The sequence below is a fragment of the Mercenaria mercenaria genome, chromosome 10 (assembly GCF_021730395.1).
Source record: "Mercenaria mercenaria strain notata chromosome 10, MADL_Memer_1, whole genome shotgun sequence".
NCBI lineage: Eukaryota > Metazoa > Mollusca > Bivalvia > Venerida > Veneridae > Mercenaria > Mercenaria mercenaria.
Genome location: NC_069370.1, coordinates 51,991,492 through 52,135,670, shown reverse-complemented (window position 1 = coordinate 52,135,670; position 144,179 = coordinate 51,991,492). Strand labels below are relative to the sequence as shown.

The following is a 144,179-nucleotide window of genomic DNA, read 5'->3' as shown; positions in this document are numbered from 1 at the left end:
CTTTAAGCTACTGTAATTAATTGTATTTTATGGACTTTGCTAGATACCGACATTGTTTCACGAGTTATAAATGATTCTATTATATTAAACAATAAGTAAAATGTACGATTTTACAGTAAAAATACTTGTTTATCATGCGTATGTAATGTTGATTGTCTGTCCTGTATATGCTGAGTGGAGTTATAAGTTTCGTTGAATGCATGGACCAAAAATTTAAAAATAAAAAATGCCACTTTTCAGTGGTAAAGGATATACATAAAACATTACACTAAACGATTCCTTTTCTTTCAAATCCCTTTTGAAAGCATTTCCCCTTTTTGCTGTGAAACGTAATGTAAAATTATGTTCTCGGGTTTTTTTTTTAATTTATCGCCATGAAAATTTCGATTTTGACAATTACTGCATATTGACTGTAAGTGTTTTACGCGTGATGTTTTATGGACCTTTGCGAATACACCGGATGGAGATAAGTTAAACACCCCAGGCTATGCTAATTACCCCCAAAATACGTCTGTAATAAAAATAATCAACTGAGACATAAAGTAGAGATGTTCTGCCATATATATCTTCTCATAACAGATATTTATTTATTAAATTATTTATCGGCAAATTGATCATAGATGTACTTTTTTTTTTACTTATTATACTTTTTTGCATAAAATTTTAGATGGGTGTAGAAAATTATAACAGAAATTTAGGTGACGGTTAAGCAGTTTGTTTCAGAATAGTTTCGAACAGCTGGACAATACAACCTAAACTAAATTAAACACATATATAAATTTTGGCAATTTCTAGTGTCATGTGTGTTTTTAAATGCCTAGATCCACTACTATATAAGTTCAACATTTCATTTTGAGTCATGTTTGTACACATTTATATTATACATACATTTGTTAAAAAAAACATTTTATAATTGTCTAAAACACATACTATCTTACATTTTACAATTAACCTAAAGTATCTATTTGCTATTAAAAATTATTGTATTGCAATAAAACTTCATTGTTTCACAATAATTACATATGACCGTCATTCATTAATTTGTAATTTATACTTTTTCATTCACGCAGTGATCAGTGAACGTAAAGAAGTCATGGCTGTATGTAATATTTTTAGGCCCATACATAACAAAATTTTCGCGAAATGTTTCAATTATTGAACAGTTTATTGAAATATCGTCAAAAATTATACCGGCACACAGTTTGTAAAGCAAGTACATGGAATTAATTCTAATTGCCTTTTTAATTTAAGGCGGACTTTTTAAGACCAATTTATTTCCAATTAAAGATGTGACTTAAAGTTTGCCAATTCAAAAAAGTTTTACTTTTAATCATAATAAATAAATAAATAAATAAATAAATAAAATGCTCAAATAGATATGCAACACATTGATAAGCATTGCCTTGTGCCGTCGTACCGTTAAGTAAATATTTGTGAAAAGCGTGCTCAAGATTGCGATTACTTCATTTTCAAATTAAAATGGAAGCAATTTGTCATAATTCAATTTTAAAATGAAAAATACCCAGACAATGTTCAGACAATGGAGAATACTTCACGAGGTTATAAAATAATGTCATTTTGATAGAAAATGTTTTTATAGCCTTTTAAAACCTGACATAACCGATCTTTTCAAAATTTCTATATAGAAATACATAGAAACCATAGTCATCAACTTCAAACAAAAATGGAAGCAATAAGTTTTTGTATCACATCGATAAAAATATATTGAAATAAAGGGCACAAAATGAAGATTACTTCACGAGGTTATAAAATTTTGTTAAATAACGATAAAAATACGTTTTTAATGTTTGAAATATATTTTCCTATACAAATCTATAGTAAAATTGCTTATCGATAAACGTTATCGGGTCCGCGTACAAATGCTATTCATCCAAATATTTTTATACCATATTTACAAACCCGAATGTAGCATAATTCCTTTAACATTGATTTGAACTGTGTTGGAATAGTATTAATAACTCACTATTGACATTTTCTATTGGTCTATTTGTAGTAATATGAACGGGTGCTACTGACAGAGAAGTAGATGTTACTGAAGTTGTAGAAGCTGTTGTTGATGATGTAGGATGGTTGTCTGAAAAATACAGAAAACGTGATAAATATGATCGTCATACACTTTACAGAAATATAAATGTTTGCTAAATAAATTTCTAGACAGTTACATCGTACTGAGACCTATGAACAAGTTTATAAAACGATACTAATTGGAAGTTGTTTTGTTGTATTTACACTGCTTCTTAACAATACCGACAATAAACTGCTCTAAAGTTCCTTCCCTAAACTCAGCAAGTCACGACCATTTTCGCCACTAAAATGAATTTGAGAACAATTTAGTATATACTTAATTTTAAGTCAGTACTTCATAGAGAATAAATACACTGTCCAGGGATCAAAGTTGTGATACTTGATTGAATGTGCCTTAAAATTTTATTTAATCCTTGAATATGAAGTTGTACCTATACCTAATGATAACCCAAATCCAACGGGAAAACCATATCCAATATGATATCCGAGTCCATAAGCAATAACTCCAAACACGACGTTCGTATCAGTGTGCGTCAGCTCATGATATCCAGCTGTAATGCTAATGATTAATATGGTATAATTAGAAAACGGATCTGGAACTGAATACGTTTTCTCCGGCACCAATGACAATCCATCCAAGCGGAGACCTCCAACGTACGTAGATGGTACAACAATGGACAGACGGTTTTCAAAAGAAGAATAAATGTTTGGAATTACGAAATAATAACTGTTCAGATAATTATTTATGCCTGGAATCACGGTCATAAATCCATCACCATCAATGCTGTCATACTTCTGACCAACACCATATTGTACAACGTTTATGGAAGCATTTGAAGTGATCAGTACTGGCTCGGTTCCCATTAAATATTCTTTTTTTAAAGGTTGGCTGCAAAGTGTTTGTGAAATGTTTGTAAGACAAAATGTCGTATTACCGTGATCTTTGATAGAAAATACTTTCAGTAGAAATCCTAGCTTTGGGAAAATTGGAGGAACAATGTAATATTTATCCCATGCAGATGGCGGTATCATTTGTTCCAAGAGCATATCACAGAAAAAAATACTATGGGGAACGAAAGCACATGAAGTTCCTGATATAACTGTTACAGGCTTATCTGACCATACAGTCGTATTAGAAATGTCTGTTTGACTTGACAGCTGATGAACATCTTGACAATCTAATCTTACTATAGTGATTCTGTTGTTACCGTCAGTCACATTAACTGTTGTATTATCATGTGCACCGATTATCATCATTGTAGATCGTTCAGGGGTACAATCTGCAGCTGCTGACGGGGGGCAAGGGTCATAAGAAGCAACAGTGTATCGTGTTCCTAATGAAGACAAAGGTAATGCTAAGTAAGTATCCGTCACAGTAGAAAAAGATTTCCATGTCACATATACTGCCACGGGTACATCTGTACTCAAGTATATACCACGGTTTTCTGTAAATGTTCCACCACGAATCAATGCATTACTAACCGTCAGAGTGGTATCTCCTTTTGACAAGCTTTGGTTCCGATGTATGTTCAAATATGGAATGTCGAGGTACATGTTCCCATTTTCTTTTGATGCAATATCGATTTGGAAATCTAGTGTTGAGGTACTACCAGCAGTCATCCCAATATAGAATTGCTTTCCAAAATGGCCTAAAATAAAAGAAGTTCTTTTAACTAGATCTCATTCATAAGTAAATCAAACATTTTTCCATCAAACATTTTTCTAGATAAGTTTGTGTAATTAATTTGTTAATGCTGCTGTAGACGTTTAATTCAGCTTACAAGTACCTTGTATGTAATAAATTAATTTTAATCCATTTAAATTTACAATACACACCACAAAAATATATTTTGCTGCAAAGATAGACATTTCATTGTTTTACGTACTTACTTTTTGACAATGCAGCATTAGCAGTAAACATGTATAAGAATCCCTGAAAATATATAAAATAAACTCTTCAGGTCTTGTATGTGCCAAATTCAAGTTCTTTTTTTTCTGTAGACTGGTATGATTTTTTATATGTTTTTGTAACTAATACTGAACTCTAGAGCACTCTAGAATTCTCTAGAGAAGTCCATTCTAGTGCAGTGAAGTGCATAATACATAGTGTCCTTGAGTGTACTCTAGTACTTTAGTGGATGTCCTTTTGAGTACTCTAGAGTTCTCTAGTGCACTCTAGAGCACTGTAGAATACTCAAGAAAAGTCCATTCTAGTGCACGGCAGTGCATCATAAATGATGTCCTTTGGGGGTACTCTAGTGTTCTCTAATGCACCTTAGTGTACTTAAGTGTTTCTCTAGAGCTCTCTAGAGCATTCAAGAGCACTATAGAATACTCTAATGTCCACTAGTGTTGACTATCTACCGGCAAGCCCTTCAATAAGTGTTTTATTACATGACAATAGAAATCAACTTTCACAGTTTCATTTTTAAATTTTTGACCTAATTGGCCGACAAAAACTACGATGGTGAAAACAGCGAAACCAAGATGGTGAAAAGTCAACGTCATGATAGTGAAAGTACGAAATAATATCGACATTTTACTATCGCAGTTCCTTTGTTTCGATGTTTCGTGTTTTCATCATCGTGGTTTCGACTTTGCGCCATCGTAGTTTCGTTATTTCGACTTTTCAACATCACAGTATTGTAATTTCGATGTTTGAACCCACAATACGCGGAGATGGCTCTAATGGGACACCGTAGGTATTTATGGTCTAGTGACTTGTAACTTTGTCTATTTTTCTGTCGTGGATTATGAGCCTGTTGCTGGAAGACCAGAAATGAAACCCTGGTTTGAAGTCTGGTTCCTTGAAAATCTAGACAGTAAACTGCAGATGTTTTATTGCTTAAATCGGTTGCAAATATCCTATACATTGCCTGTGATAGAATGTTTATTAGATGTTTATTTCATTTTTATGACAAATTTCAATATTAAAATAATCAGGTCAAACAAAAAGCAAAGAGATTGTTTGTTTTAATTACATAAACTACAAGCGTGTCCAAAGGACACAGATCCCTCCCCACTTCTTTCATTGTGCATGGTTTTATGTTCTTTCATTGTGCATGGTTTTATGTGGTTTTATGTTCTTTCATTGTGCATGGTTTTATGTTCTTTCATTGTGCATGGTTTTATGTTCTTTCATTGTGCATGGTTTTATGTTCTTTCATTGTGCAGTGCATGGTTTTATGTTCTTTCATTGTGCATGGTTTTATGTTCTTTCATTGTGCATGGTTTTATGTGGTTTTATGTTCTTTCATTGTGCATGGTTTTATGTTCTTTCATTGTGCATGGTTTTATGTTCTTTCATTGTGCAGTGCATGGTTTTATGTTCTTTCATTGTGCATGCTTTTATGTTCTTTCATTGTGCATGGTTTTATGACTATGGGTGAAATATTTTCTAAGATGTTTGCAACATAATTTTTTAAGAACTTTATGTGTACTTTTCAGTAAGGACCATAACTCTGGCCTAGCTGTGTGAAATCCCAAAGAGAACACTAGGTGCACAAATGTTTCACGACTCTAGGTTAAGTACACTTTGAGATAAATGGAGCACAAACTGGATGCTGGATAATATTTCTACATGGTTTCATGACTCTAAGTGAAACATTTTTAAGATACTTTTAAATACTTTATGTGTATTTTTCAGTAAGTCAAAGACCATAACTCTATGGCTGAGTGAAATCCCAAACAGAACACCAGGTAGGCAACTTCACATGAAATATATCAATCCCCTAATGTTTTATGGACCTCAATCAAATACATTTTGAGATACACGCGACACAAACTTGTATCCCATTTATGCATATTTTTGACAATCAAGGGCCATAACTCTGGTCTGCCTGACAGAAATCCAGAATAATATTCCGGATGCACAGCTTCACATGCTGAATTATATTGCTGACCCTAGGCCTAATATAAATTTGAGATATGTGCGACACAATTTTTATATCCTCTTTTGCATATTATTGACTAAGTCAAGGGACATAACTCTGATCTGGCTGAATGATATCTTTAACAAAATCCAAGGTGCACAACTTCACATGCTGAATAATATTCCTGTAATGTTTCATAATACTGGGTCTAATAATTTTGAGATACATGCGACATAAATTTAGACCCTTTTATGCATATTTTTGACTAAGTCAATGGCCATACCTCTGGTCTGGCTGTTTGAGAACTGGTGCACAACTTCCTATACAGAATAACAACCCTGTGAGATTTGATTACTCTGGGTCAAATACAATTTAAGATGTGAACGACAAAAATTCGGACGGGCGGACAAGGGCTGTCTCCCCAAATATTTTGGGAAACACAAAAAGGAAAAAAAATGATTGATGTTTTTATTTGGTTACATTATACGGTCTCCATAAATGAACAATATTAAAGTAACATAACCGTGTATTGTGTCAATTTGTTGATTTACCTTACTAAGGATATGGATGATGAAAATTACTCGCGTAGGCTATTTTGGAATTTTATGTGTCCTTATAAATGCTTTCCAAAAACATATCGAGGACTGAAACTATTGTATCCTGTTCTTTTTTATGCACTGTTACAATACGTTCGCGCTCAGTCCTCGATATGGCTTCTAAGCATTGTAAATATTGCTAATTATGGATGGTTCACCATGAACTAACAGATTGCTTTGGTATTTTTAATGGACAGTTGTAGTCAATATTAAGAAAAATATAGTGATAAATTCTAGCTTACGCTTTTATTGGATAGTAATATATTTTTATTTCCAGAGTGAGCGGTATAAGTAAATCTCATCCCGTATCAATAATATTAGAACGTGTAAAATTAAAATGATGAATACGTATATACATTAAAGAAAATTATACATGGTATTGTACGTGTTCGGAGAATTTTATATTCTTACCATGAGAAGAAAGGTGTATGTCGTTGCCATATTCCATCTACAATACATGTGTCTCTATAAATTAGTGTTTCATTTAACAAGTATGTTATGTAAACTCAGAAGCTGTTATCAGGTTGAGGCGATCCGAGTAGGAATTTTACAGTTACAGCACAGCGTTGTTAATTTCTGTGATCTGTGGTTGATGTATACATTATGCGAGTAGTACTTGATAGAATATTATGGTTGACATTTCAAATATTTCATGAACTCTTGACCGGCTTGACGGATATACATATAAAATCACGATCAAGCTTTAGGTGGCTAATTTCTGCCTTCTCGTTTTGGTAAGTTTGCCAACTGTGAATTTAATGTTTTGATGTGGGCATGTTGGCGGAATGGCAATATTTATTTCTTGTGCACACAGGACCGGCTTTTCCGGCAATTGTACCCATGACGACAAAAGATGTCAATAATTAATATAAAAACCTTATAGTCTTGATAAAATGTTTTACGTTCAAGTTTCAATATTAGTGTACATAGAAACATATTACTAGTAAATGAGTCAGGAAGGAACAATGCCGTGTAAAGTCGAAGGCAAAACTATACATTTAAAAGACTAATTTAGTTAATAATACAATTTTATGACTTCAGACATAACTGACATTACTTCTTCAATGAAGCAATTAAATTGAAACCTGTATATAAAGTTACATGTAACAGCATTCCTCAAGAACACCTAACCGAAATGAACCCGGACCCATTCAGCGAAATAGGGGGGAAAAAAGTAGATACAGTTAGCCAATCTCTCTAAAATATTCTTACAAGTGATTTTCGTGTTAAAACAATTACAATAGAAGATTAAAAAAACTTGTTATGATGACAGTTAAATTGAAAATATGTTTACTCACAACGTTGATACTAAGAAGTTTTCGATTAAGATTTTAATGAGCATATTACCCACAAATCAATAATTGTGTCGAACAGTTGTCTAAAATTCAAGAATATTGAAGTAGTGTTGAATTTTAGAGAATTTGGTTGAAAAGAAATTGTTGATTTTATTATTATTATTATTATTATTATTATACCACATTTATATAGCACTCTTTTCATGCACTTGTACACGTTCAAAAGTGCTTTACAGAATAAATTGCAAAAATACAAACAAATACGTATACAAAGATAATGCATTCCACATTAACAAAAATCATGAATGAAAACAAGTATAATTTAAAAAAAAACAAGATAAAAAAAATAAATGTATCGGTCAGTTAACAAAATATTGTACAAAAAAGTGGGTTTTGAGCAGGCTTTTGAAAGCAGCTAGCGTGTCAGCTTCCCTGATTTTGACAGGAAGAGAGTTCCAAAGCTTTGGAGCAGTGCACGAAAAGCTGCGATTGCCATACATCATGGTATTAGATTTTGGCATAACCAGTGACAGCGTGTCTTGCGATCTTAGGGTCCTGACCGGTTTATACACTTCTAGCATATCCCTAATATAGGCAGGGGACTGATTGTGTAACGCCTTAAAGGTGTGGGTCAGAACCTTGTACTGCACCCTGTATTTCACTGGCAACCAGTGAAGCTCCTTCAGAACCGGTGTTATATGATTGCGACGGGGCGTCTTAGTGATTACGCGAGCTGCAGTGTTCTGGACATGTTGCAACTTGTTAAGTGTGCTGTTTGGTATACCACTTAACAAGGCATTACAGTAGTCTAACCGTGAAGTAACCAGGCTGTTTATAAGGGTTTTTGTGGCATCACTGGTAAGATACCGTCTGATGTGACCTATTCTGCGAAGTTGTGCATATCCAGCCCGGCACACCGAGTTGACTTGTTGTTCCATATCCATACCGCTGTCAAATACTGCTCCAAGATTCCTAACACATTTCGTGGATTTTATCACAGAATCACCGACCTTCACAGAAACGTCGTCAATGTACTTGGAGTTACGCTTTGATGTCAATAGCATTACCTCAGTTTTGTCAGCATTGAGCTTCAGCATGTTGGAATTCATCCACGAGACAATTTCAGTCAGACAGCTCTCAATGCGGCGCAAAGCTTCACTTCTGGCCACAGCCTCTATCGGCTTAAAAGATAGGTATAATTGAGAGTCATCAGCGTAGAAATGATGAAGAAGTCCATGACGTCTGCATATGGCACCCACGGGTTTAGTGTACATGATATAGTTCTTTGGACCAAGCACTGATCCCTGGGGCACACTGTATTTCATCAACGTAGGCGTCGACAACTCACCATCAACGCATACAGTTTGATAGCGGTCACTAAGATATGATGACATCCATGCAAGTGCTTTGTGTGTGACTCCAAAATGATGTTCGAGCCGGTGTAACAGTGTTTGGTGATCAATCGTGTCGAAAGCCGCAGAAAGATCGAGTAGCACGAGGACTGTTACAGAATTTTGATCGAGAGATGTGAGGATGTCATTCTGTACCTTTATCAAAGCCGACTCAGTTGAATGAAACTTTCTGTAAGCAGACTGCAGTCCCTCATGTAGCTCATTTTCACTCAAGTGCCGCTCAAGACGCGCATCTACTACCTTTTCTAAGATTTTTGAAATGAAAGGGAGGTTAGATACAGGCCTGTAGTTTTTGAGAATGTTTGGTTCAAGACCTGGTTTCTTAAGCAGGGGTCTTATCCTAGCACTTTTAAACTCTTTTGGTACATAACCTAATTCCATTGATGTATTTATGATGTTTGTTATCAGCGGCAAGAGCTCATCTAGACATTTCTTCAGAAGCCATGTTGGTAAAGGGTCAAGTTCGCAGGATTTGTTTGGAGATTTTTGTATAATTTGTTCTACCTCTTCTATCGTTGTAGGAGCCAAATCAATAAGACAGTTTGCTACTTCTTGGTGTTCTGGACAATGCAAGTCTACTGAATCACGATCCGTTTGGCTATGCGAAATAATATCATTCCTAATGTTCTCAATTTTCTCGATGAAAAAGTCACTAAACTTCTGCGCAAGTTCCTTTGGTGATGTGTTAGAGGGACGGGAAGCATCTTGGCTGTCTCCTAGTAGATTTTTGGTTATCTTGGCCAAACTTTTGTGGTCAGTGCCACACGACTTCACCTTATCAGAGAAGTAGTCGGTTCGGGCCTGAATTAGGAGTTTATTCATGGTAGCACATTGGTCCCTATAAAGTTGATGGTCGATTGTTAGTTTGGATTTCTCATGGTGCGGCTCATTTCTTTGCTCATAATTTGTTTATATGTGCGTTTTAACCTGAATACCTACCTTTCTACCTACGAAAGTATCTCTCACGTCATATCAATGACACATTTTATGAAGATCATAGAAATTACACAAGGATGATTATCATAATTTTATGCATATTCTTTATTTTTCAAACGAAACATAGAAAAAATACTTCATGCATTAAGCAGCCTCAGAAGTCATTTTTTTTAGAAAAATGTAATGAAGAAAAATACATTTAAAAATTGTTGCAATTTCAAAAAGGATTTTACCTTTTCCTGCTGTTGTATTTTTTCATGAAGAATATCTTAACTAATTTCTGCAGAATTATAGAGTGGGTCAGCTAGGGTCAGCATGTATTTCAGCAGTTAGCTAATAAATTTATGGCGAAGTCTTAATATGTTAGAGGGCTCATGCTATGATTTATTTTTATCATGTCATATTTAGGTTTAGCATTTCAAAAAACGTTAAACTGGGTTACTTGAGAAGGGCCTCAAATAAATTAATAGATAAATAAATGAATAAATATAATCCAAGTACGTTGGGTTAAGAGTTTATGTCATATGGCGTACTCCGAGTGCATCCTTGTGTAATTTCTATGATCTTCATAAAATGTGTCATTGATATGACGTGAGAGATACTTTCGTAGGTAGAAAGGTAGGTATTCAGGTTAAAACGCACATATAAACAAATTATGAGCAAAGAAATGAGCCGCACCATGAGAAAACCAACATAATGCATTTGCGAGCAGCATGGATCCAGAGCCTGCGCATCCGCGCAGTCTGGTCAGGATCCACGCTGCTGGCTAACGGTTTCTCTAATTGCAATAGGCTTTGAAAACGACAACATGGATCCTGACTAGACTGCGCGGATGCGGAGGCTGGTTTGGATCCATGCTGGTCGCAAATGCGTTATATTGGTTTTCTCATGATGCGGCTCAAATATTGCACGTTTTTGAAACATGACTATTGTGAATCACTAAAACACAGCGCTAGTTCTTTCTAATTAAAACTCTAGTAGTAATATCTAACATTATCACAATCAAAATAATACAACAGGCTTCTGATTAAAAGAATAAATTAGACTCTGCCCCCCCCCCCTCCCCCCCTCTCTCTCTCTCTCTCTCTCTCTCTCTCTCTCTCTCTCTCTCTCTCTCTCTCGTGTTATGGATGCATATCGTAAACAAAAGTAGGTACTACAGTGAAATCAATTTTAATTGAAAACAAGAGATCCGTTCATACGACTGGAGCGAACAAAAACATTAGGACCGTAGTTTACCTAAGCCAAAATATTTTGTTTTTCATAATTTATGACATGAATTTAATTAAAAATTAAAAATGAAAAAACGTGCGAATTGATTTTTATCTTACTCGCAGGAATCACGTTATGTAAGGAAAACGCATGTTTTTTCGTGTCATAACATCTGCAGAATCCCGAGGGAGCTTTGGTGTAGTTTTCGGTTCTTGATTATGTAATTTATATGGAAAGATGATATTTTTTTCTTTTTGGAGATTCTTATAACTTCGCATTTATCAGGATTGAATTCCATAGACCAATTACGTTCCCATTCTTCTCATTTTGTCAAATCATCTTGAAGTTTGTAAGAGTCTACTATCGAGTCAATGGCGATGTATATGGTGGTGTCATCAGCAAATAAGCGAATTCTACCTTTAACAGAGTCGGAAAGGTCATTGATAAAACAGAGGAAGAGACAAGGACCCAACACTGAACCTTGGAAACCCCCTGATAGAACTGGTAAAGAGTAGGCCTATGAGCCTTCAACTAATACAGATTGAGAACGATTACTAAGGAAACATTGAATCCAGGATAGAGATGTTTAAAAAAGTTTCACGAGTTTATAGAGAAGGAGATGATGATCGATCTTGTCGAAAGCTTTCGATAAATCCATTACAATGAGATCTGTTTGTTTCCAGATTGGAGATTGTCAAAAATTTCTTGTGTAAACGATAATAGTTGAGTCTCACAGCTATGTTTGGAACGGAAGCCATATTGGAAAGGGTACATGAGAAGATTGTTGACTATTTTGGTACTCTCAGGGTTGATTTTTTGTGTTTTATATATCAAGTGATTCATAAAACGGACTTCAGCCAGAGTAGCCAGAGTTTCTAGGATTATAACATGTTGCGAAATGACCCTTTTTGTACTCTCAAGGGTGATTTTTTATGTTTTATGTATCAAGTGATACATCAAACGGACTTCAAAGAATTGTCTTACTTTTCAGATAGCAGAATGCAACATGGGATGTAACTGTCTGTCTGATGACATGTTGATTATCAAGGTGATCGCAATCAATCTTTTGAATGGCATTTTGCGTTTTGATTGGCATGTCACAGGTACCTACCTTTTTCCAAGGGTTTAGATCAAATACCGCTATTAAGCCGCTTTAAGCGTATGTGTTTACATGTCAACATTTCGTCAACTTTCACAATTAAAAAATGCAATTTTCAGGAATTGGTTGCTGTCAACAAGTACGAAAAATATATTCTTCAATTTCTTTTATATTATGTCTTCACGTGTAATTTATTTGGTACAAATTCAAGGCAAACACTGAAGTTAAATAAATACAAAACCAGAAGCCTTCAAATGAATATTCTTTATTTTTACAAGCAAAGTTATATGGAATTCACTGCAATTGTTTATGATATCAATATTAACAAGAGGACCCATATTGTCCTGAATATGGTCATGGATCACTCACATGCACCTGCATCTTGTGGGTCATAGTAAAAATTCACAATTTGGAACTGTTAACTCTAAACTCTGGGCATTGTGGAATATGTTTTAACTTATATTGTATAAGATTAGAAGTATATTGATGATCCACAGAGATAGACTAATATTGCCCTCGGGGTGCTGATTCTATCAAGTTTGAAAGAACTCCATTATAAATTTTGCTAATTTTACACGCAAAATATTTAAGCTCTTAGCCTTGTGGCTCTGAAAAAAGATTTTTGCAATGTAAGTATATCATGTTTTTAAAACTATGTAGGAGCCATTTTGACTCATGGGGTATTGATTTGAACAACTTTGAAAAAGTACCACTTGCCAATGCTACATGTAAAATGTCTTAACTCTTGACATTGCAATTCTTTTGAGAAGATTTTTCCTGTACGCCTATGAAAGCACATTAGCACAAGCGGGGGCAATTATGACACCAGGGGACATGATTTGCACAATTTCAAGAGAGCTTCACTAGGCAATGCTATATACAAAATATCTATACTCTGGGCCTAAGGGAAAATACGAATATTTTTTATAGTTTTTAACATATTACTCTATGTGAAACTAATAAGCCCCAAGGCAGATCCAATATGATCCCGGAGGTCATGATTTGAACAATTTCGAAAGAGATATACTTGCCAATGCTTCATGCAAAATAACTAAGCTCTGGGTCTTGTGATACTTGAGAAGATTTTACCTTATAAAATGGAATACTGAGTTCAGTCAAAGAGCCCGACTCAATATGTTAGACAAGACACATATCCTACCATTGACATCATCAGAGATGCCCGTTACACACAATGTCGTCCCAAAGCATCTAATAGTGACTGTAATTAATGTGACGGCGGATCCGCAACGGGTATTTAATCCAACATGAGTCAATGTTCACAATAACAAATATATAGTCATAAAATCATTTCGAAAAAAAAATGAACTCTATGTGAAACTGATAAGCCCCAGGGCATGGCTATTTTCCGAATGTTGTCAAAATATCTTAGCTCTGGGTCTTGAGACACTTGAGAAGAAGATATTTAGATGTTTACTATATAACTCAGGGGTCATGATTTGGGCAGTTTATAGAGAGTTTCACAAGGTCATGCTACATAAAATATCTAAGCCCTGGGCCTTGTGATTTTTGAGAAGGAGAGATTTAAAGGTCTTGCTTATATTAGTCTATGTAAATTGATAAGCCCGACAAACGCACGCACGGACGACAGACAAAAGTTGATCACAAAAGCTCACCTTGTCAAACTGTGATATCTGAGCTAAAAACCTTTCAAGTATAGTGTATGAGGATCATTCAATATATAACGGGAACTATCAAAATATCATTTAATTTGACTTAGTCTTACCGTACACGTGTTTTTGGGCCAAGACAGCTCTTTAAAAACCACGTAACACGCGAATTTGCGGGAAAAAAAATGAATTTAGTGGTTTTACACCCATAAGCGAGGAAATGTGTCGTTTGAATTTTTGAATTTGGCGCCAAAAAATATTTTTTATTCAACAGAAGGAATATGAGACAATACACTGGGGATAAAATATGCCATGAATAAAATCCAGATTGGGTCTATGTTTCGCAAAAAAAAAAAAGAGAAAAAAATAAAAAGTTTTTTTTGCACCATGACAACCAGGTCGCACTGCACTCAATCACAGTCCAGTGTGGTATGGCATACAGTCGTATAAGTACTGAAAATCCAGGATGGATGGGTGTCGCTTTGTCGTATCTACCCTTCTTGGGGGGCAGAATTTAGCGGCGGGGTGCAGTAAAAACCCTTTGGAAACCTTATGGTAGTGCGAAGGATATTACATCTTTTCTGCTAGATGGGGAAACATAAATAAGAAGCCAGAACCTGTATAAACTGTCAGATGATAGTAGAACTTGTATTGAAAAATGCCTTTATACATGATACAGGCATATGAATAGTATGTGTGTATAATATAGCCTTGAATATCCCAACTTGCAATATTTTTACGACTTTTTATTTTTACATTTATAGTCTTGAGAACAATGTATTTGAAAATTAATTGTATAAGCATATAGAAAACTGTACAACCCAATTTGGGGTACGTTGAAAATAAAGTCATTTGAAGGAATTTCAAGATTCTGTTTGGCTTATTGGTAGATTACATATGTTTCTAAGTAGTCAACTTAATATTTTGTCAAAATATTTTCAAAAGTAGTATTCTATACATAGAGCGTGACGTCACACATTCCGTCAGTGCAACAGTATGAAAGCGCTACTGTAGTGTACACAATGCAAAAGTAGTGGATCGAACACGTCCAAAATCCTGGACGCCTACCAGTTCAAAATAAATAAGATGTGGTCTGTAATATCAAATAATAATGCTGATATATACTGCCACAGACCTTGTAGGCTACTTTGTATGATTATAATTTATATAAAAATAAAACATACCTAATCATTATTTACAATGTACATAAACAAACAGCTGTTAATTTTTTTGAAAGTATCATTTTCCGATACGTGTTACTCTTAACTTTGTCCGAAAATGATGCTGTCTAACAGTTGCTTTGTTCTTGTTGTTGTTTTTTGTTTGTTTTTTGCTTGTTTTAAAGATTTAGATTTTCTATCTACCAGAAAGATATAGACCTGTCCGCTTTAATCTATGTGACTTTCAACCTTCATATACCACACACACGACACACAACAGGTCTAACTTTTTATTTACATAATAATTTTATACAACAGTTAGTGCAACCTAATTATGTATAATATGATTATTATGAAAAAGGGTCATACAGTAAAAAAATGGCTCTAGTTTACATGTTTGACTGTATTTTCTCTTGCTGTTCTGGTCAGCCAGAGTAACCAGAACCCGTGCGCATTTCAGCTATTCCTGGTTACTCTGGCCAGCCAGAGTAGCCAGACTATGTGAAAATTATGAAACTGTCTGTTCTGGTCAGCCAGAGTAACCAGAGATCTGACTACTCTGGCTACTCTAGCAACATGTTTTTCTGTATTTTCTCTGACTAGCTATTACCAATGGGCATCTCGGAAATTCTGGTCAGTATTCTGGTCAGCCAGAGTAGCCAGAACATATAAAAATCCTAGAAACTCTGGCTGCTGTCTGAAAAATAAGACAATTCTTTGAAGTCCGTTTTATGGATCACTTGACACATAAAACAAAAAAATTCAACCCTAAGAATACCAAAAGAGTCATTTCGCAACAGGTTTTACTATATTTTCTCTGGTTATTCTGGCTAGCCAGGGTAGCTAGAACCAATGGGCATCTAGGAAATTCTGGCTGTTCTGGCTAGCCAGAGCAAATGATATCCTGGTTACTCTGGCTGACCTGAGTAGCCAGAACATGTTAAACTCATAGAAACTCTGGGTACTCTGGCCAGCCAGAGTAACTCTGGCTACTCTGGCTGAACTTTGGCTACTCTGACTGATCTCTGGCTACTCCGGCCAGCCAGAGTAACCAGAACAAATGAAATCCTGGTTTTTCTGGCTACTCTGGCTGACCAGAGTAGTCTGAACATGTTAAAATCCTAGAAACTGGCTATTCAGGCTGAGTAGTCTGAACATGTTAAAATCCTAGAAACTGGCTATTCAGGCTGAACTCTGGCCAGCCAGAGTAACCAGAGTTCTGGCTACTCTGGCTGATCTCTAGCTACTCTGGCTGAACTCTGGCTACTTTGGCTGCTCTGACTTAGTTCATACACATCATTTAATATATAATTTGTTTCAGGTAATATGGGTATAGTGATGTTGTTTACCCTTACGGTTTGTGTACTGTTATTGAAACACGTAAGATTTTATTCAATAGATGAAGATCAAAGGTATCACGTAGTTGGCGTAAAATTGAACAGCATGCGTGGGGCAACTTACCCCAACGGGGATAACTTGATCTCTAAAATGTCTTTTTTTTTTCAATTTAGCTTTCGCATTTACGACTTACCTTTTTTAAATCTGTGAAAAGATCCTTTTGAAGCATAGAACGCATCCATTTAGCAGACTTGATACGATGACCACTTTCTGCACACAATGCACTGAATCCATTCACCTGGGATCATGGAATACAATCAATTTTACAATATAATTCCGCTTAAGTTTAGTTTTAGTTTAATCATATTTTATTGTAATTGACACAAAATACATTATGGTAAATGTACATCAAGACAATAATATACAGATAATATGTAGAGATATATATACAACAGCAAACTATCATTACATCAAGACATATATAATACTATTGTACATTAAGATACATTCGGTAACTTAATATATAAATTTACTTATATAGCAGAAGAGTTAAGATAATAAACTAATTATAATTAGTAGAAAAGCGGGAAAATAAACAATCGAAAAAAAAACAACAACAAAAAGAAAACAAACACAGTCAAGCGTAAAATGAATCAGTGCACCCTCATCGCACCTGCTGCCGAATCCCCACACCCAGCCCAACCCAGAGTTTTCAAGTGAGATATATAGTCAAACGATCAGGAGGCAGTGCTAGAGAAACGATGTGTATTTTTTATATAAGTTTGTACTTCTAGAAACAAAGATTTGTTTTCCTCATCAGTTAGTGAATCAATTCCGTGAAGTAATTTGTGAGTACTAAGAGGATGGAATCTTCGAGTATTAATAAATAACAATCGACGAGCATTGGCATAATGGCTACATTTAAAAAAGAAATGTTCCGCATCTTCAATACCATGTCCACAAGAGCAATCGGGATAGTCTCGTAAATGGTTATAAAATAGATCATTGTTTAAGTTGCTGCATCGGTTTCTGATACGTGTTTGAATTACATTATAGAATCGTTCTCCTATAAGATAAAAAGACGGAAAAATTGGGGATTTAAATTTACCCTTCAATTTGTTTTTAAAAGACGTAAGCGTGTTAGCATTGCGTGTCGGAAGGTCAAGGTTATTCCATAGTTTTACTGAATCGGGTATAACTGACTTTGAGTAAATTTCGAGACGTCTAGGCAATGTAACAAAGTTAGTGTTATTTCTAAGTTCGTAGTTGTTAGAATTATGAACTGTTGGTGGGAAAATGTCTACAAGATAATCCAGAAGTAGTCTGTTGTTTCCTTTATACGCTAATATTAATTTCTGCATAATTCTACGATCTGCAAGAGAAACCCAGCCAATTTCAGTTAGTAAATTTTGAATGGAAACGGAACGAGTCAAACCAGTAACAATGCGAGCTGCTTCATATTGAAGTTTTTCTATAGTGTCCTTTTCATATTGGGTACAGCTGTCCCATACAACTGACGCATACTCGAGCAAAGGTCTTAGATATAAATGTTGTTAAGAGTAGATCTTTTAACTTTAAATTTAACATTCTCATCGAGCCGAGTACTTTTGAGGCTGAGGAAGTGATATTGTTTATATGGGTGTGCCAAGAGCCATCATGACTTATTGTAAGACCTAGATGTTTGTGATCGTCAACGAGGTTTAGAGGGGTATCATCAAAGGTTAACGAAGGTTGAGCTATATGTCTAAAGGAGAAAAACATGACTTCAGTTTTAGAAGGATTGAATTTTACTAGCCACTGTTTCGCCCAACTGGAAATTTTTTCTAGATCTGAATTTAAAACAGTTTCTATATAAACGGAGTCTGATGAAGATATAGCAAGCCAGCTATCGTCAGCGAATAGTCTAGCGGTACTTATAACAGAATCAGCAATATCATTTACGTATACATTAAATAAAAGAGGGCCCAAGACCGATCCTTGAGGTACGCCTGCAGTTAATGACCTACTATTTGAAAACGATTGTCCTACAAATACTTTCTGAGATCTATTTTCCAGGTAAGCTGTTATCCAGTTGACCAAGTTTCCTGAAATACCATACTGCTTCAGTTTAAATATAAGGCCTTTATGCCAAACTCGGTCGAAAGCTTTCGATATATCACAGAAAAACTTTTTTCTCATCTAGAGATGTACAGATCTGGTTATAAATGTCTACAAGTTGGTCCACGGTGGAGTGTCCAGGAAGAAATCCTGACTGATTTTTATATATAAGGTTATTGGAGTTAAGATGATTGTACAAATATTTAAAAATCACTCGTTCCATTACTTTACCTACGCAACTGATCAGTGAAATTGGTCTATAGTTAGACGGTAAGATTTTCTCCTTTTATAAAGCGCATTACATTAGCAATTTTCCATGAAGCTGGGTACTATTTAAATGAGGCATTACATTGCTAGCAAATTTATGTTCATTGGAAGCTGTGCAACTAGATTTCAAAAGTCAATGCATCTTGTCAGAAATAGTAAGTGGGAAAGAGTTGCATTAGACTTTGCAGCAAACTCAGGTAGAACAGAATTGGAATCGTCGAGGGTTGATACTGACACGAAGTAATCGTTCAAAAATGTAGCTTTATCTTCGTCAGAAATAGCAGTGTCATGATTTTCGTTTTCAAGGGGAGGAATTTCTTCTTCGGCTTTAGAATTTTCCTTCACTAGCATTTTAACTGTTTTCCAATATTGTTTAGGATTCGTAGAACTTAAATCATTCATGGAAAACTCAAGAGTATTATAAAATTGTTCGCGTAGGTGTTTTTTCTAATTATTAATACGATTTCTTATTTTCTTGTAACATTGCCAACCTGATGGTTTCCGCAATGGATAGCAATGCGCTTTAAACGATCACGTTTCCGAGATGTAGTACGAATAAGTGAGTTGTACTAAGGTCTGTCATTGGGGCGGATTTGTACAACTTTAGTAGGAATGCATGTTTTAGCTAGATCTAAAAATGTTTTTTCGAAAAAAGATGTGGCTACGTCTAGAGAGTCTGAGTTAAGAGCTGACCAATCAGTGGCGTTTATCGAGTTGTTTGATTTGTCAAAATCGGCTTGGTGGTAGTTCCACACTCGGCGGGTGTAGCATGTCCTGGCCTGGAAACTGCTTTTAACATAAACATATGTACCAAAGTGATCGCTAATATTTGACGGTGTTTCAAAAACACCAGAATCCAGCGGTATTGCAGTATTTGTTAACGCAATAATATCAATTAAAGTGCTTGTACTGTGTGTTATTCGAGTTGGTTTATTAATTACATTTGTCATATTATTAAGAATAAGTATGTCTCTGAATTTACGATTTGTTACATTTAACTGATCTTCATTTATATCTCCAACTAAAATAATATTATCTGATATTTCTAAAGCCTGGTCAACAAGAACATCGCATCTTTGCCAGAAGTCGATAGCGGAATTTGGTGGCCTATAGATTGTTGCAATAATAAAGTTTTTATTATGATCTTTTATTTTAATACAAAGAGATTCTGGTAAAATAGTTTCAAGATCATTTAATCGTTTTGGCTGTAATCCTGAATTACAATAAACTAAGATACCATCTGAATGCGATGAAACATCTTTCCGAAACATATTATCTAATCCTTCAAGTTTCATCTGCAAGTCAGAAATACTTTGCGTTAAGTGAGTTTCGGTAAAACAGATAACATCGAAGTCAAGAAAATTGTCTTTAATATAATCTAACTTGTTGCGAATACTCCTTATATCCTGATGTAGTACAGAAAAACAACCATTGGATTCTTGAATAGACCCGGGATTGGGGTGGACATCACCAGCCAAAAAAAAAAATAACTAAACCCATGATCATTGCATAATGAATATTATCTAAGATTAAGAATAGAGGGTACGTTTTTGAATCAACAATATTGTCAATATTTCCGCTTAAGTCGGTGCTAGAGGGTGTGAGGGATGTTGCACTTTTCATTATCTTTCATAAACAGACTCTACGTCGAACATTTCGTATATTAATCAAACGTTGAGCACCAATAACAAAAGGAACAGTACTTTTGCATGCAACAATGATTGTATTAAGTGTTTTTACGTTTTCATCGAACGTAATTGCAATCATCGTTAACTCGAGTCCAATGTTTATGTTCGTCAGGTGCGATGTTAAACCCAACAAAATAAATAAAATAAATGTTTAAACTGTGACTCAGGAGTAAACTTCCTGATCTATGTACGTTAACGAATCTAATAAAATATGTTAGTGAAATTTTACTGTTTGTGGATTTTTAAGCTGAGTCTTTATATACTATTTGTTCGGCCAAAAGGTATTTTCTTATATTTATATTCATAATTTACTAATTATTTAAAAACGAGGAGTGTATCTTGATAAATAAACCATTCGTTATTTATGTCACTAGTTTGTTTGGATATAAAAGGGGACAATACACTAAAATGACGTCTTAAATTTTCGTTAAATATGATCAATGGCTGTTGTTTACGTTTGTATATTGCAAAAACGGTGAACAAAAATATTTTTCTCCTTTATTTCAAGTCCAAACAAACAGTTTACTCGAAAATTCAAACTGATTTTAAATACTAGCAAAGTGTGTAAGCTATGTTATAGGTGCATTGAGAAGAACAGTTGATGAAAACTGTGACAATAGAAATGTATACCAAGAAAATATAAATGTCTCTTTCTATCATTTCCTTTTTAGTATAGGAAATATTTGTCTCAAGGAAGGTTTCAATGATTTTATTATAAGTTTCACTTTATCCCTATACAAAATGATTTGGGAAAAACTTCTGGTTTTTATCCAGTCCTCATCAGTTCGTCGCAGCATTGAGTTCGATCCGTTTAAGGAAGTTTCAAACTAGCGCGGATGTCTTCTGTTACAAGACGACTAGAGAATGCAACTCTCAATATGTTCAAGATATAGTTCATACAGAGAGATAAAATGCTAAATAGGCCATACACAGTGCCCATCCTTTATCTTTTATTTTACTCTTTATTAAAGCGTTTTGATTAAAATGAAAAAAATAAACGAATAAAAAAAAACACATCATAATCTCATAGTTAAAGGTTAAAGTTGTATGGTAAAATAAAAGCTGAAATAGTATGTGTGTTTTGTCTGCTCTGTATTGTGTTATAACTTTAAAGGATTCAAAACACATGCTATGGAACGCCGTTGCTGTCTTATATGGACATTTTTCATGTTATGAATTAGTTTTAAGAACATATAGGTTCATTCGCTCATTATATAATTTAGAAATTGTAATATACGAAACCGGTCTGTCTTTATATGGAACTAACTTTTCATTATATGGTAGCAAAAAAATTTATATAGATTAGATTTCCCTGTAAATGCATTCAAAATGCCACCGCGTTCCATAACATGGTGCGGCCTCCGTGGCCGAGTGGTTAAAGTTGCTGACTTCAAATCACTTGCCCGTCATCGATGTTGGTTTGAGTCTCACTCGGGGCGTTGAATTCTTCATGTGAGAAAGCCATCCAGCCGGCTTACGGATGGTCGGTGATTCTATCCAGGTGCCCACAAGTGATGAAATAATGCACGAAGGGGCACCTGGGGTCCTCCTCCGCCATCAAAGCTGGAAAGTCGCTATATGACCTATAATTGTGTCGATGCGACGTTAAACCCAACAAAATAAATAAAAGCCATAACATGGCACAAATAATTGTCATTATGATAATCAGACGACGTGCAGGATTCAATTTCTAGTCATATTAGCTGAAGGCCAAGGTCGAAAAATGAGATTAACGGTCACATAGACAGGTATGCAGGTCCTTTAGAATTCCTTAAAACTCCCTTAAGGATTTTCAAACATTTTGGCAAAAGTGTTTGTAACAATAAGGCAACTTGCAGAACACACATGTCAGATATGATGGTTCAAAGTCAAAGTCACATAATGGTTCAATGGTCAAAATGACTATTTCATGCCCGCCTTGTATCCTCTAACAACTTGAAATGATTTATAGATAACATGGCACACATGTTTTGCATAGGAACGCAAGTTTCAATCATGTTTAGCCAAAGCCATGTTAAGAACATGGAGTCAATTAAGTGGATTGTAGTCCGGCCAGCAACATATACCTTTGGGTGAAACAAATGCATATATAAACCTTGGTAGAAAAGCGAGGGACATAAATTTTCATCTCAAAGATAGATAAAAAATGTTGGCATAATCTATTTTGGTTATTCCGTATTACTCAATTATACGTCCCGTACATTCAAAAGGGTAATCGGTAAAGGACGGAAAAAAAACAAATATGTACTGAAACAACTGTTTTGAGAAATATCTCATGCGTTGGGGAGGGGCAGAGGGCGGCGGGCTCTAGTCTTCCTGGTTTAAAATGTAACCGGATTGGACAATCGTTTTGCATACTGTGAAGCTTATAATTTATGTTCGGAATTTAAGCATTTATTTTTACGCCGCGAGATGGACGTAATATCAGACTGAAATGAAATGAAGGTGATAATTACGTCACGAGTGGTCTGTGGACGGACCGTTCAGGGAGGTAACCCGAGTCACGGATTGGAACTAGTTCAAACTCTGCTACACTTTGAATATTACATATTTCTCAGATATGGGCATGGATTTTAGTACCTTTTTTCGTCTACTGTATAAATAACTAAAAATAATTAATCATCAATAAAGCTTTATGTTGGTATTTGTTTAAGGTTCAGACATTGTTTTAAAATAAAAAAGTGGAAAAGTCAATAACAGGCCTTAGGTAGATTATGAAGACGTTTCTAATTAAGTGTAGTTCTTATGTTTTCAGAATTTGTTCGGGCTGGAGTTGTATTGTCACCTCTTACAGCTGTTGTCTCGGAAAACGATTCTATGACACTTACATGTACTTACAGTGGAGATGAGAGTGCTACATACTTTACATGGAGTGTATCCAGAAAATCTAATAGTACATTTACAGATATAGGTATAATATCAGCAGAATGTAAGTCTGTTATAATTTCTGTTGATACCAGTATGTATAACTATGCTTGTCCTAACAACATTCAAAGTAGTTGGAAAATCAAGAAAGTAACAAGACAGAATGATGGGGACAAGTACCGCTGTAATGTTGACACACCCTCTCCTGGATCCATCAACAGTAATAACGTTGTATTATATGTTCAAGGTATGTTAGTTGTTCTTGATTTTCGTTTAGCATATTAATTGAAATAGTTAAAGGCGGTCGTTATGTAAAAGTCACATGGAAAGACAGGCATTTAGATCTATATACATGTAATTGGCAATCTATGATCATTATATTTGTAATAGCAACTTCTTTGTCAAGATATTAGTATATGGCTCAGGAAAGTATCTATGCCTTTTATATCTTGAACAATGAAATGGGTTCAGTTGGCTGTTGTTAATGTGATATGTATTAGATTAGCTGACAAACTAAGTTGAATGTATTTGTTAAAACGCAGGGCTTGTGAGACTTATCTATTTCATATACAATTTTCCACTGGCTACCTAAGAATAGCCTTAATGATTCGTGTATCAGTTTAGATTATGATCTCAATAACACATAGATCAGGTAATTCACTCAATAATTTAAACTATTTACACATATATAATTATAATGATGTTCAGCTCAACATCCTGTATTGAAGTTCCTTTGAATGAACAACAGGCGAGTCCTATCATCGGCGTATGTATGTTCCTTCCATGCCTTGGCTGCACCTCACCGATAACGCTGAGCTTTTATGTATGCTTGTATGTGCTATCGTCTATACATTTAACTACCATAAAGTATAACCAGTATGCCTCGTCCATACTACGTACTGATCTCAACGGCATATACATGATGAATCTTTCACTGAAAATCGTTGCAATAAAAAGCAACAGATCCCTATTGTGTCTCGATCACAACAAATAATATATTTGACATGAACACTTGTGTATCCGGAAGCACAGAGCACCCCAAACACAGCCATAGAACCATACATCGCAAAGGCCCACAACAAAAAGAAACTGTAACGGATAAATGTTGTAGACGGGTTACTTAAAAAGTCCAACAAAAAAGTACATTTTAAAGATACGCAAAATACAGAAAAATGGGGATGGTGGTAGTAAGGGATATATAAATGGTCGGATGTTGGGGGTATTGTGGAGCAAGTATAAAGTCATAGTTGGATCCCTGTATCACGCATTACATTATATACAATTGTGAAAGAGAACCAACGAATAAGATATTGTAAAATACTTTTTACAAATTTAAACCAGAAATTACTTAGACTAATAGCACCAATCATAACAAACTTTCACTTATAGTATAAGAGGCGAGGATTTGTGCTTTCAGGGGGCATTTGATATCCAGTGACGAACGAGGTGACATCGAAAGGCAGTAAATCTATTTGGTAATTTAAAACTCGTCAGTTTCGCAAAGAAAGTAAGCTCTTGATATTTGATTAGAATAATTGTTCTGGGGCCTTGATCTTTGTCATACCTAGTTCTTTTGGATCAGCATTGAGTTTAGATTACTTTAGATCGTCGCGACGAAAGAAACTTGATACCATGACATATTCTGAACATTGTCTAGGAATAATAATAATAATAATAATGTTTTTATAGAAGGTAGCACATGAATATATAGATCAGTACATAGTACAAATAATACATCTTAATTTTAAATGTGGCATTCTGATCAACAACAACAACCAAATACAATTTACGCTATCACATAACCTAATAAATTCATGTCACATTCATTCTTGTACAAAACCCCTTAAAATAGATATTGCCTTTAAGTATCCATCTATACAATTTCAATTAAGGCAATCAGTTAGTGACATAATATATACATGCATAATTATATTATAATGGCATAGTTATAATTCAGCTGATATAAACAAAGAGATTTTCTAAGGAGACAACTGTTAGATATATTTTTTATACTTACTTTTAAAAGATGTTACCTACAAACAAATATCATTCACAAAACTCAGTCAGGATTTAGACAGTATCATTCATGTCATACAGCAGTAACTAGACTAATAGAAGCATGGTTTACAGATATAGATTCTGGTAAATATGTCGGAACTGTATTTTTTAGATCTACGAAAAGCTTTTGATCTTGTTGATCATAACACTGTATTGCATAAATTAAAATTTTATCATTTTTTCAGATAAAAGTGTTGAATTTTTCAAACCATATCTATCAAACAGAACCCAAGTGATAAAACTGAGAAAAACCAAATATAAAAGTATGCTTGTAACCTCTGGAGTTCTTCAGGGTTCTAGTTTTGGCCCCTTTTATTAGCTCAGGTGAGTTTTTCTGATCGCTCGATGTCCGACGTCCGTCTGTCGTCTGTCTGTCAACATTTAGCTTGTGTATGCGATAGTGGCTGTATTTCAACTGATCTTCATGAAATTTTGTCAGAAAGATTACCTTGATGAAATCTATGCCGAGTTCGAAAATGGGTTATCTGGGGTCAAAAACTAGGTCACTAGGTCAAATCAAAGAAAAACCTTGTGTATGTGATAGAAGCTGTATTTTCAATTAATCTTCATGAATTTTGGCCAGAATAATTGCCTTGATGAAATCTAGGTCAAGTTTGAATATGGATTATCTTGGATCAAAAAGTAGGTCACTAGGTCAAATCAAAGAAAAACCTTGTGTATGTGATAGAGGCTGTACTTTTCAAATGATCTTCATGAATTTTGGTCAGAATGATTGCCTCAAAAAAGTCTAGATTGAATTAGATTATGGATCATCTGGGGTCAAAAAGTAGGTCACTAGGTCAAATCAAAGTAAAACATTGTGTATAAGATAGAGGCTGTATTTTTCAATTGATCTTCATGAATTTTGGTCAGAATGATTGCCTGAATAAAATCTAGGTCAAATTTGAATATGGATTATCTGAGGACAAAAAGGAGGTCACTAGGTCAAATCAAAGAAAAACTTTGTGTATGTGATAGAGGCTGTATTTTTCAATTGATCTTCCTGAAAATAAGTCAGAATGATTGCCTTGATAAAATCTAGATAGAATTTGAATATGGGTCATCTAGGTTTAAAAAGTAGGCCACTAGGTTAAATCAAAGAAAAACATCTTGTATGTGATAGAGGCTGTATTTTTCAACTGATCTTCATGAAATTTGTCAGAATTTTGGTCAGAATGATTGCCTGAATAAAATCTAGGTCAAATTTGAATATGGGTTATCTGAGGACAAAAAGGAGGTCACTAGGTCAAATCAAAGAAAAACTTTGTGTATGCGATAGAGGCTGTATTTTTCAATTGATCTTCCTGAAAATAAGTCAAAATGATTGCCTTGATAAAATCTAGGTAGAATTTGAATATGGATCATCTAGGTTTAAAAAGTAGGCCACTAGGTTAAATCAAATAAAAACATCTTGTATGTGATAGAGGCCGTATTTTTCAACTGATCTTCATGAAATTTGTCAGAATGATAGCCTTGATAAAATCTAGGTCAAGTTTGAATATGGGTCATCTGGGTTCAAAAACTAGGTCACTAGGTCAAATCAAGGCAAAACCTTGTGTATGCAATAGGGGCTGCATTTTACACTGGATTTTCATAAAACTTAGTCAGAGTTGTTTCCTTGATGAAATCTAGGTCAAGTTCGAATATGGGTTGTTTGGGGTCAAAAACTAGGTCAAAAGGTCATATCAAAGAAAATCCTTGTGTATGCGATAGAGGCTGTATTTTTCAATTGATCTTCATGAAATTTGGTCAAAATGATAGCCTTGATGAAATCTAGGTCAAGTTCGAATATGGGTCAACTGGGGTCAAAAAGCAGGTCATTATGGGTCACTAGGTCAAATCAAAGAAAGTACTTGTTTATACTCAAGGTTTTTGCTCCAATTTTAATGATAATTGGTCAGAATATTTTTTTCCCTGAAATCACTAGGTCAAACATGTTTACACTGTTATGTGTGTTATGGTGTGTTTCTCAGGTGAGCGGCCTAGGGCCATCTTGGACCTCTTGTTTCTTATTCAATGACATCGCTTTAGCTTTAATGAGTGGCAATATAGACCTCTATGCTGATGACTCTACTATATATGAATCAGATTATGATTTAGACAAACTGCAAATTAAACTCCAACAGAATTTAGATGTTGTGCAACAATGGTGCAATTTAAACAATATATCACTTCTTCCAAAGAAAACAAAATGCATGGTTTTGTGTACTAAACAAAACAAGTAAACATTTTAAAGAACTTTTTTTAAGTACTTCCAAGCAAGTAATAGAAATTGTCAAGGTGCAAAAATTATTAGGTGTTTATACAAACAACACATTGTCGTGGAATGTCCAAATTGAAACAGTTTGCACTAAACTGAACTCAAAAATAGCATTATTGAGACGTATATTGTACTATTTGACAGATGAAGGGAAAAAGGTATTCTGTTATACATATATAATGTCATTATTTGATTAGTGTTGTACTGTATGGTGTCAAGAAAATATTAATTCATTAAAGAAAATAATGAAAATCCAAGATAGAGCTGCAAGAATATTAATAACATTGAATAAAACGTTCTAAACAAGAACAAAAAATATGCTCAAAGAACTTGGGTGGATGTCTTTTCATGAAAGATGTAACTTCCACACAGGCTGTCTTATTTACAAAGCTTAAGATAGGAAAACCATATATAGCCAGTTAGTATAACATGTCTATTCACCAAGTACCTGAAGTATTGATATGAGCACTATGCTTATTTACCTTAGGGTATATCACGAATAATAATACGTTTTATCACACGTAGGACTTCGCGGGAGTGAAATAAAGCAAGTTAAAGGAAGTATAATTTTTGATGTTTCAACAGGAAAATTTAACATGTGATAAAAAATATCACAATCGTGATTTTCCACATTGAATTTATTAAACTTTTTGAATTAAATTGATAATATACTCGACATGAGCATTGCATTTTTTTCATTTATTCAACTCGTTTAATAGATTTAATATGAAAAGACACTCATGTAATATTCTCTAGATCTATTTCTTATTTGATAAACAGTTGAACTGAATTTACACATCCTTTACACTTTCTTAATCATGCAATGTTTGCCTAATTTTTGTTGTGCAAGAAATACATACTTTAAAGGCGTAACTACGTGCGTATAATGTTTTGTCAAAGTTTCCTTAAAAAATACCCAAAATATTTGGCATATTTATGTCTCCATACTATCTGTATTCATGTTTGATGTCAGTGTTTACGTTATAACTACAAAATATGAACGACTAGATCTATGTCATTAAATCGAGTGCTCAGTGCGAAATTAGGCTATCTGCTTCATTTTCTATATAGACTAGTTTCGCTCTGAGCCCTCGAAATGTCAACTGTCATAAATAAATCAATAAGCTTGTTCTGTTCTTAAATTTATTGAAAGTTTTCTCGGTCAGGTCGTGCGGTATTTCTGCAGTGTTAAAACAATCTGCGAAAACATTCCTTGTCTACTTTATTCTGTCAGTTAATAAGCCGTTTATGTTCTCTGTCATGTCATGCGGGTGCCTGTAAATCTGTTAATAATGAAAAGATCTAACTCAATTTTATCTGGTCGGGTATCCATTTTAAAAATGTTTAAGACTGATATTAGAAGATTCTTTCACTGGTTGTAGGTGCATATGGGAATATCTGACCTCGAGGGTAACTGTTTAGGCGGTTACTCGGCAGGGAGCCTCGTTACCGCCTAAACAGTTACCCTCGAGGTCGGATATTCCCATCTGCACCTATAACCAGTGACAGAATCTTTTTCTTGCATACCGATTTCAAGAAATAATAATAAAAATAAAATCAATCGAACGGTTTTCTTTTTAGAACTATTTCTCATATTAGTGTATTTAAACAAAGCGCGGGAAACCAACGCCAGTAAACAGGAAAGACGTCATGACGTTTCAAAACAAAGAACAATGTTTAGTTCCGGTTTTGTTTTATCAGTTGCAGCGTAACGTTATGAAGTTTTGATAAAATTACGTGACTTGAATCGAGAAATATACTATCAGGAACCAATAGGAACTGTCAAGGTACTGAATTTTTATTCCGTTTTTTAAATAAAATATAAATTACTACATAAATCTTCTACATATATGTAGTTCGTAATACGTCATTTACAGCACGAGAGTCATCTTACACCCCGGGGTGTAAGGGGTGTAAGATGGATTTTTCCAGCACCGGTAAAAATACCGGAAATCCCCGTCTGGTATGCAAGAAATCCCCATCTCCTCCAAATACTGAATGTATTCTTCACCAAATGTCGAAAGAAAATCTGCTGAAAGTGAACTAATTTAAACGCCGTCCTTTTCCGCACTGTTGTCTGAAAGCCATAGTGTTAAGGTATCCTCTGTGTTTGTTGGTATAGGAATTATTGATCCATCAACACGACGATCTCTTGGCGAAATCTAAAAGTCTGAAACTCTTACTAATAGGTTTCAACCCCCGATTTGTTGGGAAGGTCCTCTCCGGCTTTGTGACAAAACATTACGTCGTATGCCTGCTTTCGTTTTTGGTGACAATAAATTTCCTTCGTTAAGGTACAGTCAGGCAGTTGATAGTGTTTTCTATTCACCTTGTTTTGTGTATAGCAATTCTGCCTCACATACACTTGTGTCTCGTCCTTCAATAGACTGGAGCAATGTCAGTAAGGTTGTTGACATTCATATTTGGTCTGATAACACCTTAATTGTGTAGCAAATGCTAGACATTATGTAAGTATTTGCATGCGTGAAAGGCGGTCAGTCGTGGAGTTCGAATCAGACGCTTACATGAATAAGGACGAGAGAAACAGACATATTTTATCTTCTATTATAAGGGTAATACTCCTTTGTGGTGGGGAAAATTTGGCAATTCGAGTTAAAATGGAGAAAATTAGTTATTACCGAGCTTTAATGGAGTTCAGTGCTGAATCTGACCCCATTCCTAATGAGCACATCAGTGAAGCTGATCTGCTGGTGTAAGCGATACGGAACACCTTTTTTTGCTTTCTGTATATTTTCTTTTTGCAAAAGATTGACACTGATAACCATTCCGTTCATGAAGGGGTTTTGTCTTTTGTCTCTACTAGAGACATAACTGGAGAAACGTTGTTCAATATTGTAATTGGGGAGCTTGAAAAGTATGACCTAGACCCAACACTTATTGTTGGTCAATGCTATAACGGTGCAGATAACATGGCAGGTAAAATTCGTGGTGTTCAAGCTAAGGCCACACAATTGTATCAACAAGCAAAAAAATACATGCATTTCCATAACCATAGACTGAACTAAGCTATTTGCCACGCCTGTCAAGTCCAGTTTTTAAGTTCTATGTTCACAGTTGTTGATGACATACTCTACTTCATTACAAGCTCATCAAAGCGTCTTGTCGTGTATATGGAACCTTCTTACAACGGACCTATGCTTAAAAGACTTTTCCCGACTAGGTGGTCGAAGCATTCTGAAGGTGTTACAGCCTTTCTGAAGAATTTGAGCAATATTGAAAATGCTCTTGCTGCACTACAGACAGGTTCTGATGAAAAACATCTTCTACAACAAGTTCCTTGCACAAGGCAATGTTGATCTTTATTATAACTTTGAATGTTATCCATAAGCCATTCGATATACTGACTCCACTTTCAAATGCAATGCAAGATCCAACATGTGATATAGTGAAAGCATCTAGCCACGCACAAAGTCTGCGAGATGTAATAAAGCTGCAGAGAAATGATAAAGTGTATTTTGACACAATGTGGACATCTGCTGAGAGTCTGGCTGGTCAGCAAAGTGTTACTGTATCTCGACCTCGAATTGAAGGTAGACAATTGAACCGCAACAAAATTCAAGCGGATACAATAAAAGATTATTGGTAGTTTAACCTGTATCTCCCGTTTATGGATTACTTACAATGTGAGCTAAACGAGAGCCTGTGTATAGCAAGTCTTAGGCTGTTGGCACAATATCTTTTGACTAACAAAATTGACCAACTTATCCCTTGGGTCTGGGAAGACATCAAATTAGAGTATGATTCATTTATTGACCCAGTGGTAACTGATAACGAACTTGAAATCTGGAAACACGATATCCTTCGTCAGAACCTCATTGTAGATATGTTTTGTACTACCCATTAAGAAGACGTTTCCCGTTTGTCAGTTTGCAGTCGTTTACTTGTGAATCACTTCGAATATCTGATTGCCCTCCGTGACCTCGGTACAAGTCTTTGAAGCTTACCCGACATGTCATCGGGAGTTGCGCGTGTACATTTCAGTATGGAAGGAATTTATCGATAGGCATGTTGCAAACACTGGGTTAGGCCCAAATCAAAATTTTGTTTGTTTTCCGGTTTATTTGTTTTTAATTTTGTTCATTAGAATATTTTTGTATCAGCCTGTCGAATCTGTAGTCTTGCTATTGCTTTAGAATTCATAGAGTGCCCTTATTCGATTCGGTAAAAGTTTTACGTGCTTTCTGTTTTCTCAATACAGTTTCTGGAATAAAAGATGTAATAGATTATATTATCGTACTATTGGTTTATTTCTCTGTGTTATGCACTAATGTAATAGTCGACTAAGTCCGTTTATTTGACTGGGCATGCTCACTCGTGTACAATAAACGTGCGTATGTCATGTATAGGAGAGCACAATGCCGTGAAATAACATCTATTTTTTATTATTGTTGTGATTTTATTTCATTATATCCAGCAATAGAAATAAAAACTAAATTCGAATTAATGTAAATCAAGTACGTCATTTTGCGCTGTGTTGAAAAGACAACGTTAGTGGTCATAGCAGCGAAATGAAAAAAAAAAACACACTGTCGGAAATATTGCCAATTTTAATCTGTGAAAATTTTATAACAGACCGTTGAAAAATGAGGTGTTGCGCATTCTATCATAAACGAGGAAAACATATTATGCTTTTTAAAAATATATTTATTATCGGTAATATGTCATTTGTTACGACATTGACAGAAAGGTATCAGTGTCTGATTTATGCAAGTGTCACATACGTAGCGCAACATGTTTTATTAGGACTCTGTTCACAAATATGTGATTCAATGTTAAAAAATCTTTAACTGCAATTTTTACACGTCACATGTTTTCTCTGCGAAGACGTTACGAACAAATTGGATGTAACTGTTGTGCACTGGGAATTGTACCTATTTTTCAGTCGAATCATCCCATCGCCAAAGCCAGTTTGAATCTCAAACAGCTTTTTTGAGGTCGCTAAACATGTTATAAAGAATATTTCCCTGGTGAGCTTATTTAAAGCTAATGGTGGATAAATGATTGCAGAGATATCCCTTTTTCCGCATTCGAAATACTTTTGACAAGAATTCAGTGTGCGACTATTGTCAAAAATTCGATTTATATTTTAAACACAAGTAAGACTTTTTTAAACCTGGAAAATTAATATTTCATACGCTTTGCTTTTCTGAACAGTTTCTGTCTTATTATTCATAACAATCGTCAATATTAAAAATCGTATGTTCCACATATATCACAAAGTGGTAATTTTCGCGTTATATCCATATTTAATAAAAGTGTTTTTAAAACCTGTTTTGCCGAGACAAGCACCACACGACATCCTTATCCTTAATGTTATGGAACTGCTTGAAATTTAAGAACGAAATAGGGACTATTGTTCGAGAATCGTGCGACTTTTCATGCGATTATTATTAAGAACAAAAACTTTTTAAACTGGAATTAAAACAATACGCTTGTTTTCTACAGTTTTTGTCTATACATTAACGTCCATTAAATGATGTACATATTCACAAGTTAATTTTCGCGTTAAATATTAATAAAAGTTTAAACTGCTTTGAACAAATCTTATCTTAAATTAGAAACCAATAGATAAAACAAACAACTAATTTTTGATTGGCCTAAACGCTTGTTATTGTAAGAGTAAACGACAACTGTCGGCTGTGACGTATATATTGCGGCGATATCAAACTATCGGTTTTTTGTTTGAAGTTGTTCGAAGTGAAACGCGAGCAAAACGTCAAACGGGAAAGATCTTCTTAACGGGTAGTAAGGCTATGGACCACAGCTATTTTTCATTTCCAAATTTGAACAAAATTTTCAAAGTATTACTCACAATGCCGGCTCCGACTGCTACAGCAGAGAGATAACTCAGCTCCTTGAGGAGAATGAATAAAATCTTAAAAGTAGATCCCTCGACAGCACCGAGAACAAGTAAAACAAGTATGCAGACTCGGTTTGATTGAGTCTGTTTATGAGCAGTAATGGGAAATGCTGTTGTTAGCACCGTCTGACGACAGACTGACTTCCCTGGCACTTCTACACATCCACAAAAATAAACCTGTGGGCATTGATGAAGTTATCAATCAATTTGATGCAAATGTGCATAGGCTTATAGGGCTTTCGTTTGAAATATTCCTGAGGAAATACCTGAAGATGAGACTTAAAACTAGGAGTATCATACAGCTTGTCATAGAAACAACAATCAATAGCTTTCAGTTACAAAAATCAGGAGAAAAGTCCCATGAGAACAAAACAAGTATAAAAAACGCATAATAATAGGCCTAGGTTTCATTGAGTCTGTTCATAAGGGAACACCGCTTATACATTAAATAGATTCTATGATTATAAAAGATCAAAACATAACAAAATAAAACAAAAACAAGAATAAATATCCAACAGGAAGTGCCACGTCTGAAAAAAGGCAACCTCACCAAATTACAACCCACGTGCACGCACACACAAAAATAAACACACAAGGACAAAACAAGGAAGTAAAGGAACACAGTTTGGCATCGCCTTTGAACGGTCAGTGGTAAACGCACGACAGGGGAGCTTAAACCATTTTTGGTGCGCACTTACCTCGATTATATCCCCAACATATTAAAAAAACTCAGAAGAAAGACAACAGGGAATACAACGTTCCAAAAAACGCATCCTCCTCAAATCCCCAACACTAAATCAATGAACGCCACCACATGGCACTTACAGACTGCTGTTGTAATACATTGTAGTTAAAGAAACACAAAGGGTACCGCATCGGAACGGTGTGTGGTAAAACACCATTTGGGAGTGAACCAATGTTTAACAAGAATATCTCATAAAAACAAAATCCTATCGGCCAGCGTTGCTCGTCTAGACAAGGCAGATATACTCCCGCCGGCACGAAAACACGACACATATGAGCCTGCATGAAAACCTGTGGTTTGGACGTGGATCAGACAGCCTGCGCATCCGCATCTGGTAGGATCCATGCGTCCAATGGTTTTAACAATAATATCTTGAAAAACAGCATGGATCCTGACCAGACTGCGCGGATGCGCAGGCTGGTCTGGATCCATGCTGGTCGCAAAGCCACTATGTTGGTTTTCCCATGGCACGGCTCATATCTTATTTGTCGAGTGTTCGTGTTTTCGCTTTGGCATCTTCTGTTAGACATGCGCACAACAGTTACTGAACTGAAAACAACATAACTGCATTACTTATGTCCTATGTATATTTCGACCGAATACCATTTTAATACATAAACAGATATCGAAAGATAAAGGTCGAATATCAAAATAATATTTTTTCACAATTTAGACCCAAAAATGCAACAGACGCCAGTGACGTTCTCTTGAATAAAATCATCGTTTGTCGTTTAGATGGATGCGTTAATTATATGACGAGGACTGCGTCCTTGTCATATAATTCCATCGCATCTGAACTCCAAACAATGATAATATTCAACGACAAATCACTGTTTTGGAAATATTATTTCCTGAATAAAGATAAAGCTGTACATAGATTTCAGCACAAGTATGAAAATATATGTTCCATCGCAAGAAAATATATCTGGAATCTTTATAGATTTATTAAAATATTTGAGTTAAAGTTTTCACCTTAGATATCGTAACATCACGACTTTTCATGACATCATGACATAGCACGTGATGCAGCGCGAAATGTGAATAGAACCACTGAAAAAAAAACCCCAGCAGATTCAGTGAATTTATTGTCCCCGCCGACAAGGATGTAAGGGACTATATTTTGAAAGATATTTTATTTCCAGATGTATAAAAGCTCCGTACAAATTGACCGTGTCATTGTTTGTTGGTTCCTATTTTTTTACTCTATCGGGTTGTGTGTTTGGTGTGTGGAGGCGGGGCTAGAACCAAACCCTTTAATTATCTTTATTAGTGTTAAGTTTCATGAAGATCCAACAAGGAGTAAAAAAATAATTTTAAAACAATAGTTTAGCTAAATAGTCTCTATTTTCATTGTTAACTATAAAATTATGTTTTAAATATCCATGTAAATTACAATTTCAGACAAAGCATCAATTACATCATTTTTCATAGAAGGGCATCGAGGGCAGACACATGTGACTGTAGACGAGAATGATGGAGGTATACAGTTTACATGTGAAGTTGACAGTAACCCGTCATCAATTGTCAAGATTCTGTTTGAGGGCGAGATATTGAAGGAAAGATCGAACACCAAACATATCTCACTGACTCATAGTAGTGTGGCATGTCTTCATGGTGGTGAATATACATGTGAAGATAACAATCAGTATGGACAATTGTCTAAAAAAAGCATCAAGCTTTTCGTCAATTGTAAGTATCTTGTTATAAACATATTATTAAAAGAGAAAAGAAAATGTTGTTTTGCTGTTAATTCCATCTGCTGGGATTTCTTTAATCATTTAAAGAAGTGAAAGAATTTTCAAAATCGACTAAAAATGACAAAGTTATCAGCATGGCGGCCATTTTGTTTCCACGGCAACACAATTACAAAATGGCGGATTAATCAAATTTCTAGACACATATTTGCATTGTATTTACTTATTTCTGTAAAATATTTTCTCTATTTTTTCCAGCTATAACGAAAGTAATTACCAAGTTTTACATCTTACACCCAAGAAACATATAAAATTAATCTATTTTAAAGGTTATTTGCTATATAAAGAATTCAGCAGTGTGTAAATGACGTCATAAACACACAAGATGACCTACAATTTTCTTAAATTTCAAACTGCCATATCGTTTTCAATAGTGGTCAGATTTTGAAAATTCTTTCAGTGTTATGAAAGGCTTGAGGATGGCTTTCATATGAAATTAACTTATTATCAGGCTTTTCCTTGTCCTTTAAATGTTTCTTCAAATTATTTGTCCATTATTAGTAGAAAAAGTCACGATGAAATCACGTGTCGCTCTGTATAAAATCTGATTGCATGAAAACAACATAACAAGAACAAAACACGAAAGCCCTGTGACTCCTATAGGATGTTGATGTTCCATACTAAGTTTAATTGGAATTAGATGGAAAATATGAGAGTTGTTGATGAGTTGATTACACAAGGTTGAGATATTTTTTTTCCGACAATCAGCGCATATCCTTTCAAAGTTAATGATGTAAACCGAGTTTCATTTCAATTGGAAAATAAGAGTAATAGGAGTTGAAAACACAAGGTATAAATGTAATAAAAATACTGTTAAGATCAACAAAGAAGTATAACTCATAAAAAATGGACATGAACATTTCGGCAGTAAACGTGTATCCTGTCTATGTGACGATGTACACTAAGTTTCATAAGAATAGGGTAGAAATTTTTGGAGGCGGAAATATTCAGAATTTTTTATGCAAAAACAGCTTAATGAAATACGAAAATATTTGTTTTAGATTGGTTAATCAATGTTAATTCAATGTTCTACTGAAAATATTTCTTCCTCAAAATGTTGTCACTTTAAATCCTCTGTGGTTTTGTAGACCATTGTTTTTATCTTGTATACCATTATTATATACGACAGGTTCTCCTCGTCCACTCCATCAAATGAGACAGAATATTACAAGTGCCCTTCACGTTCCAGTCACATTAAGCTTTACAGCCCTAGCTTACCCGCAGCCAGGCACTAAAGGCTTTGCATGGTTTAAAGAAAATGATATAGATTGGGTGCCGGTACTCAGCAACGCGGATTTGCACATTTTTTCATCAGCATCACAGTCTAATCTGACTATTTTGAATGTATCAAAGGCAGACTATGGGCGCTATAGACTAAATGTCACAAACGACTTTGGCAGCTATGTGCAGTATTTATTTCTTAAAGAAGACGTACCAAATGGAGGTGGGTGATATCTAATTAGTGTTCATATACATTAATCTATTGTTACATTTACTATTATGTCATTTGTGACACGGATATTTATGTCGATGTTTCGTTTCACGATTTACATTATTTTATCGTTAAACAATTACATTGACGGCATTCTATTGTAGTTACTGTTTATTCTTTTCCACGAATCCACAGTTGATTTTAAAGAACTCATATCATATACACCGCACATGGGCATCGAACTCTCAACCCCTCGATTCACACCAGTGACACTGTATAGATGAAATTAACTTCTCATTGTCCTGAAATGGAATCGCAATTCTTTTTTAACATTAGTAATAAAACCGTATGATTTTGTAACAAATGCCCATGTTAGGGGATTCAGTGTTTTCCCCTGGAAATGTTTTGAAATACATGTATGAAATGGTATCCTCAGTTGTACTCTCCTCATATTGTGGCGGGGGGAGCGATTAGGGGTCAGGGGGCTGACTCCCTGGAAATTTTTTAAATACAGGCATGAAATGGTGGCCTCTGGTGCATTTTCAGGTCTAAATTGTAGGGGTAAGTTACTCCTTTCTTGATTTGGTGGTCAGGGGGTTCTCCCCTGGAAAATTTTGAAATACAGGTATGAAATGGTGGCCTCTGGTGCGTTTCTGAGTCTAAATTTTGAGAAAAAATATTCCTTTGCCAAAATAGTAGGGTGAACTTTTGATGAGTATAGGCCACTTCTCAGTCAACTGGGAGGGGGAGGGGCACGGGTCCCCTCGGCCCGGCCCTGGATATACGTAGTTTTGTTTAGATAACAACTCTACCTAGGTATAACTGTCAGGCCATCTTTACTTATTTTCTACTGTCACTGTCTAATTGATGGAAACTGTTTTGTTCTTAAGGATCATCAGAAAACTGCGAAGGACACAGCGCAAAGGAAACTGAGGACACTTCATTAATAACTGGAATTTCTCTTGGAATAGTTGTTGCTGTCCTTGCAATTTATGCAGTGTCAATCACATTTCTGTATAAAAGGAAAACCAAAAGTAAAGGTAATTAGTAACATGCTTCTTTGAAGTATCTCTAGATTTATACTCTAGATTGAATCCGCGACCTCTTGTTCAATAGTACTGTGCATTATCTGCTTAGCCGACCACGCGGACTTTGAAAATAATAAGATAACTTGTAATTAAACATTCATAGTATACGTTTCCCAGCGTTTCTTCACTCTAGAAATTGAAATCGGAGGATAGGAACAAGATAATAAACGTGCTTTCACATTGACCTTGAGACCTAGGTTTGATGTGCTGGTTCGAGGTAGATCGAGAATCCTATGCCGAGCTATTCGGAAATTCCGAGATACGCATTAATAAAATAATCCCACTTGTCTTTAAAACAGCATTAGCACTCAGACATTTGGGCGACGCAGTAAAAATGACAAAAATGAAATAAAGCAAGGTTTGACTGGGGTACACCATCAAAGCTGGAAAGTCGCCATATGACCTATAATTGAGTTCCGGGTTACAGAGTTCCTGTCAGTGAGTCAGCAAAGACACTTAGTATTGATTTCCTTATTGCTTTCATTTCGGTGCGTCAGATACTGCAAAACGTAAATTTATTCGATGTTCAATAAATGATCTGCTATTGTCAGAATATAAACATGACTTTTTAAGAGTTACAACCTCGATATCACTATTTAGGCACTATTTATTAAACTAAAATCACAAAAGACACGGATCTGCTCAGTCTCGCCACACAAATAATTTTGAACTATGCAATGCCGCCACACTTCTTTTAGACCAGGTCATATTTGGATGTCTATAACCCGTTGAATATTGCGCTTTGTTGTTTAAACGTTGCAGAATATTCAGAGCAAATATTATGCAGAATATTCAGAGCAAACATTATTTTAAAGGCTGAAAGTCGTAAGTTGAAAAATGAATTAAATATATCGCAGTTTTCGTTTTCGCATTTTTTTTCAACAAAATCACACTTAACTGTTCATGCTTCTTTTTATAGAAATAAAAATCTTTAACATATTTTGCACTAACCGATTCTTGGATCGAAAATACTTATCGCATATAGATGCCGGCAAAAATAACGGAGGACTGTCTTGTCCGTCACGAACTGTTTTGCTCGCAACCGGTTAACAGTTCGTGGCGGACAAAACAGTTCTCCGTTATTTGTTAATTTATAATTGTTTAATTCCGTAGTCATCGGTAACTAACGACTAAAATTCAACGATACATTGGTTACATGTACTACATATCCTGCAAAATAATGCAGTGGACCGTCGCGAAACCCCGCCCAGCCAGGTCGAATAAAACGCACATGCAGCTGATGTACATTACGGAATTAAACAATTATATTTCTCTACCTATTTTGCTCGTTCTTTTTTGAGATTACCATTATTTGCATAAGTTAGAGATTAACTCCGCCCCGCCAGATTGAATAAAACGCAAAATGCAGAAATTATAAAATCTATCAACCGTGACGATCCAGCAAATTTTTGTCTGGTACGGGCATGATTTCAGGATGAATATCCAAGGGCGCGGTCGCGCAATCGATATGGCGGATGTTCACTCAAACATGTAAGTAAATCAGATTTTATCTATAAAACCATATTTTGACTGCAGTTATTTGCAAAATGCATCTATTCACAATAAATTATAACACAAAATTTAATGTACATTTATCAGTGAAATCTTAATATTGAGTTATTTTCTTTACAGGTTGCCCGAGTCTTTAGCAGACATTTGTTCACCATGGCTAGACTTTGACAGAAGTGTCAGCGCACAGGCCGAGTTGATGCTGAGCCCAGGCAGCTTCACAAAACGATGACTAACGCCTGCACAGGATGCGCGGATCGTTACAGATCATCTTCGAAATCGCTGCAAGACCGAGACATGCACTGCGAGAGCGACCAGGGAATAAGAGCTTGGCGGCCATTCACACGACTTATTCTGACACCAAGTCACCGACAACAGCGGGCGCGATGGGCCCACCGGCACCAGCGTATGAAACGGGCTGAGTGGTCAAATACCTGTTCTCGGACGAGAGTCGGTTTAACTTGTACCACAACGACAGAACGATGCGAGTGTACAGAAGTCGGGGTAGAAGATTGAACGAGAGTGTTTCAACGAGACCAGTATGGCGGTGGTTCCGTGATAGTATGGGCTAGAATGTCGTTACACACGAAGACAGACTTGATAGTTGTTCGCGGCAAAGTACTAGCAGGACATCTTGGTCCCTGTCGCAATTCCGCACCTACGAGCCGACTGACGTGGCATGCAATATCGCTATTGCTGCAACAACAGAACGTGCAGCAGCTGCCTTTCCCGCTTTAGTCACCGGATCTCAGTATTAATTAGCACCTGCTGGACGAGTTGAACAGGCGAGTACGGAGTCGACGTGCAGCCCCTCGAAATCTCCGCGAACTGAACAGGCACTTGTTCTGGAATGGAGGAATATTCTACAATGGTCATCTGGTACTACGTGCAGTCGATGAGGCAGAAGTATGTGTATGTTGTAAGAGCTATGAGAGGACACACAAAGTATCAATTACTCAGACGCACAAACTGTTCTGTGATTTACTTACTTTTCACATTGTTAGAATTTTGCGTTATGCCATTTTGTGAATTCGGATTTTACAGTGATATATACTTCATTTGTTAAGTTCTTTTTACCTATTTTTTTGTCAATTGGGATTAAATTACGAAGAAGTAAGTCTAATGTGATATTTTATTTATATTCAAAATCTGAACGAAATCTGTTCACAAATATTTGTACTACATGGCATTATATAAGTAAAATAAAAAAATGGAAAACCACAGCTCGCCCAGGACGACATCAACAAAATGTAAGAGTCGGGTTAGAAATCGCACTAAGTGTATGACGTTGGTTTTGTCTTTATAACGTCATGATGTATTTCCTGTTTACAAACACTTTAATACGCTTTTGAAAAAGTGCTGTAAAAAGTCATTTGTTTGATTTTATTTTTCGTTTGTTTAATGGAATATAGCATGCAAGGAAAATGGTTCCGTCATTAGTTGTATGTGTATAATTATGGGACTATCCGGCTCTCGAGTAACTGTTTACGTGGCAACGCGACATATCTTCGTTACAGCCTTAACATTTACCGCCGAGCCGCATATTCCCATCAACAACTAAACCAGTGAAAAAATCTTATAATCCAAACTCATGGGAATGATAAACTTATTTTTTCCTGATATTGCAGACAAACAACTAGTCGTCAAAGAGACTACGCAAAAGTAAGTTGCTTGGTTTTCTCTATTAAAACCCTGATTATATCCTAAACGTTCATAAAACCCTTATTCAATTTGCTGGAATTGAGATATATAGCCTGCGCTTGAAAGTTTTTTATTCAGGTTGGATTATATCTCCAATCACAAAACGCAGATGCAATGATGAATAACATTCTAATACCAACATGTGTAAATGGTAAATGAATGTTATGATACTGTAATGACTGTTAGATAAAAAAAGAAAAAAAAAACACGTTCAGGCTGCGCGTCTTGGTCTTATTATTCATACACTGCTGCGGCGTTGCAGTTTGGTAAGACCGATCTTCCGTTAGCCAGCCGGATGGCTTCTTTCCATAGTTGACGAGATGCATATGGCCTTAAACACTCTGCCAAAGAGCCCCTAGATTTTCAGTGAAACGGGGGAATCTGTAGATGGACGATGTATTTGATGGAAGTGTCTTACTAACTATTTAATGTAACGCCATTTTGTCCGTGAACCTGCGTATCATAGCTTTAATAACATTTAAAAATATTCTGTGTGCATCTGTCATTTGAAGTATATATCAACAATACAACAATACGGCTTAGTTATATACATTTATCAAGGGCATACCTCTTTAACTTCACGTACAAAACTGTTACTAAACATGAAATTAGGGCATAAGATCCTTTGAAAAGTTATTTGGTTACATGTGATTGAAAGTCTGTGTTTTAATTAAGGATAACATGGTGTAATAGGCTTCAATTTTACCAAAAGCGTACATACAACTTGATAATGTAAGCTTTTAAAATGTCAAACGATAGAAATAAGGTGCATATTGTCAAGTTGTATAGTGACAGAAGTTCTCAAAAATTTCCTTTGGATTACCTCCCCTGATAATTTTAGATTTTTTTCGTGAGTTATCACCCCTGAAAACTATAAAAAATGATTTTCTCCTTTTCCCTCCGGGGGAATTTTAGATTTCTTTTTGATACTTGTATCAGAATCATATAATGCAGCTTTCTACAGCAGAATTTTCTCGAAACTCAAGTTCAGATTCTTATAATCAAACAAATAAAATATTTCCCATAGGCATCAATGTTAACTTCAAAACCGATTATCTCCCAAAAAAAATGATAAAATTTGAAAAATCTCTCGGTGAAAAGTTTTTAATTTTGAATGTCTTTAAAGTGACCAAATTTCATTTAAATATTACCATTCAGTTACAAGATATGAAATATGGCTATTACACCATGTTATCCTTAATACCTATAAGGCTATTCATCTTGGATGTTGTTGATTCAAATTCAAACCTGTCGAGCATTTTTTTTCTTCAAAATTTCAGAACGTATGTAAACGTTGCATATAAACCAAATGAGCAAGAAAATCAAGACAACGATGGAACAACTAAAGCTGAGGGCGAGGAAGCTCGACAGTATACAGATTTAGCTGGATATTCCCGGGATGATAGGACAACATATGAAGTCCTCCAGGATCTTTAAATAACGTAAAACACGTTTTGTAAATGAAGATTATGCGCGAAAAATTCAAAAAAGACATTGTACTTGCTTGACAAATAGTCTGCCAATATTCTCAAATATATGAAACTCAGGCATTTTAATACATCCGCATTACAATTATAGAAAAAACTTGACACATAGCAAACATAAACAATATTGGAGTTGAACTGTTGGAGATCTGATCACTTGGAGAATAGCATCTGATACCCTGGTGGCCAGTAGGACCACAATGACCCTTTTGTATGTTTTATCTTTCTACAATGATAAGCGCAGTTTGGGAATACCGGGAGCGCATTTATGTACACAATGATTTTGTAGTTACTGTTGAATAAACATGGTTTGGAAAACATTGTCTGCTACTGATTAAGTCATACCTAACCGAGTCCGTCACCAGTGCCTTAGTTTAAGCTGCGTTGACCTACCCTCCATTGTTCTCATTGTTTAGGGTACACAGACCTTGTCTTACCCTCTATTTTTCTCATTAAATCGTCTGCTCAGATTCTAGATCGATATATAGATTTGAAGTAAAACATTGAAGCCGATATCGAAGGTGCTAAAAACGAAGAACGTGTAACTTGAAGGTTATGGAAAACTGCTAAAATTGTTTGGATATTCGTATATATCAAACGATATTATAGATATTCTAGATCTATATTTTACTATATATAACATGCTAAACCTAGTTCTTTGTATAGAAAAAGATTTGAGGAGATGCACATAGCTACTTATGGGAGTGAACCAATGGTCACGTGACTGATACACGTGATGGAAACGCTAATATTGGATAGGTAGACATCAGGAAATACATACCATTACTTTCATTTGAACAAACAGCTTCGACTAACTTTTTGAAGCATATAACGTAGCTTAAAAACATCAGCAGACATTCTTTTTTACAATCAAGCATCAATAAAGCTGATATTTAACATGAAAATAGCCTTTACTAGTCGGAAAAACGGAAAAATAACACTATATATTAATATGGACTACATTCGAATAGACCACGGTGGTATATCCGGCGAATAACTACCTTCATGCCTTTAGTACCAGCTCCTGTGAAAGTGAAGGCTACATACACACTTTTTACCAGAACATGTTTTATTTTCAGATTATAATTTGTTAACAGCATATCGAAAAGTTTCAACCTTTCTGTGTTTTTAGCGCTTTGATGTTTTTTGTTGCCATGGAAATAAAATGGCCGCCATTTTGATCAAATATTTAAATGCTCATAACTTTCTTGTTTTTTAGCCTATTCTGAAAGTTCTTTCACTTCTTTAAATGATTTAAGAATTTCTAGGAGACGGAATTAACATTAGCACAACATTGCCTTTCCATTTAAAGAAACAAAGAGTGAAAAAAATCAAAGTGCTCGCTCGTGTCTGAAATAATGGACGATGGGCACATAGGAATTTCCTCTGCCATTTAAGTTGGATAGTTGCCTTATGACCTCAGACAGGACTGAGTCTGGCTACTTTAGCCCATGGCTTTGACACAAAATCACTGTTTTTAATATATACTTGGTATCGTATGGGGAAGTTGATCTTTAGTTTTAGTTTGATGAAAAACTTAGGTACATGTAAACTCAACGACAAAAGAAAGAATACACTTCCACGTATTGGAGTATTTCAGGCACAGGTTTGACATTTTTGGCAATCAAAACTAAAAGTATTCATTAGTTGTCTTATGTTTTGTATTGAAATTCTGTAATAGTTGGTTTTAGGGCAATTTTGCTTAATGTAATCCATGAAATTCTATGAGTCTCTATGCCTAATAAAATTGAAAGAATATATTTCAATTCTGGCTTTATAACATATGACATATGGATAGTATTAGTAAATTAGAAAAAATGTTCCATTATCGAATACAGATCAGAAATACAAATGACATGGCCTCTGTGATGATGTGATGACAGCTTAGTGCCATCTTTTTAAATATGAAGATAGTAATGTTTTTGCTCTCAGTAAGAACTTGGGATTAATCACATCTAAGATCTAATGGCCAAATGATTCACTGCCATACCTACCAGAAACATCAACCATTCTTCGCTACTCTTGGGTCTGCACAAGCGCAGAAATAGACCTCAATGCTGGACAAGCAGAGCTCCGTCTATCCCCATACCTGTCATCACAAAGACGCTTCCAGCTATCTTGACCAATTTTAATCTATCTTGTGTCCCAATCATTTCAAAAATATTTGTTTATCAAAATTAGCACAATGCACCCAGTGTGAGACTCTCTAGTTGTTTACAGTGATTTTAAAAGGTGAAAGGTTCTTCTGAGAAATCTGTCAGTTCTGTAACAATATTTTCGCTTACAAACAGTGCCAACTTTTAGCTCACGAAACGAAGGCTACTAAACCATTCGTCATAGGAAATGTACTACATAGTATAAAGCAATGTTTCATCTGGGAATGTTGCTGGGTAACAATGCTCTGAAATGTACGAAGTCTTAATAAAACTGGCATCATATGAAAATTACCAAAAGAGTGAAGTTTCATGATGATCAGTCAAAAGAAACTAAAGTTATTCCAAGGAAACAAAGTTTCTATTTTCAGTACCAGCGACCTTAACCTTGACAGGACCGCACTAATTTTGGCACTTGAGCTAGGTCTATTTGAATTCTAAATATGTATAAAGTTTCATGACGATCAATCAATCAAACTCAAGTTATGGCCAGTAGACCACATTTAACAGAAACACCCGCAAGTCCAACGACATTTGCCAGTTTAATAACCAGGATTTTCATTAAAAACCGGGTTAAAATTTTACATTGAAATGATTAAAATCAATGACCCAAAATCGTATTTTTAATGTATGACATTGCTCTTGACTCTTTTTCTCTGCCCCTAAAACATTAATGAAGCTATTAAGCAACTGCATTCTCTCGATAAGTTTCAATCTTTTTGATTCATTAGATGTTTGCCTTTAAGCAGGATTTGTTGCCTGAGACATTGCCGCCTTTCTCTTTTCCGTTTTCTTGTTGAAGCCAGTGTCTGGTGTTTCTCTTTAGAAGGAAGCGCTTTCTTCCAAACTGACACATTTATTTGATGTATCTTCTGCCTGAGGAAAACTGGATAAAGTACGCAGGTTTGGCACCGGCTTTATTCCCAAACATTATGTCTAAATCAGAGTAAAACTTCCAATACTTTGGGTCTGATCCACGTTTGCAATTTTTACCCTTACAAGCTCTGTCCTCTCTTTTCATTGATTTGAATTTATTGTTACACTGGACACCAGGCGCTGAAAAGCCAATATAATCAATTTCCTTGCTGATGCTGTTCCATAGAATGGTGTGATTGAATGTCTCACAGAACTGGTATTCCTTTGCTAGTCGCACGTGTATTAAGGCTTTGGCCTCCTCGTGGATCCAGGTCTTTGAACCAACCCTTCCTGCAAACGGCTGCACACTCAGCTACAAGAAGATAAATACTTTGATATACATACAGAAATGTAACATCAAATGAATTAAACTGCTCCAACAATGGCACATGGTAAAGAACCAACAACTAATCAATACTTGTTAAAACGTTGCTTCTACTAGTAGATCCTTACCGTGACTACTAGTGTTTGGAGACTGTGATGTCCAAGTCTGTACTGTTTGCACAGTTTGATTAACCACCGGTCAGATCGGATCGGATCTGTCTGAAGCCCGACCATGTCACGTGAAAATTCACAAGCAATTTCAACTTCTTACATTTTGTACTATGCATTTGTACATAAATGACTTTGGAGAAAATGGCATCCTATCATGAAATCTGAAAGAGTGGTGGCGTCGTGGTCTAGTGGGTAGAACGCCGGACTCCAGACCTGGAGGTTGCTGGTTTGAATCCAATCCCGCCAGGGTGAGATTTTTAGTGACTTTCCACATTCCACAAATCGGCCTAAGTACTAGTTTGAACCTAGGAAGCAGTCATGGAGCGTAATATGATATAAGTTGCAAAAACTTGTATCAGAACCGACGCAAAATAAATATGTTTAAACTAAATCGAAAAGATACAGGTTCTTATATACATGTATGGGTCACTTTGCCTTTAAATAAATTTGGTTTTATCTATTATTGAGTAGTTACAGACTAACACCATTAAACGCCATTTATTTGTTTTACAATGTCAATGCTTTGTATTTATTAAATTCATTATTTCTTCGTCGATTTTAAGAATGAAGAGTCAAACTTAGAAGCACATTGTAGCAAAATAATTGCACTTCAAATGAAAATGCAAATTAAAAATCGGTAAAGTGAGTCTGAAAGCCCATTTTCTCACACGCACGCAAGCACACACGCACACATTTCTACTATGCTTTATTGAAATCTTTTCAGCAATGATTGATTGTTGACTCCGGACAGATAGAAAAATGGTTAAACACAGTATATAATTGTTTAAAGAATTTGGATAAAGCATGGCTGAAATGTTAACTAATAATGAAGAAGTGCTGTCTCGCATGTTTCAGACAGATTGCTTAAAGAAGACAAGACTTAAAGCCCTTTGTATTGATAATGTAGTAAATAAAGAGTATTTTTATTCCATTATCTGATCGTAAAATCTCAGACATGGTTCGAAGAATTCAATAAAACAGGGTAACAATATTTTACGACCAAACTTGCACAAAGACCGTGATTTTAGTTGTATTTTTATGCTTCGGTCAAGGTCAAGATCATTGCTACTTTACCAAGTTCGGCAGGGATTCCAATTCTCTGAATTTGCTTGTATTTTTAAACATAAATGAAGATTGAAAAATAAGTCTTAAATTTGTGTGCCTTTGTAACGAATGAAACAGGAGGCGCTCGTGTCCATAATGTATGGTTTTTGGTAATGAGGCTGTCTCCCACAAGTTTTATGACTGTTTCTGTTTAAAGCTGTACCACTTCCCTGAACTTCATCAAACTTAGTCTGTGGCATTATTGTAAATTTGGTAGGATCTTCTCCCAAATTAGTTGAAATAGTGGCTCTTTGTCCCTTTTTGGGACCACTAGTTTATACTTAACACAGATGTAACCATTCATGATCCAGCGTGTCATACATAATAATATTCAAGGTCAAACAGTCAAAGTCAGTTGAGCGACAGAAAAGTTAGATGAACGACTTCTGTTAAAATTAAGAATGAAATATGCTTACGATTCACATTATTTACGTAGTTTACATAATTTGGAAGAAAACCCCATGTATCTTTAATTTAGATGTTGCCGTTTTGAAAGTTTTTATATCGAGATGTACCAATAAATGTTTATATGTAATTTAATAATTGTTCAGCGAAATAAAGTACAGTCCAACTTTGTTCAAGTGCTCCAACTTGCTCGGCCTTTAGTATCTTGAACAATGAAATGGGTCCAATCGCTAAGGTGACCATGTCTTAGACTAGCTGACAGACAATATAGAATGTCCTTTGTTAAAACATATAGCTGGTAAGACCAAATATCTCATACATAAATTTTCCTCTGTCTACCTTCCCTATATGATTCGTGTACCTATGATTCTTAAATGATTTCAGTTATGAGCTAGATAATTTTAGAGATCAGGCAAATCACTAAATGTTCCAAACTAACAATCTTCAATTAATAATAATTAGCTCAAACTCCTATAGGCTGGAGACTCTATACTTGACTGGTCTTTCTGTAGAAGTTCCCGTCAGACAATGTCTTTAAATCAACAACATACGAGTCCTATCGTATAGATGCTCGGCCTCTGTCTTCTTAATTGAAGGTGCAACTCTATATAATTGCCCTGACTCCTGGATGCTCAGTCCTATATGCTATCACATGTAGCATTCAACTACCATATATACAGTATAGGTATATCCCCGATGCCTTGGCTGTACTTCGCCAATAACGCTGAAGAGTCTATAAGCTGGAACTCTCCTACTCTCAGTAGATTACAAAACTATGGGTCTTTGTCTCAGCTTTCAGATGCTCAGCCTATATTTGCTATAGTCTATAGCATTCAACTAACATAAAGGTAAAACTCCTATGCGCTGGCCCTATAGCTCGAAACATTGTTGAAATTCTGCAACTTTTCTTTAGTCTATGAACTTCAAACGTCTTCTTTTTTAATAATTTATCCGCCCTGACAGGGTAGTTGCAGTAACCTCCTTCTCAAGGTACTGGGATAAATTATTAGTTGAATCCTCGATGTGTCTTCTTCTATAGCTGGATAAGGGAAAGGGAGTCAAGCACTATCTGTGCTTAATGTGTTACGTTATCAATATATCAAACATACAATTTATTCGTAGACAACAACTAGGGGTTATTGTCTGTTTCAGAGCAGCTATATTCAATGTGCATCAACTACATCACGACCCACGCTAGGCCATAGCTAAAGCTGGAAATTCTGTTACACATATGAATTCAAAGCTCAATATACCCAAAGGACCGAAAATATAACTAGACTTATTAGATGTACTGCACATCTTACTAAGCAATCTGACTAAGGAAAGTATTGAAATGAAATGCTATAAAATAAAGTTTTATGCTTATTAAAAACAATCACATTAATTGTATACCATATGAAGATTGGGATTAGGTGGAGTTCAAGCGAAGCAGGCTATTCGGTCGTTGAGTTCATGCAAATGAAGTTGGATGTATCATGAAACTTTATACCATGCACTCAAAAGTTTTTTTATCCATAAAACCTTATCTTATATTTTGTACAGCTCTAATTCCAGTAGCTTTATGCTGCCTTAAGTTAATTTATGATGTTAAGACTACTTTTAAAAACAGTACTGTGCTCATAAAGAACAATATATATATATATACTATTTAATTATTTAAATTAATATATTTTTCATGCATTTGGCTCAACTTTGTGTACTCACAGACAGACTAGAAAACAAATGTTATCATTGTTGGAATCTTTCAACAAGTGATTAGATAAATTATAAAATCATTTATCTTGTCAGTCTTATTTCTGCAGATAGGATAGCCATGCAGTGGTTCCTTAGACAGACATTGCCACTGATCATATCAATTTGCACTTGCCTGAATAAACAGCTTTTGATAAATTAATGTCCATTAAATGGTCATGAAATAACATGCATAGATTAGGGGAAACCATAAAAATTCTCCGAAATCTGGGCAAAAAGTACTAACTGAATACATAACATGGTTAAAACTGTATTTTCTGTTCCAAATTGCACCTGTCTCCCCTATATCGCTATACAAGTTCGCATAAAAGTAATGCTCTGATTTTAAAAATCATATTCTTCGATACAAAGAATACTTATAGGAGAGATCGTGTTTGTATACAAATCCCTTGTTTTTTCTATTTTTTGGCGACGCCGTCTAAATTCGTTTTCGTTACCTATGCCACGTGGCTTCAGTTTGCAAATCAAACTACTTGATAACGCATTATAGATAATTTATCAAAATGGAAGATTTATGCAACACTCTTCCTGTTTGGATGAGAGTGTCAATTTCTTTCACTCTCTTGATTGTGCTACGCTGAGTAAAATGTAGACAAAGCGTTTATCCTAAACGACGCTGTTCACAGTTTTAAAGCTAACTTTGGCTCAGTATATTTAGCAAGAATATTGATATATCTCAAAATGATAAGTAAGTTTAATAAATATGATAAAAACCTATTCAAATACCAACATATATCAAATAAAAGAAAGAGCTGAATACGGTCTGCGTATCACATGAATAAGGGTGTGATAAGAGTCTTTTATGTAGAGAAGTGTTTTTTAAAAGATTTTCCTTGTTACAATTGTCGTCTGTATATGAAAAGGTTTCTTGCTTTTGTGACTTATTCAGATTGCATATTAAAATGAGTACTTGTTTGCTTTGATATATTTGTTATAAATTATTTAACTGATTTATTATATATGAATATTTTTCTTTATTATGGTATGCAAATATTGAACTCAGTTGAAATCTGTTTTATTATGTATATGCTATATAATGACTGAATCTCATTACGCTGAAATGAAGGTACGCTGCATACAGTATATCTATGTGATATGACTACGGTCAAACTTTGCTTATGAAACAGAAATATTGAAATAATTACAATTGTATGTTTTGCTTGACCTTCACTTTCTATACGTGTGACGTCATTGTCCAAAGATTCATGAATAGCGAATATGCTATTTGTTAAAGCGGGATCAGTTGGCCTATTTTAGAAATAAATAAAAATAATAAATAAAAAAATCCTTAAATTGATTTTGTTATGTATTCTAATCAAACTTGATTTGTAGCATCTTTATTAGGCCCGCAGCCAACTTTGTTCAGCTGGGACATTTGACCCCTTTTAGGGGCTGCTAGAGCTAAAACTAGAAATGCCTTTATACAGCGTCTCATGAACAGCTTGGTGGATCTTTGTCGTACTTGGTCTGGAGCATCATTATACGGTCCTCTTCCAAATTTATTTAAATAGGAACTTGGGCCCTATTAGGGACCACTATAGCGAAAAGTATGCCTTTCTTCAAATTAACCACTAAAATGTAATGGATTTTTATCAAACTCGATGTGTAACAATATCGTAAGGTCTCCTGCTATTTTGTTACAAATGGGGATAGGGACCAATTTAGCTAAAAATATAAACACGTTTAATGACCTCTTCTCATGAACCGCTTCATGAATCTTCATCAAGCTACTGCTGTAATTATTCGTCTAAGGATAAACGAAACAAAATTGCAACCCTACGAAACCTTTGCGAAAAATTAAAAGAGAACCATTTAAATTGTTAAAGTGCGGTGTTAAGTTTTGCAATTTGAAAAATAATAGATGAAAGATGAATGTTAGATGAAAAATTCATAAACTTCTTTCCTTATTACAATTCGCCGACCATCATTTTCAAAGATATTTCTTGTTAGAACTGATAAGACAAAGATCGGGTGGGCAGACGCCGAGCGTCCATGTTTTTTTTTTGTAAATAGTGATGTTTTTCTAACGGCTTAAACTTTCTTAAAACACAAATGATATCAATAATATTTTGATCGATGGAAAGGATATAAAACAAGCATTTTATTGATTACTTTTAATTATCATTCCGAAACAAAATGGATTTATTATGAACACTTAACTTACAGTGTTTTTTCTAAAAGTTTGGAGCATCTTTACGCCGCTATTCAAATCATATGTCATTTAAAACGGTCATTCAATTTAAAAAGATATTTAAATGAGAAAATATGAAAATCGTAAGCATTTCAAAACTTTTTGAATTTTTAAAATCCATAAATGAGCGAAAAAGTTATTAAAAATTAAAAATTCCGATCCCATACACAAACGATGTAAAACATTTGTTTTGCCAACCACCAGATAAACATGTGTTAATGCGTGACGTCACGCCGATCTCTCCTATTGATGAATAACATTCCTCTTTATACACGCATTTACAGTGGCAGTACTGCGCATGTGCCAAATATAGATCAAACAGAGTTGCGCGACTTGATTTCGAGTAAACATATGGCGTACACTTGTGCTGTCAACAATTGTTCTCAAATCTCATATTTTTGAACAAATGGAAATCTCAGCTGTATGAGTCATGTGAGATGCCTTCATAAAGATCGAAGATGCAAATGTGAACCACCGTTGCGGTAAGATATCGCTAGAATAGATAAATTTGTGACGTTGTCCCTGTTTCAATACGGCATAATATTGTACTGTTTGCAAAATTGATATTCGATTCAGACAAATGTTTTTGTTGTTATTTTGTATAAAATAGAAAAAGTGGAAACTCCACTGGTCGATCAACACGACAAGCTCCCTTGATCAAATTAACATACTGATTGGTGACCATCTGATTACTATGAAATACATAAATTGCACTAAAGTTTACAATATTTGACTGCCAATTTGCTTTATGCTGTAAGAGTATGGGAGTGAGGTAAACTGGAAGTGATTATGTTTAGGAAATATCTAGGTGTGGTAAAACTGGGTTTTAGCAAAGAAATATTTTGCTTTTTGTGAATTTCTTTATGATTCTACTGTTTTACACTGTTTTGGGGACAAAGACTCTAAGCGCATCTTATTACGCAAATTTAGTTTAAGTTTCAAATATTGATAAAGTTATAGGCAAAAACATATTGCATATTTTACCCGACTCGGAAACACAGCTGCTGTAAAAAACAAAAACATGCACCTAAATGCATTTGTTTTTAATTTTACTAAAAATAATTTTATCTTCAACATTTTCTTAACATTTTTGAGGACATGGCATTATGTAGCTTTAAAGTAATTTTGAAAAATGTTCTGTTGTTTACATTTCTGCTAGTCAATTTCTTGTGTGACTACAGTGCATTTTATTTGACCTGGCGGGGCGTGGTTTCGCGACGGTCCATTACATTATTGTGCAGGGTATGTAGTACATGTAACCAATGTAGCGTTGAATATAAGTCGTTGGTTACCGAAGATTATGGAATTAAACAGTTATATTGCTCAGCCTATTTTGCTCGTCTTTTGAGATGAACATTATTTACATAAGTCAGAGATTAACTCCGCCCCGACAGGTCAAATAAAACGGACTATGGAGCTTACCAATGAAAATGATTTATTAAAAACATTTAGAGATATTGTTCAGTGTTATGTAAAGGATTCTATATTTCAGTTATATTAAATTTTGTAGATTTTTAGATGCCTTGTTCTCTTGTATTCCTTTAAAAATGGTCCTTAGATGTGAAAACCAAACTTTGGCGGGCATTTTAGATTTTTCGGGAGATATTGTGTCATCTCTTTGTCAATTCTTTGACACCTAATTTAAGTACTTTTAAATCATTATTTGTAATTTGAAATATACTGATAAGATGTAGTGTATTTGATGAGAAAAGTTTTGCATATTTGAGAAAATATCATTAACCAATCAGATTGCAGCATTTTTGTGTTTCTCCATAAATATGGGCTTATCAGTTATTTCTTGACTCTTCCAGTTTACACTTTTGGATTTAACACTTCTTCTTAGATTAGATATTATTGGAAATTTAGAGCCAATTTAGAAACTTTGGACTTTATATTTTGTGGAGAACAAATTAGAATTTTGGAGTTTTATGTTCAATTTATTTGTTTAAAAAATACTGAACTTTATGTGCATTTTATATGGAATAGTTGTGGAATTTTGATACTGATGTATATTTTTTATTGAAGTAAATTTCAGAATTGGTGTATATATTAATTGTAGAAGTTTATTAGTAGATATACCTTAGATCTTTGTAGTTGTGAATGTGTGGTTATTAGTTGAATGTAGATTTTTTGATAGATTTATAAAACCGGACTTAATCTTGTGTCTTCTTTAAATCTTACATATGCGTTGACTTTTCCTATTTATAATCTAAGTGGTGTGATAATAATTAAACATATTATTACAGCACTTAGCATTACTTAGCATTATAAGAACTTTGAAATAACTCAGAACGTGGTTTTATAAGGAATCCTGGCTTTTCCTTGATATAATTAAGCCAGTGGAGTCGGTCATCCTGAACATTTAACCTCAGAACCCGAGTAATAAGACACTTGCGAGGAACCACATTAAGGTCCTCGTTGAACAGTTTACCCCGGGGACCGGGGTTTACGACATAGGGGTATGGATCCATATTTCTAGAATCTGTGCTTTATATACTTGTAAATCTTCCATCAACAGATAAATCTTTGCCTTATTTTTAATATATAGTGTCATTGTATGCAACTTTAGCAAATAGTGACATAAGTACAGGTTCCATGAAAATTTTCTTTAGTTACTTATACCCTATAAATACAAGTAAAGTAAACATGGTTTTGCGTGTATATTCTTATTAGTTGTCTGTGGTATAACGTACACAATTACATATGGTAAAATTGACTAGAGACTCATCCGAAGTTCCAAGCCTTTGTCATTATGATATTGTGCGGCATGAAGCCTCACCTTCTCGTTTTATGCACTGTTTTTACGACCTTTCAGTATCTTTTCATTTTTTATTTCAGAATTGTTAGGCTATCTGTCAGCTACTTTTAAATCACAGTTCATTGTTCTGTAACATTTCTAGGCATTGACAAATAACCAATCACATTATTAAATATTTGTTTACTATACTATACATTCCAAAATATTAGGTTACGTGGTTGTTTCTGTTAGCGAAGCTTTAATTGTAGCTTTCGCAGGGATTCTTTATAAAAGTACGCAATGTCAGCCTGAATTATTCAACAGTTAAATCAACAATTACCTGCTGTATTAAATCAAATCGTTGTTTTAATGTAATCACCATTGTTGACTGTGTAAAGATTGATAAAAGTTTATGTCGGTCGAAAATTTGACAGCCATTTTGGGATTTTATCATAAAAACATCTTTCATTTAGTCCAACTTAGGCTGTTTTCACTTAGCTTAATTTACAAATAAGTAAATGTTCGGGTTCCGAATGACGCCATGGTCGACCGAAGTAAGTTCGGAGCCTCAACTCGGTTACGGACCTGTCAGGGTATTTCCTACTTTGGCCTTATTTAGGTTTGGTATTACATCCTCACACGCATCCCGCATATTTAAAATTATTAGAACGCAAGAATATCACTTTGCCTCCGTCCCCACCTATAGCCAGACTGCCTCTCAGGACTCTTATAAACATTATTTCATTCATACTTTTAAATTATTCGCATTTTTGAAACTTCAAGGTACTTATATCTAAGAAATAATATATCTCACTCAGTGATTTGTCGCTGAATAAAATCATTGTTTGAAGTTCTGCTGTGAGGGAAATATAGATCTATAGACTAATAATACGCGTCTGAACGACAATAATAATATTCAAGAGCAAAAATCGCTAAATGAGATGAGATATATTATTTCGATTCTAACACGTCACCAAGAATTGTTCAGTATATCTTTTACGACTTCCGTCAAATATTAGCTTGTTTTCTGTTGGTTTATTTTCCGGCGCGCCGCTATGCCGTTTGACGCTATGACGTAATTACGGTAATAATTGTAACGTCATAGAAATGAATTTTTGTATAATAACACAAAATTTTCAGCCTTCTTTGTTTAATAGAAAATTAATCTGGTCGTGTCAGAATATTATGTAATACAATTGTATTTGTTAACTATATTTGGCTGTCTTTGTCTTAGAAAAAAAAAACACTCGAAATAAAACTGTAAATTTAGAGTTTCGGTCTCGGACAACCTGCTATAGGCTTACAACTTTTTGCCATATTTCATTATAGATCTATTTTCATTCAGACTTTAATTAATCTTTATTGTTTAGGCTTCCCTTAAAAAAGTTATTTGAAGGCAAAACGTTATCTGTAGTTTATTTAACTTAGGAATATTTTAACTTGGGCGCTACCAGCCTTTTATTTATAGGGAGCCACCAGCCTGTAGGGTCGAGACTAGGCCCTACTTTTGTCCACATATTGTAATCCCAGTAATAATCACTATATGTTTATTGGATTTTTCAGTTACATTATTTGACGAACAAAGCAAGAAATCACAAAGCTGCAAGCAGAAATTGAAATTCTTAAACGTGAAAATAAAAAAACTCAGAAAGAACTTCAGAGACAAGCCCTTGAAAATTAACGATTGTGTAAATTTTTACACGGGTCTGTGAAGCAGGAATACATTTGATAAGTTACATTCTGTTATCGTCATTGATAAACAGGCGATGGAATTGAATAGTTTCTGTTGTGAAAAAAGTACGCAACTTCAGACGAAAGACTCGTTTAGGACCTGCACGTAAACCAACGTCGAAAAGTGAATTTATGATGATGCTTATGAAATTAAGACTTGGGTTTTTAAACAAGGACTTAGCGAAACGTTTCAATATTTCTGAATCATTGTGCTCCAAGATATGTCTTGTCTGGCTTTTTGCATCCTTCCCAGTTTTGCGTTCACTTGTCTATATTTCAGATGAAGAAGCATTTATTAGTTCTAAGCCTGAACGGTTCAGAGATCTGCCAGATTTACATTCCATTATTGACTGTACTGAACGTTTTATAGAGACACCAAAAGACTCGTTTCTACAGAGTCAGTCTTTGAGTGACTATTAACATCACAATCACTGAAAATTCTAGTGGCCTGCATCCCAAACAGTTCAATAATTTATGTATCTCCGGCTTATTTAGGGCGAGATTCAGATAAAGCACTCACTTTAGATTGTGGATATTTTGACAAAATACCAAGTAACTGTATAATCAAGGCTGATAAGGAATAGAATATGCTGATAGATGTACTTACTACAGAAACTTGTTTAAATTAAAGTATTAAAAGTCACAGATAGTATACTTGTCAACAAACAGTTGTTCCTCAATTCCATACCAGGACTAAGCAACCTTTTATCGCGCTGTTGTATTACTGCCGCCATTTTGAAAATTTTCAATCGACGTATAAAAAGCCGATAAACATAATGAAGGCAGACTTAAACCTTCTTCAACAAAATTTTATGCATCAGTCATATGTTATTTCCAGATTTTATTATAAACTACTTCAACATTTATTTCAATTACGGCCGGTGTAATGAAGTATTTCGACCCCCATAGAATAAGGACCCCCGGTCATTATTCTATAGAAAATGTGACTCCTTTCCTGTAAAATATTGACTCCCCTTATAAAAAACTGACTCCCTTTGAAAACTCTATAGAATAACGACCCCCGGTCATTATTCTATAGAAAAACTGACCCCTCCAAGTAAAATACTGACTCCCTAAAGATGACTCCCTTCGAATCTCATAGAATAACGACCCCGGTTATTATTCTATAGAAAAAGTGACTCCTTCCATGTAAAATACTCACTGCCGAAATTACTACATTCGAACTCTCATACAATATCGATTCCCGGACATTATTCTATTTAAAAAAAATTACTCTTTCCGTGTAAAACACCGGCTCCTAAAAAGACTTTCGACGATAATATCTATTAAAAAGTGATCCCCACCAAACCTAACGGACAATTTTACTAGCTCTACAACTCTAATACCCTCCACTACTACTACTTCTACTACTACTACTACAACTGCTGCTACTGATACTACTATACCTGCTTCCACTAATACTTCTTGTACATCTACCTCTTCTTCTCCTGCTGCTGTTGTTGCTGTCACTTATTCCTCTGCTGCTGCTGCTGCTGCCACTGCCACTGCCACTACTACTACTACTACTACTACTACTACTACTTTCTATTGTTGCCGCTACCGTACTTTACTTCCACTGCTAAGTATTGCAACTTCTATTAATACTAAGTTCTATGCTAGCAGCTTCTTGTGCAGTTTTCTTCTGAAGAATTACTTCACACCGAAGTTTGCAGGGATTATTGACACTGGTGTGTTTTGTGAACGTATTGTGAATTGTTATTTTCCTGAAAAAATGTAAACACCAAGATACAGCGTCTAGAAATAGAATCCCTTTTCCCGTTGCGAAATGCTCTGATTTCTGTGTCAAGTGATGGTATCTGGGGCTAATGGTCAAACGGAAGGACGGACGGACAAGGGCAAATCTATATGCCCCCCTCCCCCGAGTGGGGGCATAAAATGCAGCAATTAGGCCTTAGATACATGAGCTATCACTAAATTTGACCAAATGACCGGGGGTCGTTTTTTATGGGAGTCAATATTCTTCGGGAGGTTCAGTTTACTTCACATGGGGGAGTCATAGTACTATGATCTGGAGGTCATAATACTATGACCGGGTGTCACTTTTTCTATAGAATAATGACCGGGGCTCATTATTCTATGGGGTCGAAATACTTCATTACACCTGATTGCCCCGGCGCTGTCGATGAAAATCGATTCTGCGGACAGTCTGAACTGTCGTACAAAATATTATAAAAATATCGCCAATATTTACAAGTTTGATATTGTTTAAAAAAATATTTCTAACATTTGTTACATTAAACAGGCGCCAATAAAAATGAACAAAAGATAAAAAGGCATTATATTTACGCCTGTTGACTGTTAATCCATAACGATGACCCCTGCCATTTATGCATTGCAATTTTCTTATTAATTAGACAATTTTTGGCATGTATCACATATACGCAAACTGTTTATCCGTAACGGTAGCCCCTGCCAATTATGCTTTGCAATTTTGGTGTTGATTTGATATCTTTTGATACGCGATAAACAAACACGACAAAACAAACGGTTTTATTCTACAGAATTAGCATGCTTATATTGCTGAAAATCAACAATACTTAATTTGAAAAAAAAACAAAAAAAAAACACTAATTTACGAATATTCGAATTTGACTTTCGTATTCGAATATTTGGCCGATTTTCGAATATTCGAATATTCGTTCCAATCCCTACTATGGAGATGCCAAACCCATATTCATCAACATTTTAAGTCTGAAATTTAGACTCTGATTTTAATCTCTAAAAATCTTAGTTTGCCATAATCTCCTTTGCAATTTAACTAAACAGCTGAAACTTTCCATAGTACATTGCTGTAGTATGTACTAAACCTGTGGCAAGTTTCATCTAAAGTAAAAAATGATTTATAAATATAGTAGCATTTTAAGTTTCAGACTAAAATATGAATGAATATGGGCCCAGCTTTGCAATATGCCTGTATGTTCAGCTGAATTTATAAAGAAAATATTTTTATCAGGATTAAATATTTTATTAAATGCAATAGTTTGCAACAAATCAGCAAATAAACAAGGCATGTATATTGCAAGACTGTGTCATTAAATATGTGTTGCACATAGGTAATAAACAAGCACATCTCCATGTTAGTAAATTAGAAATAAAGTGAGACACTAATTATGGTCCGAGAGCTCACGGACTTTTATTGCAACAATTGAGGCCAAAAGAAGTTTATACATTTTTGGAAACAATATTTCATATCCTCCATGAAAACCCATTTCTTAAGTGTCAAAGCCGTGCCTATCTATATTTTGTTCACTTATGTTTGTGATAGGGGTGGTAAAACTCACTTGTAAAAATTTAGGGGGTAGGGTAAAGTTTACGTCTACCAGTTTTTTCACTGTTCAATTACAGTAGCTATATGATTGTCAGTAAATGTATATATGTCAACCAATGTCAGCAAAAAGAAATTCATCAAAAAGGAATGAAGGGGAAACTTGATATTTAAGGTCAAACTTATGTATAAATCACATAATTTGGCATATTTGAAATTTATTTTTATTCTTAAAAATTAGTTAGTTATCATAAGTCACTCAGCTTTATATATGTAATGTGTATATATCGGTCAAAGTCAGAAATGCAAATCTTATTGCAAAACGCCAAGGTCAACTCTGATAACTAAAGGTCAAATTTCATTTTCATGCAAAAATATGAAAAATGGTACATTTACTTTTCTAACGTTTTTTATTTGTATTCACATTGTTAGTCACTGAAGTTAATTCGTTTTTAATGTCTGTATGTCAGGTAAAGTCAGCAGTGCAAAGGTAACCCCAAAACTGCCAAGGGTAAAGCTTATATCAAAGGTCAAATTTTTGTGAAAAATTGCATGAATAGTTTCCTTTTTGAATTATAACAGCTATTTCTGATCATTATTTGTAATTGTTCGTAATCTATTTTAATGTATATTTGTCCGATAATATCAGTAATAAAGATATTGTCTAAAATCAGACAAGTTTAAATGTTATTTTAAGGGTCAAACGTCATTTTCAAGTAAAAGAATGAAAAAATAGCCCTTTAACTTTTCTTCTTGTTTATGATATTTTGTCGATATTAATCAATAATATCAGTTCATTTTAATGTATAAAACGTAGGCGATATCTGGTATGCACATATTATTTCAAACATTTCAAGGTCAACCGTAATTTCAAAGGTCAAAGGTCAAAAAAGTGAGTAAAATGTTGCAAAAATATCACCAGTTTGGAATAATTTTTATTGTTTAAAAGTATTTGTTTTGTCATTTTAGTAACTGATCGTTGTTCATTTTACTGTATATATGTCAGACGATGTCATGGAAGAGAAAATAAGTCAAGGTCAAACCTGGTATTGGAGGTCAGGGGTCACTTTTGTATAAAAAATTACAACCTTTTCTATACTTACTCATTACTTTGATAAAAAATAGCTTGTTGTTATAATTCACTGTTATTAAATTATGTATACATGTCAAGCAAGGTCAGCAATGTAGGTCTTATCATTATAAGTAAAAAGCAAACCTATTATCAAAGGTCAAAGGTCAAATTTGTGTAAAAATTCGCAAATTAACAAGAAATTTGCACTGATTTTGGTTGCGGGTTTATCCCGCTACCAAAGTTAAAGTGTATTTCTGACAATCAAAGCATCTTTATTTTATTCCGAATCACATCCAAAAGATGTTCATGTGCTGCACAAAATAGTCCCATTCATGAACAGTGCGGATGAATTATCAATGAACAAGCAGTTCTTATTCAACCTGGATACACTCACACTGACCATTTAGATTACATAAGATCTATTAATGATAAGGTATTACAGCCCATGGTTACATCACAATCTGGGCGAGGCAGAGTTCATCTTAGATATGAGGCACATTAAATTTGTATTTGTTTCTCATTCATGTACATTCATAGACTGGCATTTAAACAGAAACTAAATCTAACAAAAACCCGCAACCATCAGACATTTCAAGGCTTTGATTCTTATTGTGTAGGTTATTTCTGTCACTACTAGTAAAACTGATTAGTATTCATTTTAAAGTATATACAACTGACAATATCACTGTTGAAATAATAATGGAAAATAAGTCAAGGTCAAACCTGACATTAAAGGTCAAATGTCATTTTCATGTAAAAATTCAAAGTACAGCATTTTTAATTTTTTCTTCGTTACAAATTATCTTGTCATTTTGTTCATTGAAAATAATTCTGTCTTATGTTTATTTGTAAATCAATGTCAGCAATGCAGATCTAATTTCAAAAACAGTGATTGGTAAAGCTTATATCAAAGGTAAAAGGTGAAATTTGCGTGAAAGACAGCAAAAAATAGCATTTTTGCAATACTTTTCATTGTTTAAAGGTATTTTGTCATTATTAATATCTTATGGTTATTCCTTGAGGTTTCATACATGTATATATATGGATCAAAATCAACAATGGAGATATCATAAGACATGGGTCTAGATCAGCCCTGATGTTAAAGTTTAAAATTCATTTTCGGGTAATAAATTCAAAAGATATCACTGTTATTTTATTCTTTTGTTCAAACATATCTTGTTGTAACTTGCTGTTAATTTATTTTAATGTTAGCCTTTACTTACTTACTTCCTTACTGCCTTCCATCTTCTAATGGCCGTTTTATATTTTATGATAAGATGCGGCAATGAACTGCACCGTATTCTGCAGGTCGCTGATATCTCTCCACGGCTTGGTCTCAAATGGGATGTCTGTTGGCCAAACTTCCTGGCGTGCTTCTTCCAGATAGGAACAGCTCTGAAGAATGTGAAACTGTGTTTGTTTCTCTGATCCGCACTGACATTTAGCTTTATCTGTAACTCCCAGCTTCTTCATATGTTTTCTCAGGCCACAGCCTTCAGTGCGTAGTCAGAAGACAGTTAATTCGCTGTTTAGCTTGTGTAGACAGTCCTGATTTGACAGGTAACCTCCATTTATGTTCTTCCAGTCTGACACAAAACTGTTCTTCCGCAGAGTCAGTGCTTCTCTGTATGAGGTTGGAGGTTGGGGCTGTATTTGCCTGGTTCCTGTCTTTGCAAGTTTGTGCGCAGCTTCATTTCCAGCTATGCCCACCAACATGTGCAGGATTCTATCGAAATGCTACATTGTTGTTCTCAGGCAGGAGATTGATGTTTTTCAAAAGCTGTCTGATTAAGTTGTCTGATGGACCTGCTGAGAGAGCCTGAAGAGCTGATTTGGGGTCTGTTAAGAATATATTGTCCCTTTTCTCCTCGCTCATACTGTTCGAGTGTTGCCGATGTGAGGGCTTGCATCTGGATCTGTAGTTGGAGCATCTCTTGCCGACTGTATGAGAGAGTATGAAGGAGGAGCTGTCTGAAAATTTGATGAAGGCACCACCCCAAGCTTTTTGAACTGCCTTTTCCACTGATCCATTGGCATATTCTTGGATCCAAGAGTGTGCTGGATAGCGGTTATTGATCATTTCTAGCGTAAGAGACTGTTGGTAAGCCTGGTGTTGCTTTCCCTTTTCTTCTACTCTTGGCACCTCCAATCTGATTTTGGGAGCACATTGTCTGGGAACACATTCTTTGGGCTCAGCGGCTCTGCCTCTGTGTCCAGTGCTGCTGCTTTCCCTTTTTTGCAGTTTTTTGACGATGTGGTTGAGACTCTGTCTTTTCAGTCTGTTCTTGGTTCTGCCCTCGAATTTTGAGTGGAGTGGGTGGGATGGCCTTCTGTGCATGGACAAAAGCTTTGTACTCTCGTCTTGTCTCTAATGGTTCAGGGTTGGCTCTCTTTTCGATTTAGTTTATTTGAGTTGTTTTCATTGCCCCGGGATTATCCTGCTATGTACCGTACGTTGCCTGTGTATACTTGCAGAGGATCTTTGCATTTACTCCCCAACTTGTTCCAGCCAGTTTTGTTTTCATAATAGCGAGTTTTGTTTGAAGGCCTTATCCTTTGACCTTTAAGTTCAGATTTGACCTTCACTAATTTTTCATTATTATTCAAGAATGATATCATCTGTTATATATACTTTAAAATGAATAATACTTAGGTAATAGTTTTTAAATACCCTCAAAAAATAATGAAAAATCATTGCAAAAATACTAGATTTTTGGCTATTTTTCAAGCAGATTTGAAATTTGACCTTTGATAATAGGTTTGGCTTTGCCTTATTTGGATAAAACCTACATTCCTGGCCTAACTTGACATGTATACATTAAAATAAATTGCTAACAGAAAATTCTAACAAGAGCTATTACTTTTGAACAAAGTAATGAGTCAGTATGCTACAATTTGATCTTTTACACAAAATGACCCCTGACCTTTAATACCAGGTTCGACCTTAACTTACTTTTTCTTCCATGACATCGTCTGACATATATACAGTAAAATGAAAAAGACGATCAGTTACTAAAATGACAAAACAAATACTTTTTAACAATAAAAACTTTTCAAACAGGTGATATTATTGCATATTTTATTCACTTTTTTTACCTTTGACCTTTGAAATTATGGTTGACCTTGAAATTTTTGAAATAATATGTGCATACCAGATATCGCCTACTTTTTATACATTAAAATGAACTGATATTGTTGATTAATATCGACAAAATATCATAAACAAGAAGAAAAGTTAAAGGGCTATTTTTTCATTCTTTTACTTGAAAATGACGTTTGACCCTCACATTTGAACTTTGATTTTAGACGATATCTTTATTACTGATATTGTCGGACAAATATACATTAAAATAAATTACGAGCAATTACAAATAATGATCAGAAATAGCTGTTATAATTCAAAAAGGAAACTATTCATGCTTTTTTTCACAACTAATTGACCTTTGACCTTTGATATAAGCTTTACCCTTGGCAGTTTTGGGGTTACCTTTGCACTGCTGACTTTACCTGACATACAGACATTAAAACGAATTAACTTCAGTGGCTAACAATGTGAATACAAATAAAAAACGTTAGAAAAGTAAATGTACCATTTTTCATATTTTTGCATGAAAATAAAATTTGACCTTTAATTATCAGAGTTGACCTTGGCGTTTTGCAATAAGATTTGAATTTCTGACTTTGACCGATCTATACACATTACATATATAAAGCTGAGTGACTTATGATAACAAACTAATTTTTAAGAATAAAAATAAATTTCAAATATGCCAATTTATGTGATTTATACATAAGTTTGCCCTTCATTCCTTTTTGAAGAATCTTTTTGCTGACATTGGTTGACATATATACATTAAATGACAATCATATAGCTACTGTAATTAAACAGTGTAAAAAATTGTAGACGTAAACTTTACCCTACCCCCTAAATTTTTACAAGTGAGTTTTACCACCCCTATCACAAACATAAGTGAACAAAATATAGATAGGCACGGCTTTGACACTTAAGAAATGGGTTTTCATGGAGGATATGAAATATTGTTTCCAAAAATGTATAAACTTCTTTTGGCCTCAATTGTTGCAATAAAAGTCCGTGAGCTCTCGGACCATTAGTTAGCTACAATAATATTGAGTTGAAACTGGTTAAGGTAGTTCTTCACGTTTGAAAAGTTTGAATCCCACACAAGTTTTCATAATTGGCCTCTATGAGAAAATCATAATTTCTGATAATTTCGGGATTACGATATTTTGTCGGTGTAGATTTTTATAAAATTTCTCATAACAGTTACTGTTAATAAACATGCACATGAATATGGTGAAACAAAAATACGGTCTGTGTACACGTTCTTGAGGTATTTGACCCTTATTAAAAAGATACTCACATTTCAAGCTGAATTTACGGAATTTTTGCAATAATTTAACGTTTCAAAATTATCAGTTTGCAAATAAATTTATATGCAATTTTGACACTTCACAGAAATACAGAGCACATTTATTGATATAGATGTACAGCACAACTTTTGCAATATGAGAGTGTAATTTCATCTTTGCCCCCAGTTGTATAGATTTTGGTCTTTGTATCACTAGAAGAGAGTCAATATTAAGACTAATTAATGAAAGTTACTGACAAATTAGATAGATACATCCAATCTTAAGAAATATTGCCGCATTGAACATCTCAAGCATTAATATAAAGCTATTGAAATCTGCTGGGGCTCAGTCTCTTGATCTTTTAAGACAAAAACGATCATCAACATACTTTATACAAAGTTTACAGCATAAAAAGTAGTAAAATTAGTAAATAAATGCAAGTTGGCGAGCGGAGCGAGCCGAGAAAAAACAAGGAATGCAAATTCAAAGGTATTTGGATGTAATGAAAAATGCGAACTTTGCCGGAAAAAGGGGGTGTGATCGCACCCGTCGCTGCCGAAACAACACCCGTGGCTACGCCCTTGCTCCCGTCCTTACGTCTTTTAGCAAGTTCACCCTTTCTTTGCTGACATAAAAATGTTCCGACGTATTGTCCTCAAAATTAAACTGCAGATTGCTCCTTGGTAGTGATTTCGTGACCAAAGGTCAAAGTCACAATCATAGAATTATGAACACCTAAACCTACCATCTTCAAACTTTTCAAGCACATTGCTTATGGGTAGTGCATGATCGCAATTATATTTAGTAAGTGAATCAAAGGTCAAGGTCATAATAACTAAAAGTACAAAAACTGTTTCTGCTCAATATTTTAAGAAAGCCTAGACATATGATCCTCAAACTTGGCTGATATATAGCCCATGAGCAGTGAATGACTCCTATTGATTGATTATCGAGCCATCAGGCAAGGTTATAGTGATTGACAAACGACTGCCGCAGATATCTTCGAAACGCCATGATCTTTAACACTCTTACTTGTAGGATAGATTGTCAGTGGGCAGTGGATGACTTCTATTTATTTTGTGGTCAGTGGGTTAAAGGTCAAGATCATAATGTTAGTACAGAATCTATTTCTGTCGTCATCCGTGGCTCGACATCAAAACTTTGTTAACTCTAGAGGTCATAATTTTGGCCCCATCTTGGTCAGAATGTTTCCCACGAGGTCGTTATTTGGCAATCACGGGATATAAGCTTACTCACAAGGTCAAATAATAGATATAGTTTGCACTGTAAACGTCGCAGTTTCTGATTGTAGTATAGTAGGCTGGTAGGATATCAGTAGTAAGACGATAGGTTGGCAAAGCCGTTTTTTACCTCTCATCGCAATCCTTCCATCTAACTCTCACATTCCTACTATGCTACCATCACCAGTATACCATCCTGCTATCCATCCTGTTATTTAATCACTGCCATATTTAAAGAAGGTCGATGGACCTACTCAGGTGACAGACTATGCCTGAAATAACACGGTGTCACTAGTGATGTCACTTGTTTCATTACATTTTCACTGACATGAACTAGTATATCGTTCAAGACATTTACTAGATACAAGTGATGAAGCAATCTGATACGGAACCTGTTTCAATGGGAGAAACGTGCGACACTGTCTATGCAATTATTCGCTCAAAAGGTGTTTCAGTTGTTTTTATTCTGTATAAAGAGATGAGATTGTAAGCGTTATAACAAATCTAATAGGATAGATCAACGGAAAGTTTAGGATAAACTTAAAACAGAATAAATGTTTATGCAAAGAACAATCTATGAAAGAAATGAAACGAGAGAAAAGACGAACGGGGCTAAATTGATATGGGTACTTAAGATTCTAACTAATTACATTGTAACTTAAAAAAAAAAGAACCCGCTTATAAGATTTGTAAAAAAAATGGGCCATTTTATCAATTTTTTATGTTTGCAATTGCATTTAACCTGACTTACCCGTTTTGCCACCTACAAAATTACACCTACAAAAATGAGCAGAATGCATTCCCGTTCAAATTAATACAAAAATAATGTGAACTTTTATTGTCTGGACACTTTTGCGCTTTAATCACGCTAACGATGAAAATTAAAAGTTTGGGCGTAACAGATGCGGGATAACATCTTTCTGGTGGTCAAAGAGCACAAGGTATCTTTCATATAATGGATACATAATTTGAGCCGCACCATGAGAAAAGCAACATGATGCGTTCGCAACCAGCATGGATTCAGACCAGCATGCGCATCCGCGCAGTCTGGTCAGGATCCATACTGTTCGCTCACAGTTTCTCTAATTGCAATAGACTTTGAAAGCGAACAGCAATCCTGACCAGACTGCGCGGATGTGGATTCATGCTGGTCGCAAACGCACTATGATGGATTTATCATGTTGCGGCTCATTTAAAGATAAAAAAAAATATTATCAGCATTGCCAGTACAATTTTCAAGATATTGTTGTTCATGAATGCTTTTATGCAACAGTTTAGTTTGACAGTTTAAAGACTTGACTTGTAATGCAGGCAAAACATTGATTTTTGTTTAACTCAAAATTTAGATTGCAAATCCTAAATTACTTTAGTTTGTATACAATAGTAGTCGCACTGTGGCCTTCCACTGAGTCCTTGCTATGTACTACGTGAGAAAGTTTGATAAAATATTTGTCAGTTTCTTTATTTACAACTCATAACTTCAACTGGATTTATCTGATTAACAAAATGCTATTTAACTAATGCCCTCCGCCATTTTTATCACCAACTTCGATATCATTCTCTGTCTATCCTGAAAAATAAAAATCAAAGTTAACAGTTTTAAGATTTTTTCTGCTTCAATACAAACATTGTATTTAGTTTTTAACATGTTAAACAGAAGTAAAAAAAGACCCAGACATTGTAATCTACGTGTTCAGTACTAAATAATACTTGTACAATATGGATAGAAATAAACCGAAACTTTTAAAACATTTCCATACCAACAATGATGGATCCTACATCACTTCTTGTACAGTTAAGATTGCAGTAATCATCAGAGCAGCACGAACGACAAACTGGCAACGATGTTGTTGCCGTTTGCACTGTAGGGACACACTACAAATGTAAAGGCATTGACTTACTGTAGGGACACATTACAAATGTAAAGGCATTGACTTACTGTAGGGACACACTACAAATGTAAAGGCATTGACTTACTGTAGGGACACACTACAAATGTAAAGGCATTGACTTACTGTAGGGACACACTACAAATGTAAAGGCATTGACTTACTGTAGGGGCACACTACAAATGTAAAGGCATTGACTTACTGTAGGGACACACTACAAATGTAAAGGCATTGACTTACTGTAGGGACACACTACAAATGTAAAGGCATTGACTTACTGTAGGGACACACTACAAATGTAAAGGCATTGACTTACTGTAGGGACACACTACAAATGTAAAGGCATTGACTTACTGTAGGGACACACTACAAATGTAAAGGCATTGACTTACTGTAGGGACACACTACAAATGTAAAGGCATGGACTTACTGTAGGGGCACACTACAAATGTAAAGGCATGGACTTACTGTAGGGACACACTACAAATGTAAAGGCATGGACTTACTGTAGGGGCACACTACAAATGTAAAGGCATTGACTTACTGTAGGGGCACACTACAAATGTAAAGGCATTGACTAATGCTTATACAGTTATTATGCAATTCAGTTTACAATTCAGATTACAAAAAATGTATGTGCGGCACTACTGACAGTATCTAGTTTATGCCATTTGCACAGAGGCGGAACAACACACGTTTATTATTATAAATGAAAAATTGAAATCTTGCAGTAAAATGGGTATCATTATCGATTGCCACTTATAATTAAATTATTATCGCTCACCTAACATTTTATACTGTATTTAGTATCAAAGAAAACAACTATGAAACAAACTAATGCCAATAACATCTCATTAAAGCTGATTTTGTAAGTCGTGATCTGTATATACATGTAGTAAAAAAACCCAACATATTGTTACATGTATAATTAAGGCAATTTGTTCAAGAAAAAATAGAAAGCATTAACATATCGAAACAAAACGATGAGGTTATACGCTTGCGGAATAAAATCACGAAGGTTAGCCCGAGTGAATTATACACGCGGCGTATATGTAGAGATGGTACCTAAGCCTTAGGCTAAGGCTATGTATTCAACGACAACAACAACAAATACTGTACAAAACTGAAGCGTATATCGCTCATCTCACACTTGCAATAATTTAACATAGCACCGTGCAGTAAACACGTGAACTTTTGACAGCGACATTGGCTTCTTTGTTTTTTGGTTGATTAGTTAAAGAAAGGTGATTGTCATTTCTTTTTGATTAACACTATACCATTTTATTTATACTAAAGAACGTCTGCATTATATTAACAGAAGTTTCTGTAACGGTAGATTCCGCAAGGTAAATGCATTCCGCACGCCTCGGTCAATATGCAAATTTGGTACATTTGTAAACACAAGATGAGTATCATAAAAAGTGAAATAACTTCTTTCGGCACAGTTTTTGGTATGGGTTTGGTGTGACCATGAGATAGAATATACATTTTTATATCGCTCTGTTTTTAATTCATGCATTTTGAGGCCTTGGTTATTCTTGGCAAACGAATTTTGTAAATTGTTGAGGGATTCAATGTCGTAAAATTCATATAGCCTATTTATATTTTTTTTTCTCACGAATAATGTTTTCTTATCTAAGATCATACTATACCTGTAAATTATCGGCAGTAATTAATAAAAAGAAGTCTTTAAATGAGTGCGTTTGAAAATGAAAGATAATGCTCAACTTTTTTGTTTGAATGATTTTTGATAGCTTTGGGAACACATCCGAATCTATGCATACTTTGTTCAGATAACCAAATAGTCCTAGAAAAGTTATCTGTCACTAGCTTCACTTTTCCAAGTAGGACCAAATTTTTCGGATTAAATATTGCCTTTAAGCATGAAAAATGAAGTATGAAAGTTAAACCATTATATAATTGAGGTACCCCAGTATTAAGTTTTCAACAGAAAGTATATCAGATGCAATTTTAATTTTTAGGTACCATCACTAGTATATGTGATTATTGATTTAGAACATGGTTCTGCTAAATATCATTTTGATTCTGATATGTCTTGTATTTAAACTAGTGAATAAAAGAAGGAAGCACTATTTCATGGCGCAAGCTTTAACAGTGTTAAAATACAGGGAGTAACATGTACGGCGCAATAACCTAGGAGTGCGTAGACGTCAAATGAGATATTTTCGCCGCGCCTAATAACCTAAACAGTGTATGCAAAAAAGTGTTGCACCATTCTGTCATAAATTATATCATTTCGACTTTGAAACGTCTTTTATATAAAATAGTGGGAAAAGTATAGTCTTTTCTTGGCGCTAAATAATACGTCTGCGTGACGTCAGATTTCCGCGTCTAATGGAAAAGTGCATTGTCCATATTTTACGTCAAAAATATTCAGATTAGATTCTTCAAGCGCTTTTCTATAGATTTAACACTACAACATTACTACTATGTATCCATTAAAATAGAAGCTGGTTTCTGTTGCGTCGTCAAGTGACAGAAAGAAAAGCTTTCAAGTGTTTGAATTAATACAGGTATGATATAAATGTCTATATTTACCATGGTTACAGTAATTATATTTACAGTATTATTGACAAGCTGGAAAGTAGACTGTTGCCTTTTGCACGAAAGTGGGTACATTAGAAGGAAGTGTATGTATATTGATTAGTGTTAAAGTAGTCCGTATGCAGTTATGCGGCAGTAATCGTATGTGCAGCATGCAAGGTCAGCTTTTAACAAGAATTGTCTTGATTACTGAGTGTGTTAAAGCAATGCATTCAAATTGGATTGTGTCCTTTACAATAGTTACAATCGTATCATTCAATAATTCTATGTCAAAAATTTTGCATTGATTAAATGTATTTAAAACAACACTCTTGTCCATATAACAGTACTTTTGTTTAACTTTACATGCGTAGAGGTTTGCTTTAAAATAAAGTATTACTAATAAGCTTTGACATATAGGCATTGGCAAAAATAAAGCAATAACAACAAAAAAAATCAACAACAAAACGAACAATTTAACAAACTTACAAAAGAACATGCATGTTAGTAAAGCACGCACGCACATTTGACTGATTGTCAGTTTTATTAACTGACCTTGATCAATTCTGTTGTCAGATAACTGTAAACTACAAGGTTTTCCATAGAAATCAATGTTTTTATATAGAGGAAAGAATGATTTCTTTTTAGAAATGAATCAAGTTTCTGATTGTTCTTATGTGTATCATAATCCTTTAGAAAATGTAATTGAGATCCGATCCTTTTTTTAAAAAAATACTTCCGATTTATCCTGTTTACTTATTTAATAGTATCAAAGTTTGAGAAAAGCGCGACTTAGTCTTGTACAAACAATAATATACATAAATCTAACATGCCTTTCATGTATCTGTCTGTGTTTATTATACAGTTCAATCATGAAATTAAATTTACCAGTTTAAAGACCCACCATGACTTAGTGACCTACTTTTTCCTCCCACATGAAATTCGTGCAAATCATTCTGATAGTACTTGTCACTGGCACCAGACCAGAAAGAAAATGCCTCTGTACATGTTATACCCTACCCCTAGGTATCATATAAGAACCATGGTCGTGAACGAGAAAATATACTAACCCATTTCAATCGCGTATTTCATACCTAAAAGACGCAGTTCAGTAAATGTGTACTATTGATATTAAACAAGTGGTAATTTATATTCCGTTGTGTACCGGTCACATTTCTTCAATACTTCTTATCTTAGAAAAACAACGTGTAGTTTATAGTTTTTTCAACGGTACACAAAAAAACTTGCTTGAACTTCCCTGGTAAAGTTCCGTTCTAGATTACAAGCACACTCTGATTGGCTGAGGTGAAAATGTATGTCCGTCGTCATTTTACTACACGTGTACGCTTACATACATATTTATATGCAGCATAAATGTGCAAAATGAATTAATTAACAGAATAGATGTATACCAATGTATGATTTCATTTTCAAAATCATATACAAGATGAATTTCATTCATCATTTCGAGTCTTATCGTAAAACTGTGAATATATTGCATTCTGTTTTTGTTTGTTCGCTTAACATGTGCACACTGTCGTGACCTCTAGACCGGATGTTCATTAGGGGAGTTCACGCAAGTTTTTTCTGTCACGTTGACCTTAAGCATAAAATATGTGGAGCAATATGGAATATTGAGACAATGTGACAGGTGCACGAACGAAGATAAATTATCGCTTGTTTAATATCAATAGTACACATTTACTGAACTGCGTCTTTTAGGTATGAAATACGCGATTGAAGTAGGTTAGTATATTTTCCCGTTCACGACCATGGTTCTTATATGATACCTAGGGGTAGGGTATAACATGTACAGAGGCATTTTCTTTCTGGTCTGGAGCCAGTGGTACTGGTATAATACAGCTATTCTACAACAGGGGGGCAATTAAGGCTCTCCCTAAATTAATGTGTTTTCACAACTTCATCTGCAAACTTGTTCAGTCATTCTCTTTTCAGCATAGTTTTATAAACATAGGATAATAACTATCTTACTCTGTAGAAATAAAGGCTGGTCTAAACTCACATTAATACATCAAGTACTGTGCATACTACTACATTAATTTAATAATATATTTAGACATAAAACACATTGTCCTTGCCTTATATATGTCACTGTCAATTTGAAACTAGATACTTGTTATAAATTTCAAATTATCTCCATGGAAAGCATATATGATTACCATCATGGAAATACAAAAGAATACAGTTTTTTGTTGTGCGTCTTTAAATTGAAGAATTTTAGCTGAAAAGTGACTATTTTGCATGCTTTCCATGAACAAAACCGTCTCAAAATGTAAGTCGTACTAAGGTCGAGATAATCCTACGGTAAATGGGAAACATGGTATTATGAAAGTTTATTGCTTTTCGTTTCTAAAACGGACATGATATTGCTGGTAATTTCCCCCTGCTTTGTACAGGTGTGGAAATTCGTGTTTTATCTTTTGTTAAACAAATATTTCCTCCCCAAATCCACTGGCACCAGATCAGAAAGAAAATGCCTCCGTACGTGTTATACCCTACCCCTAGGTATTCTATAAGAACCATGGTCATGAACGAGAAAATATACTAACCCATTTCAATCGCGTATTTCATACCTAAAACACGCAGTTCAGTAAATGTGTACTATTGATATTAAACAAGCGATAATTTATCTTCCATCGTGCACCAGTCACATTGTTCAATATTCTTATTAGAGATAGCACCAGTTATTTATGCTTTTCAACGTAACAAAAAAACTTGCTTGAACTCCCGTAACTAGATTACAACCTCCGTGTTAGAGGTACGGCAATGTGTCACTGTTTAAACGAAATCGTAACCTAACTAAAATAATGCAAATATTACATGTGTTACGATAATTACAGAAATGATAATGTATGTTTCTTTAAATATTTTGAACTGAAATTATACATTGGTATCATTTCGTTAATTATATTTTGCATTTATGCTTGCTGATTACATTATATGTGCACACGTGATTAAGACGATGCATTAGTTCCAATTTTCTGTCAGCCAATCAAGTTGTCAGTAATCAACGGAACTTCACAAGTGAAGTTCAAGCAAGTTTATGGTACTTTAAAATACTGTTAAACTATCACTGTTTTTCTAACTGAACTGTATTTAGAAAAATGTACGTACAAGGAAGTAAATTACCGCTTTTAGATTTAATGAATAGTACACATTACTGAACTGTGTTTCAGGTATGAATACGCGATGAAATGGGTTAATATTTCCTTCACGCATGATCTTATAGAATACCTGGGAGGTTATAACACGTACGGATCTTCTTGATTGGTGCAGTGCCATTCACTAGTTTACTTTGTCGCTAATAATTTGACAGTAGAAACAAGTTGTCAAAAACTTATTTATTCACTTTTTCGTGTCGTACTATTATTTCAATATCATATTATGTAAAATTTATTCGAATTGTCTAAAACCGTCAATTTGAAACTCATTTAAAAGCTCAAATACTGCATGAAAATAAGCTTGTTCTATTCATTTATTCACCTTTAACTTTTTTAATGAGACATTAATGAAGATCTTAGCTGAAGTGCGGTTAAGTTCAGACTTTCCAACAAACCCAAGGGCGACCGTCAAGTCTTAACTGTGCGATTAAGATATGGTATTGCGCGAGTGTTGGATTTCCGATCTTCACGAACACAATGATGCGATTATTTTCCTCCTTAGAACAGAGAACATTAAACAGCATGATAAAAAACTATTTAAAACCGGAAATTGACGTCCGTAAGCAGAAGTGACGTCATGACATTTCAGTGACGCACAATAACAAAGTTCCACTTTAGTTTTATCGTTTGTAGCGTAACGGTACGTTCTTATTGTAAAGTAGCGAATTTTGAATCGAGAAATACACTATAAGGAACGGAGAGAAAAGATAAAGGTACCTGATTTTTAATTATTTTACATAAATAATATGTATATCCAGTGCATGAAGTAGTCCGTCACAGGAGTGTGGGATAACCCATGTGAGATAAGATTTTCCAGCATTTCTAAAAATAGAGCTTTTTCTGTCCGATAAGTGAGAAAATTACGAACATTATTATTTCAAAATGCTAGATTGAATCTTCAAATGTTGGCATATGTAGTTCTGTAAATTAACACCGTTTAAGTTACCGAGAGCTTTATGAAATCCAGTTTCTTTATAAACTTTGACGTTATATGGAAGCAAGAAGCTTTTACACTATTACAATCACATTGTTCATAAAGTCAAGAACACCTACATATGTGCTAATAAGTAGTCATGTTTGGAAAAAAACTTGTTTTATTTGCCTCTAAAGTATAGGAAATTGAAAACTTTAGTGATTTTTCACTATACAATGTATGTTCAATGTAAGTGATGGTGATACTTTTAAAACAAAATTGAAAGTAAGAAGATCCTCAGTTAGATTAAATAATTTCACATCAAATTGAAGAGAAGAAATTGATGTATACTGTTAAATCTGCTAAAATATTCACAAACTAAAAGACATATACTCGACAAAAAAGTTCTGCAACAAAACATGTTTTATATTGTAACTTTTTTATTACTTAACGCACGGACAAAATTCATATATCAAATAAAAGTACATGTCAACGTGATCAAATTATTGAATGCAGAATGAAAATCGAATCAGAACTTTTTGAATATTTATTGTTCAAAGTCACCTAGGGTACCTTGTCAAAAGTTGCAAAATTGCATTGCTTTTACCAATGCCGTTAATCTCACATAATATTTCATTAAAGCGCTAGAGGAGTCGTCTGCTTGAATGTTTTGCCGTATTTTGCTCGCTTGGGTCCAAATGCATTTTTTCAGGACGACAATGCCAGACCACATCGTGCCAGAATCGTTGATAATTTTCTGAATCAACATGGAGTTCAGCGGATGCAATGGCCACCAATATCACCAGATTTGGCATGCATTGAACACTTAAATACGTTACAGCATAAAACATGTTTTGTTGCAGAACTTTTTTTGTCGAGTATATTTGAAATAAATCATTGAAAATATTTTTTTTCCTATATAATATATAGCTTAAATTTTTATCAGCCAGGAAACCATATTGACTATCGGATTATTTTCAAGGGGGACAACCTACTATGACATGCTAGTTCAATTATAATAAAAGCTGGGGATGGTTGACAAACTGGTAAAGAACGTGACATCGCTTGCACGGAAAAGATACTTTACAAGTGTATACACATTGATTAATGTCTGTATATAGTCTGTGCAATTAAGGTGCCAATAATTGTCTTTAGAGCATTATCACAAATCTGCCAAGGAATATGTTACCACTTCATCTGCGGAAAACGCCTGAATATATTTGCAGAAAATAATGAGTACATAGACACGGACAAAATTAACTGTTTTGGACTACAAGTATAATTGTGTTATAAAATAGACCTTGTGTTAATTCCAATTGTGACGTTCAATTTGTTTATAATCGGTGGTGACTGAGTAAACTTATATACAAATTACAAAGACATATTTGAAATGATAGAGTGTAAATGACAAGAGTGTATGTTATTCATGCTCCTCACCTGTCCACTTGCACAGCCCGTTTTGAATTGCGAATGATCTCCCCATCCGAATTCTTCAATGCTACACAACTGCAACAGAGAAATATGTTATATAAACTAAGAGTCATTTTGACTTTTTTTTCATTTTCATATGCTAGACTACCTTACACTGACGTTTTGAACAATCCGAGTATTTTTGTTTAAAAAATAGAACTGGAGCACCTTTCGAGAAAATAACGTTTATCTGCTTCCGCTTATATCATTTAGTTGCACATTCATATTTGAATCTGTGTGTTAATTAACCTGTAATATAAATTGTAAAGAAAAGAATAATTCTAATGTCGTTGTGAATATTTCCATGACTACAATCTTGTCCCTAAATAAATATTATTATTTTTAAACAGTACATGTATTATGTGCCATAGAAAATGGTCTATTAATTAGCAAGATTAAATTACAGGTAAATGCACAATGCATTTATATGCATTTGTTACTACTGATGGGGATATTCGATGTTTTCTTTGTGAGTGTACACTAACATTGATGCAAGTCATCAACAATTTATATTGAGTTCTTGGTTTCCTGTCACTCTTTAATAAAACACATATAATAGTATCATAAGTTCACCAGACAAAATTGACCTTTGGCGAACCTTTGTAATCATATGTCTATAACAAAATGTCTGTTAAAAAAGATTAGTGTTTCTTTTTTATCTTTAGTTAAGTTGTAGTGACTATTTTACTTTGGCAACAGGAATTCTGATCTATTCAATAAATTCGTATTCTTATTGGTTATGACGAGTAAATAACTTGCCTCATTCGCTTTACATAACGTGAGTTTGTTGCAGTCTTGTGGGGACAGTTCGTGCGGACAATCATAGCACATAGGTCCGCGCTGGTCACGTGGTGATAGACCTAAAAGTTCCAAGTAATTTATTTTAAAGACGTCTGGAAAAGACCCTGGCTGCGTTGCTTTGCAATGCTTCCAGAGATTCTGCTATCATTTCTTATTTTTGAATTAATGAAACTTACCATATTTTTCATTAAGGGTCAGAAAATTACATTTGTTTTAAAACACAACAAAATCAGAAAGATGAATTATTTGGTTAACGAAACTGCTTTTAGTTTTATTTTTTTTATTTAGCATTGGTTTTATCACAAAGTACACTGGAAGAAATGGCTAGAACGCAAATGCTTTTACCAGTATCACCACATCCTTTGTTGTTGCAGTAGTTTTGTGAACAACACTCGGCACACATGTCTGACTGGCTTTGATACGAAATCACATTTTTCTGACATGTCTGGCAATGAAGATAAAGGGCATTTTATTTATTCTCATACAGAATCACACTACACATCGTTCTATTTTTATTTAATATAATTATTTTATTATTGTAGTATTCATGTGCATGGGACCTTTTAAGTTTATACTAAGCTTTCTTGAAAATGTCAGTATTTGTGATATATGAGCAGGTGCGGTCGTGACCACAGCGGGGCTCGAACTCCTTACAATGCCCGGATGAAGCGGCAGGCACCCTAACCACTACACCATCGCTCCCCTAGGAACTGTTTGGTGATTAGCAATTTTGGCTGCAGATATATAAACATTTCTATAACTTACTGATGTTCTGCAATATTTAGTATTATATAAAAAAACAATGCAAAAAGGATTCTAAAATCATGAGAATACAGTTTAAAATGTGTCAAATGTCAACTATCTAATGTGATATATCATATGTTTGAGAATATAATTTTCTCGCATTTCATTTCTTATGATCTTTAAAATAAAAAAGTTACTTACAGCTGATTGCAAACAGCCTGATCGGTAAAGTTTCCTCCCAAACTTTTCATAGCTTTCTATGTAGCATACCTGAAGTGAACATTAAACAAGAAATATCTTTAAAAAAGATGGTCGGCGAATTGTATTAAGACAAGAAGTTTATGAGGTTTTCGTATCATTTGTGTTATTCTATCATCTATCTAACATTTTGAAAATAGCAAAACTAAACACAACACTTAAACAATTTAAATGGTTCTCTTTTAATTGTTCACAAAGGTCTCGTAAAGGTGCAGTATTGTTTCGTTTTTTTTTCTATGTCGAACAATTACAGTAGTGGTCTTGAAGTCACTTCTCTACCTAGAAGACATTAATCGATCGGCTAATCACACCCTCATTCATGTGATACGCAGACCGTATTCAGTTCTCACTGTAAATTGATACATATTGGTATTTGAACAGGTTTCTATTATATTTATTAAACTTACTGATCATTTTAGATATATCAGTATTCTTGCTAAATATACTGAGCGAAGCGTAGCTTTAAAACTGTAAACAGTGTCATTAAACACTCCTTGTCTGACATTTCACTTAGCGTTGCACAATCAGGAGAGTGAAACAAGATTGTCGGCTAATTGTAGTAAGACAAGAAGTATGTGAGGTTTACGCATCGTGTCATTCTATCATCTATGCAAATAGCAAAACCAAACACCGCACTTAACATTAATTTAAATGGTTCTCTTTGAAATGTTCACAAAGGTTTCCTAGATGTGCAATTTTGTTTCGTTTATTCTACGACAAATAATTACAGCAGCGGTCTGGAAGGCACTTCTCTACATAGAAGACTCTAATCCCACCCTTATTCAAGTGATACGCAGACCGTATTCAGCTCTTTCTGTAAATTGATATATGTTGGTATTTGAACATGTTTTTATCATATTTATTAAACTTACTTATCAGTTTTGGATACATCAATATTCTTGCTAAATATACAGAGCGAAACTTAGCTTTAAAACTGTGAACAGCGTCATTTAGCATAAATGCTTTGTCTACATTTCACCCAGCGTAGCACAATCAACAGAGTGAAACAAGTAGACACTCTCGTCCAGTCAGGCAGAGTGTTGCATAAATCGTTCATTTTGATAAATGGATGGATCCGTAAACCGATCAATAAACTCCGCCCCTTAGTTACTGTTGCTGTTTCCCACAAGCTTCTTTCAAAATGGCGGATTAATGTACATTAGCGAATGACTCGCTAGAAAGTATTTCAGATGATATCTGTGTGAAATACTTACCAAAATGTGAACCAAAATGCACAAATATAGCTGTCAAAGAGGCTTAGTTTATTATGTACATGGCATTAAGCTTAATTAACTCAGAAAAAACCACGGTAGAAGTTAGCGCCAAAATACTGGCGTTATCAAAGAAAAAACACTTTCCGTCTTTGCTAGATATTCCTGACAGGAAAAATATTGAGTCCTTCTGCAAATACATGGTATAATTATAATATCAATTATCTTTTAAGCAACATGTGAAAAGAAATTACGTCTTAGATTATTATAGGGACTGTATTTCCAAGCTAGGCTTATATGATAAAAATATCAAACACCATGTGCAGTCACATATGGTGTAAGTGATTTCTTACATCAAGATAACATTTTCAACAGATAAAGAAATCTATTAATTGGTTCAATAGCTTTATATTAACGTTGCGTAATACTCTACTGTTCTTATTTTACAAGTATGTTTTGCGATCGGGCTGCTGTTGCTACTGATTGTGGAATTGTCGATCACCGCTGTGATATCAATTAAGTTAATTATTCCTATTATATTATAATATACTTTTGTAAAATACCACGCAATTGTCTTAAAAATAAACATATATCCATGCTTGGTGTATATTTCAGAACTAATTTTTGCGTGAAAACTTACAAAATTTGAACATTTGATATACGGTATAGTCATATTAATTTTATTTTCAGTGCGTTCGGACATTGCTCGCATATCATAGGGCTGATTAAATCTCCTCCACAATTAAATTAAACAATTTCCAGACCAGTAAAGTTAAACAAGTCTATCACAGCAATGGCACAAACCAAAAGGGACAAAGATCTTGCTGAAACCTATTAACCATGTTTTTGTTAGACCGGTGGAAACAAGGAAACGAAAACCTGTGATCTGTTTACTTGACAGTTCATAAAATTAAATATGTCTTCATGCTGCAAGCAAAACAAAAAATAAAAATGAAAAAAAGAGAGAACAAACAGATAAAATGAACCCATTTGCATTTATTGTAGCATAGTATTAATGGTAGTTATAAATAGTTTACGATAGTCGTAAGGTAAAATAAACATATCAAACAAAAAAAATCAGGACATTCTAAACCGCATCGACATGTGCGTATACTTATTTTTTTTTCAAATTACATTTAAAAGGATAATCAATTTAAACTTATCAATTGTCAGACTTCGTTGAATAAAACAGAATGGTGTCGAAACAGGGGATACTGTTATACTTGCTGTCTACAAATACGAAAGACATAACATAACATAATAAATAATGAAAAAGCATTAAAATTCACTGCCGAATATTTATCTTTATGCTCCTGATTTAATGTCTGATTAATAAAAGCTTACGTTTTGTCCTTGAAATAATGTTAATGTGCCGTGCACTGTCCAGATCTTATGTATATGTTTGAATAATGATTTTGGTATTCTATGTAAAATTAATTTACATGTATATGTTTTGACTTTATTAATGACTCGTTCAATGTGCGCTTAATGTTTAATATTTTTCTGTGTAAGAAGATTGGTCGCTTAATTCAACATTTTTATGTAGTATAGTTAACATACAGTCAAATGCGAAAATATAGATCATACTTTTAATAGCGAGAATATATTGCTGAAGAAGGTTAGCTGTTACTTTTATATGAAATAAGATATACATTTATGACTTATATATTTAATGTCTTGAACTGAATAATTCTGCGATCGGCCTAAATTAAAATATAGTGAGCAAATTCATATTAAAATTCCGATCACAGACAAATGAGTAAAGAGAGAGAGACGATTCATGATGTATTACGTATGCTATCATATTATACCATGCACATTAGTGACACACACGGCAGTTTCAATATAAAGTTTATTAGAATTACATTTGAGCAGATTGCCTATTGATCCGTTTAACGTTCAACGCTTACATTTTTCTAAATCGGCCTTTGGTTTACGGAAAAAATAAATCTTCCCCCTTCTAGCATTTCCGGGTACCGCCCGTCGACATTACATATTCCTAACGCTCACCTCAACACCACTTCCTTCGAAAAAAAATGTATCAAACATAAAAGAATAAGTCAGTAACGGTTTCTAAGTGAAAGCTTGTGGGAAGCAATGGCTGGTTAGCAACAAGGTAAGTGCACTGAATAATCCGCGTTATCTTATTGGTCAATATCATAGATAACAATTAGTTTGATTGACAGCACGGATCCATCCATTATCTATAATGCGCTATCGAATAGTCTGATTTGCAAACTGAAATCACGTGGCATGGTCACGAATTCGTTCTTAATATGGCATTCGCCGAAAAATACACCGAATTTCGTGTGTTTTAACAGCAACATACAAAAAGAATTGGTATTATTATATGCATTATAAATTATTTCTTAGTCAAAAGCTGACATTAAAAGAGTGTTTATGTTTTAATCTTTATCTTTATATATAAAGTGGTAGAGCTGACCTCGTTTGTACTACAATGCTTGACCACGTTGCATAACTCCACATGACTCAGGTCATCACAAGAGAAACACAAAACATCTGTAAGTAAACGTAAAATGTATCAAATATAATAGTATTTTGTTATTTGTGAGAAACCAAATCGAAATTACATACATTTTAAATTCTGTATCTTTGAAATACACGAATGGTTTATGTAAACGTTAAATGCCTAAATAAAGAAAACAAAATAATTCTACTGTTCCAGCATGTACTCCTGACAAACTTACTGAAGTCAGATTAACATGCAAATGGATCATCAGGCAAGAATAAATTTTCTACCTAGAAATAGAAACTAATGATACCTCAATATCATGATACTATATTTGCAAACTGTACACAGATGAATCCGAAATTAGTAACTACCTTTACATAGTAGTACTAGAAACTTACTGGTGACATTTGTCACTGGTCCATTAGTAGCCATAGAAACAGATGCAGACAATGTTGTAGATGTAGGAGCTGCTGTTGAAGGGGTAGAAGATGTTGTCGGCGATGTAGATGATGTTGTTGGTAATGTAGAAGTTGTTGTTGAAGATGTAAGATGACTTTCTGGATTATTTAAGAGACAAGATCAATTTGTAGTTTAGACATGTATTATATTACGACAAAGTTAAAAACCGTCAATTGAAAATGTTTCTCTATATACATTGGCCAAATCTGATTTCTAATTTTGCAGACGTGACCATGTCTATGAGATAAACGATAATGTTACAAGTGTAGATTATAATGTAAGTAATTTTTATTTGTGCAATATTTCTTTCCATTTCAAAACTCTAGGACAAATATGTGACGGCAGTCAGAGTTTTATTCTAAAGATGTCCGGAATGTACTGATTTTTTCTCTAGTAAGCAAGTCGTCATGAAACATCCTGTACGAAATTTTACAGCTGTAAAAGACCTGTATTTTTGTTCAAAATAACAGTCATGCTTATTCCAAATTTACACCTGTAGATTTTATATAACAATATTGAGTTTTATATTGTATACAGCTGTAGATCTCAATTTACAGCTGTCAAACGACTGTAAAACAGTTCAAAATATGCAAATGAGCTACACCTGTAAAAAAAGTTACAGCTGTAAAAATGAAAAAAGTTACAGCTGTAAAAAATGCCCAAAAAATACAGCTGTAGAAATATTATAGGTATTGAAAAAGAGGACATTATTTTATGGGACGAAAGTAAAGGTGCAAAAAGTTTTAGGATGAATTGCAGTCTCTAGATAAGGTAGCATTACTATGAAAATGCAAAAAATGATCTAGTACTAAAGTATATGTGGTATGATTACAGTATAGCAACAGCAAAATTCAGATGTAGGATACAAGTAGACATATGCAGATCTTGTTATAAAACTTTCTTTGTCAGTCATGAAAACATATGACAATCTTGTAATTATTTCTATTAAATTATTGGCTTCAGCAAGAGTAATAGTTATTAGATATGTATTATATATGTCCTTTTACAACTATAATAGTTAAAACATTTGTACTTACTCTACCGCTTAAATTCAAATTGTACAAGATGTGATGTCTGTGTGAATTTCAGGTATATCCCGCCAAAATGCATTAAAGATGGCTGCCAATACTCATGTTTCACTCCAAAAATGTTACAGCTATAATTTTGAGACATGGCCATTTTACAGCTGTAACTTTCAACAGTAAAATTTTTACAGCTGTAAATTGAGACCGAATCATATTTTACACCTGAAAATTTTAACTGTATTTCTGATCAGTTTTCCACTTACAGGTCTTTTACAGTTGTAATTTCAAAATACAGGTCTTTTACAGACGTTTTACAGCTGTAAAACAGGGCCTTTTTCGTACAGGTTAGATCAATAACAGAATAATATAACACCTAATGCCTAGTGTATTTTACCAAAAAACTGTGTCTTTACCTGACAGGTATCTAAATCCAACGGGAAAACCATATCCAATACCAGCCCCAAAGCCATAAGCTGTAGCTCCAAACATGACGTTAGTATCAGTGTGCGTTAGCTCATGATATCCAACCGTTATGTTTATGATTAAAACAGAATAATTAGAAAATGGATCTGGAACTGAGTAGGTTTTGTCCGGTGCCAATGACATTCCATCCATTCGGAGACCTCCAGCGTTCGAAGATGGTACAGTAATGGATAGGCGGTTTGCCAAAGAGGAATAATTTTGTGGAATGACGAAATAATAGCTGTTAAGATAATTTTCAATACCTGGAATCACAGTCATAAATTCATCAGCATCAATGAAGTCATACCGCTCACCAACGCCGTATTGCACAACACTAATGGAATCGCGCGATGTGATAATAGCCGGGTCGGTTCCCATTATATATTCTTCTTGATTTGAATGGTAGCAAACAGTTCTTGAACTGTTTGTTATACAGGCTGCCGCATTATTTTCAGAAAATATCTTTAGTAGAAATCCAAGTTTTGGAAAGACTGGAGGCACAATAAACGCCTTCTTCCAGGAGAAAGAGGGAATCATTTGTTCTAAGAGCAGATCACACTGAAAAACACCATGGGGAATATTTGCACAAGATGTTCCAGATATAACTGTCACTTGTTTATCTGAAACAATGGCAGTGTTGGATATGTCTTTAGTGTTTGATAGTTGGTGAGCATCTAGAGCATTTAATTTTAATGTCGTGTTTCTCTTATAACGGTCTGTAACGGTGATCATAGTGTTGTCATGGACACCGATTATGATCATCTCAGACCGATCCGGTTTACAAAGTGAACATGGATCATATGAAGCAACAATGTATCGTGTTCCTAAAGACGAGAGTGGTAATGCCAGGTACGTGTCCATTACCTTTGGATGTGCTTGCCAAGTCACATAAACAGCTACGGGTACATCTGTACTCAAGTATATTCCACGGTTTTCTGTAAAAGTACCTGCTCGGATTAATGAATTGTTTACCGTCAGAATGGTTGATCCTCTTTGCAAAGTTTCGTTGCGACGCAGGTTCAGATAAGGAATGTCAAGATATAGGTTCCCATTACTTTTTGATGCAATATCGATCTGGAAGTCTGTTGTCCAGTTACGAGCAGCAATCATTCCAATATAAAATTGGTTACCATAGTGACCTTAAAGATAAATGTTTGAAAATATATTTGATGATCAGTACGCGCATTTTGTATTACATCATTCATTTAAACCGTACAATAAAGTGTTACTTTTCTTTTTCAAAGAAATTTAAGGTTTTTTTTTTTCTTCTGGGGCGGCTTTTTGAAAACCTTCAATATTTCATTTCAAATATTTTGCTGACTTCAGACAATTATAAACACGCAATAACATTTAAATTGCATTAATAATAAATGTTGTTATTCAGAAAGAAAATCAACAACATTTTTGTATACTTACTTTTCTGCAAAATAGCTTGAACACACAAAGTGTATAAGAATACCTGAAACACATCATACACACATAAGTTATTTCTTTGACATATATAGACAAATGTAGAAGAGACAGGTCCGATAATATTCAGTCTTATGAAACACATGAAACACACAGTGCTAGTAGTCAAAACCATAATTACATATAAGTGTAAAAGTAGCTTGAAACCTATATTAAAACGTGTGTTTTTAATAAACGATACCAATTTGATTGCAATGTTAAACGTTGTAAGAGGAAATATTGGTTTTGTTTACAATAATGCTAAAGATAATCCTCAAGAAATCGATAGAAAGGATGGTAATAAAAGATGATAGAAGAAAACAATATTCACATGAAAATATTAGGGAATGAAGTTTTTTTTAATATAAACAGGATTCCTATTCCCTTTACATTCTTTAGCAACAGTTAATCTCTAATCATAACGTGTTAATAAAAATATTGGTCCTGATGCCAGTATTTTCTCTCAAAGTTTCACATGAACAGAAGTAAGAGAATTCTTTTATGATGTAAAAAGTAATAGAGCTATCGGAGCAGATGAACTGACGGAGAATTTTGAGAAATGATAAAGATCTTATTTCTATTCAAAACCTTTGTAATAAATGTTTTGATAATAGCAGTCATCCGCATGTATGAAATAAGACCTTCCCTAGACCTATTCTTAAATGTTTTACCAGTAATCCTAGAGATTCGCTTACTTACCGTGGCGTAGCTATCAACTCGATATTGTACAAAATTTATTGCACTCTTTTGAATAAAAGATGTTTTGGTTGATGCAAATAATATTTTTACCGAAGGACAGAATAACTTCAAAAAAAAAAAAAAAAAGAAAAAAACACACACACACAAAAAAAACACAGCAGTATTTTAATACGGACTGGTTTTCAGTTAGTACTGGTTTAAAACAAAGCTGTTCGTTGTCATGTTTTATATTTAATTTACGTAAATGATTTGCCCCTTAAAAAGACTGTTGTTAAAGGAATTGATATTGATGGAGAAAAAATCTCTGTGCCATTACATGCAGATGATATTGTTTCGATGACAGCGTCAGAGAACGATTTAACGTAGCAAGGTGTTTCCTCAATATGGGCAGGTATACTCCAAATGCTGCTGCTTGTGGCGATATTGGATTGAACCCTATGCTATGTTATTGCTGGAAAGCAGTTGTAAGTAATTGCTGTAGACTTTGTTATGTTGAAAACTTTAAAAAAGGTGAAGTTTTAAATGTGATTTTACAAGAGATCAAAGATGACTATGTCCAAGTATTGAATCAGACTGTACAAAGTGAAAGCGCAAGCAGTGAAAATGGGGAAACTAGCTCAGAATACACAAAAAAAAACCCTTCAAACAGAACTTTGAAGTTGAAACGTGTTGTAAGATACATCTAAATAGGTTTTACTGAAGGGCTCATGCGAAATTTAGAAGCGACACAATCCCGATTGATATAGATCTAGACAGATATAATAGCGTACCAGTAAAGGATCGAACCTGTTATCATTGAAATTCTGCTATTGAGGATGAAATGCTAGCATGATTGCACTGTATTTTGTACAACTCTCTTCGTATAGAATTGTTGGAAGAAGCTTCAAATTTGAATATGAATTCTAACAATTGTAATGATAACGCAAAATGCTTTCTTTTTTACTTTCAAACACTGATCAAAGAAGTATAAAATACACAGAATGGCAGCTGGCTGTAATCTCGCGTGATCTCGTGTCAGAGCGTGAATCGGCGTTATCTTAGTAAAAACAAACATCGGCGAGCATAGAGTTACAATTTGTACCTTTAAAACTACATTTAAAATACATGTTAGCTTCTAAAACAACATTAGTTTAATGTGAAATAGCTGAAGACACAATGTACACGTTTCTTACCATCAAACAAAGCGTGGTCATACGGTGATAATTAATTTACCGATGAATAATTGCTTTCGCATACAAAATGGCGCGTGGAGAAAGCGCCACTGCCGGTAAACGAGATCTCATTCCGTTATCACGGGATGTTGGCGAGATTTGCTCTATATGCCTTTCAAGTTGCCGATCTATTTATTTTTATAGCTCTTTGCACTGATGTAGTGTCTTAAACTGTCAAAACCTATTTTAACATATTAAAAAGGAAGAAAATTATTTTATATAGTAAGGTCATGTAAATATGTAATGTATTATAGTACTTTAATTTTAACTGTGACTATGTACATACGGTTTAGGAACTTTTTGTCTTATTAGACAGTTAGGTCAAGTGAAGGTATAATATAGTATCACACTTCAGTTTTTTTATTGTGACTACATAATTGACCAGTTCTGGTGGTGTTTAGCAAGTCTGCCGTTCTTATAATCTTGTACATATGTACCTATGGCTTTATCCAGCCTGCAATACTGAAATAATATTAAATCTTAGCTTCATTTGAAAAACTCAAGCCTAAAAAAAATTGTTTTGGAAATAGTGATGAAGAAAGTTTAAGATATTGTATAAGCAAATTTAATATTCTTACCAAAACTACACACTGTAGTATATTTGCCATATTCCAGAAATTTATTAAACTTATACCACTGTAATATTACTTCACCACAAACCTGATATGTTATATCTGACCTACAAACAAGACAGTGATAAGCAGTCCTTGTTGACATAAATATTTTAAACAAATATCCAATTAGACTTCTTCTCAAGTTGAACCTGACTGTGTAAAATGTTTATCTTGTTGCACAATAATAATACTAGTGTCTACTATTAATAGTTAAGCCCTGTGTTCCTACGAAACAGATGAATGAATAAATAGATAAATTAATGAAATTTTAATTAACTGGTTAATTAATGTAGCTTTATGATACATCAATATAATTTTATATAGAAACAAAATTGGAAATTATTCCTGATTAATGATAAGAAGTTCTAATCATTATTTAATCATGTATTTATTGTATATTATGCAGATGTGTATCTCGTTTTTATATTGTATACATTAATTTAGGAACCGCTTGGTACTGCATCAACTGACAAATCGTAGCCACTAATGATATTTTAATATACTATAAATGTTTCCACGTGTTCGCTTGTACTGTCCACTTAAAATATGAATTTTATTATTATCCTAATGATACAATGCTATTAACATCCATTCTTTAATTAATGCGCTGTTCTGAACATAATATTTATGATGTATTATGGTTTAGATTTCGTGAAAATAACTTAAGTTAGACAACTGCAGAAAAAGCTAGTTCATTTTTTTTAGACATGTCTGGCTGGCATATCTTGACACAAGCTCATTTCTTTCAGACACGTCTGTCAGGCATACCTTAACACGAGTCACGTCTGACTGTCATATTTTGAAACAAACTCTTCTCTTTCTGACATGTCTGAGTGGCATATCTTGAAATACGCTCATTTCTTTCAAACATGTTTGGTAGACATACCTTGACACGAGTCGCGTCTGGCTGGCATGTTTTGAAACGAGCTCTTTTCTTTCTGACATGTCTGAATGGCGTATCTTGACATGAGCTCATTTCTTTCAGACACGTCTGTCAGGCATACCTTTACACGAGTCATGTCTAGCTGGCATATTTTGAAACAAGCTGTTTCCTTTCTGACATTTCTGAGTGGCAGCTCTTGACACAAGCTTATTTCTGTCAGACACATGTCGGTAATAACAGTTTAGTATGATAAATAATTATGGAAGTTAAATTGTCAGAAGAAAAGTTTTATATTTAACAAAACCTTAAAACATGGTTTCTGAAATTTCTTAAGTTCGTTTAGGTGTTTAAAACTAAGCGCGAATGTCTTGCCAAATGATATATGTCATTTACTCATAACCACTTTTAGAAGAAAGACAAGCAATGATACTGTAACAATAAATGAGTCATTTTGGAATTACTTCTAAATCTTTTAAAAACAAAACACCTTAGAGCATTAGAGTCATAAGAAGTATCCTTTTTTCTTCTTTATTTTTTTATAGATGAAATGTCAGTTTATACTACTGATACAATATGCCTGCTTTTAGGAAAAAACACAAAGTTTACGCACTGATGACGGTAAAATCCTGATCGGTAACGCTTCCTTCCAAAATTTTCATACTATAAGATGTAAAAGCAAATTCGAAATACCCTCAATTATTACATACTCGTTTCTATTCCCCGTTAAGTTACACTGGTACCGGAAACGTCAATATTTTTCCATACACTGACGCCTGAATTTCATATCGGGAGTGTGACGTAATTCAGTGTGTGTTGTTGCACTATTTTTTCTATTAAGTTCAGTATTGTCAATCCTATTCAGGCTATTGAACATATGTATGATACTTACATAATATTTAAACATGTAGATGCGTATGTAATAAAAAGGTTATCATCTTTGCATCGGGTAATATGCACTTGTTCTTCAGCGGAAGAATATTGCGCTCCTAAAGTCGCGCAATATTTCCGCTGAAGAACTCGTGCATATTTCCCGATACAAAGCTAATAACCTATAATTATGCGCTGCTACAAAAGTATTTTATCATATGAACGATCATGTGTTTCAAATCATGAGATTCAAAAGACAAAGCTTTCACCGACAATGTGTAAGTACAGATCAAAGGATTTATATTTTTATGTTACTTAGCTAAACAGATATCAATTTTCAACAAAAAAGAAAATAATCTTATAGGAATGCTTTAAAATCTATAACAGAAATACCTGACAGTGTACTGATCCAAATCACCGACTATCCAGCTGGCTTATGGAAGGTCTGTGGTTCTACCCAGCTGCCCACTCGTGGTGAAATAATGCACGGAGGGGCACCTGGGGTCTTTCTCCTCCATCAAAGCTGGAATGTCGCCATATGACCTATAATTGTGTCGGTGCGACGTAAAACCCAACAAAAGCAAACAAAAAACATAAAATACATCTCGTCGATTTGCAGTTGGAATATGAAGTTTCGGTACAGCGAATTGATGACTATATAGACAACTATTTGACTATATAAACAACTAATTACATAATTATACTAGTTATATCTAGATATCAGTCATAAAGTCAAATTAATCTTTTGGGCCAATACCATGCTGTTCAGCACCTGCAAAACTGGTAGTGGAATGCAATTAATACCGATAAAATTGAAAGTAATAGCTACGGCATAATCAAATGAAGAAACACTTATTTAAGAAAGGTGGGATGAACAATTACTGTTTTATCCCATGCATCTACCTTCTGGAAGCATTTGTTCAATAAAAAACGATGACTTAATTAGCCAGCACATAATGATCTTGGTAATTACATTTTTAGACTTAACTGTAACTGTGATTAAGGAACGTAGCATTCCCTTTGTATATTCATCCTTGTTCTACTTTCCCCTTTAACCTCCTCCCCCACCCCCTTTCTACCTCTTACCACTTCTCCCTCTATCTATGTTTTGCATAAATTTATATGTACTTGTTAGCTTTTTGAAGCAACCCGTCTGTAATATTTTTCCGTTACAGCTACTTTTTGTTGTGGGCCTACTTTGCAAATGCGTGGCTCTGAGGCTGTGTTTTAGTGATCTGTGCTTCCGAGAAATCTACCCTAAGCTTACCTATTTTCTTTTTTACATTATAGAACTTTCATATATAGAATCCTCTGTCACTCAGTTTAATTACGGTCCATCAGCACACTCATGCATAGTGTATCATAAATGCTTCGTAGATTTAGACCACGAACATGTCCCTTTTCATTTTCTTAAATGATTTTTGTTGCCAGACAGGGTAAAGATAACCCATCTGTAATACACACTGAGTTTCGTATAAAAATCGATATTATTACCATCAATTTAGCGGCCAAAGAGATATGGGTGTACTTCAGTCCATAAAATGAATTGTAGTTGAGGTTTGCAAGGTAACTGGAACCGGACCGAACACGTGTGCCTTGCTTTGACAATATAGCAGGAGAAAAGTAGGTAGTGTACTTTCGGTGGGGCCTTGATCATCCGACCTCGGGAGTCCCCAGTAAGCAAACAGCATCCTCCAGAGGAACGCCGCAATTGTTGCAGCTATCTCTAATCGTCGATGTGCCATGGTCTTCAGACTGTGTCGTGTCAATCAGGTATCACCTTTCTCTCAAAGAGAAACAAATTAAGCGCGTAATCCCTTTTAAGGCTTGGAACATGGTCGTGAATTGGTCATCTTCATCAGTCTTTGGCAGATTTGAGACATCACCTTACACCCAGGCAGCACTAGCAAAACGTAAACGAAATCGTTTCCTTCGGGCACCACTCAGTTTCTGAATTTTGAAAATTATCTAAATTTTGAGCCAAAATATGCAGTTAAGAGGGGATTAACCATTTGGATAAAATTAAGATCTCACTTTATGTCTGAACTGTCATTAGATAGCATGAGGTATTGATTAAGACATTATAAGCTAAACGAGTGAATGTTAGTCCAGTGGCATCATTCTTCACTGTCAGTTCAGAGGAGGCGCTCTCGATTATCAGCTTTGGCACTGGAATATTGTATCATTTGCCATTTGCTTGTCTACTTAGCGGGGAAAGACAATGTTAGTCGGGTAGGAGATCACCTTAGCTAAATTTGACGTCATATTATTAGTCATATTATGACGTAATAGTGTATGTGTGATTTTTAATTAACAACATCCTTGACAATGTGATAATAACATTAACGGTAGGAAAGAAAAATGACCTTACATGTCTACCTATGTAAGGTAGGTGTTTTCTCTTAGGACAGCGTTAAAGCGTCATTTTACTGATGCGTTCCATGTGTACGAACGTGTGTAAATGGATCGAAATTTATTCGTAACTGTTACATACAAAGACATGACAAAATGAGCATCGTTTAAGACATGGATTAAAGCTGTGTGTTTTCATGGATGGCAGTGCTTAGCCCTGTAATTCATAGAGAAAAACAATAGATGCAATGAAGTGTGTTGAAAATTTGGGGGTTTTGTAGAGTGAGGTAGTTAAAGGGCCCGTAGAGAGCAATTTCTCTGACCGCAGGGTTCGAATCTTGGTCTAGGCACTAGAAATTACTGAGATGCTCTTGAGTGTCTCTCACCTAACTAGAGGCCTGTACTGTTCTTCCCAGGAAAGACGGCTTCGCGTGTATCGGTGCTATACACCGGGCATTTTAAACCAGAATGTCTATTCGAAAAGAGCTAGGCTAAGTTAGCCGGACACGTATGTATCTGAAAAGTTCTCTCTGTCTATTCTGGGGGCTTTATCTCACTCTGTCCCTCTGGTCAGATCGCTCTATGTCTGTACTAGTAGAGGATGATTTCGCGCTCTGTGTGGCTGCAGTATAATGTAAAGCGCCTTTGAACTTGTTTATCATGAAAAGGGCGCTATATAAATCTGGTATAATAATAATAATAATATAATTGAAAAAAGCCAGATAACGTTAGGTGGACACGTTTCTATCGACTGGGCACTATATTAATCTGGTATAAAATGCAAATATATTTTCGTCACATTTACCATTTCTCCTATCTGGACAACCTTCAAACTGACTTACTGTCAATAAAAAAATCTATCAAAGTGACAACATAAGACAATTTCCAAGTTTGTATCCTTTGAACATACATCATTGAATGAAAATCGTTGAGCGTTTAGTATAGACAGAATTTCAGAACATTTTTGGACCATGAGTCAATTAAATGTTCAGTTATAAAAGCGTTTCGCTGCAATCAGTGCTTGTTGGTGTCACTGGTATACTATTCGTAAACTCATTAAGCCGAGTCATCTATTTTTTTTGTTCTCCATGCTTTTATTCACTTATTTTGATAGCTGTCATTTTGAGACTCAACACTGAAACCTAGAATGATATTAGTTTGATATGTGGAATGTGCATGGGTGTAAAATACACAAACAATCGAAGTCACTGGTCAGTTGCAGAGCATGACTTTTCAGTAACAATACTTTATTGTAATGAAATAGTACAGCAATGACGGTATAGATTCCTTATCCTTTCGTACTACGACCTTTGGTTAACATACATACAGCACTCACATACACAATAGAAATGTCTGATTATTTATGTTATAAAGTAAGGTTCGTCATTTCAGCATGTCATGCCGGTTCCTGCTTCCCTATCCTACAATAGAAAAAAAAAACTATATCATAGGTCAGATACTACCTATTCAAAACAGTTCAGGGAATTACTGTGAATGAGGTAAGTGTATACTTGGGAATAAGGTAATGTTTGTCCGTTCTGATTTGTCAGTCATGTAAACAAACCCAAGAAGTGTTTTTTTTTTTTTTTTTGTTGTTTTTTTTTTTCAAAATGGAGTATTTTTACTGCATTTACAGTAATTCATTATACATTTTGACAAAATTTGCTACACTTTATGTGTATTGAAAAAAAGATTTATCAAATGAATTTCTCCCTCCATGCCAACGATGTAAACAGGGGGTCATCTCATTCACACGAAAATTAATTAATCACTATTCATATGTTTTTCGTCCAATATTTTGGTGGATTTAAGAATGTTCTAGAAAAAAATGTGATATTGGATATACATGTTTCGATTTATGGAAGGCCGTACACGCCATATTGATATGATGGAAGTCTATAGGAAAACGATTGGTATTCCCTAACCATTAAAATCGGACTTTAGCATTGGTTTTATGTCTGTTGCGTTTACCCGGGTTTATACAAATCAATCAGTTCTAGAAATGTCATGGTTAAATATGTATTTTGTCCTTCTACTTAAACGAATATGTTTCTATTCCTTTTTATATACATTTTATAAAACGTTTCCTTACCAACGAGAATTGATCCAACATCACTTCTTGTGCAGTTCATGTTGCAGTAATCATCCGTGCAGCATGAACGACAAACTGGCAAAGCACGTGTCGCAACGTGCACCGATCTTGACGAACGGGAACACTGCAATTAAACGTTGAGCAAACTTGAATTAGAATATTCTGCGATATGTCTGCACATAAAGTATACAACTAAAGCAGCAATTCCTTTATTTCTGTTTATTCTTAAACAGGAAACACATCATAAAATATATATTTTAGAAGGATATACATGTTATTTTAGAAGGATATACATGCTTTCAGTGAATTATCGAAATATCAGAGCGAACTGTATCTGGAAATTTCACAGTGAAAAAATATCACATATAATTTTTCACTGGTAAGAAACTATAAAACGTGTAAATTTAGCCAAAACATGAAATAAAAACATTTTTGTTTGTTTTACATGTAAGATCAAAACAGATTTCACTCATGATCACAATATCTTACATTTTCAATCGCGGCCATACCACTCGTGAAATTATTGCATCTTGTGTTCACTCGTGAAAGATATTTCAATCTTATACTGAAACAAACAAACATCCTCTATAAATACCTTTGAAAATATATCTGAAAGAATATACCTGTTCATCTGAACAGCCCATTATGAAATGAGAATGATCTCCCCATTTGAACTCTTCAGTACTACAGAACTGCAAAGACAAATATTTACACTACTTTTTGAAATGATTCTCAACAAAGCTGAAATATATATTAAAGCTTTTTAAATTAAATTACGAATGTTACAATAAGAATATTATTGCAAAATAAATGTAAACACTGTACTGTAGAAAGAAAAACTTCATAAAACAAACACTATAAGAAAGATTGTAGGTAGTTTTGAATATATAGTAAAAATGATGTGATATTTTCAATTGTTTTTTTTTTCATTCAGTTTTGAGACTCGTCTGAATTAAATAAAAAAAGAAACAAAAAAGTAATTTTGACTTTTTGTAAATGGAATTGTTATGAAAATCCAGGATATCTTAGTCGTCATAGAAACAATATATTCATGCCAAAAATGCATAATTTCTTAAAGCAGTTGTCGTAAATGTGATTTTCCCTGATTTTAACAATGGGACAATATACTTTTTTGCCATAAAATTGATAGTATGAAATATAATTATTAATGAAAAGATAATAAAGATGAAATTGCCACCAACAAAGACCTTTGTAAAGATGTGTAGTTTATTTCTGGATTTTGTGAAATAAAGCCAAAATACACTAAAACTCTTATAACGGATTGTGGGGAAGTTGGCAGTTACTTGCAGAGAACAGGTTTGTACTGGTACAGAATCCAGGAACACTGGTTAGGTTAATTGCCCGCCGTTACATATCTGAAATACTGTTGAAAGAAAACGGTGTTCAACCCAAAACAAACAAACTTATAACGGATTATGTGGATTCAGTCCAATTGACAGAAATATAAAATCAAAATTTCCTTTAACCTCGTTTTGCTCACACAGTGCAAGTTTATTACAGTCTTCCGGTGACCGTTCATAGAGGCAGTCGTAGCAAAGAGGACCGCGTTGGCTTCGTGGTACTAACCCTAAATAATAGAGGAAACATATATCTGTAAAAATGTAGACCTCTTTTGAGGTTTTCCTGAATATCCATTCTAAGTCGATATGTTATAAACAAACATTAATTGAATAGTGTGCACAATTTGATACATGGATAGCGTACAGCTTTTAAAGGTCCATTACTAAGGGAAAGTGGGTTGGCAATTTTTTTCATAGCCAGTGCATAGACTTCTGCAAGACACTAAATAATGAAGATTGGCAGGTCAAAATTTACAGAAGGTCTTTGGAACTCAAAGAAATGTATGTGTATTATGTTGAAATTTCAATGAATCGACAGAATGACCCCCCAGGTCTTTTTAACTTTCTTCATACTTCATAGAAAAATAATTGTACATATACTGCGATTTATTTCGAATTTCTACATACCAACTTTCATTTTCCAATAACATGAAATAGTTTCTGTGCTTTTTAAAATAAATTAAAATGTTCACTTTCCTTAGTGTTGGACCTTTAAGGCAGCAAATGTAGTTCAGACAAGACTGCAAATTGTATGGTGGCAACTCATTTGTTTTCGTGTATATTCAAAATACCTTTGGTCGAATGAACAAACTGCAATATTATGAGACTATTAAAAACCAAACTAGTTGAATGTCTTTTGAACTTAAATCATTTTTATGTAAGGTTTTCACCAATTGTTTTGTCATAACTTAATGCAAAATACTAATATATCATCGTGATCCTTTTAGAAACAAGTCATACTTAAGTCTATTTATGAATACTAGATGCCCACGGGCAACATATCGAGCCCGCCAGCTGTCAAAAGGACTAGGAGTTGCACATGACACCCTGTCTCACTGAGGCAAACATTTATGCCAAATAAAAAATGATTGCAAAAAGTGACAATATAAGTTATTTATAGTAACAACAAAGGATAATAAATCTTTAAAAAACTCTAAGTCCACACAAAAATCCTTACCAGTAGAGATAGGTCAAAATACACTTCAAAATTGGATGTAACATGCATATTGTACTACAGAAAAGTGGTCTTGATTTTTCCCTACGACCAGTAATAAAAAAATACAATATAAGCTATTTATAGTAACAACAAAGGGAAGTAATTCTAGGTTCTTGCATTCCGTCTCATGATGGTGAACAATTGTGCCAAGTTACATCAACATCCCTCCATGCATGAAAAAGAAATGCTCTAGACAAAGTCATTCTTGTATCTGACCTTTGACCTCTTAATGTGACCTTGACCTTAGACCTAGGGTCTTGGTTCTTGCGCATGACACTCGGTCACATGGTTGTGAACATGTGTGCCAAGTAACATTAAAATCCCCCTATGCATGAAGAAGAAATGCTCCTGACAAAGTAATTATTGAATTTAACATTTGACCTCCAAGTGTGACCTTAACCTTTAAGATAGGAACGTGCGGTTTGCGCAAGACACTCCATCTCACTGAGGTTAACATTCACGCCAAATATAAGCGAGATTGCTCCATGCATGTCAAAGTTATGGTCCGGACAAACAAATCCGGACGGACGTACGCACGGGCGTTCTCACGAAACGCTATTTCTGTGACACCCCCATTGTTCTCTCTATTGTTCTATCAGTCACATAAAAAGAAAAAGGTCACATAAACAGAACGGAATGAATGACATCAAAGAGAAAGTACCGTAATGAAGTCACTTAACCATCATTTCGCGGGCACGGACGCACGCACGCACGCACGCACACACGCACAAACAAACACCGAACAGCCATTTGGACAACTATGTCTTCGCATCCGCAAGCGGGCTCGACAGAAATGGTATTTGGTATGAAAAATCAAACATAATGAAAATAAATGTGACATAAAGAGTTTAATGGAAAATTATAGAGGCTGCAATTTATTACGTGTAAACATACAGCATAAATAGCGTGTGCTAAAATTGTCCGATAACTTGACTGCAGCTAAATTCATAGCGTAATTCTTTAGTCTTTGTTAACCTTTAGTCTGATGGCGGCAAGTGATTTTGCCTTGCTACCAATGCAGACCAAGATCAGCCTGCACGTCCTTGCAGGCTGATCATGGTCTGCACTGTTTGCTACTCAATCAGTAAATTTTCAATGAACAGCCCTCTGAATAATAAGTGTTGCTGCTCAAATTGAATGACGGACCCGTCCATTTTAGAAATTTAGCAGGATAAAGGTTAATGTACTCTTTGAACGTTCTGAAGTTTGAATACAGATGTTAAACGAATGCGTGATCATTTAAGCATGAAATATCAACCTCTCTAATAATACCATTATCACCACATCCTTTATGGTTACAGTAATGATCTGAACAGCACTCAACACATTTATCCGGCAAATATTGATAGGAGTCCATTTCTTGCAAACACATCTGAATAGAAAGTAATAAAGTTTCAGATCTAAGTTAGTCAGGTTTACATTGGTCTACATACACGATTAAATGTAAGACTTTCCCCTTTTTCTCTGCAATTCCCCCTTAAGTCATCACGTCTTATGATACCAAGTTTAAAATCATTTTACTAGGTAGTAATCTATGTCTCTATTGAGACATTGCAATATAATTTTCAGCCTTATTGCATTTAATCGCTAATCTTCTTCTTTTATTTAGAAAATGTAGATCGCTATTTCAAAGCTAATGAAATTTATAAAAAGATCAGCTTTGCTTTAGGAACGTTGTATACTTCCTCTCAAGAAATGACTCGATAAAAATCAGTTCGGGGCTGCTATCAATTTTACGCTTCAAAAAAGATCTTCGTTAAGTTTTGAGATTTCTAATCATCTGGCATCTCGCTTAAAAAGAAAAACAAGAACTCGAAGAACACAAAATGCCCCCCCCCCCCCTTGATGCAATCAGTAATTGCACAAGGAACAGAAATTATTTGCTCACAGTAAACAAAAGTTCTACTGTTCTGGTTCAATGTGACCTTGACCTATTGATCTCAAAATCAACAGGGGTCATCTGCTGGTCATGATAAACCTCCTTATTAAGTTTTGTGATCCTAGGCCCAAGCATTCTCAAGTTATCATCCGGAAAGGGTTTAACTGTTCCAGATCAACGTGACCTTGACCTTCAGCCTACTGCTTAAAAAATCTATAGGGATCATCTACTGGCCATGACCAATCTCCCTATCAAGTTTCGTCATCCTAGGCCCAAGCGTTCTCAAGTAATCTCCTGGAAACTGTTTAATTGTTCCTGGTCACTGTAACCTTGACCTTTGACCTACTGACTTCAAAATCAATAGGGGTCATCTGCTGGTCAAGATTAACCTCTCTTTTAACTTTCATGATCCTTGGCCTAAGCTTTCTTGAGTTATCGTCCGGAAACTGTTTAACTGTTCCTGGCCAATGTGACCTTGAACTTTGACCTACTGACCTCAAAATCAATAGGGGTCATCTGCTAGTCCAGACTAATCTCCCTATCGATTTTTCTGATCCTAGGCCCAAGCAGAAACGGTTTTTCTACATACCGACCGACCGAGCGACCGACCGACCGACTGACATCTGCCAAACAATATACCCCTCCTTCTTCGAAGTGGGGCATAATAATGATAACAACATTACATATTTTTAAATACACAGCTTTTATTTAGATAATATGTTAACGATGTTTTCACTTACGTTTGGCTGCATACATCCTGACCTGTATAACTTTCGTCCAAATTTCATGTAACTCTTCAGGTAACAAATCTACAAGTAAAGATGAAAATGTCTCTATTGGAGCTTGTATCATAGCTCGGTGTTTTTTCTTAACAAATTTGGTGCAGATAATTCGTATACTCTTGAGTACAGGGTGCGGTAACTAAAAGTGTGCAGATATTTAATACCCGCACGCTAGTTACCGCACTGTTAGATAGGAAAGTATGCCAGAGTGTCTGGAACAGTAGACAGCAAGGTGTATTTTATTGATTTTCTGCTCTAGCATTGGTTTATTTTACCTGGGCTCTACACATTTGTAAAGCAAGGATTTTAAGTACTCACTGAACTACTGTATATGGCAATGTGGACCGCCTAAAACTTCCATATATGGATGGCTATGATACAAAACAGAAAGAACATTAAAACTCACGGGTAAACGATTTATACTCGGGGGCTACGCCCCCTCGTACAAATCGTTTACCCTTTAGTTTCAATGCTCTTTCTATTACAAGTCATGTTTTCTAAATATTACATGTTGTCATCCCGATTGTTAGCTTAGAATTTAAAATAGGGGATCATACGAGTATATACATGCATATCTGATCATGGTATTTTGTATGTAATTCGATCTGTATAGTATTCACTTTTCATATAACTAATAAAATGCATTTTTCATCATTTTAATTAATCTTGATTGAAAATAAAATAATTATAAAAATAAACCTCATTAACGTCACAGTGCTTGACAACATCACACAGTTCAACGTAACTAAGGTCATCACAAGAGTAACACGTTACATCTGCGTTATAAAAAATCATGAGACAGTGTTATATACATGTAGTTACATTTAACTTTGTCACAAAGTAATAAAAATCATTTTTAAATAATAATTTCAGGTTGTTTTTTTTTTAAAAAAAAAGACATTTTATGCTTAAAATTATATTGATATATTTTAAAAGCAAGCACACTTAACTCTAAATGAAATGAAACATAATTTTATATCGTATTAGGTCACTTTTTTAAATAAAGAAGACATTTTATACTAAAGAAAATATTGATTTATCATAAGCAACAGTTAAAGTAATCACCTGGAAACCATACTGTTATTCATATTGAAATTTAATTTCTTTTTTCAAGGTAACATTGATTTCCACATATGTTGACTCTAAAAAGGCATACGTGAACGTGTGTAGTGTATCATTATTAAAGTTGAACCCTTCATTCGGACTCGAAGTTTGTCTTTTATGTATGAAAATATTTTGTTTCTTCTAAAATTCAGTTTCTTTTAACCTTGGAGAATCTTATCTTGTTACCTAGATGATATGTTTTTTTTTTTCATATTTATCATGCTTTTGAAATAAATCAGCTATAGAAATTACTAATACAAACAATATAAATATCTTAAATCTTTCGTGATTAAATGCTCACTCTTTGACATCTGCGTTGGTGAAGTAGTAAGTTCTACAGGATGCACATCAGAAGTAGTGACTGTTTCAGGTGTCGTAGTTGGTTTATTCACTGGAGTAGTAAGGGATTTTTCTACAAGAATACACCTTGCATCACTTTATAATACTGTGATGTCAAAATACATACAATTTAATGTTCAGAGGAATGCGAGCTATGTTACACATTAGAAGAAGAAGGCCAAGCATCCCTTAAACTTGCAATGATAGGTGTTGTTCGTTTTCGTTAAGGGAATGAAATTCTGTCACAGTACAACAGTTTATGCGTGCAGCATATATTATATATGTAGTTGTAAAAGATTAAGAGAATGAAATTTGTCGCAGAATAACAGTTTATGCATGATGCATATATTATTAAACATTAGAACCTGTAAGGAAATACATACGATAATGATAACTTATTTGATCGGGTTTCAGTTGCCTATTTGATAACTGCAGTAGAAAGAAAACAAGATTTTACCTAACGGAAATCCAAATCCGACGGGAAAACCATATCCAATATAAGTATCTAAACCGTAAGCAGTCGCTCCAAACATTACGTCGGTATGGATATGATTCAGTTCATGGTAACCAACAGTTACGTTTATGATAAGTACAGTATAGTTGGAAAACGGATCCGGAACTGAATACGATTTCGCTGAAGTCAGCAGCGACCCATCTAAACGGAGACCTCCTGCTTCAGTAGTAGGAACAACGATTGACAAACGATTTGTTAGTGAGGAATACAGTCTAGGAATGACAAAGTAATATTTATTCAGATAGTTGCCTTTGCCTGGAATTATAGTCATAAATTCATCAGAAGGAATTTGATCGTAGTCCTGTCCAACACCATACTGCACAACACTGATTGAAGCATTCGAAGTAATTATTACTGGACCGGTTCCCATCAAATATTCGTCTTTGTACGACTGGTTACAAAGTGTTGTCGAAACATTTTTAAAGCAAAATTTTGCATTACTGACAGAAAACACTTTAACAAGATATCCTAGTTTAGGGAAGATAGGAGGAACAATAAACATTGTATCCCAAGACGATTGTGATGGAATCATTTGTTCCAAAAGCATATCACAGTTACCAACGTGATGCGGAACATTAGCACAGGATGTTCCCGATATAGCAGCAACTGGCTTATCTGACCAAATGACCATATTAGAAATGTCTGTTTGACTTGATAGTTGATGAACATGTAAAGCCTTTAAACTGAATGAAGTGTTCCTGTTGGAACGATCTGTAATTGTAACAGTTGTATTGTCATAGGCACCGATTACCATCATCCCAGACTTATAACCGCAACAAGGGTCGTAAGAGGCAACAGTGTACCGTGTTCCTAATGAAGTCAATGGTAATGCTAAGTAAGTATCCGTCACATCAGATATAGCTTTCCACGTCACATATACAGCCACAGGTACATCTGCACTCAAGTATATACCACGGTTTTCTGTAAATGTTCCTCCACGAATTAATGTATTGCTAACCATCAGAGTGGTGTCTCCTTTTGACAAGCTTTGGTTCCGATGTATGTTCAAATATGGAATGTCGAGGTACGCGTTCCCCATTTCTTTTGATGCAATATCGATTTGGAAATCAGGTGTCCAGGTATCTTCAGCAAGCATCCCGATATAGAATTCCTTTCCATAATGGCCTAAAAGAAAAAAAAAGTTCTTTTAACAAGATCTCATTCATTATAGTACGGGACCAATAAGGTCTACCATGCACCCCCCTCCCATAGACTTTTTCTATAGGTACCAAATTGTTCGGCAGGACCAACTCTTTCAAAATAAAAAACGTTCCCATGAAAAAACTCTTCTGAACTATATATGATTTCACTGTTTCCATGACAACCATTCATTTTTGAAAAGGACAACCATATAGATGATAACCAGTCATATCTTGGTCAGTTTTTGTGATAAAGTATTTTTTAATATATTATTTTGTTACTCTTATAGTATTTTGTTTTACCCAAAGCTGGATGTGCTCAGTTAATTTGCATAAAATGAACCAGTGTCACAAACAACGAATAAAATTCTGAGACCACTAAAACTGAAAAATATGATATAATTAATTGTTATCAATGAAATAACAATTTTTATGTGGTCTATAATGTTCACAGACATAGAATTAACACTTTATTGAAGGAAGAATAAGAATGTAACGTACATTACATATGTTACGTTACCATTTCAACAACCTTGTTGTAATGCATCAATTATTTAGAAAATATTCCAGAAACATAATTATTGCTACTTATTTTATACTATAACAATACAATATGCTTCTTTACTTGTCAGACAGTTCAATTTTTTTCAGTAACACACTTTAAAATACGTTACCACTACCATTGCTTTTTAAAAAGGTATTTAAGAAAAAAATGAAGCCCATATTGTCACATACTGATTTATTTAAACTGTTAGCAGTAAGTTTTAAGAAGGTTTTCTTCTGTTATTTCAGAAAATGCCTAAAATATATATTGCACCATCCATGTTACTATAATTTTAGATGGAATTTCAATAAAACATACAATAATATCCATCTGTGCGTTCATAATATTATGATCATACAGCTGATATGTGCAGTCTTCCTATGAGTAAAAATCAAGTTTTATAAAAACTATTTTTTTAATTTTAGAAATAGTGGCATTACAAGAAGATATACAAAACCAACCCTAATTCGATAGGACGAATCATAGGGTCTTGAGTCAGATATCTGGATGAGGCCCTTGCTTTCCATGACGATTCAATAAAGATATTGTGTCTGAAGTCAACAGACTTACACCTGTATAATACGGAGAACTTAGCACATGCCTGTAGAGAACTGAGTAGCTCTGTTACAGAATCCAGGGACACTTGTTAAATTAACTGCTCAACTTACATGACTGAATTTCTGTTGCAAAATGGTGCTAAACCAAAACTAACAAACAAAAGAAAATATGCAGGTATTTAAGTAAAAACTTTAGATTTAAAACTTTTAACAGATTGTCAAAACTGTTTTAGTGATACCAAATCAAGAAATATATAAAACTTTATAGATATGAAATAAAGAAGACTATTATGGTCATTTTGACATATTAACAAGGACTAAATTGTATTATGTGGTGGAATATTTCTGGATATACCGGAACATTGAGAGAAACACTACTAAGAGAAACTATGCATCAATCATAACAAATAAAGTTTGATTATCAATTAAGTTATGTACCTAAGGTTATGACAAAGGCATGACCTGTCTTTGTCAAAAGTTCAAACTGTAGCAAGAAACTAGAGAGCATGATGCAAATTGTTTCAGAATCAAAGTGTAATCAAATGTCATTCATAAAAAATAAAGTGATTTTTTGAGAGCCTTGTCAGTTGATTTCTATTTTATAAATGATATTTTATAAAGCAACATATTATTCATAACAGCTAACTAATAAGGGAGCAAATATGCTATATAAGGTAACATTAAAGTGAAAATATCGTAAGTCACATTTTAATCAAGACGTGCAGAATGTGATTCTTGTAACACTGCTGCCTCAAATTGTGTGCAGTTCATATTTTTCAGACATTTCATCTGATTTTAGATTCAGATTTTAACTATTCCATACAATTTTACGGGGCCAATGAGGTCTACCATGCACCTCCCTCCCCTCATCCCCCACTCCACCCCCACCCCACTAGACTTTTTTCATAGGTACCAATTGTTCGGCAGGACCAACCCTTTCGAAATTAAAAATGTTCCCATGAAAAATCTCTTTTCAATTATATAAGATTTCACTGTTTCCATGGCAACCGTTCATTTTTGGAAAATACGACCATATAGAGGATAATCAGTCATATCTTTGCCAGTTTTAGTTATAAAACAATAACAATGGTGTCAAAATGGAGCTAAGACATTGGCATTTATAAAGCAGCATTTTTATTTTAATTACTAGTAACTAATTTGCATATTCTTGAATATTAATGAGAATGTTAAAAAATAACAAAATTTTGTTAGTAAAACATTTTCTTAGTTTCATATCAATTTAAACGTACTAATCAGCTTTGTTCTGGTCATAAAGTCTCTCAGTGTTTTGTTTGTTATTTTGTTACTTTTATGGCACATTTTTTTACTCAAAACTGGATGTGCTCAGCTAATTTGCATAAAATGAACCAGTGTCACAAACAACGAATAAAATTCTGAATCCCCTAAAACTGAATAAAATGACATAATTAATTATTATCAATGAAAAACCAATTTTAATATGGTCTATAATGTTTTTAGACATAGAATTAACACTTTATTGAAGGAAGAATGAAAATGTAACATACATTACACATGTTACGTTACCATTTCAACAACCTTGTTGTATTGCATCAATTATTGAGAAAATATTCCATAAACACGGTTTATATTAATTATTTTGCACTGTAATAATAAATTTACTTCTTCACTTGTCTGAGAGTGTGATATGTTTTCAATAACACACTTTAAAATACGTTACCACTACCATTGCTTTTGAAAAAGATATTTAAAAAGAAGCTGAAGCCCAAATTGTCGCAAACTGATTCATTTAAACTGTTAGCTGTTAGTTTTAAGAAGGTTTTCTTCTGTTATTTCAGAAATAGGCTAAAATATATATTGCACCATCCATGTAACTCTAATTTTAGATGGAATTTCAATTAAACACGCAATAATATCCATCTGTGCATCCATAATATTATGATCATACAGCTGATATTTTCAGTCTTCCTGTTAGTAAAAGTCAAGTTTTATAAAAAAAAGTACTTTTTGAATTTTAGAAAAAGTAGCATCAAAAGAACATATACAAAACCAACTCTAGCTTTATAGGATGAATCATCGGGTCCTGAGTCAGATATCAGGATAAGGCCTTTGCTCTCCGTGACGATTAAATAAAAACATCGTGTCATAAAACGTAAAAATAAAGTGATTTTGAGAGCCTATGATCTTCTTTTGTCAGTTGCTTTCTAATTTATGAATGATATGCTATAAAGCAACATATTATTCATAACAGATAACCAACAAGAGAGCAAATATGCTATATAAGGTAACATAACATTAAAGTGAAAACATCGTAGGTAACATCTTAATAAAGACGTGCAGAATTTGATTCTTGTAACACTACTGCCTCATAATTTATGCATTCCATATTTTTCAGACATTTCAACTGATTTTAAGTTCAAATTTTAAGTAATCCATAAAATTTCACTATAACAGAACACTGTTTAAGCTAGTGCTAGGGGTATGAGGGCAGTTTCACATGTCACTACATCTAACGAACAGACATAATCAAATCAAGTCAGATATTATTTTGCTCGATTGTGTTGTTATACTTCAAAAGATGAGCTTAAAAAATAATTTGCTATCCCTTAAATACTCTTTAAGTGCCATATGATGGTTGTAAAAAGTATCCTCATTCTCACTTTCAGTGTTGTTTGATTTTCTGGTCCAGTATCCTCGTTCTCACTTTCAGTGTTTTTCTGGTCCTTTTGGACCATTCTTACTAAATTAGAATTCCTCTTAAGCCAGTGCTAGGGGGCGTAAGGTGCTTTTAACACTTCATTACCTCTCATAAACAGCCATGATCCAACTGAGTTTGGTATTTATTTGCTTTGTTGCGATCTTTGCTTCAAAATGTTTCCAGCAACTCAGTAGTGTCGTCCATACAGCACTCGGTATCTTTCTGTCAGTTTTAAATAGCATTATGTGATTGTTTTCCTAACAATTTGGTTTTCATAGACTTAATATCATTCACACCAATTTTATAAGTTTAAATCTAAAGATTACTTGAAGTACCTGAAATTTCATTTTTGTTTTTTAGTTTTTGTTCAGTGCAGCTTTTCAACAGTGAATATTTCATCAATAAGCCCATGAAAATCTCAAACCAATTCATGTGTTTCTGAAACTAAAAAACAAAATGCTTTATTTCTCACATAAATAACATTTAACAAAACGCATTATTACACTTTACAATAGCACAAAACGAGATAGATATTCCATTAAAATGAAAGGAAGCCCCAAATTGTAACCCTATTATAAGTGTATGAATGTTAGCAGGGATGTATACATGATTAATATATACAGAGTATATACATAAAAATATATAATCAATGTAAAATGTAGAATTGACAACAATATTGAAACCATCAAATAAAAGAACAACATATTCAAGAAACAGATATAAGTATAATCAAACTGATAGGTGCATTAATTCAAAATGAAAAAATGAACATTGAATATGTAATGAATGTTTCAGATAATTTCTTTGTTGACAAAAGTGAAGAAAGAATTTTAGAATTAATACTTTAAAGTTTTAACAAATCCATGATATCATAATATTGAAATCAATGGTTCAGATTTCTTCATATGTATTTCTAAATACAGCCAAGTACAGTGGTAACGTACTTTAAAGCGCCGTTATGGAAAAATCTCATTGCTTGGAAAGTATGGAGTTGTACTATTTTGTAGAAGTATTAAACAACGTGATAACTAAATATTCCTCTACCATTTTCTGAGAAAATAACGATACAATAAAACAAGATTACTGGAATGGTAACGTAACATGTGTTAAGTATGTTACAAACAGATTCCTCTTTCAAATAAGTATTTACATTATATTTTCATGTGCTTCAGCTCAAATAACACACGTTTATTGATCACAGTTTAGTTCATCATGTTGTTCAGTTTTAGTTACATCTTGTTTTCAGAGATGTCTTTTTCAACATAGATTAATTTAAGCAAATTTGCTGAAATACCTAATGTAGAAAAATTATTTACCTTCACAGAAATAAAATACTATTATAGAAAACACTGAGAGACATTAAGACCAGATCAAAGCTGTCTGATCTATATTTTCTAAATAATTGGTGTAACAAAACAAGGTTATTGAAATGGTAACGTAGCATGTGTAAAGTATGTTACATACTGATTCCTTCCCCAAAAAGATGTTCAAGCTTCATTTTCAAACAATATAACTCACATAATTGTTGTTTCATTGATAACATTTAATTATATCATTTTATTAAATTTTAGTGGTATCTTGTTCCCTGAGATGTTGGTTGTGGTTATGGTTAATATTATGCAAGTTAGCTAAACATACCTATTTTGGAGTAAAAAAATTACAATCAGTGTTATAAAATACTATTTAAGAAAACACTGAGAGACTTTCAGATCAGATCAAAACTGTTTGGTACCTTTAATTTGATTTAAAACTTAAAAAATATTATTTTCTAATAAACTTTTGTCATTTTGTAATATTCTCATTAATATTCATGAATATGCAAATTAGTTAATTAACGTACAAATGCTGTTTTTAAAGGCCAATGTCTTAGCTCCATTTTGACAACATTTTTATTTATTTTTTAACATCAAAACAGACCAAGATATGACTGATTACCCTCTATATGGTCGTATTTTCCAAAAATGAACGGTTGCCATGGAAACAGTGAAATGTTTTATAGTTGAAAAGAGTCTTTTTCATGAGGGGTGCGCGGGGGTGCATGGTAGACCCTATTGGTCCCCTACCTAAATCAAGTCAGCTGTTATTCTGCATGGTTGTGTTGTTATGCTTCCAAAGGATCATCTTAAAAAATATTTGCTGTCACAAAAAATGTCTTTAAGTGCCATGTGATGGTTGTAAAAAGTCTCCTCGTACTCGGTTTCAGTGTTAATGGATTTACTGGTCCTTTTGGACCATGTTTACTAAAACAGAATTCTTCTTAAGCCGGTGCTACGAGGATTTAGGTGTGTTTCACACTTCGTTACCTCTCATAAACAGACTTGATCCAACTGAGTTTGCTATTTATTTGCTTGGTTGCGTTCTTTGCTTCTTGAGGATCTTCGTTAAGTCTATTGCAAAATGTTTTCAGCAACTCTGAGGTGTCGTTCAGAAGGCACTCAGTATCTTCCTAGAAGTTTTGAATAGCAGTATGTAATTGTTTTCTTAACTATCTCGGTTTTCAAACACTTAATATTGTTCACGTTCTTGACAGCTTTTGGCAATTTCATCAGTTTAAATGTAAAGATTACTCAAAGTACCTGAATATTTCAATTGCTTTTTTTAGTTTTCGTTCAGTGCTGCTTTTCAACAGTAAATATTTTATCAAGAAGCCCATAAATATCTCAATACAATGCATGTTTTTTTTTTCTGAAACTCAAAAACAAAATGCTTTATTTCTCACATAAATAACTGCATAGATACACTTCACAATCACACAAAACAAGATGAATATTCCATTAGAAAACATTTTCCATGAAAGGCAGCCCCAAATTGTAACCCTATTATCAGTGTATGGATGTTAGCAGGGATTTATACATAATTGATATATACAGAATATGTACATAAAATACATAATCAATATAAAATGTAATTATTAACAACAATATTGAAACCATCAAATGAAAGAGATAAATATTCCATTAAAATGATTTCCATGAAAGGAAGCCCCAAATTGTAACCCTATTATAAGTGTATGAATGTTAGCAGGGATGTATACATGATTAATATATACAGAATATATACATAAAAATATATAATCAATGTAAAATGTAGAATTGACAACAATATTGAAACCATCAAATAAAAGAACAACATAATTAAGAAACAGATATAAGTATAATTAAACTGATAGATGCATTAATTCAAAATGAAAAAGCAACATTGAATGTGTAATGAATGTTTCAGATAATTCCTTAAAGAAAGAATGTTAGAATTAATACTTTAAAGTTTTAACAAATCAGTGATATCATAATATTGATAACACTGATTCAAAGGACTTCGGACACTATCATATGCTTCTAGCCTACATTTTGAATGCAAAATTCTCATTAAGTATTTAAACAATACCCAAATCGTTCGAATCACATATAAACCAATTTGTTAGTTAACATATTAAAGCAGAAATTGGTTTCTATTTGTTCTTATCAAGATGTTCTTTTTTTAATTTAATCTAGGCCAGGGACTGAGGGTATATATTTTTGAAAAAATAAAATGTTTAATTTCCGTAAAAATATAATGTCATCACTTTACGGAAGTTTCAAATATATCAATTTCATTTGAAAAAGGTGGCAAAATCTGTTTTTAAAGGAAAAAAAACATTTTAAGATTAAAATCCTATAAATAAATAAAAAAGAGAACGATATTTTTGCAAATATCGTGTACTTGATTTAAACTTACTTTACTTTCATATCTATACACTGTTCATAATGTAAAGTTATTGATGCATTACATGTGTGAATAGACGTTTTCGGCATATATGTCATATGGCGACCTTCCAGCTTTGATGGTTGAGGAAGTCCCCATGTGCCCCTTCGTGATTCATCACGAGCGGGCACCTGGGTAGAACCACCGACTTTCCGTAAGCCAGCTGGATGGTATTTTCGAGTAAAGCCAGTTTACATAAAAAGCCAAACCAAGCCAGGAACGTACGTAATAAAATGTCTGGCATCAAGTCTACATCTAACTCCACCGTGCCAAGATTACGAGATCTGGTATTAAGGGGACGCATACTTTGAAATTAGAAAAAAGTGGATGGGGTATTATAAAATTTACCTGCAAAAAAGTACAAGGTTTTGGTAAATGAAATGAATACTGTTTCAACTGTTATAAGTACGCAAATGATTGCTCACTAAAATAAAAACGAGAAAAACTGAAACAAGAAAGTTATTGTTGAATTACATAAGACTTCTTGTGTACATTCGAAGTCAACAATTAAGACTTTTTGGTGCGAAAATAATACTGCTTAACTTTGTCCAAACATTTATCAATGTCCTACAGATTCTAATTTAAAAAAAGAATGTGAAATAAGTTCACTGTCTTGCTTTTCATTTGGCATATGTGAGCTAAAACATATTATTTAGTTTATTTACAAAGTAGTGCATAAGAAAAGATACGGTGGTCAAGGAATGCCACATTCCAAAACTAAAAGAGTATATTCCCCTTAATACATTAAACATTTATCGTTACAGAAGTCTAGTGGCTTACAATAAAGGCATAGAAATGTTGCCATTATTAATTTCTAACTTGGTATTCATGAACTACAATGCAGTTAAATATCAAAACACATTCAACTAACTTTTGAAAATGTACTGTCATAAAAATCCCTAAAATAAGGTATGAAATTTGGTAGAGAGGTCCAATCAATATGTATATGTGCAAAAGCAACATTCTAATCTTGTTCACAAAAGTTACTAATATACACCAGGAATGTCAATGATCAAAACTGGACGAATATACAGTTATCCTCACTTTAATGTCATTTATAATTTGTCCTTGAATTCTCCACCATACTTTTCATAACTCTGTTTGCACGAGTTGCACGAGAATGCTGTCATTCACTTAAAAAAACGGGGTCAAATAAGTTGTAAATGCAATATCATCTAAACATAATTAATGGATTATGCAGTTCAAGATAAGCTTTATCTCATAACGTAACGAACATGTATAATAGAGAGTTTGAGATTTCAAACTTCGCCTTCCCCTTCAACGTCTCTCATATATATTTTGGGTAAAACGTCACCGATATGCGTGTATTTCAATTATATCACACGTTGCTACTAAAGTTTTCCATGTAATATCACGTAAGCCTAAGACTTCCCTTTATTACTATGCGAAATAAAAAGCTTAGTTTCAGGATTTCTGCTTATTAAGTTATTTGGTTATCCATATATATAATTAGACTAAATTTGATGCGAAACACTATCAATAGGTATAAGAATAATGAAGTTTTGTATGGCTAATGATTTTAACTAAATACATTGAATTAAACCTGGAAGTATGAAGTAATCAACTGATTTTGAGGAACTTTGAGATTTTGTTCAAACTTTAACTTCTACGGCATATTTGTGTCCCCAGGCGGTATCGATTATACCAGATGGGCCTTTTTGTCGTATGAAGTGAAGTTTTGAACGTCCGAAGATGTGATATCACGAAAGTCGAAACTTCATTCTTTTTACATCTACTCTGTCTACATACTCGGCACCAAAGACTGAAATCTGGATGGAGGCACATGGCATGACAGTCATTTTACTTGAAAAATAAATAATTACGCGCGATTATCATTTGGTGGAACATTTTATTTTCACATCCAAATAAAATCAATCTGTTTCTGTCGGACACTTAATACGACAATTGCGTTTTAATCATAAACATAAAATGGTACTAGTAAGACGGAAATTCTTTTGAAGTATCAGACAATTTCAAATAAATGATATCATGATAAGAGACGTTTCCTGTTAGCCGTATGGGATAACTCCATTCTTTAAATGCACAAAACCAGAGCCTGGCAGAGGGACATTGTGGGTTAATTCCCCTTTGTTTCTAACATTTTACAAAGAAAGTAGGTCTTGAAACTCGGGTTGACCCTACCCTACCCCTCCCCCCTCGACCCCCTGAAATGGGTGACCCCCCTCTTTAATGTTGGTGTCCCTCTAACCAAAATCCCTGGATCCGCAGATGCTTTAGTTTGGCGTTATACAGAGTCATACAGAGTGTCATTATCACTTTGATATGATCATAATAGGTTATCAACTTTGTATGTGGATATATGCACGAGTTCTGCAGCGGTAATATTGCGCGACTTAGGAGCGCAATATTGTCTGCGAAAGAACAAGTGCATATATCCACATACAAAGTTGATAACCTTTTTATTACATATCCACTATCAAATGATTAATTTATATCTAAATTATCGTTCTGTCACGAAAGACAGGAAAAAATACGGAAAAAAATTCTCCGAAAACGCAATTAACAAATCAAACTGACGCGCATTAATATTTTCCGCGAAAATGACGTCAACTATTTGTCGCAACGTGCGCGTGGACGCCATGGACGTCACGCGATTCTTTCCATTACAACGTTAAGAAACCATTCCATATTAGTCCAACTCATGACGTAATTATAACTTTCATTTCATTTCAGTCTGATAAATTACTACATGCCAGTATCTAATAGGTCAGATTAATCAAAGTGTAAAAGTAAACAAAATGTTGCATAAATTACAAATTAAACAAACACACAATAGCAACAAAAAATCTAAAGAAACGAGATCCGCAATGGACGCACCGTCGGGGGAGGTAACTAGAGTCACGGATTGGGACTAGTTTGATATGAAAGCGTTCAACGTCATGATATGGAAAAATATTGCACGATCGCGGTCCATTGAAACCCAATGGAAAATAATTTTAGGTATGTAATAATCATTTTTATTTCCTCTCATGTATGATTTACAATCGTGCATTGTATACTGACTATACTGACATAATTTTATATAAAACCTAAATGTTTGGAGCAACACTAACGATTTTTTACATTGTTCACATTGTTTTATCGTCTGATTTCTTTTTCTGTTTGGTAATCGCTCTAATATCCATGCGATGATTATATTAATTGAAATGTTTTTTTTTATTTAATTTTCATTTTTTCAATTCTAAAGCCGCATGTAAAATTCCTGCCCTTTCGGACAATTGGTATCAAAATGCACGAAAAAAAACGATCATAATTACAGATAAATTGAATGGGCGGATTAAAAGAAGTAAGGTTCATTCTAATGTTTGAAATCTCAAGGAATTTTAATCGAACTTCAACTTTATACGTTAACTTCGCAAGAGACGTTGAAGGGGAGGGCGAAGGTTGAAATCTCAAACTCTCTAATGTTGTAACAACAACTTTACTTACACTGATTTAAGTAGCAGTCGGTTTATAAGTGTCTTTATTGATTCATTTTGTGTTTTGTTATTGTTGTCAAAAAGTATAACGGAAGTGCCTCACAACTGAAGCGGAAACCAGTTTGATGCGCAAAGTAGTCCACTGTAAGTAATATTTTTTGACAAATGTCCACAGAAATTAATAATTTTCTAATATTAAAGACGAATATCTTAATAGGATTCAGTATTTGATAAGAAATTATAATCATGGACATGTTTTTTTTTAAAAATCGTACACGTGCTGACACCTAAGTTGTCTCCCGTTGTTTATAAGAGTTACCTTTCGTCCGGCGCAGTAATATATTTGCAGTGAATCGCCGAGAAGTCGTGGGAAAATTAAAAACCATGTAAACAAACTAAAATTAACCACCTTTTCAAGATGAATTTCAAGTGATCGACATTATGCATTTAACCCGCCTGACCTGTGTAGCATCTTAGATATCTGTTCTAAGGTATTCATTGTGTAGAATGTCATGTTATGCCCTTGCTATGCTAATCCCACTCTGATTTTTTGTTTATTTTTTATCAATGAGAAATATGGCGTCCATCCCGAGATGAACTGACGTGGCGTTAAATTTTTACATGTTTAAGCAAACCTGGTGTGTTAGAAAGAAAATCTCATCCCTTCAACATTATTTGGAACACTGTTTTTGTAAAAAAAACTGTTTTTTTCCTTGTACAAAAGCTTAATATTTTGTGTTGAATGTACTTTCACAAAGACCTCTGTTTTCCTATTACATTCATAGTACCACATCCTTATCCACAAAATACTGAATATTACAGGTGTCCATCAGTATTATATCAATTTAGGAATATGTTTTTTATTTTCCAACCATCGATTTCTTGAATATGCACCCCTTCCACATTGCTGTATGAACTGTGAATGTAGCAATATGCGTCCCCTTAATATTAATGATAACATGGTGTAATAGCCATATTTCATATCTTGTAACTGGATGGTAATATTTAAATGAATTTTGGTCACTTTAAAGACATTCAATATTAAAAACGTTTCACCAAGAGATTTTTCAAATTTTATCACTTTTTTGGGAGATAATCGGTATTGAAGTTAACATTGATGCCTATGGGAAATATATAATATCCTTGATTATGAGAATCTGAGCTTGAGTTTTGAGAACATTTTGCGGTAAAAAGCTGCATTATATGATTCTGATACAAATATAAAAAAGAAATCTAAAATTCACCGTAGGGAAAAGGAGAATTTTTTTTTCTAGTTTTCAGGGGAGATAACTCATGGAAAACCAAAATTAATAGGGGAGGTAATTTAAAGGAATTTTTTAAGAACTTCTGTCTCTATATAACTTGTCAATATGCACCTTATTTCTATTGTTTGACATTTTCAAAGCTTACATTATCAAGTTGTATGTACGCTTTTAGTGAAATTGAGGGCTATTACGGGTAGTCGTCCTTAAAGTGGAATTTTGTGCATTTTTCAAGTAAAAGTCGTTTCAGATGTCTGTGTAAAAAGGGTGTAGGAAATTATAGTTTTTAACCCAATATACCAAACTCTTCCTGTTACCAGTACAAAGTAATAACTTTTCAAATATGAGTTTTCTTATTTTTACTGGGGCAGTCTTTTTAAGAAAAGTCAAACTGCACACAAGAGTTGCTTCGCTTCAACTTCAGAAATCTCTCCCTATAGGTAAGGAGGGAGATAATTGCATAGAAGATTGAAGAAAAGAACTATTATTTTATTAGTCCGATTTCTTTATTTCTAATACTTCAAACACTTACGTGGCATTGTTGTTAATTTAACACATTTAAATGCATAGCAACCGAAAATTGCTTTCATTATTCGTTGTTTAGAGAAAAGAGGCATGCCTACCTGATATTAAAGAGTGTTTGAATTGAATGAGAACAGTAAAAGAAGATGTAAACGAAAGTTATTGTGAAGGACGGACGGACAACGAATATTGTATGTCTCACGGGTCCTCAACTCCCGTGGAATAAAATCGCTGATGGCGATAGTTCTGTTAGGAGACGACCATTAGGAAATCAGATCAGCCTGGGCTGGCAATGTTTGCTCAGATTCGTTTCTCCTTTATTTACATTAAATAGAAAATTTAGTATGGGTCATTTTTACGATCATATATTTAGTCTTTCTGTACACATGTATAAAATGAATAAAAGGCATATATGAAACAAAAGGTGTGCACAATAAAGACTAAATACTGTATAGATGGCACAAAGGTAAAAGTTTGACATGTCAATACATGTGTACAGTTTTAATAGTCAACATAATTATTGCACGAGAAGTAACACATGTGATTGAAGTTCCAGGAAATCCTTGCTGGAATTAAAGCAAAATACAACAATACTGTCTTCCATGTGTAGGATATGGAAGGTCGGTGGTTCTACCCAGGTTCCCGCTCGTGATGAAATAATACACGGAGGGGCATTCCTCCACCATCAAAGCTGAAAAGTCGCCATACAACCTATAATTGTGTCGGTGAGACGTTAAACCCCCAAAAAAACAAAAAAGAAACAAAACAAACTCGGTTGTGCCATGACTATAAGACTTGATATAGTAGTATATTATCTAAAATATGTTTGAGAAAACCCTTACTTTTGACAGAAGTACATGATAAGTGTTCGCAGCTGCATACATATACATTTACGCCGAAAAGGTCTCATAGGAATGCTACAGATATACATGTATAAGTGACTGGTCAGTTTTATTACAGTGAACACTTGGTTATTTAAGTACATGTACATGTCTGTATAAGTGATGGCAGATATGTGTGTGCTGTATAACATTAATACTAAGAAAATACAGTCATCTTATCAAGGCCGTATGGTGGGTTCTCGCTGGGGATTAGTACCAGTGACACAGACAAAAATTTGTGCTAAAACATGTAATAACAAGAGTGCAAGAATGTCACAATATACGCCCGTCACAGCAAATTTCTTTACTCTAGCACCTGTATTTGCAAATGGAATTTTAATTTTGTGGTTGTTTAGTAATAACTAAGTGTTTTGTATTTTTAAGTCCACAAAAAAACTCCTTACCAGGTAGAGATACCTTAAAATACACCTAAAATTGGAAAGTAGCATCTATGTTGTACCACAGAAAAGTGGTCTTGTTTTTTCCCTACGGTCAATTATAAAAAAGTTACAATAAAAGTTATTTATAGTAACAACTAAGGGAAGTTAATCTTTAAAAAAAAAAAAAAAAAAAAAAAATTGTAAGTCCTCACAAAAATCTTTACCAGGTAGAGACTGGTCAAAATACACCTCAAAATTGGATGTAGCATGCATGTTGTACTACAGAAAAGTGGTCTCGACTACAGAAAAGTGGTAACTCTAAAGAAGGGAACTGCGCATGACACTTCGTCTCATGATGGTGTATAATTGTGTCAAGTTACATAAAAATCCCTCCATGCATGAAGAAGAAATGCTTCGGGCAAAGTCATTCTTGTATCTGACCTTTGGCCTCTAAGTGTGACCTTGACCTTAGACCTAGGGACCTGGTTCTTGCGCATGACACTACGTCTCGTTGTGGTGAACATTTGTGTCAAGTTATATCAAAATCCCTCTATGCATGAAGAAGAAATGCTCCGGACAAAGTTTTCATTCTTGTATCCTTTGACCTCTAAGTGTGACCTTGACCTTAGACCTAGGGACCTGGTTCTTGCGCATGACACTCCTTCTCATGATGATGAACAATTGTGCCAACTTTCATCAATATCTCTCTATGCATGAAGAAGATATGCTCCGGACAAAGTCATTCTTGAATTTGATCTTTGACCTCTAAGTGTGACCTTGACCTTAGACCTAGGGACCTGGTTCTTGCGCATGACACTCCGTCTCATGATGGTGAACAACTGTGCCAAGTTTCATCAAAATCCCTTCATGCATGTAGAAGATATGCTCCGGACAAGGTCTGTGGACGCCGCCCGCCCGCCCGTCCGCCAGGGGCGTTCCCATAATACGTCCCGGTTTTCAAACGGGCGTATAAAAATGTATCCGAAAAAGTTAACTGAGGGTGAGTCTGACTGCAACCCTGCTAAAGATAATATTGTTCAAATCAGGTCTGAAGTTGTAGGCAAAACACATTCGAAATGTGTCATTTGTAGGGCTAAAGTAGAAGCAGGTAGCTGTATAAAAATCCACCTGGAGCTCGGCTGGACCTTTTAGTCAGTCGATTTTGAGTCTAGCCGTATTTGTACTTATTATATACCTATAAATGTCGGCTTGTATTTCACAATTAAATATTAACAGCAGAAAATAGTTCCGTTAGTACCTTTTAAATTCCGTATTGTACCTTCCGTATTGTATGCTGTCGAACTACTTTATTAATAGGCATGACCTGACAAAGTTCTATAAATAGCGCACACAGAATCTTCACTTAGTTCTATTATAGTATTGATAAACATTGAAGATTTCTTTCACTGACAAAAAAACAAACAAAAAGGTAGAGGTATATAATAATAGGGTTATTATAACAGTAGCTAGATCTTGGATTTTGTATTCGGCTCTTGTGGATTTTGCAAAGACGGATCACACTCAGCGCTTGCGCACCTCGTAAGATCCGATCTGGTAAAATCCACTCGAGCCAAATACAGCATCCCAGATCGAGCTACTGTTATAATAACTCTATTATGCCATCTGCATGGAAAGCGACTTGACACATCACTTTTTTGCCATCACACTGAATGTGAAACCGTCACTGATATGACCTGCCAAGAAGCTACTGTTTTTGACCTATGCATCACAGGCATATCAATGCCAAGCGTTACTTCTGTTGGATAAACTATAGTCAGGATCAGATTAACTGCTGTGTACATATTGCCTCTTTGTTGTGGTTTTTAGGCCAAATCCGACACAAAGAACAATCTTCAGTTCAGTTTTCACAGAAGGAAAACATGAAGTAATGAATGCGTGTGACATTTAGTATATGTCTAAAAGAAATAAATATAAACGCACAGAAAAAGATGAAAAAATAAAGAAGTGAAAAATATATAAAAAATATATAAGAAAATACACCCCCACCCAAAAAAACACCTGGAAAACAAATAACTTTCTCATGCGTCGCGAGGACATGCAGTAGATTGTCTGGTGTGTTGCTAGTATTTTACAGGACACATTTGCCAGTATACTGCAACAAACAACCAGTATAAGTCAAATTCAATGGAATTTTTACCCAACGAATGATAATCAATTCACAGTATTTGCATCTCTCCCTACTATACATGTATAACATACCTATGTGCACGCTTTGCAAACATTTGTATGTTATCTGAGTTACATACAGATGTAAAAATATGTCACTATCAAATTGGTTAGTTTACAATTGGGAACATCCTGTAGTTATATTTTTTTTGTTTAAAAGTATCAACACAATAGTTACAGAAAATGTGTATAATTAATATCTACATACGCTGGCGATGGTTTTGATGCACGGGGGGAGGAGGGGACAATGTTGTATAAAGGAAAATAGCTTTTATGTGTATATAACAGGGTACGTAACAAAAAATCACTGTTTTATGCAACAAATAGTGAAAATGTTGACTTTAAGAAATATTTTCAAGTATGTATTTTGATGGTATTTGTAATTAAATATTTATTTCTGAGTGGTTTATTTTTCACTCTTGGAGTAGGCAAATTCATATAGAAAGTGTCCGAAGTCCTTTCTTTCTACATATTTCTAAATACAGCAAAATACAGTGGTAACGTATTTCAAAGCACCGTTATGGAAAAAATCTCATTGCTTGAGAAGTATGGAACTATACTATTTTGTAAGAGTATTTAATAACTTGATAACTAAGTATTCCTCTACTATTTTCTGAGAAAATAACGATACAATAAAAAGGATAACTCGAATGGTAACGTAACATGGGTAATATATGTTACAAACAGATTCCTCCTTCAAATAAGTATTTACACTATATTTTCATATGATATAGCTCAAATAACACAAGTTTATTAATCACAGTTTATTTCATCTTTTTGTTCAGTTTTAGTTATATCTTGTTTCCAGAGATGTATGTTTGAGCATAGATTAATGTTATGCAAATTAGCTAAAATACCGAATGTAGAAAAAATTATTTACCTGCAGAGTAACAAAATACTATTCTAGAAAACACCGAGAGACATTAAGACCAGATCAAAACTGTCTGATCTATATTTTCTAAATATTGATGTAATAAAACAAGGTTATTGAAATGGTAACGTAACATGTGTTAAGTATGTTACATACTGATTCCTCCTTCGAAAAGGTGTTTAAACTACATTTCCAAACGATATAGCTCACAATTGTTATTTTATTGATAACAATTAATTATATCATTTTATTAAATTTTAGTGGTATCTTGTATACTGAGACGTTGGTTGTGGTTATGGTTAATTTTATGCAAATTAGCTAAACATACCTATTTTGGAGTAAAGCAATTACAGTACAACCTCTCCAGAGCGGCCCTCTCTTAAGCAAAAACCTCTCTATAATAACATCATCAAAATTTCCCTAAGCTGAAATATACTATCAAATTTACCTCTCCAGAACAACAACCTCTACATAACAGTCAATATTTGTATCTCCCAAAGGATGTTGCTCTACAGAGGTTGCACTGTACCATCAGTGTTACAAAATACTATTTAAGAAAACACAGAGAGACTTTCAGAACATATCAAAACTGTTTGGTACATTTAAATTGATTTAAAATACAGAAAATATTATTTTCTAATAAAATTTTGCCATTTTGTAACATTCTCATTAATATTCATGAATATGCAGATTAGTTAATTAATATAAAAATGCTGCAATTGTAAGGCCGATGTCTTAGCTTCATTCATTTTGATACCATTTTCATTGTTTTATCACCAAAACTGACCAAGATATGACTGATTATCATCTATATGGTTGTCCTTTCCAAAACTGAACGGTTGTCATGGAAACAGTGAAATCATATATAGTTCAAAGTTCAAACGAGTTTTTTTCATGGGAACATTTTTTAGAGTTGGTCTTGCCGAACAATTTGGTACCTATGAAAAAAGTCTAGCGGGGAGGGGTGAGGGGGAGGGGGTAGGGGGGCGGGGGTGAGTGCATGGTAGACCTTATTGCCCCCCACCTATAAGTTATACTAATATTATATTACATATCTTTCACAAGTAAATCAAACATTTTTCCATCAAACATTTTTCCATCAAACATTTTTCCAGATAAATCTGTGTTAATTAATTTGTTAATGCTGCTGTAGACGTTTAGTTCAGCTTACAAGTACCTTGTGTATAATCAATTTATTTTAATCCATTAACATTTACAATACACACAACAAAAATATATTTTGCTGCAAAGATAGACATTTTATTGTTTTTACGTACTTACTTTTTGGCAATGCAGCATTAGCCGTAAACATGTATAAGAATCCCTGAAAATATATATAAAAGAAACGCTTATATTTATTAAGTGAAACACCATGTTTTCTCACTTACTAAACCAAGTCTTGTACAAATCGGGTATAAATCAGAATTCTTGAAATGTCTTTGAAGATTATTAATTTGTCGTTTGTTATTCCTGAAACCTAAACTTATGTACATGTGCTTTATACTAATGAACACACGAAACTCCTGTGATATAACGATTCTGTTAGTAGCAGATATTTCTAATGCGCTGGACAATCTGATGCTAACGTACGCCTTTTCCACATGCCTTAGATTTTACCATCATGACAAATATGAATTTAGTTAAAATCAAAGTACTAAAAGTACAGAAAGGCTGGCTACCACAAAAAAACTGAATGAAAACTGTGCGGGAAAGATGTTTGCAAAATCTTAGGTATTATGGATTTTCATATCAAACTAAGGCGAGCATAGGGTATTGTTTAGATGAACCATCTTGATGAATTTGTGCATCCAAGTTAAAGTTCAATCGAGAAACCTAGTTTATCGGACGTAAATATGGGCTCAAAAGAGTAAACTACAGTTTACGCCCGTGACCCTGTGTGTTCGCTCGAAACTTTATGTAAACATTTGATAATCATAGCTATTCGATCAAGAATGTAATTAATGGATAATTTGATTGCCGAGAACAACTGCTTACGGACATGAACCTATGTTTACGACCTTGAACTTGGGTTTACGCGCGTGAACAATAGTTTACGAACGTGAACCTAGGCTTACGTTATTCTCGAACAAAACTGTGATTTTTGGTCATAATCCTATGTTCACGAGCGTGAACCTATGTTCTAAATCCTAGTTTATCTATTGTTAATCCTAGTTTTTTTTACCGTAAACCTTGGTTCACGTTATTATTGGACAATTTGCGTGCCATAACCGTTTATATATGTTTCTAAAGAAGCGATGATAAACATTGAGGGACAAAATATCAGATAAAATATAAAGGGAACAAACACAACATCTATATTTCGATATGCCCCCCCCCCCCCAAGCACACACACATACACACCATGTATGAATGTATGAACACTGAACACTGATAAGATGGGGCGATTTTCTTGTCGGTATGAGTGAAATTTTGGGCTCGAATTCCGCTATAAACCGGACTGTTAATGATTATTGTCTAGTCATGTTCCTTCCCTAATACGATGGTTAGGAAAATTATTTAATTCCTACCGTTAGATTACTTTTACTGATTTTTCAGGAGGGCGTAGGTTCAAGCCCCACTAGGACCAAACTTTGTTCATTGTATTTCTTTTTTTCGAGTTAGATAAATTTCTATTTCTTTTTTTCCCCAAGACTTATTATCAATGATCTGTTGTACAAAAGCGGAAATGTTTTATTTGATTAAAAAAGCCATTTCTTGCTGTTTTAAATGAATTAAACCTGAAGGGTGAATGTTAAGACATTAAGACATCTTTGAAAATACTTGTAGGTAGGTAGGTTTTACTTCTGCCCTATGGTTCTTTATGAATGCAGAGAACAAGGCCATATTTTTAAGAGTTGGAGCTTAATTTCTGTCCGATTAAATCCTTTTTACTCGAGGCTCCCCAGAAAAATTGTTATCGATTGTGTTTTATAATTGTTACGCAGTATTTTGAGGTTTCATTTAGAAAAAATATTTGGTAAAATGAATTCTCTGCGATCGTTTTGCGTAATGGCTATCACTTTGAAATTTGTCTCTGTTTCAGCTGGAGGAAAAAAAGACATAATTTATACAAAATTAACAAATAAAAAACAAATAAAAAAACAAACAAACAACAACAACATGGTAAAAGTCGTTTAAAGATGAATGATTGTATGAAAATATGTTAACTTCAGGACTGTATCAAGTTAATGCAATTATTAAACATTACCAATACGGGTCCACTATCTAAATATAACCTGAAAACAGTTGAAAACGTGTGTTTAAACAAAACTCGCTTACATCTACGCCCCCATCCTTTAAGTAAATTGGTGACAAAGCATTTTTACACTATATCTTTAGTATCCGTAAGAATGTTTAAAACAAATTTATTATAAAAATAGCCTTTAAAAAAAGGTATAATGTGGTCATTTGTTTCTTCTCACAATTTCCGCAGCGATAACGTCCCGTAGTACCTATAGCAAATGATCTGAAAGAATAGATTTTTAAAACTGAAATCCTAAATAAGACCTGACATAACTCATATCACTATAAGTTCATTTTAACTGATATTTCATATTACTTATTATCCACGTTATGTCAGGTCGTCGAATAATGCGCAGTATAACTCATGTCGACGATTGTTTCTCGGAACCAGCGTTTGTTTAATTAGCTACATATAGACCGGGGTTATAATCCATAACGAAGTGGTCAACGTTGAGTTACGAAAAAGTTCCATTCATACGGACATTTTATTCATAGAGGCGAATTAATAATAATATTAAATAATAAGTTCCCAAACGTGGTTTATCGTAGAATAACCCGAGTTTTGAGTTCTTATGCGTAAGAATATATCACGAAGGCCGTAGGCATAAGAACGAAAAACTCGGGTTATTCTATGATAAATCACACTTGGGAACTTATTATTTCGATTCTAACACGAGATACTAGTATCAACAAGTGGTAACTACTTTTTACGACCGTGCTACGCACCTGGATCGGATGACGTCATTGCATGCGAGTGGTTTATTGCAGAATAACCCGAGATAGATTATGCTCTTTATGTTTGTAGGTTATTTGCTGGTCGTGTTAGAATATGTAATATTTTCTAATGTTATCTTTCAAGTATTTACCGTTAGAAAAATAAAACATTATTATAACATGTTTGAGCAAATAGATCTATTGAGTCAGGTAAGTTTAACAATCTTTATACAAGTCTATGGCAAAACTGATAAACGTGGCGAACTATCTGAATTGCGCATGAAATTATATTTTGTGTCGTCAGTCTCAGCACCTGTTAAAAATTGTGGAAACTCGATATATGGTTATAATAGCCTGGCGAATTTCGCCAGCCTAAAAGTCTAATATCTGCAAGTCTCAAATACGTATTAAAATGGTTGTAACGAGAATACAGATATTATGAAAAGGAAAGGAAAACTTGGCATATTGGTCAAAACCGAGACTTGACACAATAAAAAGCTAAATTCAGTGTTAGATATATAGATATTATACAATTGACATTTTAAGTGGTTGAATACTACCAACTGCTCTAATACTTCAATGGTTACGCTACTATAAGGATGGCTGATTTAGGATATTACGTAGAACATTACTGTGTTGTCCTTACGTTCGCGCCAACGCGCAATATCGAATTTTGAAAGAAAAGTGGTCTATTAAATAATTACGGGGTTATAGGTCGGTTATATTACTAAATAAAATGTTCGAACTGAAACATTTTATTGCTGATTTATAATCTTTAGTTAAGTGTACAATAAAGAAAAAAGTCCTCAAAAGAAATCCAAGCCAAACTGAAAATTAGGTGATATGTAAGGGCAGCTTCCTTTAGATTTTAATTTCACAAAGTATTTCAAATTTATCTACAATAAGATAAATTAAACAAAATATTAGTATCATTTCTTTATTCACACGCAAGCATTGCATAATAAAGCAGTTCAAGAAGCATATATAATTGTCGTAACTGTTTATGAATTTCGATCAAATATTTATATTATCAAGTACCCCACCAATCTGCAGTAACGTTGTGAAATCATTTTGTTTCAAGAATCCCCTATGAACGATTGTTTTTCTTGTTGCTGACTTTGTGATACACGTGTTTGGTGTTTAAACCTTTTACCTCCAATGCCGACGTTTTAGAAAATTGGTATAAATTTGTTTAGAAATTCTATTGTAAATTTTGACACCTATAGCTATCTTCTGAATTTTGACACACCAACGTTTTATGACAAAGATGGTAAACTATTCAAGGTAGGCTACCAAAAAGTGCTAGCGATCTTAAAATATCTTCTTTTTTTTTTTGCTGATATTCAAAGAACACATTTATGCTGTCGTTAACCAATAGAAGAACAATACAGCATATGGTCCAAGTAAGTATTAGATGTAGACGTTAGTTCAGAATTCCAGATGCAGTATCTTGTAACGTAGCGTGGTCATTCAATACAACAAACATAACCTTTTAACCAGTTTTATTTATCATAGCAACAGTCTTTAATATTTAAACATAACATTCTAGCTAGATATTATTAAGTAAAGGTGACCTTATCAATCTAGAATCTATAACCCATCTTTCTCTCTAACTCTAAATCTAACTCTCTCTCCCTCTAGATAATTATATTTCAGCATATATATTTAATTAAGCAGTATAGCCGCTATGTAAAATTACACAATTCCTCGTGCCTTTTTCCTTAACATATCTAACTTTGATCCCGGAAGTAAATGATATAAACAACTAAGTATACCTGTTTAACCCTTGGGCTACATGTTTTGTGACAGGTTTGACAATTCAGCTTTTCAATTTAGATCAAGTATTATAGTTTATCATCTTTCTACGTAGCATATTAAACAATGATTTATAGAATATACAATATTCCGAACCTTTCAAACCTGTTACATTACAAATCCCTTCATTTCTTCCACAAAAATAATAATAAAAAAATAATAGTAAATCTAAGCTATAACAAATCCTTAATGTTGATCGTTTAGAAATGTTGCCGAGGGTTCGCCAGGTATAATTTTAGTAAACATAATTAGCTTTTGGATGCACGACTTAAACAGTTGGGTAATTTTACACATACATATTAAAAGACAATTTAAAGTACATAATATTACAGATAGATACAATTTCTCAGTATTTTGGCATCAGAATAGTTAGTGCAAGCATAATACAAATATAATCGAGGAATTTCTTAAAACGTGATGATTTCTTTCATACAAATAAAGTGCATTATATATCTTTTCAGAACATTCGTCTGTAGTTTTATAATATTACATTATACATTGAAATTAAACAGTTTTTCATTTGCGAGTCACATCTGTCTATATTTTCACGATTACATGTATATAACAAAATATAGATCTAATATATATAACTCTAAAGTATCACGTTTGTCAGATAAACGTCTGTTTGTTTCGTTTTTCGTTCATTTTGTGGAAATTCCGTCTTTCTGATGCATCTATCAGAGCTTGTCATACATATAAAACATAAGTGATTCTGAAATTAGAAAGCAAAATTACATATCTGGTTTTAAATACTACATGTACATGTTTATAGATATCAACAGCCATAAAATCACATCTTCTATAGATACGATATATCTTTTGAAACATGCTAATATTTCAAAATTAAATACGCGCACATGTATAATGTACAAATTAAAGATCAAGGTATTTATATGCCTTGAACATGTATTTTTTTTTTTTATTTGCGCTCATGCTACAAGTGTATACGCCGAAAGTCGGATATCTAAAGCACACATTTAAAATACTGAATATTCTTTCAAAAGCATAAATTATGAGGGACTTGTGTCTAGAATATACATTTTGTATAGAGTATACATTTTATAAATACATTTGTATGCACCGAAAACATTTATTTATTTATTTTTTTATAAATTTTCTTTCTTTCTTTTAAATATTCAAATGAAATAAACAATAAATGATACAAATTTTAAACAAATCTGCCTCCAACATCAGCTATTTCTCTGCAGCGTAGAAACATCAGTTGTCGGTCATGTGGCACCAAGTCTGCTGTTCCGCGTTGTTCACATCGGCGTCCCATAGTTCCGTAATAATTCTCTATTGTTGTTGAATTCTATATGCACACATCTCGTTGCGGAGTAGCGGAGCAGGCCGTGGGATCCTGAATTTGCTGTTTACTAAAACTGCCTAAAATACTTCCAGTTAGTTTTAATATGTTAATTCTTTACAGTTTTCAGCTAGGGCAAAATATAGTCTTCATATCATCTTGGTAAAATAGTCTTCATAATCAATTTATTTGCAACTGTGTCGGGTATTTTCAATAAGAATTGCATGGGGAATAAAAGTATAATACTCTGACGAGAATCTGACATCGTGTAAATATATCTGTTGCTAAAATGTTTCTTGTTTGTCTTGTTTCTTTGTTGTTTTCTACACAGAATTTCAGATTATTTCCTTTTTCATTTTAACATTTTTCATAAATTCTGTCTTAACAAAGTTTCTTTAATTGTAGATGGAGAGAAAGATTGATATATCATTATAGCTCGGGGTAACTTTTCGTTGATTGTTGTATTATTCATGATTTTATCTTTGTCACTTTGACGTTCCACCAGGAAGTTGCTGATATAGTTGACTGATAATAAGTCCTTGAGGGCTGTTATTGTTACGCAGTCTCTCATTGGTCAATATCGTGCGTTCAACCGTGAATATATCCGTCCCTTTTTGCATATGTAGCAGAAGCTGTTAGCTAACTGGCATTGTCTTCTTGCTTGTATTGTGTGCAGACGTGTTTTAGAAATTTTGCTTGAAATTTAATTAAAGTTCCACCGTAATACGAGCACTCAGATATAATAAAAGGATATAACAATGGACAGGAGGAATGATTACACGTATTCAAGTTATTATAAGGTAAGTACATTATATATTTATCTTTTAACCGATATAAATTGTTTTAAATAAAAAAAATACTTAACATTTAATTTGCATTTGCAAACAGACTTATATTTTATGAATTATTTCGCTAAAATTATTCGGGCAAGTGAATTTGATACATAGTTAAACGAATAACAATTTTTGTACTGGTTGCCGCATTTTTCTTTTTATTTACCAGCATTTGTGACCATGTTTACTTTATTAATTTAAAAATTGAACAATATAACTTTAAAATAAATACTTTAAGGATATGAACTTTGAAACATGTAGATTTGATACAAAGAATAGAATTAATACGTTTACAGCAATTTATTCATTTCGTGGAAATGTATCGCGGTAAATGTGCTTTAACTATAATTGCTAGTAAAATAATATGCTTGTTCTCACAAAAAAGGTCTGAGAACACTAAATCTAAATCAACAAATCATATATACAATAAAATAATTACGTAATGTAAGCCTTACTTATTCGGCTTATTCTATGATAGATTATTAAATTGTTGTTATGCCTCTTAAATTTAGTCTTATCTGCATTTTACTATTAAGAAAAATACGTGTAAAAATTCAAATATCATTAGATACTGGCAAAGCGTACGTGCTTTAAATCTCGTATAGAAACTTCAGATGGGTTGAATATAACTATTTCTTTTTTCTTAATCTAAACTAAAATCTTCAGAAATACGTTTAAACAGGTGCTAGGAGATATTTACCATGACACCGGATTTTGTAACAGGTGCGAGTGTAAACCTTTCATGACACCGGTTTCTGGAACAGGTGCGTGGAGAAATCTATCATGACACCAGTTAATGTAAAAACAGGTGCGTGGAGAAACTTATCGTGACACCGGTTTTTATACTCTACAGACTGCAGCCGACATTAAATTGCAGGAACGAAACACAAAATATACGTTACAAATGTTAGCCAGGAAATTTTCTTTATTGTAAACATTAATCAATAACCATTATTGTAAATCTCACATTATGACTGTTTTCATGCGTCTTACAATACTAAAGTATGCTTAAACTTGTGAACCTCACGGTATAATTGTTCTCACAGGTCTCAGAACACGAAATGATTTGCATTAAAATATTCTGATAACAATAATTTCAAATGTGAATAACAGTATAGGTATTCTGTTCTAAACAGAATTAAAGAAACAAATGTTACTTTGAGGTTCTATCTTGTATTTTCTACCAGCCTTTTACTATGCAGAAAATATAACTTTGTGCATTTAGGAACTTAACCAACACCGAACAATTATAATAATAAATGTATGAACAATAACTTTAATTGAAGATATTTACAAAACAATACAGTGTATATGAATATACACATTGGTGAAGTCATTTGGATTTATCAACGTCATCATATAGCGCTACTTTTCTTACCAATCTCTTGTTAAATCATTTTATGCTATAAAATAGCAAAATATTCTCTAAGATAGGACCTTCGCGTAAGTCCTTAAACAATTGTCTAGCAGTTAAGGTCTAAAACAATTTCTTATCAGACCTTGCATCATGTCATTTTTGCTTTTTTCATTCTCAGCCATGTGACTTAATATCATTTGTAGATATTTTTGTTTGTCATCAGTATCATGTTTTATTACAGGATTAGGTGTCTTTGTGTGTCTTGTAACATTTTCAATAACCATGTTACTTTGATTATTTTCAGACTCGTTTGACAAAGACTGTGTATCCATGTCATCCGTCTCTATGGACTGAACAGAATGCGAAGCACCTGATTCCATACGGGATTCATTATAAAGGTAATTGTTTTCGTCTGTATTGTTACCTATACTAGCTGAACTTTCGCCAGTATGGCTTGCTTTTTGTTCAGTTTCTGAGTCATTTTGTTCCCTACTCTGTTCTCTTAAATGTTTTCTTAACTGAGCTAAAGGAATGTTATCTTCTGAGGAAGAATTTTCACGTTCTTGACGGGCTCTATTTGTGCTTTTAGGCATTTTAACTTTTCTGATTTTATTTGATATTTCAGCATCAGAAACATCAGATTCATCATTACTGCTTGAGCTAGAATCATCTGGAGGTATTACATAGTTAACCCTTCGTCTTGGATAACCTTTGACAGCTTTACGTTCGGGCCATTCAGCAATGTTAGCAAGCCTTATCTGGTCTGCATGCACTTGAACAACTGAGTTGTCAAGCTGGTTCTTAATAAGGTATGTAACTGGACCTTTTTGTTCAAGGGTTCTGTAATGTGATTTCCAGCGATCTTCAAGCTTGTTTTTTCTTTGATAGTTCTTGTAATAGACAGGATCATTTATTTCGAACATAATGTCTTTTGCTTTTTTGTCTACTTGTGCCTTATGTTTTCGTTTTGAGCGCTTTAAATGTCTATAAGCAGTAAGGAAACTTGCATGTTGTTCTTGAAGAACTATCTTGTGAAACTCTTCGCCATGGTATTTAGCTCTAGGCTTTAACAAATTATCAATAGGTAAAATCGGGTCTCTGTTGTAAACTAAATAGAAAGGTGTGAACTTTGAACTTGAAGATACATTGTGACGTATGCCTGCTAAAGACATATTAAGATGGAGATCCCATTCTCGTGTATTACCTTAAACTCTTTTTGCTAAAATATCATGCAGAACTCTGTGCATTCGTTCTTGTTTTGCATTACTTTCTGGGTGGTATGTTGTACATGATACATTGTCAATATTTAATTCTTTCAGGACCTCCCTAAAGGCAGAACTCGTAAATTCTGACCCTCGGTCATGAATTATCTGGAGAGGACATCCATATCTAGGATATATCTCATTCAAAAGTAAGTCTTTTACTGTATTTGTACTTTTATCAGGAGCTGCGAAAGCTTCTGGAAAACCACTGAACATGTCAACAAAACAAATGATGTAACGATTGCCACTAAGTGTTTTCTCATAAGAACCACATATGTCTATTGAAACAATAGCAAATGGAAATGGTGCAATATGTTTTCGTAATTTTATGACTGAATTAGCTACCATTAAACCAGGTTCTGTACTAAGATAACCATCTTCAACACTTTTTAATTCATATGTTTTAAAATTCTTTAGTTTAGAGTCTCTTCGTAATTGTCCTGAGCAAATATGTACTGTCTGAGGTTTAATTACAGTATCTTTTTGCAACCTAACTACTGAAGCAATATGTACATTTAACTCTCATTGATAAAAGATCAAAATAAATTCTGCATTTGTTCTGAATGAGAAAGTCCCTTCCAAGCATTGCTTTTCTATTCATATTTGAGACCACATAAAATTTATGTTCTATTTTTTCACCACCTATTCGAAAAATAAGATTGGTGTATCCATCTACATGCAGTGAGTTACCATTTACAGACTGTAATGAAACTTTATGATTTTTAAATAGTTTTGGCTTTCTATTTAATGACTCATATGTCCTCCTATTAATTAATGAGACTTCTGCTCCAGAGTCTACTAATGCCCTAATCTTCTGTTTCCCTATTCTAATTGTACAAGAGTTTGGATTTCCTGCTAGCGCTATAAAATACGTTGATAAATCATTTTTCCTACCATCGACTTCTTTATGACAGGAAGATCTTAGTTTAAAGGCCTAAATATGTTCTTTTTAGGTCTCAATACACTCTTACATTCTCTCATAAAATGTCCTAATTTCCCACAATTCCAGCAATCAATATATTTTTTCCAATCGTAATTGTTTTGAAATATACTTTGGCTTAATTTCTGCATATGTCTAGTGGCTTTCTTTCGTAATAATATTGCATGAACATATTTCTGACGTGTCCTACATTGCTTGACATTATGACCTAGCCTTCGGCAATATTGACAACGAATTTGTGGCTGAATATGATCTAACTCTTTAGCTTTTTGACAAGTTTCTGAAACATTTTGCTGGCTAGTAACATTTCCGAATCGTAAATTAAACCGATCTCTTAAATTTTGTTCATTCATAGCTGACGTAACTGCAGCCTGTAAAGTTTCCGGCGAATCACGCATAACTTTCATTTTCAGACAATTTTCTGTTAATCCGTCAATAAAATGACCTATTAACTGTTTCTGAATAATTGCTAAATTAACAGTATGATTTTGACCTTGATCTTGATTTTCATAGGCATCTTCTGCCTAATAATCTTTCAGCATAGACATTTACATTTTCATCAGGTTTTTGTTTTATATTTTGCAAAAGATATAAAGCATGCTGTGAGTCGTGTATCTCAGAAAATCTAGTAAATAAAGCATGTTTTAAAGCAGCCCAAGTACAGTCTTGATTTTCGTTTATAAATCTATGTATAAAATCTGACACTGGCCCTGTTGCAGTCTGATAGCAAATTAATTTCTTTCTTTCATCATTTAAATCATTTAAAATAGAATATTTTTCTATTGATTTTACCCACGACTTAAAATCTTCAGATTTACCATCAAATTTTGAAATCATATGTTGTACGCTCTGAGTTCCTATTGCGGTGGAACTATTTTTTAATTGTATAGCCAAATCTTGAAAAATTTGCTGAATTGAAGCGTTGTCTGCCATTTTAAAATAAATTATTTAACAAGCAAATAGAATAGACAGTTTTCTAACCTTGTTTCTCGGTGTGATCATCTAGTGGTATTGTGTACTTCATCGTAGTGCCCTGACAACATTCCAAAGGTCCATCCTGGTCTGCGGCTCCAGAAACGCGCGTTGTAACGTAGCGTGGCCATTCAATACAACAAACATAACCTTTTAACCAGTTTTATTTATCATAGCAACAGTCTTTAATATTTAAACATAACATTCTAGCTAGATATTATTAAGTAAAGGTGACCTTATCAATCTAGAATCTATAACCCATCTTTCTCTCTAACTCTAAATCTAACTCTCTCTCCCTCTAGATAATTATATTTCAGCATATATATTTAATTAAGCAGTATAGCCGCTATGTAAAATTACACAATTCCTCGTGCCTTTTTCCTTAACATATCTAACTTTGATCCCGGAAGTAAATGATATAAACAACTAAGTATACCTGTTTAACGCTTGGGCTACATGTTTTGTGACAGGTTTGACAATTCAGCTTTTCAATTTAGATCAAGTATTATAGTTTATCATCTTTCTACGTAGCATATTAAACAATGATTTATAGAATATACAATATTCCGAACCTTTCAAACCTGTTACATTACAATCTCAAAAATGTGCTTTGATATTTCTGAGGACTTTTGCCTGTGTTTCATTCCTAACACACTACTTATTGCGCACCAAAAAGTTTATGTTGGAATTAGTTCAACCCCAAAAGTCAAAATGACCAGCCTATTACTCTTTATAGAAGTAAACTGGAAAAAAAATAAAACAAATTCGGAAAAATGTTGTGCTTTCAACAATATGCAGATGATAGCGGCCAAATCTTGGCATCTTGCATTGAAAAGCAAGAACCGTTTCTGCTAACAAAACCTGTTAAAAGGATGCAGAAACGTATATAAAGTAGAACTCTTACCAAAGCAAGACACAAGAATATATTTGCCATATTCCAAAATATATACAGTTTATACCCATATAACTTATAGGACTTTACTTTAAACTTAATTGGATTTGTTATCTTACCTACAAAACAACCACCAAAAAACCCAGATAAGCGTTACAAAAATGTTCGTCCTTGTGGATTAAAATACCGAATTCTCGTTCTGTGTACGAGGGTTTATATAGGTGTGTGCCAAATTCAAGTTCTTTTTTTCTGTAGACTGGTATGTTTTCTTTCCATATGTTTTTGTAAATAATACTGAACTCTAGAGCACTCTAGAATACTCTGGAGAAGTCCATTCTTGTGCAGTGAAGTGCATAATACATATTGTCAGTTAGTGTCCTTAGAGTAGAATACTCAAGAAAAGTCCATTCTAGTGCGCGCTAGTGTTCTCTCATGCACCCTAGTGTACTTTAGTGTTTCTCTAGAGCTCTCTAGAGCATTTAAGAGCACTATAGAATGCTCTAATGTCCACTAGTGTTGACTATCTACCGACAAGCCCTTCAATAAGTGTTTTATTACATGACATCAGAAATCAATTTTCACAGTTTCATTTTTAAATTTTTGACTTATTTGGACGACAAAAACTACGATGGTGAAAACAGCGAACCCACCATGGTGAAAAGTCAAACTCATGATAGTGAAAGTACGAAATAATATTTATTAAGATATGTCAATGAGCATGTCAGAATGTAAAAACAATCAAGGCCTTCTTGTGATTTATTGTCTAATTTACCACGGTTCATCGTTCAGAATTTAATTCCTACGCATCTGAACTCTGAACCGTGGTAAATTAGACGATAAACCACACGAAGGCCTTGATTATTTGTAAAGCAAGTAGACTTTCCAATAAATAAACATGTAATTAGATGTAAATCATACATCTCAGATTCTCAATCGGAAAGTTAAATTTCCAATCGAGAAACTTTGAAATTTAGAAATTCTAAAGTTGAATAAAAAATTCATTAGGACATTGAAAAAAACTTGAACGGTAAAAATTTAGAAATATATTTACGGCTGACAATGGTTTGTCTTATTTAATGATATGTTCATGCATCGGGTCTTCAGAAAGTAACAAAGAAAAAATATTGATTTTTCCTCCCGAAGGGGAAGCAAATTACTATATTTAGTATCAAGTTTCCTGTTTGGGAAGTAGGAAAAACGCATAGATTGTTTCCCAAACGGGAGGTTTCCTGTACTATATATTAATAAATAAGTGATTTAATATTGGCCATGTTATTTGTTAGAGGGCAGTCGTACTGACTACATGTACTTAAAGGGTTCAAACTTTAAACACTCAGGTTTATTAATTGTAACAAAGAAAAAATACACAACATATTGTAGCCATTTTTATGGAAATGTTAAGTAAAGTAATCAAAATATATATCACAGTGCATTTTGAAAATAAACCAGTGTTTCTGTTTAACTTTGTTCATGTATTAAAGTACAAATACAAACAGAATGTCTATTGTGATTCCTGTATGTGTGAATAAATTATTTTGAGAGATATATGCTTTGTCATAATCAGCAATAGCTGGAACTTACTTATGTATTTTCTTTAGTGAGTATCTTACCATTTGAGCTGTGATAGAAACTGCTTTAAATGACATTTCTTTATACGCTGCAGGCCTTGAACGAAACACAAGATTGTACACATATGTGTTGATCAAGATAATACAACCAACCAATCACATATTATACATCTACATGCCTCGTTTTATTCTTGTCCGAAATTGTGTGCAGTTTACAATTGAGGATTTTATCTTTTTTCTGCTCTTGTACTTTTTTTCATGAAGAGAATCTTTACTAATTTCTGCAGAATTCTAAAGCGGGTCTGCTAGGATCAGCATGTATTTCTGCAGTTAGCTAAATAAATTTATGACGAGGTCTAAATAGGTGAGAGGGCTCATGCTCATGCTATGATTTATTTTGATCATGTCATAAAATTATTTTGGTTTAGCATTTCATTTTTAAATATGTCAAAAACATTAAACCTGGGTTACTTGAGAAGGGCCTCAAATAAATTAATAGATAAATAAATGAATAAATGTAATTCAAGTACGTTGGGTTTAGAGTTTAGGTCATATGGCGCACTCCGAGTGCATTCTAACGTAATTTCTAGGATCTTCATAAAATGTGTCATTGATATGACGTGAGAGATACTTAGGTAACTAGATAGGTAGGTATTCAGGTTAAAACGCACATAAACAAAGCATAGAAATATTGCACGCAATTAAAACATGAATATTGTAAATAACTAAAAACAAAGTGTTATTTCATTCTGATTGAAACTATAGTAGTAATATCTAACATTATCACAATTAAAATAATACCACACGCTTCTGATTAAAAGAATAAAAGCTCAGAATCATAAACTCCTCATCACTTTCACAGTATGATTTATATCCCAGAACGACTCAGGAAAGTAAAACAATGGATAGTAAGAATGTTTGGCTAAAATAAACATTATGTTGAGGTGTTATTGTATGGAAATTTAATAGGGACTGTAAAGTGGCATGTTTTAAGTGTGACTTTAAAATACAAATTGTGGATTCTCAACGCGCTCTTTCGTTCTTACTGATCAATGTTATGGCGCTCGAATACATCATCTTTTATCAACCTTCTGGAAAGACACATATCATGTAGATGACCGTAAACCTCATCCAAGTTAAGTAACGGGTCAGATGTCTCAAATCAGAACAGCATGACGGCCCTTTACTTGTTAATTATTTGCCATATTGTTATTTTTCAGGGTCAATTTATTCAAATATTAAGTAGTGAACCACTTATGTAATTTGTTATCGTTTGTGCTTCAATACTGACAAAAATAGAGCACATATAAGTCGAAATATTATGGCTATAAGAGGTACAGCTACACAAACATTTCCGACACAATTCACGAAGTACGCGCTTACTTTTGCATGAAAATATCACGCAATAGCATTATAATAATTCACCATTTATGATCTGAGTAGAAGATGGTCAGTTAAAGTTACCAAATGGAAAAGAAAGTTCTCACTTTAGCAAATACGTGTTCCATTGATTCAATGACTAGGGAAAGAAACTGGAATTGAGAAAAGGTGTATATATAAATATATGAGTAAGTGGTATATTAAAATAGCAATCAAAGAAGTATAATATTTCTTTTTATAGATCTTTGTAGCAATATATGGGCGTGAAACTTTCTGCAGCAAGAATACAGATTGTTATAAAGGCTGAGATGAAGCAATGGTTTTGCCTTATCTGTGATTTGATATTTTGAATTATAGGGGTTTCAGATAGATACTTAGGTAGCTGGATAGGTAGGTATTCAGGTAAGATCTGAATATATATGACAGGAACAACACTGGAAAGCCGTGATGAAAACAAACTGATTTTTACCTTGACCCCATCTACGAACGTTCCGAATTAGATCTGCCCCCTCCACTCTCTCTCTCTCTCTCTTTCTCTCGTGTTACGGATGCATATCATCTATTATAATGATAAAATAGGTACTACAGTGAAATTAATTTTGAAAACAAAAGATCCGTTCATACGACTGGAGCTTACGAAAATATTTGGACCGTATTTTACCTATGTCAATGTATTTTGTTTGTTTTTTTTCATATGGCAGGAATAAATATAAAAACGTTGGTAAAATAAAGAAAAGAAAACGTGCGAATTGTTGTTTTTATCTTATGCGCAGGTATCACGTTATCGGTGGGCGCAATGGCACGTGTGATAAACGCTCGGGGAATACGCTTAAGATGATTTGCGCGACTTCCGGTGCTGTGTTGCTTATCAGGAGATACATAGAGGTTTTCAACTGTATTTTTATTATGTTTGGATGGGCAGTTAACCTTACCAGAGATTCGGCAGAGATTCGGCACCTGTAAGAACATGTTTTTCATAAGTGTCAACCTCTCCGTATGAATCAGAGGCAGAGGACAAATGATTTCAAACACGATGTCTTTGATCACAGTGGAGACCACACGGCTCGCCCGAGAGTCGAACTCACGGCCCTGCGATACGTTGGTCTGCGCTCTCCTAATTATTTATGTTACATATACGCGCGACCTGTTTAAAGTTAATTCAGTAGAAAGACATATTGTTGTTTTTTTTTTTGTTTTTGTTTTTTTTTGCATCAATACTACTCCGACAAAAAGGCATTCCAGAAATGCAGAGAAACTTCATTAGCAGCACTCCGTAACCATGAACTGTTATATTTATGTAAATACAGACAACTGCATTTGGTCAATGTTAAGTCTAGAATTGCAAACGTTGTGCCCGCTTGTTTGTCCGCTAATTGTCTTATAATTATGCAGATGATATACAAAGTGATAACAGTCTACTTTAAAATGTAGACCTTATTCATTTTTCCTCATGACTATATTGCATAGTTATTATAGCATTCCTGAGGTCAACTGTACCATTTGGTACGGACAAAGATACATACGGGTACATGTATTTCAGTTCAATTCATGTCCCCATTCTTCATGAAATATTTAAGGCAATTATATATATTGAATTAATATATTATTAATACCTATGTATACCCACATTTGTTTTGCAGTTACGTACGTGAGAGGAAAGGTTGATATTATAATGCATACGAGCATCTCCATTCCCATGACGCAACCCGATTCCCGATGATGTGTCTTTAAGCAGGATTTAAAGCAAATAAATGTGATATTCGGTACTGTTTTACAGTTGGTTTATCATTACAAGTGTAACATCTCCTCCAGTAAGACCACATGAGGACAGAAACTGTCAATTTGTTGATTTAATACTTTTTCACGCTTCGTGTCGTCAGAGCTTTTGTGATAATAGAACCGAATCAAAAATTACAAACAAGATATTTCACACGTATATTGTTTTATCATATTTTATCACGTTTGTGTCAAATAGCATTTTTGAGAACATTTATAATTGTGTCATTCTGAAAAAGAAACAACTTCACCAAAATTATTTCATAGAGACCTTAGGAGAAAGTATCTTCGGCCATATTTCTGTCACTGGCCAGCCATGAATAAATTTGATATTTTTATGTCTTCAGAACAAAAGTTGGTTCAGTTACATTTAGCGGAATACATATACCTTGCTGGAGAAAAAAGAAAAACGCTGTTACTTGAATGTCAATGAAATTCCAATTCATATTAGGGATGTGTATCACTGTGAATGTTAAGATGATCTATCAATGCCTCTGTATTAACTCTCACCAATATATGTGGCTATATATATATTATATTGTGGCTATAAACACTTTAACATGTTTAATGCTAATAAAATATTTGTATTGTATATTAGCCCCAGATTTCGGCCTTTTTTTACGCGCAACACCAGCAACCCATTTTAAGCGCGCGTGGAGCATGAAATGACGGAACTGATTAATAATCAGTAATTTCCTGGTAGGTAAAAGAAATTATATTAATATCTCTAACATTATGGATACAAATTAGAACAAAAAATGAAAATGTGATACAGGATTGCCAGTGTAGATATTTTTCAGGCACTTACCTCACTAAAAAGGTAAGATAATTATCATCACGACACGACTGTTAATGGATGCCACCATGTAACTGCTTAGGCTGTTAATTCCGATATTCTTACTAATAAATACAAAAAACAAATGCAAGACATGACTGAATATTCCCCCAAAGCAACTTTTTGGCCGTATACGCTGAATTAACATGAAATTTTGTTCACATATTTTTTTTCGTTTTTGTTGGGACTAACGTCTGACCGACATAATTATAGGTCCAATAGTGACTTATTTGTTAACATACCATAAACATACAATGACAAACAATTTATAATACTGTGATTGCGATTCTCTAGCATTAATTGGCATTGACTAGGTTTTGATATTATCGCCTGCCGAAAAAATGGAAAATTGGATTCCGAAGGTAGCACCCTTCCACAAAGACCACGTTGCGTAGTAACAAAAGCTCAGAAATACAGAGCTAAATATATATCAGCTTCTTTACTCACAATTAACAATTTTAAAGGTATATTAGACCCGAATTCCATATTTAAATATATATAATTTCTACATATAGTTTATGTAAAAGCATGTATATGTGTATTAACGGTATTATGCATACGCTTTAAATAATTTTAGATATTACACACTTAATATGCATAAAGATAATCACAGTATACATGTAAGAAAATGAAACACAGAAAAAAGTCCTAAGAAATATCATGTTTGTACCGGGAATTGTGAAGTTAAGTCTAATACGTATTGGTCTAAGTGTATATAGAAATAGAAGCAGATAGACTAGTTTCGCTCTGATATGCTGTATTGTTTTAACTGCTAGTATACTATAGCTTGAATATTAGAAAAAATGATATTTTAAGATTCCTTGCAAGTTCTGGAAGGCTTCGTTTAGTATTTTACGATCTAAGTAAAAAGCGTCGGGGTGTCAAAATTAAGAACATAGGTGTCAACATTCAGAGCATAGAACTTCAAATACATATTTCTAAAACAAACTCGGCATCGGAGTTAACTGGGGTTGAACATCTCAGTATCAGAAACAAGAATAAAAACATTCATATGGGAGTCGTAAAACAAAAATATATTCACATTATTACTGCAGATAGGTAGGGTGCTTGGTAGCATCAATATTTGCTCTAAATTCATAAACAGTTTCAAAAATTGTTTATAAAATACTTTTTGCACTGCTTTATTATGTAATGCATGCCTGTAGATAAAGAAATGCTACAAATATTTCCTTTATTTGATTTTATTTTAGATAGATTTGCAATACTTTGTTTGATTAAAATCTGAAGGAATCTGTTTAAAAATATCACTGAAGTTTCAGAGTTTGACTTTGATTTCTTCCTGTACCGCATGAGAAACTAAAGACCATCAACAAAACTATATGTTGGTATTGGTTTAAAGGTTCTGACAATATTTTAGTGAAGTTAAATACATTAGAATTTTTTGGTTAAAGTCTTTTGATAAAAGCAACAATCTGTTACTTTCAAAGCTTTTGAATTGAAACTTAAAATTGTATATTTGCTATCAAAGTCTACATCAGGAGAAACAAAGTCTGACTTGAATTTTGACAGAGGTATGCCCCTTTTTAGCTTGGAATGCATTTGTTAAAGTTTTTGATAAAGTTACTATCAATAGCCTGCAGGGGAGACAATCCCCATAGCTCTGATTATATGTTTGAGTGAGTTAAGCCCCTTGTAACGGCAATATGCTCTAATTCAGAACCAAGCACTGAGAAAATTCGAGTGTGCTGTCTTATGGATAGTTTTATTGAGTTTCAATGTAATAAAAGGTCGTAGTTATATTATTTTTTTGATTAACGATTAGCAACAACATCTTGGTTTTATCACTGTAATTATATGTACATGTGAGTGATAGACATAGTGTAGTATACAATAACTAAAATCTCTTATAATTCTAATGTATTAGTTTAGTTTATACTAATGAAATCTTCAAGCTCATTGGAACCATTCTCGAGTCCGCTTCCTAGAAAAACCAGTACTGGTGCAATATCCATATGAGAAGTCATGGTCGTGACCCCAGTGGAGCTCAAACCCACGACCACTGAATCGAGCGGCTAACACCTTCTAATGTATCGAATGACTGTGCACTGATGTTTTTAATATGTTAATTATTTTATGTACCTGTATTGTATGTACACAAATGAGACTACAATAAAGACTAAATATATACATTTATTACATTTGAGGTTATTATATAAAAATAAAAAGAATTGAATGAAAGATGGTAATTGGATAACTTTAATAATATATACGAGTATATATATATATCTGTTTACAAACTGCAAATTGCATATATAATGTCCTCCGCAGTTTACTAGTACGAAAGTTCTTCTTTTCATCCTGCAAAAATAAGTTAAATGTTAAAAAATTAACTGATATTTCTTATTCAATACACTTAGTTTTTAAACATATATTCATATCTTGTAACGAGTAAATATATTGTCTAAAATGTAGTCATATCTTTTAAAGATTAGTCATTGTACAAAATGTATCAACGTGGTTAACAAAAGAAGACCCAGATATTGTAACTGTAATCTACGTCTTCAGTACTAAATAATGCTTATACAATATAAAAAAGAAGTAAATCGACTCTTTTAAAACATTTCCATACCAACAATGATGGATCCTACATCACTTTTTGTACAATTAAGATTGCATTAATCATCTGAGCAGCATGACCGACAAACTGGCAAGACGTTGTTGCCGCTGGTACCGACACACTACAAATGTAAAGCCATTCGTTAATGTTTGAACAGTTGTTATGCAATTCAATTTACAAAAATCTTGTGCGGCATTACTGACAGTATCTAGTTTATTCCATTTGCACAGAAGCGGTACAGTACACGTATATCGATATAAATGAAACATAGAATGGAAATCTTGCAATAACATGGGAATCATGATCGATTGGCAAATACAATTAAATTATAATCACTTACCGTATATTTTATACTATATTTAGTATTAAAGAAAAAAAACTATGTAACAAACTAATGCCAATAACATTTCATTAAAGCTGACTTTGTGAGACATGATTTGTATATACATGTTGATTGCAGACTTTACAAAAAAAAAACAGCATATTATTATATGTATAATTAAGCAAATTTTGTTCAAGAAATAATAAAAAACAGAACCACGTTTTAACATATCAAAACAGAATGATGAGATTATATGCTTGCGGAAAAATTTCACGAGCTATGTTAGAACATGGTTCTGCTAAATATCATTTTGATTCTTTTATGTAAACAAGTAGATAAAATTAGGAAGCTCTGTTTCATGGCGCATGTATGGCGCAAAATATAGTAGGTCGACGTGACGTCAATGCGTAACTGTGTTTTAACAGTGTTAAAATACGGGGAGTAACACGTACAGCGCAATAACTTAGGAGTGCGTAGACGTCTAACAAGATATTTTCGCGCCTAATAACCTAAACAGTGTATGTAGATAAAGTGTTACACCATTCTGTTATATCATTTTGATTTTGAAACGTCTTTTATATAAAATGGTGGATCAAAAATAGCTCTTTCCTTGCGCTAAATGACGTCAGATTGCGACAGACAGACTTATTGGAGCGATTTGAATTAGATATTACCGATCGAACATATTCTACGATAAAAATACATGTACTCAGATTAGATGCTTCAGAAGCTTTTCTATTTTTTAACGCAGCAAATGTACTAATACATTAATAATAAAAATCTATTAAAATAGAAACTAAATCTTATCAATAAAGACCGTACAAGACAGATTAAGTGTTAATAGAAAAGCATTCTGTTTTTACAGATAGCTTCTGCTGTACATCTACTGAAATTGGAAATTTACTTTATATAAAAGGTGATTATTTTTAAAATGATCAAGTAGAATGTTCCAGTAATGTAATGATAATGAAATGTTATGATTTCGCAAAATAACCACTGAAATTTTATCCATTTTAATAACAGAAAAATTTGAAAAAGTGTACTCGTTCCTGTATCTCCTACTAAGAAGAATAAAAACATTTTTGAATTTTCATTCAAGAAAATTATTCTTCAGCTTCTATATACTAGTACTACCCCATCTAGATTACTGTTGTACTATTTCAAAAAGCGTGCTGCAGGAATAATTTTGGATAAGGACTTTGACACACCATCTGAACAACTTTTCAGAGATTTGAATAGGGTCATCATAACAGTAGAGTAGTGTGATCTTTGTTTGTTAGCTTTGGGTTTAACGCCGTTTTTCAACAATATTTCCTAGCACAAGTGGATTTTGTAATCCGGCCTCGCAAACTCTACGCATCGCAGATCTAACTACAATTATAATGAGCCTTTTATTATATACCTCAGCCTTTTTGTTTATTGTTTTGGTTTTGACATAGAACTGAGTGAGTTTTGTTGTGTTCGCCTATTTATAGAACTGTATCAGGTCATGAAAGTAGCCCGACAACATGCACATTACAGGATTAAAATTGCTTTCTGCCTGTTCATATTTACGTTTGAAATAAGTCGATTTTTTACACAATTTATTCACGTATATAGTAAAGCATATTATGTCTATACACAAACTTTTTACACTTTATCACTTTTACAGCTGGTTACTTCGTTTTTATTTGATTGCGAGATGACGGATAAGTGGGGGACTCCGTGGCAACTAGTTCTTAAAACCCTCTTTAGGGATGGACTGACTTGATCAGTTCCCCCTGTCCTGCTTCGTCTTGTCTTTGATCATGTTTTCTTTGATGCTCTGTCTTCTACAAAGTCATCGAATACATCCATTTTATTGTATCATTATTGAATCTGCTTGCGTTGGTGTGTATGTGTGCACAACCGCTGTGTACGTGTATATATTTATAAATATCCCTATCTCCATATGTAGTGCTGTATGGAAGGTCTTTGGACGTGGATATTTCCCGTTGGACTTTTACACTTCTTTTTAGTTTAGATTAAAAATATTTTTTATAAATAAATTCATGCAATATAACATTTCAGATATTGGACAGAAAGCTAAATCAGCCCTTGTTTTTGTTAAGTGAACATTGATTATAATGTTAAGTAGTTATATAATTAATGGCGTAACGTCTGCACAATATGTTCGCCAATCTGTCAAAGAACCTGTTGCCATCTGCACGGAATAGATACAATACAATTATATGCACTCGTAAATTGATTATATGAGGTTATTTTACTGTGTTCAGTACAATACTCAATTCTGTTGGACTTCTACACAGTAGTAGTAACCCATATTTGGACTCGGCATTCGCCTCGTCCAAATATGGGTTACTACAGCAAACCAATATTCAAACATTTTTAAATGACGATTGGATATATTCCAAATACTTTAAAGTTAATATTTTTCATTCATAATGTGTATGTTAATTTAAGATGTGTTTGTTTGTTATCATGTTTTTACTAACAGCGCCAAAACATTGAAAACA

General features: G+C 34.0%; 4 protein-coding genes and 1 long non-coding RNA gene across 7 annotated transcripts; 2 read left to right on the top strand and 3 right to left on the bottom strand.

The window, feature by feature from the left end:
- Positions 1 to 2,448: 2,448 nt before the first annotated feature.
- On the bottom strand, positions 2,449 to 7,037 carry LOC123560731 (IgGFc-binding protein-like). The gene is made up of 3 exons (XM_053516914.1): positions 6,926 to 7,037; positions 3,937 to 3,979; positions 2,449 to 3,695 (listed from the first exon to the last, which is right to left on the bottom strand). The coding sequence occupies exons 1-3, from the start codon at positions 6,971 to 6,973 to the stop codon at positions 2,449 to 2,451; spliced, it is 1,338 nt and encodes a 445-aa protein (XP_053372889.1). The 5' UTR covers positions 6,974 to 7,037.
- A 13,787-nt stretch (positions 7,038 to 20,824) lies between these two features.
- LOC123560303 (obscurin-like) lies at positions 20,825 to 43,733 on the top strand. Its single transcript, XM_053516742.1, has 7 exons — positions 20,825 to 20,927; positions 23,402 to 23,758; positions 35,857 to 36,144; positions 37,339 to 37,653; positions 38,532 to 38,681; positions 41,867 to 41,900; positions 43,220 to 43,733. Exons 1-7 carry the CDS (start codon positions 20,858 to 20,860, stop codon positions 43,374 to 43,376), a joined length of 1,371 nt encoding a protein of 456 aa, XP_053372717.1. The 5' UTR covers positions 20,825 to 20,857; the 3' UTR covers positions 43,377 to 43,733.
- A 24,589-nt stretch (positions 43,734 to 68,322) lies between these two features.
- LOC123561572 (uncharacterized) lies at positions 68,323 to 88,499 on the bottom strand. Of its 2 annotated transcripts, XM_053553077.1 has the most exons (11): positions 88,245 to 88,496; positions 85,724 to 85,766; positions 84,259 to 85,446; positions 82,760 to 82,918; positions 82,332 to 82,408; positions 78,621 to 78,689; positions 78,021 to 78,120; positions 77,634 to 77,734; positions 76,842 to 76,910; positions 68,637 to 68,751; positions 68,323 to 68,446 (listed from the first exon to the last, which is right to left on the bottom strand). In XM_053553077.1, exons 1-11 carry the CDS (start codon positions 88,272 to 88,274, stop codon positions 68,442 to 68,444), a joined length of 1,956 nt encoding a protein of 651 aa, XP_053409052.1. In that variant the 5' UTR covers positions 88,275 to 88,496; the 3' UTR covers positions 68,323 to 68,441. The 2 variants fall into 2 exon arrangements, with proteins under 2 accessions (XP_053409052.1, XP_053409053.1); XM_053553078.1 differs by lacking the exon at positions 68,637 to 68,751 and having other exon boundaries at positions 88,245 to 88,499.
- Positions 88,500 to 93,587: 5,088 nt separating this feature from the next.
- LOC128559931 (uncharacterized) lies at positions 93,588 to 133,331 on the bottom strand. Of its 2 annotated transcripts, none has more exons than XM_053553079.1 (11): positions 133,238 to 133,331; positions 121,173 to 121,215; positions 101,613 to 102,794; positions 101,118 to 101,228; positions 100,412 to 100,488; positions 99,671 to 99,739; positions 98,324 to 98,423; positions 95,962 to 96,062; positions 95,098 to 95,166; positions 94,475 to 94,598; positions 93,588 to 93,803 (listed from the first exon to the last, which is right to left on the bottom strand). In XM_053553079.1, the coding sequence occupies exons 1-11, from the start codon at positions 133,265 to 133,267 to the stop codon at positions 93,799 to 93,801; spliced, it is 1,911 nt and encodes a 636-aa protein (XP_053409054.1). In that variant the 5' UTR covers positions 133,268 to 133,331; the 3' UTR covers positions 93,588 to 93,798. The 2 variants fall into 2 exon arrangements, with proteins under 2 accessions (XP_053409054.1, XP_053409055.1); XM_053553080.1 differs by having other exon boundaries at positions 101,118 to 101,207.
- On the top strand, positions 127,053 to 130,634 carry LOC128559934 (uncharacterized). Its single transcript, XR_008372779.1, has 4 exons — positions 127,053 to 127,769; positions 129,464 to 129,557; positions 129,785 to 129,968; positions 130,479 to 130,634. It is a non-coding gene; the product is annotated as an uncharacterized LOC128559934 (long non-coding RNA).
- Positions 133,332 to 144,179: the final 10,848 nt, after the last annotated feature.

Excerpts from the sequence above, each read along its gene's own strand:
- LOC123560731 (XM_053516914.1), bottom strand. The coding sequence starts at position 6,973 with ATGTATTGTAGATGGAATATGGCAACGACATACACCTTTCTTCTCATG. Across the intron at positions 3,980-6,925 it reads CATACACCTTTCTTCTCATG|GGATTCTTATACATGTTTAC; the intron begins GTAAGAATATAA and ends ATATATTTTCAG. Across the intron at positions 3,696-3,936 it reads TAATGCTGCATTGTCAAAAA|GCCATTTTGGAAAGCAATTC; the intron begins GTAAGTACGTAA and ends CTTTTATTTTAG.
- LOC123560303 (XM_053516742.1), top strand. The coding sequence starts at position 20,858 with ATGTTAGTGAAATTTTACTGTTTGTGGATTTTTAAGCTGAGTCTTTAT. Across the intron at positions 37,654-38,531 it reads AGAAGACGTACCAAATGGAG|GATCATCAGAAAACTGCGAA; the intron begins GTGGGTGATATC and ends TTTGTTCTTAAG. Across the intron at positions 41,901-43,219 it reads GTCAAAGAGACTACGCAAAA|AACGTATGTAAACGTTGCAT; the intron begins GTAAGTTGCTTG and ends TCAAAATTTCAG.
- LOC123561572 (XM_053553077.1), bottom strand. The coding sequence starts at position 88,274 with ATGGCAAATATACTACAGTGTGTAGTTTTG. Across the intron at positions 78,690-82,331 it reads AGCATTGTAGTACAAACGAG|GTATGCTACATAGAAAGCTA; the intron begins GTCAGCTCTACC and ends TGTTCACTTCAG. Across the intron at positions 76,911-77,633 it reads CGTTATGTAAAGCGAATGAG|TTGTGTAGCATTGAAGAATT; the intron begins GCAAGTTATTTA and ends TCTCTGTTGCAG.
- LOC128559931 (XM_053553079.1), bottom strand. The coding sequence starts at position 133,267 with ATGGCAAATATATTCTTGTGTCTTGCTTTG. Across the intron at positions 102,795-121,172 it reads TAATGCTGCATTGCCAAAAA|GCCATTATGGAAAGGAATTC; the intron begins GTAAGTACGTAA and ends TTTTTCTTTTAG. Across the intron at positions 98,424-99,670 it reads CAGGATGTATGCAGCCAAAC|ATGTGTTTGCAAGAAATGGA; the intron begins GTAAGTGAAAAC and ends CTTTCTATTCAG.